The sequence below is a fragment of the Balaenoptera musculus genome, chromosome 5 (genome assembly GCF_009873245.2).
Source record: "Balaenoptera musculus isolate JJ_BM4_2016_0621 chromosome 5, mBalMus1.pri.v3, whole genome shotgun sequence".
Classification (NCBI taxonomy): domain Eukaryota; kingdom Metazoa; phylum Chordata; class Mammalia; order Artiodactyla; family Balaenopteridae; genus Balaenoptera; species Balaenoptera musculus.
In genome coordinates this window covers 38,111,913-38,241,898 of record NC_045789.1, presented here as the reverse complement: position 1 = coordinate 38,241,898, position 129,986 = coordinate 38,111,913, and the positions used below count along the sequence as shown (strand labels likewise).

At 39.4% G+C, this 129,986-nt stretch overlaps 2 protein-coding genes and 1 pseudogene across 3 annotated transcripts; 1 reads left to right on the top strand and 2 right to left on the bottom strand.

The window, feature by feature from the left end:
* Positions 1-36,772: 36,772 nt before the first annotated feature.
* Positions 36,773-50,330, bottom strand: HSD17B13 (hydroxysteroid 17-beta dehydrogenase 13). 2 transcript variants are annotated; one of them, XM_036853675.1, is made up of 7 exons: positions 49,958-50,329; positions 48,308-48,415; positions 47,167-47,298; positions 45,547-45,653; positions 43,312-43,449; positions 39,616-39,732; positions 36,773-37,888 (listed from the first exon to the last, which is right to left on the bottom strand). In XM_036853675.1, the coding sequence occupies exons 1-7, from the start codon at positions 50,165-50,167 to the stop codon at positions 37,798-37,800; spliced, it is 903 nt and encodes a 300-aa protein (XP_036709570.1). In that variant the 5' UTR covers positions 50,168-50,329; the 3' UTR covers positions 36,773-37,797. The 2 variants fall into 2 exon arrangements, with proteins under 2 accessions (XP_036709570.1, XP_036709571.1); XM_036853676.1 differs by lacking the exon at positions 47,167-47,298 and having other exon boundaries at positions 49,958-50,330.
* Positions 50,331-68,237: 17,907 nt separating this feature from the next.
* LOC118895285 lies at positions 68,238-70,027 on the top strand (annotated as a pseudogene).
* Positions 70,028-78,065: 8,038 nt separating this feature from the next.
* Positions 78,066-105,522, bottom strand: LOC118895284 (tripartite motif-containing protein 60-like). The gene is given in 7 exon segments (XM_036852230.1): positions 78,066-78,102; positions 87,197-87,334; positions 90,776-91,008; positions 91,010-91,323; positions 91,326-91,529; positions 95,907-96,019; positions 105,386-105,522. Coding segments are annotated over 7 exon segments (1,176 nt in total).
* Between the last annotated feature and the right edge of the window lie 24,464 nt (positions 105,523-129,986).

The following is a 129,986-nucleotide window of genomic DNA, read 5'->3' as shown; positions in this document are numbered from 1 at the left end:
ATGGTCTTTAGATACAACACCAAAAGCACAAGTATTAAAAGAAAATTTTTAAAGTTGGGCTTCCTCAACCCTAAAAACTTCTGAGCTTCAAAAGACATCATCAAGAAAGTGAAAAGACAACTCACTGAATGGGAGAAAATATTTGCAATTATATATTTGATTAGGAATTTGTATCCAGAATGTATAAAGAATATTTACATCCTACAATAAAAAGACAACCCAATTTTAAAATGGGCAAAGGACTTGAATAAACATTTCTCAAACAAAGGTATACAAATGGCCAACAAGCGTGTGAAAAAATGTTTAACATCATTAGTCATTAGCAAAATCGCAAATCAAAACCACAGTGAGATGCCACTTCACACCCACTAGGATGGTTATAATAAAAAATACAAACAATAACAAATGTTGACAAGAATGTAAGGAAATTGTAACCCTCATACATTGCTAGTGGGAATATAAAATGGTGCAACCACCTTGGAAAACAGTTTGGCAGTTCCTCAAAAAGTTAAAAGTAAAGTTATCACGTGGCACAGGAATTCCACAGCAGGTAATTACCCAAGAGAATTGAAAACTTATGTCCGTACAAAAACTTGTATGTGAATATTCATAGAAGCATTATTTGTAATAGCCCCAAACTGGAAACAACCCAAATGTCCATCAACTGATACATAGTGGATAAACACAAGGTGGTATGTCCATACAAGGAATATTATTCAGCCCTAAAAGGAAATGAAGTACTGATATAGGCTACAACATGGATAAATCTTGAAAATATTATGCCAAGTGAAAGAAATCAGACACAAAATGCCACATATCCTATGATTTCATTTAAATGTAGTGGCCAGAGTAGACAAATCTATAGAGCCCCAAAGTGTATTAATGGTTGTCAGGAAGTGGAGAAGGACTAGGAATTATATAGTGGTGATGGTTGCACAACTATGTGAAAATACCAAAACCCACTAAATTGTGCATTTAAAAAATTAAAAAAACAAAAACCAAACGTAGCCTCAACAACATTTTAAAACTTTGGAGGTAGCTAATAATGCGTAACACACTTTCTAACACTAACTATTGTTAGCATTCAAAATGCATTGCAGATATTAACTCACTTAGTGCTTATCACAAGCCTATGACATAGTCCTATTACTATCTCCACTTTTTAGAGGAGGAAACCTGAACTCAGAGAGGTTAAGTAACTTGCCTAAGGTTATGCAATTAAGAAAGGGACAGAGCTAGGATTCAAACCCAAGCAGTCTGACATGGAATCCATTCAACCAACACATTATTTGGCTTGCCATTGTGACTATGCAACAAATTTCCAAAGGAACTGGTAAACAGGAAATATGTTTATAAAAAATAATTCATGGTGACAACTGTTATTGTGCCTTCTAGAGGATATTGGAAATTTTAATCTTTTTAAACAGAGGAATACAACAATTTTTTTTTTATTATTAATTATCCTGGGTTAGGAAAGGCCCTTTCCTGGCACTTACATTTCAGATGTTATCAGCAACATGCAATCTCAAAAGCTTCCATATGAATTCTCTTTGAAATGTGTGTTTTTATTAAATCTTTGAGCTCTGCTTGCAGTACTCAATAGACTTTGAAACATTCACTTTATTTTGAAGTGGCAGCTGGGAAAAAAACAGGATGGGACATTTGGCTCTGATAGTTAACAAGGGCTGAGTTTCTTTTAATGCTGCCAACTCAAGCAGACTCAGTGAGGCTTGTGCTGCAAGCTGCTAACAGTGGGATTCAGTTCATACTGGCGAGTCTGGCCAAGGTCCACTTTGTCTCTGCACAGAGGGGAGCACTTCAGAGCAGCTGACGGCTTATTCCCTGCCATGCCAAGATTAATCTGCTGTACGTTCACTCATGTTCATGATCAAGAATCCCAAAAAGAAGGTTGTCTTTTGTCCCAAAGAGAGCTGTTTGGTAGAAAACGTCTACATACATCCAATGTAGTCATTGATTATCTTGAAAACAGGAAAATCTTCATGTGAAGTAGTAACTAAGAGATACAAGACTAAGGGCAGTGCCTAAGTGCTAGAGATGGTGATGGCTCTGACTGTTTCCACTCTTGCCTACCATAATTCATTGTCCACACAGTTGCCAGAATGAGAACGAGGCTAAAAAAATTGAGATGACGTTTCACTTTCCTAATGGCTTTCCATTGCACTTAAAACCCAAAGTTCTTACAATGGCCTATAAAGCCCTATGAAATCTAGCCCATGTTGCATATCTGAGTGTGTCTCCTACTTCTAGTTTCTTCAACAACAAATTGCAAAGAAAGAAAGAGTGGGAGGGAAAACTGTAAGTTTGAAGAAATTTAAAAAACCTATAACGTAGAGAACGGACTTGAGGACGTGGGGAGGGGGAAGGGTAAGTTGGGATGAAATGAGAGAGCAGCATTGACATAGATACACTACCGAATGTAAAATAGATAGCTAGTGGGCAAAATAGATAGCTAGTGGGAAGCAGCTGCATAGCACAGGGAGATCAGCTCGGCGCTTTGTGAGGGGTGGGATAGGGAGGGTGGGAGGGAGACGCAAGAGGGAGTGGATATGGGGATATATGTATACGTATAGCTGATTCACTTTGTTATACAGCAGAAACTAACACAACATTGTAAAGCAATTATACTCCAATAAAGATGTTAAAAAAATAAAACAAATATACAAGATAAAAAAAACCTATAAGGCACATGTAGTGCGTACACTCCAGTTGGATTCTGAATTGGACAAAACTATACAAAATTATGAAGCAATTAGAGTGACTTGAACATGGATTGGATATTTGTATTAAGAATTTAGTTTTTCAGATGTAATGATGGTATTGTGATTATGTTGTGTTTTTTTTAAGAGCTCTTAGAGATACATACTAAAATCTAGGTGAAATGGTATCATATCTGGGATTTTCTTCAAAATAATCTAATGAATTGAGGAGGAGTGTGGAAGTAAAAATAAAATAAGGTTGACTATGAGGAGATAATTACTGAAGATGGATGATGAGTACATGGGATTTTTATACTATTCTCTTTACTTTTCCTAGGGCCCTTGACATTTCTGCCCACTTGCCATTTCTATTAGTTATCTCCAAACCTAGGACATTATCATTATTCTCTTTATTGATTCCGAAACTGTAAAAAAAACCCTATTGGTTGGGATTACTGCAAATTTCTATCTGATCACTTTCATGTCCTCTTAAATTATTCCCACCTTTTCCACTGTGTTTCTCTAAGATTTACCCACATTCTCAGGCTCTCAGATCCTGTGACTCTTCCACTCCAACAGAAGATGTGGTCTTCTACTTCACCTTTGAAGGCTTAGGTCATCCAGCATGAAATCTCTTTCTTCCTCTTTGCCTTCTAAAAACCTCTCTTTAACCATATTTTCTTGAAATTTACCATGTTTAATTCTTGGATAAATTTTACTCTGGATCTTATTTGATTGATCTTCTACTATATGTAATACTTGTCCATTTCAAACATAATTCAGATAGGATCAAAATCCAGAATTCAAGGATAAGAAGTGTATATCATTACAAAAATCTTTTTATATACTTATATATGCAAACATGTATCAAAGATCATAAAACCTGTTTTTTCTTAATAAATTTATTTATTTTATTTATTTTATTTTTGGCCACGTTGGGTCTTCGTTGCTGCACATGGGCTTTCTCTAGTTGCGGCAAGTGGGGACTACTCTTCGTTGTGGTGCGTGGGCTTCTCATTGTGGTGGCTTCTTTTGATGTGGAGCATGGGCTCTAGGTGTGGGGGCTTCAGTAGTTGTGGCACACAGGCTCAGTAGTTGTGGCTTGTGGGCTCTAGGGCGCAGGCTCAGTAGTTATGGTGCATGGGCTTAGTTGCTCTGCAGCATGTGGGATCTTCCCAGACCAGGGCTCAAACCCGTGTCCCCTGAATTGGCAGGCGGATTCTTAACCACTGCGTCAGGGAAGAATCCAAAATCTGTTTTTATAGCAGACATGGAGTTAGTCACAGGACTATCCCGAAAGATGAAAACATTTGGGTAATTGCATCTGGAAAAACTCAATAAGAAAATAAAAATCAGTTTGCACAGTGGGGAAGGATCTTTGAATTTCAGCTTTATTGTTAGTTTGTTTCCATATTAATTTAACTCTTGATTTAGAAATCATGTTTCAAAGTTGGTGTTTTCAAGTCAGTATTTTAAGATTTCTGTAAGCATCTAAAACAACAATCCTTTTTCTACTGAAAAGAAAAGTAAGGCTGTAACTTGTCTTATGTTCATCTTTATATCACCAATGCTTAGCACATAACAGATAATCAAAATGTACTAGCTAAATTAATTGATATATGACCAACTCTAACATTTACCACCTTTTTCCTTTAACAAATATTTATCAACAGCCTACCGTAATGTGCTTTGAAAGATCTTATCACATGATCACCCAGGGAAAGTGTAGGAGCTGGAGGGAAATGCACATATGAAGGTCTGGTGGTATAAAGAAACTCGGTGTGTTGGGATACAGAAAAAAGGCAAGTTTGGCTGGAATGTGGTGACAGAGTGGGAGAGAAGTAGGAGAGGGGAGTCAGGTGTGTACTCAAGGGCCAAATGCTGTCAGGCTTTATAAGGACTTTGTGTTTTAAGGGCAATGGAAAGCTGTCAGGAAAGCAAAATATTATGATCTGATTTTTTTTCTAGCCTTGCTCTCATTCTCACTACTGTGCAGACATTGGATTGTAGTGGGACAAGAGTGGAAACAGGCAGAGTTCTTTCTGCCTCCAGTACTTAGGCAATGCCCTTACTCTTGTGTCCCCCAGTTCTGACTTCATGTGGTCATTTTCGTGTTCTCAAGATGAACTTGAGTCATATAGAAGAAGATTGTAACATAGGGGAGTTAACGATGCTTAACCATATCTAACACACAAGTCGGGGGTGAAAGAAAACCTAGAAGTGCCAAGAAGAGGTAAAATAAAAAGCAAATATTATATCTCTTCCCATTAGTCTTTAACTGAATGTCTGAATCTCCTTTGAATCAAGTTAGTTTCTTCTATAAATCTATGAGCAGTCCCAAATATTACAATTCTGAAGAGTTTCCTTGGCTCACTGGTGGTTGTAATAAAGCCCCACTCCCTACACTGTTAAATTCAAGCTCCCAATTGTACTTAGTATTTTAAAGAAGTGCATTTGTTTTCTTTTCTGGGTCATAACCCAGTTTGTTGAAAAGCTAGCAAGATCTTTGATAAAATGTTATAGGGGCTGTGAGAATAAATTGAAAGTCTTAAGTTAAAACAATATACTTAAAGTTTATAGGACAAGAGAAAATTAAGGTTCTAGAATTAGTGAAAAGTCAGAACATTTTAAAGAATACTACTATGAGGACTCTAATTTAATAATAATATTTCAATTAATATTGATAAATATTTAAAGCATTTTGTAGGAGACAATTGTAGAATTGAATATTTGATAAACACAAGCAGATTACTTTATAAATTAATTTTGACAACACAATACTTATTATGAATTAATGAACAATAAACACATCATAAAATCATAATCAGAGAATTGCAAATATTTTGCAAGAGCATTTTGTTTAAAAACCAATCATATTGGCAAAGATTTAAATGAAATAGTAATGCCTAGTGTTCATGAATGTGGAGGAGAAAAGACATGTACTTTTAAATAATGCTGATGGGAGTGTAAATTGGTACAACTTTTCAGGAAGCACTTTAGCATTCTCTATCAAATGTTTAATGTGCCCATCCTTTGCTCCAACAATTCCACTTCTAGAACTTGGTCCTACAGTAGCATTTCTGTAGGTACATGGATACATATAAAAAGATGTTCATTGCAGCATTGTTTGTGGTAGTAAGAAAAATTGGAAACAGATTAAGTAACTTTCAAGACAAAATTGGTTAAATGAGTAATGGTACACAAATATAATGGAATACCATGCCATGACTAAAAACAATGAAGCAGATCCATACATAATGACACAGAATTACACCCACAATCTATTTTTGAACTGAAAGAAATGATGTTAGAATATGATCTTATGTTGTAAAAATAATAGTGAGTGAGTGTGTATTTGGATTTGCATGGAGAATGGTGCTTCTCAATGAAGCCTAACCTGAGCTCCCTGTTTAAAATTGCACCCACCCATCTTGCATTCCTAACCCTCCTTGCCCTGCTTTACTTGTTTTTTTCTCCATAGTACTTAGCACCTTCTAATATACCATATAATTTAAATATTTATTATTTGTTGCCTTTCTCCCTCTAGAATGTAAAATCTATGAGAACAAAAATATTTGTCTATTTTGTTCATGGATTGTCCAAGAGTCTCGATAGGACATTGCCTGGCACAATGTAGGTACTCAATAAATATTTGTTGAATAATCAATGAAAAGAAGGATTCCGCGGGAGTAGGATTAAGGGGGGCGATGGGGACTTTTACTTTATGCTTTACACATTTTTTTATTGCTAGAATTTTTATGATTATATTTTGCCTTTGTTATTTAAAATGATATATAACAGAATTACAAATTCTGTGTTTAGTTTTGAAATGTGTAGTATCACTGGTCCTTCGAGTTATAAGAACTCTGGTTTTCATGTCCTAGGAAAATGATGAATGTGTTCAGTATGAGTCATGGCCATCACTAAGAACTGTGCCTGAGGCTAAACATGACTAACTACAAAACCCATGTTTTAATTGTGTAGAGGAAAAATTAGTTCAGTTCTAAGTGTCTTTATCCTGTATAAATGTCCATTGATTCATATCTTTCTCCTTTGTTTGACCATTTGCTCCTTGAGTTTAAGGATGAATCTTAATTTTAGATTCCTCTAGGCATAGCTCAAATCTCATCCCTTTCATGAAATTTCCCTGCCTATCATTAAGTGATCTTTCATTCTTTACATATGTACAGTGAATAGAGAGCACAAATTTTCCTAAATAATCCAGATTTCAAATTCTTGGACCATTTTTCTTCTCATAAATTTCTCAAAATGTCCTAGCAATTCCAGAATTTCACTATCCAGGCTACATCTCCTAAATATCTCTGTAGCTCTGAGGAGAGGCACAGCATACTTTCTACCTTTTAAAAATAGGAGACAGCATGACATATTGGAAAGAATATGTAATCTTTGAAGTAAGACATCTAGAATCCACAACTTGGTCTTTTATTAATGGCATCACCTTGAATAACTCTTAGTATCTGTTTTCTTTTCTATAAACCTAGGGATTGTAAAACCTATTCTGAAGCAATCTGTGAGAATTAAATGAAATTATGTACATAAACCACCTACTTCAGTGTCCAGCACATAGAAGATGCTTAATAAATGGCATCTTTTACTATTTATCAAGAAACAGTAATAGAAGTATAGCAGTTTACTCCTGCTATAAGTCACTCAGTTCTTATTTCTCTGTACTGTTACCTTTTCCTATCTGTGCATTTTTCTCTTGAGGACCAGAATGTAAGCTGCTCAGGGAAGCTTTAATTTTTTTATGTTTTTTATTGTGCCTAGGACAGTGAGAGGCATAATAAATGATTATGGATTGAATAAAGCAAAACAAGATGTTTGGCCTCTGAGTTTGGGCATCAAGAACTAGTATTGATAAAAAACAAGGTCCTGCTGTATAGCACAGGGAACGATATTCAATATCCTGTGATAAACAATAATGGAAAAGAATGTAAAAAAGAATGTATGTATATGTATAACTGAATCACTTTGCTGTATAGCAGAAATTAACACAACATTGTAAATCAACTATATTTCAATAAAATAAATTTTTAAAAAAGAACTAATATTGAATCGCTAACATTAACAGTGTCTGTGGGACATCAACAAGGGTATAGTTTTTTAACTAGAGTAATTATTAAACACATATTTATTGAGTGCCCAGTATGTTCCAAGCCCTTTTCTAGATACGAGACGAGTGAAAATTGGAAAGAAGAAACATTTCAAATACTGGTTAACACTATGAGATAAATTGTATCCATATTTTTTCTATTATTTTTGTTAATATAAACGGTAGCACTTTTATCCATTTGCTGCAGTTCTGTCATGTTTGGTATTAAGACCAATTTACTTGACATTGTATGTGCTTGGCATTAAAAGCAGGATAAGAATTCTATTTTCAAAAGGGCATAGTTAACTGCTAGACTCTCTGCCAAAGCAATTTTCCCTCCCTTCCTTTAACCTCCGGAGGAGACAATTGGTTACATTCTAAGCAGAAGATTGCTCGGAGAGTGGGCAGCAAGCCCTGCGTGGGCAGCCTGCTCGTTTAATTTTAAGCGAGATCTTTGGGCCTTTTATTATATTAATTAGTGCATTGGCAAGGTCGAATGGGATTTTTAAACCAGCAGGGGTTTTGCTGATCCCTTAATTTGCAGTTTGTGATGGCTCTTTTGTTTTTGTTTTGTTTAATCTCTCCACTCATTAAGCCCTTCAATCTAGCGTTAGCTGTAACTCCCTGTAATACTAGAGCGTGGGGGAGTGTAAAAAGGGATGGTGGCTGTGATGAGGGGGGCAAGATACACTTTCTCTTTGGCGCTGGTTTGAGAGTGGGCAGCTACCCTTATTTTAGGCGCCTAGGAATTTAACTACAGGTGTGAACTCTGAGAGAGACCATGCCACGTAGCACGTGTTTTTCAGTGATGTGTAGAAAAATTCTTCAACCTTTTATTCAAGCTTTAGGTGATGCAGGTAAAAATCACTTGATTTAGACATCCTGGGCTGGTGAAGGGACTGGGGGAAATGCAACAGGAAGGAATGTATTTGTGGATTTGTGTAATTGCATGATGAGGGAGAGTTTCCTGCTGCCCTGCTTATCTTCTCACCGCTGTTTGAGGGCAAAGATGCTCCTGGCGTTACTTCATCTAATTCTTATCAGACCCATCTTAGTTTCTTGCTTCACTCTCAAATTCTATGTGAATCTCATTTCCTTCTCCACTCCCAGGGCGGGCTTGATCCATGGCTTTGAGGGGACAACTGCAAGGTCAGCTCCTTCACCCCTATGTCCAACACCTATAAAATGGAGGAAATTGTTTATTACTTAAAAATATTTGTTCTTGAAAATTCAAACTTTTAAAAAAATATGGGGCTTTGGTGTGGGGCAGAAATGCCAAAGAGTTCTTGCTGAGGAAAATTTGAGAATTAAGATGTGATGAAGTAGTGAATAGATGCTTTATGGTTAATTTGGCCATGTAATGAAACATCCCATTTTAAACCAGGTTTCTTTTATGTTTTCTTAAATGTATTTTGTTAAATTCCCAATGGAATAGGTAAAGTTCATGTAAAAAGATCATAACCAAACGAGTTCTTCCAAAATGAATGGAGTTTTTACCTTAAAAGTTACTACTCTTTTTTGGGGGATCCGTTTGTAACTGCTCAGGAGGCAGTAAAATGAAATGGCAAATTCTATCCTCCTTCCCCCACCGTGAGACCATGGCAGATGCTTGGGAACCACGGCGATCCTGAAACAAACAGACAAATTCTTTAGAAAAAGAAAGATATGAATATGGAGAGTCATTATTTAAATCATTTACTGTAAAATAGCCAAGTTATAAATAAGCATGTAGAAGAGCCTCCAAGTTATAAGCTAGTCTGCTTTGAAAAAACATTAGGCACTGTGTCTAAAACTAATTTAATACACACTGTTTCTTTTTAACTAATTAATTATTAATTATTAATTTTTAATTAATTAATTAATTAATTATTTTTGGCTGTGTTCGGTCTTTATTGCCACACACGGGCTTTCTTTTTTTTTTTTTTTAAACTATCTTCTTTTATTTCTTAGATTGCATTTTTATTTTTTTTTTAGAGCTTGGAGTTTTTATTGATTGATTGATTGATTGATTGATTTTTGGCTGTGTTGGGTCTTCGTTTCTGTGCGAGGGCTTTCTCCAGTTGCGGCAAGCGGGGGCCACTCTTCATAGCGGTGCGCGGGCCTCTCACTATCGCGGCCTCTCTTGTTGCGGAGCACAAGCTCCAGACGCGCAGGCTCAGTAGTTGTGGCTCACGGGCCTAGTTGCTCCGCGGCATGTGGGATCTTCCCAGACCAGGGCTCGAACCCGTGTCCCCTGCTTTGGCAGGCAGATTCTCAACCACTGCGCCACCAGGGAAGCCCCACGGGCTTTCTTTAGTTGAGGCAAGTGGGGGCTACTCTTCGTCATGGTGCACAGGCTTCTCATTGCGGTGGCTTCTCTTGTTGCAGAGCACGGGCTGTAGATGAGCGGGCTCAGTAGTTGTGGCTTGCAGGCTCTAGAGCGCATGCTCAGTAGTTGTGGCGCACGGGCTTAGTTGTTGCTCCGCGGCATGTGGGATCTTCCCAGACCAGGGCTCGAACCCGTGTCCCCTGCATTGGCAGGCAGATTCTTAACCTCTGTGCCACCAGGGAAGTCCCATCTTTTTATTTCTTTTTCAAAGGAAGTGATGCTTGAAAGGGTACATGGCATATTTTTTGAAGTGTTCTATTCATTCACTAATAATGAGAAATGTGTGGTTTTGAAAACTATGACCGGGACTGTTGAACACTTTGAAGGCCATCTAGGTTATGAAAAATGTAATTGTTTTTGGAAAAGTCATCAGTGTTAAGTGTTCTGTGCAAGACTTGTGTAAGGTGTTTGTAAAGTGTCTGAATTTTTTTTTTTTTTTTTCTGAGACATGGTCTGGAATAGGTAAGAAATATGAATGACAATTTATCTTAGAAGGGACGTTTACATTACAGTTTGATTTAACTTCCCTTTAAATTTTATTATGTAGTATTTATTCTGGTTGGGCATACATCAATGACTTGTTGACTATGAAAGGTTAGCCACATTGGGTATCTGTGTGGCTTATCATCTTACAGAGGAAGAATTTTATCTTTGACTATCCTTTTAAGGAAATAAAGTGGTGTAGAATGGCACAGAAATACGGACAAAACAATGATCTTCAGAGTCAGATAAACCTAAGCCTTGAATCTAGGCTCCACAACCTACTGGCTGTGTCACTTTGGACAAGTTACTTAACCTCTCTTAACTTTAGTTTTCTAATCTATAAAATGGGAATTCTAATAATACCTCCATCTTAGAATTATTGTGTGGAGCATGGGAGAAACTGCACATAAAAGTGCTTAGCACATTGCCTGATACATGCTGATACTAAAAGTGGATAACTATAATTATTTCTTCAAAGACTGTCACTTTATAAAAATAGGTAGGCCTCTGTCTTTTTAATAAACAAAGACATATCTCTTCCTTGTATACAATGGGATCTCACAGAATGTTCATAGACCATTACACTGAATGAAAATCATAGGTTAGGAATCAGATCCAAGTTCCTATAAATGGGTAAAGAGGATAATGCTTTCCAAGTTTCAGCAGAATAGAGATCAGTGGGAGGGATCTGAAAAGAGACACAAAAACATACCAAACTAAACTGTTGGATGGAAAAAATTAACAACAGGTCACAGCATAGTGAAAAAGGGTGCAGCCTCTGTCACCAGTCTACCAGAGTTCAAATTCCAGCTTTACTACACTAGTAACATGATATGGGGCAAGTTACTTAACCTCTCTGTGCCTCAGTTTCTTCTAAAATGAGGTAAATAAAAATACCCAAAAGAGTTGTTGAGATGATTCCCAGAGTGAATATTCATAAAGTGTTTAGGACAGTGCTTGGCATATAGTAAAAGCTATGTAGATATTTGTTCAATAAATAAATATGAGTTTTCTTATTACCTAAAAACAACTCCATAGTTATTTGGCCACACTATGCAGCTTGCAGTATCTTAGTTCCCCAACCAGGGATCAAACCCCAGATCCCCTGTGGTGGAAGTGTGGAGTCCTAACCACTAGACCACCAGGGAATTCCCAACAAATCCATATTTAGATTGTAAGGGTAACTTAGTATGAAGAGCGTCTCAGAAGAAATTCCTGTAACATATACAAGGCCCACTTTTGCATTTTCACTATTTTTCCTATTTTCTTCTTCTTTTCCGGAAAAGAAGATATTATTAGGATCCATTTAATTGTGGGAGAGGAGAGCCATGATTCAGTCATTTATCTTTTTAAAGCTTTTTTTGGTGTGTGAACTTGTTTTGATGAACACATAATTTGGTGTTCAGCCTTAATGCTTTCACCAGCATTTTTGAACTGAAGCAAAAGGGCATAGGAAAGTTACTGAAGAAGTGGCCTTTGAGGTGCTTTTATTCATTCCTCTAGCTCAGATGACCAGAGGGACCAATGCAAACAGAGTATGCTGGGTCCAAGACCGGCAGTGAGCCTCCACCACCAAAAGCACTGGCATGCTTTTAAAATTGGAAGCTTTTCATTTTAGATGAGACTGTAACTGATTTCCATTTTTTAGCAGGAAGCTTTGATTCTTGATAAAGATCTGCTTGTTGCTCATTATGCATCATCATTATTGCCTCTGAAGTATATTTGGGGAAAAGCATATCTCCAGTTTTCCTTCTGGGAGCATTTTACTGGATCCTAAAGCAGTTTAATCTTTTTTTTTTTTTTTAAAGCTATGGGATAAGTTCTAATTAAAAAATACTTTTATTTATTAAAACCCAATTTGTTTTCAATTTGTTTTTCTAACATCTAATTTTTTTCTTTGTTTATTAATTGCAGAGTTACTACACTCAAAACAATTCCAAATCTAGTAACTATACAAAACAATCTCTTGGACTGAGAAGGAAGTTTCTTGAACAGGGAGTCCTCTCTGCCTGGTACTATGGGACCATAAAAATGACTAGGCTGGCTGAAACCATACATAGCAATCTTCAGCATCAATGGGAAGAACTGCAATTGTTCTGTGGTCTTCTGTCGAAACATTAAAACTGTTTTACTGTTGGTTATGAATGTATAAGGAAATGAAAAAAATAGTAAAACTAATATTTATTTAGTACATTGTAATTTAAAACATTAGACATATTGAGAATTTAAATGTTTATTTGTAAAAAATGTATCACAAATAGTTTGAGTAGTGCTCGCCTTCTTCTAATTGCATAACTTATGATACGGAGTAGGTAACTTTTCTAAGCTTTAACTAATTCTCATATTCCTTTCTAAGTTTGGATCAGCTTCCAATATTTTATCTTTTGTGCTTTCAATGTTGTAAAGTATCTCCAAGAGTTGCTTTAATGTAAAGTGTTTTTCTGTTGCCTTTTCCACTGGGGCATCTTTATCCTTTTCATTACAACTGCTTTCCTCATTTATGTCAATAAGTTTGCCTTCACTAAGTTTCTCTGGCTGCATATGTAATGTCAATATTCCCATGGTCTGCTCTTTCTCTATAACTCCATTTATGTTTGATTTGAATTTTATATCTAGTGATACCACTTTTTGTTTCTTTGCTGTATTTTCATCTTTCTTGGCCAATTCCTTCTTTCAATGATCCATTTTGTAAAATGTCACATGGGTTTATCGCTGCGAAACAAGAGGGGACCACAACTGCATTTTTGCTGTCTGTGTGTGAACTGAATTCCAGATGTGCAGTGACCAATAACTGACAGACTTCAAAAGGAGTGACATGATTGGTCACTGATCATGTGTGCATCTGCTATTTACATAGTGATTTGTGGACTAAAAAGCAAGCTGTAAAGTTGATACTTACGTAATTACTCAGTTACTCTACCAGGGTAATAGAGATTGGTAATAGAGATTGTTGGGGGATGGTGTTATTTAACTATCCTGTGGAACTGAATTGTGAATATCAGAACCATGAAAAGTGAAGACTGACTCTATATAATTTGCATGCTTTCTGTAGTAAAAGTTGAGAAATGTTAAAGCAATGGCTCTCAACATATTGCCTGGGTGATCATTCTGGAACACATATTTGATTACATCATTCCTCTGTTAAAGATACTTGAGTGACTTTTTGTACAAGACTGTGAGAATGAACACAATCCCTCATCTTCCCTGTAGCCAGGCCCCCCCACCCTTTTTTTTTTGGCCGCACCTCGTGGCATGTGGGATCTTAGTTCCCCAACCAGGGATTGAACCCGCACCCCCTGCATTGGAAGCACAGAGTCTTAACCACTGGACTGCCAGGGAAGTACCAGGCCCTTTTCAACATGACTTTTTAACCCCTCCCATCAAGAGGTAGGTCTATTTCCCCTCTCCCTGAATCTTGGTTGACCTTGTGACTTGCTTTGGCCAACAGGATGCAGTGATGTTCTGCCCCTGCTTTGTACATTTCCTCCCTTGAGACCCTCCTCCCTGCTGTGTAACCACATGGGTGGACCTAGCCAGGAAAGAATTGTCCAGCTAAATTTACAACAAAGTGCCCACCCACAGAATCATGAGCTAAGTAAATACCTTTGTTTTAAGCCATTAAACTTTGGAGTAGTTTGTTATGTACCAATATGTCACTAAGTATTCCAATACATATAGGACCAATTCTAACCACAAGGCCTCCCAGTCATTGCTTGGACACCCCTAGCAACAGAGAACTTCCCACCTTTAACAGTAACTTTCTCTACTTTTGTGTAATATGAGATTAAAAATAAAACAAAACCCAAAAAAGGTGGCACTGATAATTATAGTTATCAAATCTTTGAAGAGCGCTGAATATTTTTGAGAGTTATTTCTTTATAATAACTGAAATCTATTACCCTGCAGTTTCTATTCATTGGACCCAATTTCCCTTCTTAGGGGTACATAAAACAATCTAAATTTCTCTTTCACATGGATGCTCTTCAAATATTTAAAGGTAGCAATTTTGTGCCTCATGAGTCCTTGCCTCTTCATCCTAAGTACTTCTAATACTAACTGACATGTAACTTTCTCCCAAGACTCTTGTCATTTCCATTTCACCAGCAAGTTCCTCCCCACTGGTCAGAGTTTGTCACAGAGGAGCAATTCCCTTAGTCACCTTCTTTACATGATAAAGTCGTTGAGCAAGTCAGGAGATTTTCAGATCACTGCTTTTCAGCTGATTCAAGGAGAGCAATTTTGCAATCTGCACTATGAAAACAACGTCCTTTTTCTTTTTTTCCATCTGGCCTGCTATAGCAGGGACTCTTTAGAAATGATCCTGAAACTGTTTCAAGGACAGAAAAAAATTAGAAGAAGCTAGGATTCAAGTAGTTACACTTGCTAGGCACAACTCGGGACTATTCTAGAATCTTTTGTATCTAGTGTTCTTGTTTTAGGAGGATTTTTATCCTTGGAGAAAGACCTGTTTTACCTCTCATATTGCTTATGTTTACTTAATGTTGCTATTTGAGCCTCTAAGGCCATAAATATTGATTTTCATCTGGATGCCTTCTCTTTACCTCTTGGGTCCAGCCCCAAGGCTGTGGAATCCTCACCTAAGACAACAGGAGCTGCTTCTGCCATAGAGCTGTGCACAGTAAGCAATGCCCTGTGTTAGGACAGAGTGCCAGGGTAGAGACCGGAAGTAGGGACCAAAGTTTGCTGAATATGTAATGACAGCCAAGAATCAAATTTGGGAAGTTGTGGGTTTTTTTTAGGTGAGTGACTTGTATTTGAACATCATTTATTGGTTAGAGAGGGTATAATACATGTATGTGTAATCAGCCACTAAGATCCAGGGTGAACAAGGGGAAGTGAGTTACTTTTGCATCTGCTCCCAAATCTGCAGTGATATATCCTTTCACCCTGAGTAGGGAGAGGAGAGGAGGTCCTTCAACTTGACTTCTTACAGTAATTTTTGCTTAAATTGCTATTAGAGCAATGTCCTCCGACTGGTCCTATTTTCCAAACTGTGTTTTCTACCACCTTATTGCATCTCTCATGGCAAAAGTCCTCTGCGTATTAACACATATATGGAGGTCTTTTCAAATTCCCATTTGTGCATAGCCCCCAAATTTGCCAATTTGAGTTGTAGCAATTTTCTTTTGAGTTGTAGCAATTTTCTTTTGAACTCTGGCCAGCATTTTTTCACCCATATAAATGCATGGGTGTCTTTGAGTCCACGCCAATTCCCAATGCTGGATCCTGCACATTATATTAATTGCCATCCTTTCTCTATGTCAGTGGTATGTTCTACTTACAACTTCAAATTCTCTTCTCCCAACCCTGCTCTCTTCTAAAATGTTTCTAGTTACTGGTGATATGTGGTCTAGACCAGAATTCCTCATATCTGCCTGATCAGCGACCCCACAGAAGCCATTTGGTCTTCAGAAAATCCTGTTTAAGTAGGTAAAGTAGGATAAGGGTTGGGGTGAAAATCAATATCCAGCCACCTAGGTCATCAGGAGTTTCTTGGACTTTTGCATTCTGAGACGGTCATATGGCACTGGGTTATGTCTGGGTCTTTGTCTGAAACATTCTTTCTTAGATTACACCTCCCTTAACCCTCACTCCCCCCAACTCCAGTCTGTAATCACTGTCTCAGTAGTTTCCCTGATTTCCCTGTGACACTGACTGTTGAATTCCAAAGGCCCTCAGAGGTCATGCTATATTAGGGTCTATTCCCCTTCTGTCACCAGGAGTCTAATAGTTTGGTAGTAACCGTGAGAGGCAAATCTGGTTCTAAAATGATGATTTCATCTGAGATCGAACTGAATTTTCCACCTTAGTTCAAAACAGCCTGGAGACTTTTAAAAACAAAATCACAAAATAAAACAAAAAAACTTGTTACCTCTACGTCATTTGGATGCCTTGTCCCTGAAAGAGCTGGCTAAACCCGCCTTAAAACCCTCATATCGTGGTCTGTGAAGGTCCAACGTCCTTCTGGTTCCACACACTGCTCTCTGCCTTCAACATTCTCCTCCCCTTCAGACTGTCTCTGATCAGCCCCGTGAGACCCTGGAGGTTAAATCTGTGTATTCACCATTTTCTACTCACTAAACTTCCAGCCTTTCATGATTTTTTCCTGCAGATCTGCATGAAGAACGGTGGTGGTCCCAAAGAGATGTCACCATGTAGGTTTTTGTCATCCTCCTTCCACCACCCTACTCCCTTCTTTTCTTCCTTTCTCTCTCTCTTCCTCTTCTGAAACTACCACAAAATCCATCCACTTGTCTTATGTAGGGCTTTCTACCCACATTCAGACCCTCTCAATTTCTTGCCTTCCAACCTACACAGGTTAGACAAGGCATTTCTTCTTTGCAGATACAGTATTCTCCCTGAAGGGAATTCTGTGGAATTCAATTTTTCCACTTCATTACACTAGAAAAATAGATTTTGAAAAGTTCTGCTATGGCAGGAACTATTTACAGTGTCATATTTTGGGAGGAGGTAATATTTCATCTTTACTTTTGTAGTCTATTGCTTTTTTTAGTTGATTTTGCCAAATAGCCTCAAATAACACAAGCTAGAATAATTTTGACAGGCTCCTGAGATAGAGAAGTACTTCACCCTTGACCCACATATTGTTGATTTGGTAATGCTTTCTTTTTGCATCTCCTTTCCTTAAGACTCTAAGCTGATGAAGACTCTCAGCTAGTGTAATTAATTGGTTTTTCTTTATTGCGGTGCAAAGCAAAGCTGAGCTACTCTCTTTCTGCTGATCTCCTTATCTCTTGTTTAAGCAGATTGTTTGAAAAGAAAGAGGAGGAAAGGGGAAGGAGCAGGAGGAAGAAGAAAGAGAAGAGGAAGGAGGGGAAGGGCTACTTCATCATTGTTTCTATTTCCCCCTAACTTGCTACAAAGGCCATCTGAAGCCTTGGGGCTGTCCTGTTCCGGTAGAGGACACTACATATGCTCTGAAAGAAAACTTCCATTTGATACACATTATTAAGCATGATTTCAGTAAGTGAAAGGGAGGACAAACTATAAATGAGATACATGGCTGAGAATGGATTATAAAGAAATACATTTTCTTCTTCTTTATTTATATCATTAATCATTGAGGGGAGGAAAGGAGGTTTTGTCCTTTTGTTTATTCCATTATTTCTCTTTCTTGGAGAATCTCTGTGTTTTACTTACTTTGTCAAAATTTAAATGAAGGAATTTAAAGAATAGTACTCTTTTATTTCAAATACTTCGAGGATTTACTGAGTTATTTTTCTGGTCCGGTAGTAAATTCATTCCAGATGGAGCTTCAAAGAGTTTTTTGCCAAGGTTTATATAAATATAATAGTGTAACAAAAATTGTCAAGTCATAAAATTCTGTTTAATGCACCTGCTTGCTCGCTCCATCTCTTTCTCTCCCTGCTCCCCATCTCTTTCTGTTTTTAATACTTTATAATTATTTAACATTGTTTCCACTCTTTTTGGACACCACAAATTTTATACCACTTCCCTTTTAGGAAGGAAAGAGAATATGAGTAATAATCCGGCTGCCAAATGACTCAGAGTTCCCTTACAAACAAGACTTCCATGACAGTTAGAAATGGTGAACAGAAGGCAGATCAGAACTTTATGTCTATTTAATGATTTACTGTAGACCCACTGCCTAAATTGCTTTAGGCCCTTCCTCATTTCTTTCTTTTTTTTTTTTTTTTAATTTTGTTGAAGTATAGTTAATTTATAATGTTGTGTTAATTTCTGCTGTACAGCAAAGTGACTCAGTTATACATCTATATATACAATATATATTATATACAATATACATTCTTTTTCATACTCTTTTCCATTATGGTTTGTCATAGGGTATTGAATATAGTTCCCTGTGCTATACAGTAGGAACTTGTTCATCCATTCCATATATACTAGTTTGCCTCTGCTAAACCCAAACTCCCCAAAAATGTGGAACACTTCATGAAATTTGTGTGTCTAATCTTCTCTGTGTGATTCCAATTTTATTTCATTTTTTTATAGTTGATTTTTTTTTATTGGAGTATAATTGCTTTACAATGTTGTGTTAGTTTCTACTGTACAGCAAAGTGAATCAGTATATGTGCTGCCGAAGCGAGCACGCTTCCTGATTTCTTTTTGCTCCACAGTCATGGACTTACTTTCATGGATGACTTATTCCTATGCTCTTCCTTCAGATTCAGAAGATGAGTGTCTGAACTAGCCAGAGAAATCCACTTTTTTTGCTGTTAAAGAAAATAGATTTATTGAGCAATTTAATTATATTTCATTACATACTTTTTGACAACTGCTCTAAGTAGCATCAATTTTTAACCATCTGCCTTTTCATAATTTAAATTTTTATCAGAGAAATACATGTACTCAGATTTTAACAAGACTTGTGCTGAAACACAGTGTCCAGTGCCACACTCAATCCCACCATCATTCTTCTCACCAGAAGAAACATTTGTTTCAACTAGCTGTTCATGGAATTTATTTCCCCATTTCTAAATAACATGTTTATACTACTATTTCTTGGTGTTTTTTTTCTGTCATTTTATATATTCCCAATTGCTTTCAAGAAGTTAACCATCTTACACTTCCAACAGCTTCTCTCTAAACTTGCACAATCTTCCTCCATCTAAACTCCCAGTATAGTTACATGATCCTTTTTAATTAAACACATATTGAGAGTTTACATTATTATGACTGTGTAAGCATTATTCACAAGGGAGCCATATATCATACTATGATTACTTTTCCTTTCCTTTACAATTCCCACCCCCCCTTTATTTAATTGCCTTTTTTTTTTTTGGCTGCACTGCGAGGCATTCGGGATCTTAGTCCCTGACCAGGGATTGAACCCATGCCCCCTGCAGTGGAAGTGAGGATTCTTAACCACTGGCAATGATACTCTTTTTTTATCCACACACCCCTTATTTATTCATAGCTCTTGAGAGCAGGGTCAATCTCCTCTAAGTTATACCTATATATCAGGTAAGTAATCTGCTTTTCTCCCCCCCTACCTATCCCCCACCCCTTCCTCTTTCTGCAAACAGCTGTCCCCTGGAGCTTTCTTCTGTTCTGATTGGGATTGGTTGCCCTCTAGGTCTGACACACAGATCCTGTTCTAGAATTTTCTTTGCCTCCCTGTGTTGGAGTTCCTATTTCCTAGGTCCTACACGTTTTTTAGTTTACTTTCCATTGTGTGAAGAACCTCTTCTAGTAGCTTCCCAACAAAGGACATATGATGGGTAAAGTTTCTGAAAATTTGGAATGTCTGAAAAGGACTATATTCTACCCTCATATTGATTAATAGGTTGGGAATTTAATTCTAGGTAGAAAATTTCCCCTGGGATTGTGAAGACATTGTTTCATTGTCTTCTAGCTTCCAGTGTGAATGTTGATAAGCCTATTTTTTTTCATTCACAATCTTTTATGTATAAACGATTTTCTCTTTCTGGGAGATTTTAGGAGTTTTTCATCATCCTTAGTGTTCTGAATATTTATGATGGTGTGTCTCACTGTCAATCTTTTTCATTTATTCCACATGTTATTCAGTGGGCTCTTTCTACTTGAGAAGTCACAACCTTCATTTCTGAGTAAGGTCCATGAGATAAGGAATTTTACTGCTTTCCTGTTTACTGCTGAATTCTTATCACCCAGCACAGGGTCTGGCATATAGAAGGCACTCACTGAAAAGAGAACAAATGAATTCATGACTAAATAGATAGGGGAATTTTTTGGTTATAGTTCTTTGCTAATTCCTCCCCTCTTGTATTCTCTGGAACTCTGGTTCTCCTGTTTTCTATTCTTCTCTCTTTTTGTTTTAAAACTTTGTCTCTTTGTTTTAATTTCTGTGACATTTCCTTGGCTTTATCTTCTAAACTTTTTATTGCATATCTTTTTAAAAATTTTATTTATTTTTTATTTTTGGCTGCGTTGGGTCTTTGTTGCTGTGTGCGGGCTTCTCATTGCAGTGGCTTCTCTTTGTTGCGGAGCATGGGCTCTAGGCACTCAGGCTTCAGTAGTTGTGGCACGTGGGCTCAGTAGTTGTGGCTCATGGGCTCTAGAGCGCAGGCTCAATACTTGTGGCTCATGGGCTTAGTTGCTCCGCAGCATGTGGGATCTTCCCGGACCAGGGCTCGAACCCGTGTCCCCTGCATTGGCAGGCGGATTCTTAACCACTGCACCACCAGGGAAGTCCCTATTGCATTTCTAATATCTGTAATATTATGTTTCACCTCCAAGATTTCTCCTTTTGTTTTCTAAAAGTTCCTTTTATAAAATAGCACATTTTTCTTGTTCTAAGGGTATTTTATATTTTATACAGTGTCTTAAATCTTTGAGGATATCATTATATTTATTTGCTTGTTTTACTTTAATTTCCTCAAAAGTTAGTTTGCAAAGGTCGGTTTGCTTCTTTGGGGTTTACCCCTCTGGGGTTTAGATTTCAGGTTTCTCTGTTCTGCTGTAACTTATGACTCATCCATCTGCTTTGTATATTCTCTTCTTTGTTGTAGCCTTTTCTTTTTTTAATCCTGTGACTTTATATCTTTTAAAGCTTCCTTCACTGCCATTTTAGAGGAGTTATGAGAGGGAATGATGGTAAATTTATGTTTTAATCTATCAGTTTCACTAGAATTTCCCACGACATTTTTCAGTGAAAAGTTGAAAGAATTTAAGATTAGGTGGCTTTTTCCTGAAGACTTGAGCACAGCATGAGAAAATACTCTTTAACTATCATGAAGATGGTGAATGAACTTACTGTTTTGGGATAACAAAATACAATGTTTCAATAAACTGTCCTAGCATTGTCAAACATTTTTTATGTGTGAAAAGGTGTTCTAGATTTTGTTTAAAAGTTCTAGTAAATTTCTTGAGGATTTATATAACTTTTGATGGACTTTGCAAAAACCCCCAAGGAAAAGTCATAGTGAGGGCTTGTCTACCTGAAGTGGGGAGGAGACAAGGAAAAAAATAACATCTCTCAAAATTATCCTTTTCTATATATTAAATGTAGAAAGAACAACTCAAGGGCATTGCCAATAGTACTTTCATCGCAGAGTGGCGCTTAGATGGCAGATCACTTTGCTCCCTGGGAGGGGCTGTTTGCAAGGAGTTTACTGAATCAGCCTGTCGCTGCTGGTATCCAAAAAGAAAATGAAAGGAGTCATTGCTAGAAGAACAGATGATAAAGTTTAGATAAAATTTTGTTTCCCCTCAACAATCTAAAGCAACCAATATCTAGAGCAGTGGTCTTTTACTTTTTAAACCAGGTGGTTAAAAACAGTTAATACATACACATATTAAAAAGTCAAGTAGTGCTAAAGACTTAAAAATGTGTGCCCCTTCACCACTTTTACTGCTTTTAGCTATTTCTTCTGATATTTACATGTGTATTTCAAGGAAAAAAAGATATAATCATTAGATTCATCAATTTTAGATATTATTGACTTCAGTGTTAGCCCAGTCCCTCTAAGAGGCAGACACAGAAGTGAGAACTTCATTAGAGTAAATACCTGTGAGAAAAAATGGAAAGGGACCTTGGAGAAGGCTAGGAAATGCTGTCAGACTGCCTGCAGTTCTTACTAAGTCAAGAGATAGGGAAGGGCAGAAGATAGGGTGGAGTTACCTTAGACCACAGAGCAGCTATAAGGAAAGGTCAGCAAGGCCACTGGGGAGTCCTTGAGTCACAGTGACCCATCCGAGGAATCCCCTATCTCTCAGTCACTGGCTGGGAGCACACCATGGGTATGACCTCCACATAAACATGGTGATGGATTTCAAAGTGCAGTAATCGGGCCCATGGTAGATATGCTCCCCGCATCTAGAGATCTGAGAGAGGACATTCTCATGCCTGTCACCACTTCCAATACAACAGGTGAAGATTTTAGCTCCCTTACACAGACCTTCCTGTTTTTCTTCCCTCCAGTATAATTACACTCCAGTTTTGATTAAACCCATATTCGGTGCTTTCATTATAATGATTATATAAAATTTTGCCCCTAGCTGAGCCAGATAATGCATTATAATTATAGTATATTTATATGTTTTGCTTTTCCTAGAGATAATAATTGCTTCATTTTTTCCCACTTGTTTAGTTTTTTTTGAACTTATGGATCAACTTGCCCACAATTCCCAATAGGTTTGTAAAATACCTCTTAATATCAATTTCCATATAGTAAACTTAGCAGCAAATGCTAGGTTCAGGGCTGGTAAATGTTTAACAACTAGCTCTCCTGGGGTGGGAAGGTTAAAAACCCTGATATTTGGCTTTTTCCCTTCTCCTGTCTAAATACTCCCACCATGGCAGATTTCAAGCTATCAATGTGATATCCCTGAATGCAGAGCTGGGAAGAGAAGCACACAGTCATTAAGGACACCCCCAACAAAAATATGGCCAGAGGTTTACTGGAAATAAAATGTTTTAAACTTGTAGTTTCCATAAGTATTTATTAAAAAGTAATTTTATAATTTTATTTTCCTTTAAACTTACTACAATTCTGTTATAACTGAATGCATTTTACATAAACAATTTACCTTTAGGTTTTCATGTTTGAACATCTTGCTGTCATTGGGAACACTGGGAAAAGAACAGTAATTTTAGTGCTTCTAATACTGACGATTCATCCATCCATCAAAAACTTGCAGCTTCAAAACAAATTTTACATGGATGTAGCCATGTGACTGAGTTCCAGCCAAAATAAGGCAAGAGGAAGCAATATATGTCACTTGTAAGCTTAGCCTACCAAAACCTCCATTCTCTTTTTCACCTTCTGTTGATGGAATGCCGAGGACAAAGCCCTCTAGGAGGGCAGAGCCACATGAGAGTAAATTGGTCTCCTGAATGGATTTCATGTTGTAACCACAGGACCAGCTTGAACTGGTTCTGCTCTGTCAGCGACAAGATTCTGAGTTGTTTTTCAGAGACAATGGAACAAAGCCACAAGTCATGCAGCTGAAGCATGCGCACAGAAAATTCTGACCTCAAATAACACTCAGAACCAAAGGACCAGGATGTGACCGAAACCTGAACACCGGAACCCTTTCAGAAGCCAAGGGTCTGTTGTCCAGGAAGATCCAGAGCTGAAGCCCTTTGCCGTATTTTACCATAAATGGCCAATTTCCAAACCTCTGATGGAAACCTACCCCACCAGCATTTCCACATACCAAGCTGTTTCCCAACCCCTTAAATTTCATCCGGAACCCCAGATATGGGAGACAGATTTGAGGCCTGCCTCCTGTTTCCTTGTCGTCAACCTCACAATAAAGCTCTTTTCTCAAAAGCCACTACCATAGTAGTGTTACCGAGTCCAAGCTCATATTGCTCGCCACACAACAGGCTAATAAGTCGAGATGATGAGCTGCTGGGGCAAGGAATGGCAACTTTATCTGGAAAGCCAGCAGACCGAGAAGACGGTGGACTCATGTCCCCCCAAACCATCTTGCCTGACTTGGTACTCAGGCTTCTTTTATACCGAAAGGAGGAGTAAAGTCAAACATTTCCTGCTTCCCATCAGCCTCTGGATGGGATGTGTTAATTTCCTCCTGTCTGCAGTCATTCACAGGTGGGCCTGGTCAGGTTATTTCCTATGAGCTAAACAAAGGTATTTTAGCTTAATGCTCATTACCTGGGAGGCAGGGTTCCTAGAGATGGGCCATTATGTATAATTTAAGCTTATAGGCAACATCCCTTTAGTGATTGACTTGTAGTAGAATACAAGTTTCTTCCCTATTACAGTATAGGCTTCTATTTGTGTTGGGCAGCGAGTCCTTGCTTGGTAACAATGTGAATGATAAATAAAATCTTATTCTATGAACAACCGGGATTTGGGGATTTATCTGTAAAAGTGATTATTGTTACCTTAATGAATACACCTCTTTACACAACTATTTTGCACATTGAGTTATTCAAGAAATATTTAACATCTAATAAATAGCAGGCACTTTTATCAGGTAGTTGCGATACAGTGGTAAATAAGACTGATAAAGTTCTTGGAGCTTACATTCCCTCAGAAGGGAGAGAACCACTAAGCAAGTAAGCAAATAAATAGTAAACAAATATCAGTGGGAGGTGCTATGAAAGAAATACAATAAAGTGAAGAATGACAGGATAAAGAGGCTAATTTAGATGGGGTGATCATGGACGCTGAAGTCTGAAGGATGCCTCAGCTGCATTTTCAAATGCTTCTTTTGACAAGAAGCATTTTTTTTTTTTGACCATGCCACGTGGCATACAGGATCTTAGTTCCCCGACCAGGGATTGAACCTGTGCCCCCTGCAGAGGAAGCACAGTGTCTTAACCACTGGACAGCCAAGGAAGTCCCTAGGAATGGATCATTTTTAGAAATAATATTTCGGTGCTTTGTACCTCTTCCTTCCCAGTTTGGCAGAAAAAGTTAAATGTCCACCCAAACTCCATGCTCCCTCTCACAGTGTGCAGGTATCACTGGAAAGCAGCTGCTCAGCCAAAGATTGTTTTTTCCTGGATGTTCTTGACTAGTTCTACACTGAGGCCTTTTTTTATTATGGTAAAATATGCTTAACATAAAATTTACCATTTTTAAGTGTACAGTTCAGTGGTGTTTAGTACATTCACATTGTTGTACAATCATCACCACTCTCCACCATCCCAAACTAAAACTCTGTACCTTTTAAAGGTACAATCCCCAGTCCTCCTTCCCCCCATCTCCTGGTAACCACTGTTCTACTCTCTGTCTACATGTGTATGGCTATTCTAGATACCTCATATAACTGGAAGTATACAGTATTTGTCCTCCTGTGTCTGGCTTATTTCTCTTAATATAACGTCTTCAAAGTTCACCTATGTTGTAGCATGTGTCAGAATCTCCTTCCTTTCTAAAGGGTGAATAATATTCCATTGTATGGATATAGCACATTTCGTTTCTCCATTCATCTGTGGATGAGGTGGGGCTGCAGGTTTCTTAGAAGTGGCTGAAACTTCTCTATTCGTCTCCATTCTCTCTTACACCATCCACTTCAGAGAACTCTGAGATCCTAGAAAACAGAACTACGAGAAGGAAGGGCCGTGTACCCTGGAATAACCATGAAAGCTGCCCTCTGACCAGGCACACCTGCCTGGGTCCTTTATATGAATAAGAAAAACACTTTCATTGTATTAGCTAACCACTGGAAATGTGGAGGTTATTTGCTACAGTATCTTGTTTTACCACAACAAGCATTATCAGGCTTCTCATACTCCTTTATCTACTTGGCAAAACACTTTTTGGCCACTGACCCATGAAACTATTTTTTTTCTCTCTTTACTTCCACAATTTCTCTGCTTCTAGAAAACCACAGTCCCTTAAAAATCAAGAAAGCAAACAGTAATGAAGTGGCACTTTGCACTCCCCGTCCCCCTTCCCCGCCACTAAAAGTAGGAATTGTGATGCCTTTTCTGGAACCTATACTAGATTAGCCCATCTCTCACCTTGACTGAACTAAGATATCCTTCTGTGTGAACATGGATCATGTTTCAGTTCAAATAATGAATTTTCTTGAACTGAGACTGAACCAAGTTCTTCATACCAAAGTCATCAGGCCTCCACTTGGCAGGGGCCCTGGCAAATCAAGAGCAACTGCTGCCATTTGTGTTGACACCACCTCCGGATGTGTTATGTTGGTGTGTTTTTGTTTAAGCATTGCCAGCCAGAGTTTATAATGCTCAACTTTCTCCTGTTCAGCAAGGTCCTGAAAAAAGAGGGCAGAGCGTTCTGTGAAGAGTGTACAGACTCTGATATGATGCAGCCGCCATCGGGTGATAAGTTACCTAAGTGTAAATAAAACACGTTAACAGTTTCCATGCTGATGAGAATGACCAAAGGGTCAGACTTTCCACCCAGATTTCCAGGATTTCAGGAGCCCTAGAGATCTCTGAGCTTTCTTCCCTCAAATCTATTTTCAGGCCATTTCAAAAAGATAAGTTGCTCTCTAAGACATCCTTTAACTGACAGGTGAATTTTCCTTGGATTCAATCTGGAATGATTAAAAAGCAGGTAATAAAAAATTTGAAATGTGTGTTGGAAAAGTCAAGGGACTGTAGTTGACTCCAACTCTGTGGGATCAAAAGGCCCTCGGAGCACTGTCACTCTTGGAGTTCAGAGCTGGCACTAGCTGAAACACCAAGCCTCGTTGTCTCTGGCCACACTGGGTCCTGGGGCACCAGCTCTCAAAGGTCCCACTTGAATGGGGAATGGAGGTGGGTGAGGGTTGGATAGAAAGGGAAGGGGGAGAGAGGAATGGGAATTTAAAACATTACAAATGGTTAGAAATTAGAAAACAGAAATGAGAGAGAGGGAGCAAAATGAGGGAGAAGGACTTGGCAATGTGGTAGATGAATTAGGAGGTGAGGAAATGGAAGGAGAAAGGGAGAATAAAGTGGGAAAGAAGGAAAGGGGAACAGAAGAATGGGAAATAAGGAGGAGAGAGGGAAAGGGTTGGAAATTAACCATCACTGAGTACCTCTACATAAATGGTAAACCACCTTGAGGTGGAGTCTCACTTTCCAGCCTGAAGGGACAGAGGCTGAGGCTGGGGTTTAGGCATGATGTCTATGAAGTCTTACCCTGGATGAGGGCTGATTGGTACTGGAGGTGCCTTCAGCCAGGACCAGATCCATAATCTGCAGGGCCCTGAGCAAAATGAAAATGCAGGATCCCTTGTTCCTAAATTATTAAGAATTTCAAGATGGCAACAGCAGACCATTAAATTATTCGTGGGGTTCTTCTGGGCATAAGACTCTGTGCAAATGTACACATGTCCATGAAGTTGGTCTTGTCTTCAACATATTAACTTAACTAGAAGTTAGAAAAGGAACTCCAACAGTGTCTATATGATATAAAACGATCTGGTTTACTGAAACTGGAACTTTGGCACCATTTAAGTAAAATGGTTGCTTGTTTGAATTTTTCTCAAGCCAACTATTTAGCTTGTGGTATATGAATTTAGCTCAGAGTTTTCTTTCATACCGGGCTCCACTCTCTAGAGCTTTATCTTTAAGATAAGACTTGTGCTTGCTTACTGGAAAATGACAACTGTGAAATTAATAGCTACTCATAGTTTTTAATATCACGCTCAGAGATGATATTAGTTGCACAATAAAGGGTCAAGTGTTAGCTCACATTTATTGAACAGAGGGAGAGCTTGTGATAAGTTCATGCAGGCACACAGGAAAAATGCATGGAGAAGAAATTCATAAAAATGTAATTATGTCCAATTATTAGGAAGGCTGAATTAGTTCATTTAACTCATATATTTTCTTTTATGCTAAAAATAATAAATTAAAATGATATTAGGCTCCCTTTCTCCTGTATTCTACATAGCTCCAAGTTTCATATTTAGTTTCTTTTTTGCCAATAAAAATTATGTTCTTACAAAAAAGTCAAAGATTAGGAACTTGCTGGGTATCTCTGCTTGGTTGTTGACACCTAGCTGTCCTTTACCCACAGAAAGGTAGCTGGGTTTCTGGGCAGGAATCTCCCAGCATGCTCTACTCTTGCTCAGATGTAGGATAACCAAGATTATCACCCTTTTATTTTTGCCTTCCTCCAGGATGTGCATTTCTCAATCTCTAATCCACCAAGTTTGGGATTTTAAAAGGGCAAATCTAAGTTTTATTCAGAAGATGCCAATTATCTATAGAGAAACTAGCACTCAAAAACTTTTTTATTCTGAAATAATTTCAGATTTGCACAACTGTGGCAAAAATAATACAAGTGTAACCTTCAACCAATTTCTCTAAATGTTAATATCTTACACACATCATAGTACAATTATTAAAACTGGGAAATTAACATTGTTATCATTCTATAATCTATAGATCTTATTCAAATTTTGCCAGTTATCTCACTGGTTTTAAAATGTTCAAGCTGATTTTGTAGTAAGATATAGCTGATAACATGTAGTTTTCTGATTTAAGAATTTTCCCCTAAAATGTGTTTACCATCTGAGTTGTTTGTAATCTTAGAGGAAACACTGATGCTGGTGAAAATCTGAAATTGTCATATTAAGACAATCTTTCTCTATAAATGATCCAGTTTTAGTGCTTGAATGGGAAATTTGTTTCCTCTAAACTCTGGAAAGATGAATTTGTGAACTTCAATAACAATGCAACAATTTCTAGATTTAAAAAATTGAATATTTTACCCACTGAAAATTTCTTTCTCTTCTTTGATTATGCCCTCTGCCCAATGATATATCATGTAACATAATGATAACCCAGATGTATATAGTATTGTATTAGGGACTTGACTTACTTAATATGAAATGGCTTAACTTGGATTGGATTGATATGAAATAAAGAATATTCCCAATAACATGATATGTAGGATATATTCAAAAATAATAGAAGAAAGATATGGAGGCAATCCAAATGTTCATTGACAGATGACTAGATAAAATGTGGTATATACATAATGGAATACTATGCAGCTTTAAAAAAGAAAATCCACATAGATGAACCTTGAGGACATTATGCTGAATGAAGTGAGCTAGTGACAAAAGGACAAATACTGTATGATCCTACTCCTATGAAGTATCTAAAGTAGTCAAAATCCTAGAAACAGAAAGTAGAAAGGTGGTTGCTAAGAGCTGAGGGCAGGAGGGGAGAGGGAATTAGTGCTTAATGGACAGAGAGTTTCAATTTTGCAGGATGAAAAAGCTCTAGAAATCTGTTCCACAAGAATGTCAGTACACTGAACACCACTGAACTGTACACTTCAAAGTGGTTAGGATGGTGAATTTAATGTTATGTAGTTTTTAAAGTCACAATTTAAAAAAATAATAGAAGAGGTGGAAGCAGTTAGAAATAAGGATCAAACAAGCTGGCGAAAAGCTGACAATCGGAGAGGCAGCGTGATGGGTATATGAGTCATTATACTATTTTAAAATATATTTTAGAAGTCTGTATAATAAAAAGATGAAAGAAAGAAAGAAAGAAAGAAGGAAAGAAGGAAAGAAAGGAAGGAAGGAAGGAAGAAAGAAAAAAAAGAAAAAGAAAGAAGGAAAGAAAGAAGAAAGAAAGAAAGAAAGAAAGAGAAGAAAGAAAGAGAAGAAAGAAAGGAAGAAAGAAAGGACTTCCCAGGTGGTCCAGTGGTTAAGACTACATGCTCCCAATGCAGCAGGCCTGGGTTTGATCCCTGGTCAGGGAACTAGATCCTGCATGCTTCAACTAAGAGTTCACATGCCGCAACTAAAGATCCCGAATGCCACAACTAAAAAGATCCTGCATGCCACAACTAAGACCTGGCACAGCCAAATAAATAAATAAATAAATATTTAGAAAGAAAGAAAGGTTTCTAACTCCTGGATAATATTTTTGTAGCATTATTTATAATCACACAGCATTCTTGATCCAAAATGAAAATAGCATTTCTCTTATGAAAATATTTTAGCTGAATTGTTAACTGTCAAAATAAAACTCAAAATTAAAAAGAAACAACAACCCTGGAAAGACCTTGACAACAGAGATGACACTAGAAAAAAATTTAAAATCATCTCAAATCCTACCACCCACTAGAAGTATTTTAGCGTATATACTCCAATTTTTTTTTTTTTTTTTTGCTGCTTCACACAGCTTGCAGGATCTTAGTTCCCCGACGAGGGCTCAAACCCGGGCTCTTGGCAGTGAAAGCCCGGAATCCTAACCACTGGACCACCAGGGAATTCCCTTTTACTCCAGAATTTTAAACAAAGAATATTTTTTAATGTCAGTTTGTTACTGTCAGAGAAAAAGAACCTATACTGACACCATGTAGAAAATGACTTCTTCCTTGTTTATCGAGGAAGTCTTTCAAAATAGCACATAAATTAGCTATTACACACTGTGTATGCAAAACTATGTGTTTATACACAAGCTTTTTTTCCCCTGTAGGGAAGCCAAAGCTTTCACCAAGGTTTCAAAGGCTACTGTGACTTAAATGGGTTGAGAACCAGTACTTTAGGTTATATATTCAATTCAAACAACTCTGCAGCCAGTCATTTCTTCATTAAGGAAAATTTTGAAGGACTTTAAAAAAATTGAATTCAACTTTGAAATTCTTAACACACATCTTCACCAAGGGAAAATAACCACCTAAGGCTGGATTAAAACACTTTGTTAGTAATTTTCACTGACACTAATTTCACTTTTCTTTGGGTGAGCAGTTATTTATAATGTACGTGGTGCCCTGCTCTGTTGTAATTTTTAAAGCAAGAATCACATCGTAATCTCTGATTTTTCTATAGCCTAGTATCATCCGTTTCCTATCAACATTTCTTTAATGAAATTCATGCTGAATAATATCTTTTCATGTATGAACTATAGAAAAAGACCTGTTTGGTTTGAAAATAGTCTGTGAGTTGGTGCAGTCTGTTTATTTTGGATATTCTGTATGTTGAATTCACTAAGATAAAAAGGAGCGCTCAAATTTGCAGTATTATTAGATAACCAGGTAAGCTAGAACTACAATATTGTTTGAAGTATTTAAGTTATATCATTCCAAATTGAATTCAACATTGAGTGGTCTTCTTTTCCTCCTGCATAGATAGTATAATTTTGGTGATTGAAAAACAGGGTATGTTTTCAGACCAGATCAGAGTGTGGGTAAGAGCTTGGAAAGGGGAGGCTGAAAAGAGAATGAATATAATGGAGGAGAAAGTGAGGACTAAATGCACCAAAATAATTCAACAAAGTATGAACTAATGAATAAAGGGCCATCAGAATGAAAAAGGTATTGAGAAACCAAAAGAAAAAAATTCTAGCTATTTGAATTAGATATTGGAATAGGCAATTTAGGTTTTGAGTTATTGTCCTGAAATTGTTATCTTAATTTACACAGGTTAGCCTCATATTTAAAAGTAACAAAATCTCTATTGAAATAATGGTTCATTATTAGAGTCCAATAGGTAAATGATTTTGCTTTTCATAAGTATTTTGATGTGAATTTATGACCGTTCTTTAACTGCACACTGAGTTTGTAAAGCTAGTTTGAATGGGAAGTGATTGCATCCTAGGCAAGTCAGAATGTGATTACTGTTACTATAAAAGATTCCTTCTGTAGACTGAAACTTTGTGTTCCTCCAAAATTCGTATGTGGAAAGCTAATCCCCAGTGTGATGGTATTTAGAGGTGGGGCCTTTGGGAAATGATTAGGTCACGAGGGCAGAAACCTCGTGAATGGGATTAGTGCCCTTTTTAAAGAGGCATAATATTCCCCAGAGGAATCTTTCACCCCTTCTGCCATGTGAATACACAGGGAAAAAACCTTCACCAGACATTGAATTTGCCAGCATCTTGATCTTGGATTTCCCAGCCTCTAGAACTGTGAGATATAAATTTCTGTTGTTTATAAGCCACCCAGTTTATGGTATTTTGTTATAGCAGCCTGAACAGACTAAGACAATTCCCATGAAATACATGTCACTTAACTTTCCTACAATCCCATTCTTGTTGCAAGCAGCTGACAGGCAAATTTGATCAGATGTAGTGTATCCAATCAAATAAAGAAGGGGTTTTCAACAAAACACCTAGCATATTTGAAGAAGTAAATTGAAAAAGTTATAATATCCAATAATCTTAGATACAAGAGAAAGCAAAAAGAAAGTGTGAAAGGACCCTTAGGACAGGGGTTGGAATTTCCTCCCTATGGTTTCTCATATAATTTTTGAAGAAATAAGCACAGAGGTAACTGTTGGATTTGTTGTAATTATCATATATTTAGGACAGCCAAGTTCTGACACGGAGCTGCACTAAATTCAAAGTTAATGTCATGAAAAGCAATGCTTCTCAAACTTTAATGTACATATCAATCACCTAGGGGTCCTTTAAAAAAGTACAGACTCTGATTATGTAAGTCTGGGGTGGGGCCCAAGAGTTTGCATTTCCAACATGCTCTCACGTGATGGCCGTGATGCAAGGGAATAGAACAATGCTGTGATGAGTCTTTTGAGTATCATGCCCTCAGTAAATGGGGAACTTGAATGTTAGATGTTATCTCAGCCTTAAAAACATTATCATATGCATAATATAAGATTTAGATCCGAGACTAACTGAAAAATTTCTCTTCAGCCATACATTTACTTTGGCGTCCCTTTAAGCTGTGCGCAAATCTGGAGGAGCTGGGCACTGCTACTCTTAGACCTGGGCATGCAGACACCTTGCCCCAGCCCTGCGCCTCAGAGAGTCTTCCTCTTTGAAGTGACTTCTTTGAAATGTTCTAAGTCCTCTTTTGGTGCTGGCCCTGTTTCTCCCTTTGGAGAGCTGTCTGTCTCTCTGTGCACATGGAATTGACCAGATGTCCTGGAGCTCTTGTATGTATGGTGTCATCCTGGGGCTGTTTTCAGACCCCAGTTCTAGGAGAGGTGCCTGGTGAGCAGATTTCTGCTGCTGCTGGTTGGCAACGTATTTTCTTTGCAGGATCATGTGAAATTGGGCTGTTGGAGTGATGTTGACATGCTGATTTGGGGTGATTCACACTTATTTTGGATATAGGTCTAATTTAGGGCTCTGGGCTCTCTAAGGTCCACTGCTCAGGCCATATGTGTGGGCCCAGGCATCCACTTTCACTGTCTATGTGCTAACCATGCTGCCACTTCTGCTGTATAACACCCAAGGGCTCCAGGGGTGGCATCAGGTGTCCTTACGCTCCTTGCCACTGGCATTTAGGGCAGTTGCCCCATCCCTTTTGTAGGTTCTACACCATGGGTAAAGGAGTCCTTTGGGAGTGGCTGCATCTATCACTTCTGAGGGCTTTCTAGATGTTCTTCACCACAACAATGGACCCTTCTGATGGATGTGGTGATGCTCTGTTCTCCCTGGTTAGTGTTAAGCTCTCCCAGATGAGAAACAGACATTCCTTGCATGAATTCGACTATTTATTTTTTTATGCCTAAAATCCCCTTCCTGCTGGTGGTGATGTATGAGAGACAAGGTGCGGTCAGTGTTGAAAAAGATCACATTCTAGGAATGCAATAATTATGGCCTAGAGAGTTCAAGGCAAGACATAGAATATGTGTTGTTCCATGTTATGCTATAACATTCTAAATGATAAATTTAAGATGACCGGAAAACAAATTATTCACGTTTCCTGCACACTCTGGGTCAGGCTTGAATTTGTGGTTATTATCAAAGAAGTGCCATAACAATCTTCGAGTGATTGGAAGCTAGTATTTACAAGTAGCACAATGGATGGTGCAAAATCAAGAGTAATGATGTGACTAACATGACACAGATGGTAGTAGAGTGTTGTAGAGGCTAGAAGATTCATATTATTTTAATACAAATATGTTACAAGCACCATGGTGTTATGAGAAATAATAGCATTACTACCATTTCTTGTGTTGAAAGATATGAAATTGGCAAGAAATGGCTCATTTGATAATAAAGAAAAAAAAAGAAATGACTCTTGAACCAAACAAGAAGAAATAGCACCTGGATACCAAGAAGAATCTTTACTTGCATCGAGTGGACAATAAATAAATAATTTTTTTATTATTCTAAATCTTAATCAATATATCGCTATACCTCAATGGACCTATGAATTATATAATACTTTTTCTTTTTTTTTGGCCACACCACGCGGCTTGCAGGATCTTAGTTCCCCTTCCGGGGATCGAACCTGTGCCGCCTGCAGTGGAAGTGTGGAGTCTTAACCACTGGACTGGCAGGGAAGTCCCTGTAATACTTTTTTTTTTTTTTAATTTATTTTTGGCTGTGTTGGGTCTTCGTTTCTGTGCGAGGGCTTTCTCTAGTTGCGGCGAGCGGGGGCCACTCTTCATCGCGGTGCGCGGGCCTCTCACTATCGCGGCCTCTCTTGTTGCGGAGCACAGGCTCCAGACGCGCAGGCTCAGTAGCTGTGGCTCACGGGCCTAGTTGCTCCGCGGCATGTGGGATCTTCCCAGACCAGGGCTCGAACCCGTGTCCCCTGCATTGGCAGGCAGATTCTCAACCACTGCACCACCAGGGAAGCCCCCTGTAATACATTTTTAATCGACTTATTTATATAGACAGGAACCCACAGGAAACATTTGCCCAGGGCCCTGCACACCCTAGAGTTAGCCCCGGAACTGGGATTTTGGTGTTAGTGAGTACCCTTGAGGAGATTTCTGAGATGGAGATTGTCATAGTAAAACATTTAGAAACACACCTGGAACTGACAAGGAAGAAGTCAATAGTCAAAGTATACAGGAAAAATAGGCAAAGAGAGCTTGATATTTGTGCTTCCAGGTATTGCTCTGAGTTTCACTCACAAAGGCTTAAAGCCAAAAATTGGATTAAAAAGGGAAAGTTTTTTCTTAGCATCTAACGTTGGGATTTCATTTATATGGGTCAGTTCCTAATTCAAATCCTCAGATCCTTTCTCTCACACTCAGAAAAATCAAAACTTCTTACTGTGGCCTGTGTGGTCTCCAACAGTCTGGTATCTCTTTTGGCACGTCACCTACAGCACTGCCCACTTGCTCGTCCACTCTGGCCTCAGTGGCCCTCATACAGTTCTTCAGAGAAGTTTGTTCCTTCGTCAGAATTTGCACTTTCCTTTCCCTAGATATTTGCACAGGCCATACTTTCACTTCATACATATTTCTACCCAAAAATGTTAGTTCTCAGAGAGTTCTTCCTTGACTTTACTATTTTATTATTTATTTATTTATTTGGCTGGGCTGGGTCTTAGTTGCGGCACGCGAGATCTTTAGTTGCGGCATGTGGGATCTAATTCCCTGACCCGGGATCGAACCCAGGTCCCCTGCATTGGGAGCTCGGAGTCTTAACCACTGCACCACCAGGAAGTCCCAACTCTACTATTTTAGAAACTCTTTCTCATGGCACCTGCAGTCTGTTGTTTGTCCTACCTACTAGAATGTGAGCTCCATTAAGGCAAGAAGTTTGCTTTATTCACTCATGTTTCCCGGGGTCTAGAACTATGGCTGACACTCAATAAGTATTTGTTAAGTAAATAAAAACTAAATAAATTGAGAAAAATTGGAAACATCCTAAATGTTATATTACAAAGGAATGGTTAAATATAGTACCATTTAGTACTGTGTGCCCATGAAGAAGGATGAGGTTAAACTCTATATACTGAAAGAAAAGGCTTTGGGCATGTGTTGGTCAGTTAAAAAAGCAAGTTACAGAATATAATGCGTGTCTTGTCTTGAAACAATTTGTGTAACACATGCAGTAAAAGAATGTAATGTATTTCTCATATATGTGCTTGTGCCTGCATTAGAAAAAGATAGGAAGATTGTACATTAATAGTACATTTAGGGACTGGGATTGTGCGGGGCGGGTTTATATTTTTTACAATACATACTCCTCTTTTGAAGTTTTGCAATCATACTTTTAAAATAATACATTTTAAGGTTTCGCTCATAAAGTTCTTAGTTTTAAGGCAAACAATTAAAAGAATATCATGAACAAAAATTATTGCCAAAGTAATAAGGAAAAAAATCTTAAAACAATAGTACTCTGCTCAGTGCCTCACATACAAAGGACTCAGTAAGTTTCAGCACATACACCAACACTCTTGTCAAAGAAGCCGGAGTTGGGAGAACCCCTTGTCCCCCTCAACATCTGCAAGGTCTCTCTGCTACCACCCAGATCCTTGCTTCCTGAAGGAGGCTCACAGAGACTCAGAGATTAGAAATCAAAACTCTTAATTTTATAACTACCAGAGGTCATTTTTTAAAAGCACAACAACACATTTATCATTTGTTTTTAAGAAATTGCTTTTATTAATGATTTGTTTGTTTTTTTTTTTTTTTAGCACTTTTCTTTTTTATAGCTACTTTATTTATTTATTTTATTTTATTTTTGGCTGTGTTGGGTCTTCGGTTCATGCGAGGGCTTTCTCTAGTTGAGGCAAGTGGGGGCCACTCTTCATCGCGGTGCGGGGACTGCTCTTCATCGCGGTGCGCGGGCCTTTCACTATCGCGGCCCCTCCCGTTGCGGGGCACAGGCTCCAGACGCGCAGGCTCAGTAGTTGTGGCTCACGGGCCCAGCTGCTCCGTGGCATGTGGGATCTTCCCAGACCAGGGCTCGAACCCGTGTCCCCTGCATTAGCAGGCAGATTCTCAACCACTGCGCCACCAGGGAAGCCCCCAAATGATTTGTTTTTAATGAGGATAAAATAGGAGGATAGTCAATGTAAAAGCAGCCTATAACATGTGTGAAAAACACAGAAAACAAGATTATTCTTGATGTAGTTGGGATCAAATTTTTCTTTCTATTAAGAAAAAAATAAAAGACCACTTTGTTTCCCCTCCATCTCTCAGATCCGTGGTGTACTATTACGTAGCCAGCCTAGTTCCTTTCCCTGGGTTAGCTTTCATTTTTGAAGCTCAAAACTGTCTAAACATCTCTGGTACCAATGATATGTGAAAGCATAAACTACAAAGAAGAGGTTACCATGGGGTTAAAATTTTAGATACTCTGAGATTCAAGAGAGAGTCACCTTTTGAAATGTCATAGTATTTTAAGAGATTATGAAAAGGGCAGAAAGTGTGGCGGGTCCACTCTTGGTGGATATAAGAGCTATATAAGGGACAGAATCAGGTGAGAAATTTCTGTTTGGGGCTGATGAAAAATAGAGAAGCTAGAGAACGCTCCCAAACATTGAGTTTCATAGGAGTAATCTTTCTGCCTTTTGGAGCACAGCTGCCTGCTTAAACTTGATCTCTAACTTTTCACTCACACTGTGTACTTGCTGACATTCTGTGGTCTGGCTACAGTTTGGAAGACTACTTTAAGAACAGTCTTAAAACTTCCCTGTGTAAATAAGTTCTTTTGGTATTTACGGTCACAGAGGTAGCTTTGTCCACCCTTAAATGGAAAGAAAAGAAATGAAATCTCTTAAAGAAAAATGACCCTTTTAAGTATGTTTATGTAAGCATAGAAGTTTTTAAGAGGCATGGAATAAAAAATAGATCTGACTATTAAAACTACATAAATAATCTCGAGAAATAGAAAGACAGGTGATTAGTCTTGTTCATTTGACCACTGCTAATGTCAAACCAATGTTTTTCATATTAATGGCATTGAAAAATGTGAAATAGAGCTTTGAAGCATTGACTCTAAACTTAGTTCCACATCATTAAGGTGCATACATCTCAGCCTGCAGCACATTTATTCATTTCATTTTGGTTTTGTGGCCAACCACTGCTTCAAATTGAATATCCTGTATGTGATTTATGGCTGCCAAGGCACGTTCAGGAAGAAATCTGTATGAAAAAAAGATGACAAAATTTCAATTTAAAATCTTTGACACCAGAGTTCTTTTTTGTTGTCAGTTAAAAATACCCTGAGAGTTATCTGGTTTGCATTTAGTTTTCTTCTGTTCTTTCTTCACATCTACCTCTCTCTTTTTTTGTGTGTCTTTTAATACTCACAGTTCAAATATTATGCAAATATAAAGAAAGCACTGATATATACCACTCTTCTCACCTTCTCATATTAGTAAACTATTACATGAAATCCTATGTGAGTAAAGACCTAAAACTGAAGATCTAGGCTTATTGCTGTAACTGTCAATGAATCCTGATGCTAAGAGTTCACAGAGCAGCACCACCAGAATCCATTCCATCTGCCTCTCCACCTCTCCTTGAGTTTTTACTGAATGTCTATTGATATTATGCCCTCTATAATAAGGTAGACTAAAGTACTTTTTTTAAAGTACAGCTACTCCCTTTGAGGAGCTTATTGTTTAGCTAAGAGGCTGAACAACAGGCTCAGATGGCTTCACTGTTGAATTCTACAAAATGTTTAAGAAGGAAATAATACCCATTCAACACAAGTTATTCCAGAAAAGAGAAGAGGAGGGAATACTTTCCAACTCAGTTTATGAGGTAAGTGTTATCCTGACACAAAAATCAGACAAAGACATTACAATGCAGGGTTGGTTTAATTTTTAAAACGAGTCAGTGTAATGCACCATATGAACAAACTAAAATAGAAAGACCATAATATCTTAACATATTCAGTAAAAGCATTTGACAAAATCCGTATCTACTCTTGATGAATACGCTCATCAAAGTAGTAATAGAAGGGAACTTCTTCAACCCGATAAAGAGAAAATGAAAAAAATCTATAGCTGATATCATTCTTAATTGTGAAAGACTGACTACTTTCCTCTGAAGATCAGAAACAACACTTGGATGTGTGTTTTCACCAATCCTCTCTGACATTGCATAGGAGGTTCTAGCCAGTGTGATAAGGCTAGAAATAAAAAACATATAGACTGGAAAAAAAGAAGTAAAAGTGTCTTTATTTGCAGGAAATATGATCATCTGTGTAAAAATGTCTGTTAGAATCTACAAAAAAGCTACTAGAAGTGAGTTTAGCAAGGTTGCTAAATACAGATCAAAGTGCAAAAATCAAATATATGCTAGCAACAAACAATGGGAAATAGAAAATTTTTTAAAATGCCATTTGCAATAGCATAAAAACCATGAAATACTTTGGGATAAACCTGACAAAAGGTGTGTAAGACTTGTACACGGAAAACTACAAAATACTGTGTAGATATATTGAAAAAGATGAAAAAATAAAAAGATACCTTGTGTTCTTTGTTCTCTTGGATTTGAAGACAATATTGTTAATATGTCTGCTCTCCCCCAATTGATCTATAGATTCAATGCAGTCTTAATCAAAACCCCAGCAGGCTTCTTTATAGACCCTTTAGTTTTAGCTAGTTCACCATATTGCATTCTCTTTAAACTGTTTTTCCTTCAGTTAGAATAGTCTCTGGCAAAGACTAGGCAGAGGTGATAGATGGAGTAGAGAAAATGAATCATTCTCTTTCTAGATTGAGTAAGGTAATAGTAGAGGAAACTTAACTCTTCTCCCCAGGCATGGAGAATTTCCATGGCAACTTTCACAACTGAAAAACTCTCCATAATGATAGCTCTATCAGTGTTGTAGTATTTTAGGTGTTTTGTGCTGTACTTACTTCTCTAGTGTTAGGAAGATACTGAGATATGATGGAACAAAAATCATTTTCTTATTGGTAAGTATTCCATCTATCAAGCTTCTTGCAACTTCATTTGTCTCCAATACAGGGCATAGTCTGTGATTAAAAAAGAAAAGTTTGGTCCTTTTTGTTGTTTTTTATAATTAACAAAAGCAGGAAAATTAACTTATCTTTTCACTAATTAGGATTTAAAAGCTTCCAGGGGCTTCCCTGGTGGCGCAGTGGTTAAGAATCCACCTGCCAATGCAGGGGACACGGGTTTGAGCTCTGGTCCAGGAAGATCCCACATGCCATGGGGCAACTAAGCCCGTGCACCACAACTACTGAGCCTGCGCTCTAGAGCCCACAGCCACAACTACTGAGCCTGCGCATCACAGCTACTGAGGCCCACAAGCCTAGAGCCCGTGCTCTGCCACAAGAGAAGCCACCACAATGAGAAGGCCACGCACCACAATGAAGAGCAGCCCCCGCTCGCCACAACTAGAGAAAGCCTGCACGCAGCAACGAAGACCCAACGGAGCCAAAAATAAAAAATAAATTAATAAATTTATTTAAAAAAATAATAAAAAAATAAAAGCTTCCAGGATTCACTGCACAAATACCGCCTGCCTTCCCTCCCCCATGCCACGTTGATGTTTTGTTATCACAATCTACTACTTTCACATCCAGTAGGTGTGCTTCATGGCTCACTCAGTCAAAACATCAAAATGGTGGTGAGGAATTAGATAATAGAAGAGAAGAGGAGCCAGGCAAGGAACAGTAGTGGGTAGGACTGATCAAAGGATAGAAAGGAAACATCTGGCATCTTTCTTCAGGTCTTGTTAGATATGAGATGAGAAATCTATAGCTAAGTACACTTGCTTTCTTCTTATGAGAAGAGAAATCTATAGCTAAGTACACTTGCTTTCTTGTGGAGGTATCCCACAAAGCTGGATTGTTTTGAGGGCATTTAGTACTTGAGATTCACTGCTGACTTGCCTATGCTGAAGTTTCATGAGAGTTGAAGACATGCATAGGGAGTATTACATTACAACTAGAGGTGTGACCTTGCTTATACTGAAGACTGTATACGTGGGTTCTTGAGAAGTATTCATAACCACAGGCCAGTATAGAATGCCCATTAATGCAAGATGATGACAGGAAATTAAAATGTAAATGGATTGAAAGTATTGCACCAAAGTTAAGTTGTCTAGGCATAGGCTGAATGGCTTAGTGAATACAAAGGTTGTGCGGAGGAGTTAAGTAAGTAGTGGCTGTTATAACTTCCTTCCCTGAGATATCATGTGATTTACTTCAGATTATTATGTGATTGAGGTTTCCATGACTTTGAGTGGCAAGCCACCAGAGAGTAATACAAATCAATAGTTTTCTAAATTATTGGGTACTACTTCTTCCCTCCCTGATTTCCCCTACCTGGGTCTATCAACCCTGTCTCTGAGCCAAGCCTCACATTAGTATATGGACATGTTAGCCTTTGCCAAGGAAGTTCAGAATCAGGTAGTCTGGGTGAAACCAATTCCAAATTTTCAGCATTGCCTGGGTCAGTCCCCCAGTCATCCCCAGGAACCCACATACCCGAGGTTATATTAGCCTTACTCTTGTCATCTATTTTGCCTTCCCCTCTGGAAGACCTGGTACTCTGGGCTCACACTAAGCCTGAATGCTTACCAAGAGGATTTGTATTGGGCCCAATTTCCTATTTAAGAAAACTGAGCCCAGAGTCCCAATTATATCATTGTATTTACTTACGTACAGTACCGTGTACTTGTTAAGTACTTGTGTTCTAACACAGTTAAGGACTCAACTGCCAGGGAGTGGCTACAGCTCTGGAGATGACGCAGCTAATTCAGAGTTTCAGAGTCCGTAGCTTCAGATGAGGCTGAGCTTAAAAGCGAATTTGTTAGCTCCTTTGAATGACTATATTTAGGACTAATTCCTTTCCAATAATAAATTGGCTTCAGATTAGCAAGCTCAGTATATTTTGTTAACCTGTAGCAGAATGTTTATTAGAATCGAGGCAAATTGTGAAGCAGGTGTATTAATTTTAGGGTCCTTATCCTCACCTTTCCGCTTTTTTCCTCTCTTTTCAGGGTCAATTTCTCCTCTCTTATCGTCTCAAATCCTCCTTTACCAGAAACAAAGTACTTGGTCAAGAAATTCACCTTGGACTTCCCTGGTGGTGCAGTGGTTAAGAATCTGCCTGCCAACACAGGGGACACGGGTTCGAGCCCTGGTCCGCGAAGATCCCACATGCTGTGGAGCAGCTAAGCCCACGTGCCACAACTACTGAGCCTGTGTTTTAGAGCCCGTGCGCCACAACTACCGAGCTCTCGTGCCACAACTACTGAAGCCCGTGTGCCTCGAACCCGTGCTCCGCAACAAGAGAAGCCACCACAACGAGAAGCCCGTGCACCGCAATGAAGAGCAGCCCCTGCTCGCCGCAACTAGAGAAAGCCTGCGCACAGCAATGGAAGACCCAATGCAGCCGAAAATAAATAAATAAATAAATTAAAAAAAAAAGAAAAGGTCTCAGTTTAAAAAAAAAAAAAAAGGGCTTCCCTGGCGGTGCAGTGGTTGAGAATCCGCCTGCCAATGCAGGGCACACGGGTTCGAGCCCTGGTCCGGAAAGATCCCACATGCCGCGGAGCAACTGGGCCCGTGAGCCACATCTACTGAGTCTGCTCGTCTGGAGCCTGTGCTCCGCAACAAGAGGGGCCGCGATAGTGAGAGGCCCGAGCACCGCGATGAAGAGTGGCCCCCGCTTGCCGCAACTGGAGAAAGCCCTCGCACAGAAACGAAGACCCAACACAGCTAAAAATAAATAAATAAATTTATTAAAAAAAAAAAAAAAAAAAAAGAAATTCACCGTGACTGAGGGGTTAAAGACTCAGCTTACTGCCGCTTCTAGGAACATTTGCATTTTAAAGGAGGACAGGGTGGTAGCATGATCAAATTCATGTGGTTATATTTACTATGTCAATGTTTTCCAAACCTGCCTCCAGAGTTACCTGGTTTCCTTGTAAACAAAGCAAAACAAAGCAAAACATTCTTGGAGCTCGTTTCACTCTACTGAATCAGAATCTCTAAGGAAGAGCCTAAGAACATTTATTTTTTATGTAAGCGCAGTGATGATGCTTAGGATCAGGCAAGTTTGGAAGATGTTGGAGTGCTTTGTGCTAGCACTGCAGCCAGTGCTGTCGAATGTGGGAACGGGGCATATACCTGTGCCTTTCCATACTCTACTGGGGAGGATGAACCGCGAGCGGGAGGGGGGAGGTGAGGTAACATTCGTTTTGGGGGTGTGGTTTCCAGGAGAGGACACTCTTGCCATCACCTCCGAAGCACACCTCTCCATCCTGCCCACCCCCATTCTCACTCCCTCTTAACACCTGCGTGTGTGTTGAGTCTTTCATCTGGACACGAATAAATAGCCAATGCCTGATTCATTGGCAGCTGATCACTCCTACTAGTCCCTAATGCATTTTCCCCCTTTGTTCATCTAATTTCAAAGTGAAAACGTAAAGGCAATACAATAACATTAATAAGAAAAAATGTTTTTCCTTCTTCGTTTTTTTGTTTTCTGTTTTCTGAGTTGACCCACCTAAAAATTTCTCATGTAGATTTCATACCAATTTCTCATGCCATATTTCCATCTTAACTTGATTTTGACCTTACCTTGTGCTTGGGTTTTTGGTGAACCCGGTATTCACAAAAACTGGGCAGAGACACGAGGTTTTGATACCCGTTTTTCCCAAGGCTTCAAATTCTGATGTCAGAGCTCGGTGGAAGCCAACAGCAGCAAATTTGCTGGAACTGTAAGAGAATTATCCACCCCTGTTAGCTAAGGGAAAGTGAAACATTCCTCAGCTTTCTGTGAGAGGAAAATGTTGATTTTGTTTGAGAACAAATAAAAGCCAAACCCCCAAATCTTCCACGTGGTCATCTATTTTCATTTACATTTTCTTATCTGATTTCACTGAATTCTGAATGTACCAATTTTTTTATTAGCGGTGATAACAATAGAACAAATTCTAATAACTTTGATTGACTTGCTTACTGCTCATTCTACCTATAAGGTTTTTCCATTCAATCTTTAAACTGTTTTCTAATCAGTTTTTACTGCTGTTTTTATTTTTAAAAATATGAATCAGGAAAATCATGTTTAGAAAAACTATGTAACTAATATCTGTATTAACAAACTTCTGTGGGACTCTACACATATCTCCTCTCTCTCTTGATAGTTTCTCTTTTGAAATGTGGAGTTCACTTTGGCTTCTTAATTTCATTGTGAAGATCTGGAGTAAAAAGACTTCAGGTGGTGTGGGTGTGTTAGTGTGTGTAACATTCAACATACTACTTTGTCTTCTTCCTTTGATTTTCTGATCTTTAAAATGCTGGTAATAGGGACTTCCCTGGTGGTCCAGTGGTTACGACTCTGAGCTTCCAGTGCAGGGGGTGCAGGTTTGATCCTGAGTTGGGGAACTAAGATCCCACATGCCACACAGTGCAGCCAAAAAACAAAAAAATAAAATAAAATTCATTTATAAAAAGATGCTGGTAATAAAATATAGAGCCATCTTGAGGATTAAATCAAATAGCATATGCATAATAACTTTATTACCTATAAGGAGCTATGTAATGTTAATTGTATTTTTGACCCAGATGACAAGAACCATAAAGTTAAAGGCGGGCTGCTCTCTTAAAGGAAAAGAAAAAAGGAAAACTATTATTACATTGGGTTTCCACATCTCTAAACATTAAAACAATATTAAATGTTTAATCTGTGAAATTCTGATTTGTGTTTTAAGATGCTAGAGGCAGCTTGAAACAACCATATGTATGTGCAAGGACACCTTAACCTACAGTGAAAATTAACTACATCTGTGACTACATTTGGTGTCAGAAATAATTTGGTCCGTGACCAAATTCAACCTTGAACATGGATGTGTAGGTAAGTAATAAACCAACTAACTACCCACCCCCATCCCCACCCACTGATACACATGTATTGGCTGTTACAAAAAGAATTGGCCAAAACGTTAACAAATTAAATTTTTCTATGAGGTTGATATAAGACCAGAATAAGGAAATGAGATGCCATTGAAGGAGTGTATGAAGAAAAGATATTTTGCAAATAGTGTGTCTTTAGGGAGTTCCCACCTTCGTCTCTTTATGTCCTTGGTAGAGCATGGAATATGCTATCTGCATCTTTTAATATGGTAAAGGCTTTCTCTCAATCCCTCTCTGTCTCTCTGTCTCTCTGTCTCTCTCTCTCTCACACACACACACACACACACACACACACACACAATCTTTCATGGCACAAGCACACTGGAAAACGTTTTGATCCAGGAGCCACTCTGTTTAGCTTATCTTGGGCATGCAGGCCATGGCATAGATTTGTGTTCATTTGGACTTCCTTATATTTTGCTTCTTAGTCTGTGAGTTCCTTCTTTCTTTTTTTTTTTTTTTTTTAGTTCCTTATTTCCTTTATGAGCATCTACTCATTTCAGGATACAATGGAAACATGCTTGGCATTACTGTTTTCTTTCATTGCTCTGTGGAGGAGTTCTCAGAAATTCAAAAATATTTTAAATGATTTTTCATTTAAAACCAGTTTCATTGTTTTAGGAGAAGTCATTTTTAAGAGTTTATTCTAAACTGTATACATTCTGTAAATCCAAATTATCTGCTATGAGATTCTTTTTAGCTTTTATTTTTTGCAAGGCATTTGACTTTTTGTTCTAAGAAGATTCAAAAATGAAGAAAACACAATTCTAGCTCTCCAAAAATAAATAAAGAAAATAAAGAAAAATTAAACAAATTACCTGTTATGAGGACTGGAATCTGAGGTCTAATAAAACCTTAAAAGTATAAAAATATATAGCACTGCTAGAAAGTAATACTTACCAATATGGAATAATATAAGGAATCACTCCGTGGCCGCATACTGAAGCCACTGTGACAATGTGGCCATGGTTTCTCTGCATCATCGCTGGAAGAAATGCCTTTGTGATCTTCAGGATCATTGCAGAACCAAAAGAAACGATGACACAGGTGTTAAGTTTCCAAATTAGGTAGTTTTATTTTTAAGACAAAATGTCATTTGAGACAACTTTTTCGATGAAATGAAATACGTGCCAAGATTCCATGATTACTTCTCCACCGATGACAGAAATGAAAAAAAGATTAAAACGATTGTTTTGAGCTGGCATTGAGTGTTGTGCACTGCATATCACATGCCAAGAACTCATCTTAATATCCCTCTTCTTCCCTTCAGAGGGAATCAAATATCTCTCTTATGGATCCATCATCTAAACAATATTATTAAGGGAAAAATTCAGAGTTTTCAGAGCTGAGAAAATTCCATATGGTAATCTGGTATCATGTGATTTTTTTGTTTGTTTGTTTGGGGCTTTATCTTTCTGATGAGAAGAGTTAAAATCTTGTGTACCTATATCAAGTTGAGTAGAAAAAGCTGAGTCCTGTACTGACCCATAGTCATTATGCATCATGATTAGATTTAGTATCTCCCTATTTGTAATACTGTGCATTATATGTTGATGTTACAGGAAACAAAAAGTCTTTCTTTACCTCCAAAAAGCTTTACTGTTTGGTGAGAAATATCAATATTATTTTATGAGAATTTTATAAACCCACCCTATGGACCCTGTGCAAATTCATAGAGCCAAGAACTGCCAAACCAAGTCACCTCCAAATTCCTGACCCACAGAAACCGTGAGAGGAATATGAACATTTATTCTGGCTTTAATCCACTAAGTTTTGATATAATTGTTATGCAGCTGTAGACAACGAATACATGGGGTCTCTAAGTAGTTTGGTGGGAATAATAATTAATTCTCATTAGCATGTGTGAGAGGCTTGGGAAAATGGGGGAACACATCTCTTTTTTTCTTCTCTCTTCCAGAATCCAGATCTGTCCTATGTTCTACACTAATATTGAGGCACTGGAAGATTAATTCATATAAATGCTCTCTACAAAGACATATTTCAGTCTCTCACAAAACCAAACAATTATAAGAGGTCTGTAGAGCCTTATCTCTAAGCTCCAGCCTGACCTAGAGCTTTGCTCAGAGTTCCAGCCAGAAGAACCCCCAACCCCTATATAACCCAAGTAGTGAGTTCTTTGTCCTTTCTGTTCTAAAATTCCATGACATGAGGTCACAAGTGAATGTACACTGTATGTATTTTCTCTAAAGCACTGAAAAGGTGTACACTGACAATCCTTAGGAAAGCTCCATGAATATTTTTTGAGCACCCAGTACATGCCAGGCTTTGTGTTAGGTACCGGTGGATAAGGCAGACTAACTAGCCTACATTCTGGTGAGTCGTGTCCCCTTGAAATCTGTGCCCTTCTGTCAGAGACACGAATATTGGATGATTGTTGTTTTAAGGCAAAGATATGGAGTTTCCCATCCAGAAGGATGTGAACTCAATTATGAACTTCATGTACCGTAAGAGGAGTTGTCAGACATACACAAACTAGGAATATTTCTGACTCACGCTCACCCAAAAATGTCCTAGGATGTTGACCTCAAAAGTTTTGGTAATCTCTTCATCCTTTGTACTAAGAAGGTCAGCTGGATATATTGCCCCAGCATTATTCACCACAATAGTTACATCACCCACCTCTTTCTTCACCTGTTGAAATAGAAAGAACACATTCATTGGGTGTAGTATCGAAACTCAAAGTTTTGGGGCTGATATCATCCAGGGATTAGATTCTTTATTCTGTTTGATGAGATCTCTCAGAGTTCAGGCAGGAAAGAGCTTTAGTCCAAAGAGTGGTTGCCAAGGGGACACTGTCATAAAGCTGGGGTAAACTGTTTTTTTAACATCTAAATTTCAGTACCCAGTACATCATAGATATTTTTTGAAACTTACCAATAAAATGAAATTAATATTTGTGTTGATTGATATATCTGTTCTAACCAAATATTTTAAAAGTGCTAATTGAGTAATCCTGTTTTCACTACTTACTAGCTACATGACCTTGGTCTGACATATCAGTTCTTACCAAATATTTTTAAAGTACTAATTGAGTAATCCTGGCTCTGCCACCTACTAGCTACATGACCTTGGTCTGGCTTAAACCCTCTGAATCTGTTTGCTCACCTGTCAAGTGAGGTTAAGAGGGTTATTGTAGGGATTAAATCAAAGGGTACAACCATTTTCAGAGTGCTTGGTCCATTGTATTTGATATTTACCCTTAAAAATTGTTATAATAATTATTAATATTATATTTTCTATGGAAGATTAGATTGGCACTAACATAAATAAAATCTCAAAGAGGAAATATTTAAAGGAAAAAATAAAGGAATTACTGCAAAAGTAATAGGACTAAAATGAAAGTAGAAAGTTATCCTTTTCCCTGGTGATAAATCTTTTCTCTGTCACTCTGTACAGCTGCTCAAACTTCTGACCAGAATGAAATCGATTAATAATATGAAACAATAATAATAGGCAGAGTTGAGTGGATTATATGGAAGGAAAAGTTCTATGTCCTTCCTTGTTCACACAACTACCTCAATTAGCAAAGGCTAAAAAAAAAACAAATCTAATTTAAATTAGGTAGTCATAAAGAACCTTTTCATATTCCATGTAAGGGGACACAAAATTACGGGAAGAAATTTGTATTTTGAAGTCTCACCTGGTTTACAGAGTCATAAATCTCTTCTCTGTTACTGCAGTCTACCACAAACACATGTGTAATGGCCCCTAGTTTTCTGCATTCAGCTGCAGTTTCCTCAACGCCATGCTGTAATTGGAAAAAACAAATGCCAAAAGATGTAGGTCAGTGAGGGGACAAAAGTGAGGGAGAAAGCATTGGACAAGAAATTTTTTTTAAGATTAAAATTCACGTCCAAAATGTCCCACTTGTTTGTAAGCAAACTTCCTGAGAGGCACCGCTTGCCTAACTCGCAGAGATTATACCTGGCTTTTCTGCCAGGGAAGGCTCATGTTAGTCTCACGTGTTTTCACTTGTTTTGCTACATTCTCATAGCTTAAAGAACATGCTTGAAAGATGTTGCTCTTTGTGCTATCATGAAAGGAGATGTTTGAGTATGGAGAAGAATACTCAACAATATATTTAACATATGCTTGTTGAGCACCAACTATGTAATAGGCAGTAAAGCACCTAGCAGATTGTAAAAATTTTAGGATTGCGTGCATGTGAGAGAAGGCACGAAGAAATTCTGTCACATATTCTTCTTTGTTTTTTATTTGGTTTTTGCCTTGCCAGACCTTTAAAAAATACATTCCTAGCTCAACAGTCTGCTCTGGGGCCAGGTTCGGTCCATTGGCTGTAGTTTGCTAACCCCTGTTCTTGCCTATCCTGTGAGGTATTGGGTTGGCCAAAAAGTTCGTTTGAGTTTTTCTGTAAGATGTTCTGTTCGGTTTTTCTGTACGATGTTCTTTCTGTTACAGAACATCGTACAGAAAAACCCAAACGAACTTTTTGGCCAACCCAATATTATCCCCATTTCAGATAAGGAAACTGAGGCTGAGAGAAATTGTCTGCTCAATTTAAACAGTTTGGAAGTACCCTGGCTCCTGAGTCTATGTTATCAAACCTGCATATCATGGCATAAAAATCACTGCTAAGGTCTCAGTTATGTTCCCTTCATCAAACCATCCTGATGGGGACTTCCCTGGTGGTTCAGTGGTAAAGAATCTGTCTTCCAATGCAGGGGACGCGGGTTCGATCCCTGGTAAGGGAACTAGGATCCCACATGCCGAAGGGCAACTGAGCTCTTGCGCTACGACTACTGAGCTTGTGCGCCTTTACTAGAGAACCTGCGTGCAAACTACAGGGTCCACGTGCCCTGGAACCCGCGCACCACAACTATAGAGTCCATGAGCCCTGGAGCCTGTGCACCACAACTAGAGAGAGAAAACTTGCATGCCACAACTAGAGAGAAGCCCGCACGCAGCAATGAAAGGTCCCACATGCCTCAATGAAGATTCCGCGCCACAACTAAGACCTGGCACAGCCAAAAATAAATAAGTAAATAAATAATAAATCTTAAAAAAAAAAAAGCTATTGGGTGCCGTGACCATAGTCCTCTTCCAACTCGCTCTCTGCAACTAGATGTGATGGGTAATATGGCACTTGTACTTTAAACAACACCAACAACAAAAAACCCATCCTGATGCATATGTAGAGTAAGGCTCCAGGGAATTTAGTTACCAAACTTTGAGAAAGAAAAATACAAATATAAGCAAATGTTAAGTCAAATAAGTTTTTAAACACCTGTCTCACTTGTAACTTTAAAAGGTGGGTAAATGAATCCAGTACCTTATTAATATCCCACAGAACCAGTCTGCTCTTCCGTTTTGCAAATTCATAGGCAGTTTGCCTTCCTATTCCATGCCCAGCTCCTGTAATGAGAACAATCTCCCCAGCCACAGATTTTCTCCTCTGGGGAATGAAAACCTTCACCAAGGATTCTAAGTAGGAGTAGACGATGATGATGAGAAGCAGGAGGAGATCCAAGATAATATTCATGGCTCTGCTCTGCACTCTTCTCCTCTGGTTCAGTCCCTGTCTATTCCCAGCAAAGAGCCACCCTCTTCAGAGAGCTCCAGGGAAGAGCTGTGTTCCAGGTGTTGATGGGACTGGCAGAGGTAAGCTAGATTTGCAGGCAGGCTTTGTCCATGTGTTCTAATGCGTTAGATACACTTTGAGCTTTTGAAGTGGTATCAATTGCTAGTAAAAACTTGGCACGGGGACAAGGGAACTGAAGAGAAAGTCCTCTCTGGATTTACTTTTTGGTTGTTGTTGTTTAATACTATATTTTATTAGTTTTCAAGCACTGATTTGACATCTATATACCTTGATTTAAAAGTTTATCTTTTATTTTGTATTCAGCTCATACTCAATTAAGTTTAAAATGAATGCAAGCATAATATAGGGCATAAGTTATTTAAAAGTAAAGCATTTATCATTGGAGTGAAATCAGGTCATGGGATTTATGGTAGCTAACAGTTCAATGAAATGGTGCCCTCTTACTGTATCTATCATTCCATTTCTCTACATTTGCACCTCCGTGATCCATGCCTATTCCCATGTGCTAATTGCTATTACATTCCACAGTAAAGGCATAGTTTTAAACTTCCTCTACTTTCAGGAGGCACACTTTTCTTGCAGTTCAGTTTATGAACAAAAATGATCAATATTGGGGCTTTCCCTGGTGGTGCAGTGGTTAAGAATCCGCCTGCCAATGCAGGGGACACGGGTTCGAGCCCTGGTCTGGGAAGATCCCACATGCTGCGGAGTAACTAAGCCCGTGCACCACAACTACTGAGCCTGCGCTCTAGAGCCCTCGAGCCACAACTACTGAAGCCCGCGCACCTAGAGCCCGTGCTCCGCAACAATAGAAGCCACCAAAATGAGAGGCCCGCACACCGCAACAAAGAGTAGCTCCTGCTCTCCGCAACAAGAGAAAAACCCACACGCAGTAACAAAGACCCAACACAGCCAAAAATAAAAAAAAATAAAATAAAATAAATTTATTTTAAAAAAGATCAATATTTATTACTGTAGGGAAATCAATACTCTGATTTATTTGCCCAAAGTTAATTAGGACCAATTCTTTTTATTCTGCTAATAAAAAAACTCACTTTTTTAAATTCAGGAGAAACATTAGCACCTTTTATCCTTCTTAAGCAGCTCTCTGGCATAATATGGACTTACTTTCTGAGAAGCAGTTCTGTTCTCTGTTTCACCATGGCAACTGAAAAAAAGATGCACAACCTAAAAAATGAGAATTATGTTTTATTTGGTGGCCTCACTGAGGACTATAGCCTGATGTTATACCCTCTCAGACAGTGTACTGCTCCAAAGAGGTAAAGGAGGAGCTGATAGGGATAGAGTAGGATAATCAAATAGTTAGTTTAGGGAATTCCCTGGCAGTCCAGTGGTTAGGACTCTGTGCTTTCACTGCCGAGGGCGCAGGTTCAATCCCTGGTCGGGGAACTAAGATCCCGCATGTTGCATGGTGCAGCCAAAAAAAAAAAAAAAAAATTTAGTTTAGAAGTCCCACTAGGGGACTGTAGATAGAGAGGGAACTTTAGGGGGCTTTGGGAAACCACAGTAAGTTAACGATCACTCAAGAAAGCAATGGGAAAATCTTGAAACTTTGTGGGCTTGCTTGACTTGTGACACAGAGCAAATCGCTTAGCAGCAAAGCCAGACAGGCTTGCTTAGCAACAAAACCATGCAATGGAGGCATGAGTCATGCCTGAAGACGATAAAACAATAGTGGAAAAATAAGGCCTACATCCCGCCCAGTGAATGTCAACAAGTTAATGACTCCCTAGGACATGCTCTCTTCACACATAAAAAGCAGTAATTTGGGAAAGGTGACACTTCAAAGTGAAAGACTGTCATTATACTGAGACCTGAAATAATTTTTCCATAGGCACCATGACAGTCCTGGATGGGCCACATAGTGCCAAAAACTCCCCCACCCAACAGGTAGGAGGAGTTGATGGAAGACTCAAAGAAGGAGGAAGAAGATGGTCTCCCCCCCCCACCCCCCGCCCCTGCCTGCCTTCTCCTTTGATTACAAAAATGTAACCCACTAATGCTTGCTTGCCTGCCTGTTTGTTTGTAAGCCTCACAAGTGTCCTATTCTAATAAATCACTTCTTATCTATCACTTTGCCTCTTGCTGAATTCTTTCTATGCTGAGACAAAAAGAGCCAGAGCTCCTCCGAGCCACACCCCACCCCCCCACCCTGAGATGCATTTCTGTGGTTTCAGAGCCAGGATATATAGTAGTTTTTGCTGGGAAGAAAATGTAGTCGAACATCAAAGTTTATTGCTAATCACAAAAAACAGACATCTCAAGTTAATAATTTTAGTGCTTTTCTATGTATGGGAAGATGCAAGAATCAGGCTCCTTGACATTATTCCTTTGATATGCATCTTAACTATTCTGGGCCAGTGTCCTGTCTTTCTGTATCCTGAATTCCCCTCAAGGTGCATGGTTGGGCAGCTGCAGTGGCTGATGGCTTGATGGAGAGCAACATTCATTGTTTACGAAATGGCAGGCAACAATTCTTTGTCCACAACCATGAAGTTTTACCTCTAGAAATAATCCTAGAGATACTGCATCAGCTAATGGTCGCTTGGTATCTCTCTGTGAAATGTTTTTGGTTTTGTTTTGTTTTTTAATGCAGAAAAAGAAGAAAGTAGAGATATTATCTTAAGGAATCTTAAAGCATGGACTAACCAAGCTTAGTTTGATTGATTTATTCATAAAAGCTCAGTATCAGTCTCAATTTGCTAATCATTTTACATGAGATGCCTATTTCCCTGAAAACCTCTTGTGTTTGGGGGAGATTATAAGTTATATCAGTTCCCTTTGTGATAATTTGGAAAAGAGCATTAGACCAAGAGCCAGAAGTATTCACTTACAAGGGGTGTGACTTCCAATACCTCAAAAGTGGAAACAACTTAAGTGTTCATCGATGGATAAATGGATAAACAAAATGTGATATATGCATACATAAGGGAACAAAATTTTCCACCCCAAAATGTGTCTCCTTGGCATGAAGATTAATTTAGGCTGATTATTTTTAAGAAACAGAAGACTTGGGAATTCTTTCTTTTTACTTCCCCACAAGCTGCCTAAAGAATTTAGATAAAGGGCCTATTCCCAGAAGACGTGCTAAATATATACAATGGAATATTACTCAGCCATAAAAACTAATGAAATGTTGCCATTTGCAGCAACATGGAGGACCTGGAGGATATCATACTAAGTGAATTACGTCAAACAGAGAAAGACAAATATTATGTGATATCACTTATATGTGGAATCTAAAAATAATACAAATGAATTTAGTTGCAAAACAGAAACAGACTCACAGATATAGAAAATAAACTTTTGGTTACCAAAGGGGAAAGGACAGGGAGGGATAAATTAGGAGTATGAGTTTGATAGTACACACTACTATATATAAAATAGATAAACATAAGGATTTACTGTATAGCACAGGGAACTACATTCAATATCTTATAATAAGCTATAACAGAAAGTAATCTGAAAAAATATGTATAACTGGATCTCTTTGTTGTATACTTGAAACTAACACAATATCGCAATCAACTATACTTTAGTTTAAAAACAGCTATGGAGATGAATGGTGGTGATGGTTCCACAACAACATGAATATACTTAATGCCATTAAACTCTACTTTTAAAAGTGGTTAAGGGACTTCCCTGGTGGTCCAATGGTTAAGACTCCATGCTTCCAATGCAGGGGGCAGGATGGATCCCTGGTCTGGGAACTAAGATCCCACATGCCGCACGACATTGAAAAGATTTTAAAAAATAAAATAAAATAAAATAAAATACAAATAAAAATGATTAAAGTAGTAAACATTATATTATGTATATTTTACCACACACACACAAAAAGTGGCATGACTTCAAGCAATTCTTTTTATTTTTTCTATGTCTCACTTTTCTTATCTGGAAAATAATGATAAAAGTAAATGCTTCTGGGTAAAATGCTTTTACCCAACACAGACCTTTACCAACACATCACAAGTTCAACCTTCCTCACATACCCACACACAAGGGGGATATGAGACTCAAATAAGAAAGCATGTATATGAAGTAGATTTGCAAGTAGTAAATGGTTATATAAACCAAATAATAATAAAAGTAATAGCTTAAATTTATTAAGTGCTTACTATATGCCATAGACTGATATAAGGGCTTTATGTAACAACTTACTTAATCCTCACAGGAAATATTTGAGGTAGGTCCTACTAGAATGAGCATTGTATAGATGAAGAAACTGATGGAAAGAAAAGTGAAGTAACTTGCTAAAGTCACATAGCCAGTAAGAGGTTGAGTTAGGATTCAGGAAGTCAGATTGCAGAGCCCCAACTTTTAACTTAGACCAACTAAGTTAAAACCAACCAGCCAAATAGTTCTCAACCAAGGATACTTTTGCCCCAAAGGAAACAATTTGCCATGACTGGAGACATTATTGGTTGTCACACCTCAGGCATGCCAGTGGCATCTAGTGGGTAAAGGCCAGGGATGCTGCTAAACATCTTACAATCCACAGACAGCCCTGTGCATTGAAGGAAAGAATTATCCAGCCCCAAGTGTCAGTTGTACCAAGGTTGAGGCATCCTGACCTACGCTATACTATATTGCATTGGAGAGAGTATAATTGGCTCTTTAGTTTTAACCCTGAGTGTATTTATAAAAAAAGAGTACTTGACTATATCAGTCTGCATGCAGGTTTGCAGTGATGTTTATATGGAGACATTTAAATATTTAAATATTAACATAGGTGATTTAGATCAGACCTCATGCTGGCTGCAACATCAGGAATCTGTTTTCAGGTTGAATGCCTCTAAGTTCAATATTTCACTTGCTCATAGTGGGCCAGACCAGAGGACTCACACCATGCAAATTCATATACTACTGATATACTTCTAAAAGGCAATTAAAAATTTTATAGCAGGATCTAGATTCTTTTACCTTCTGGGATATCTGTATTATCCAAGAATTAAGAAACTTTGAGAAAGTGAAAATCACTTTGTTAATGTTACTTAGTTCACATTATGCTCAAATAATTTGGATGCTGAGAAATTTCATTCAGACTGAGATCACTTGGAAAACTACCTTTTATTATTTTTTTTGTTACCTTGGGGTGAGAATGTTCATATTCCTCAAATACAGGTTCAACCTTCTCAACAAATGCTAGAAACATAGACTCTACCCCCTTGCTTTCTTTTTTTTTTTAAGTGTTGACGAGTTTTGTTTGCATGTCTTCATGACATCATTGGCTTCATTTCAACAAATTTTCGCAACAAATAAAAACGTTTAGTTTACTCTGATCACAAGTTACATCAGTTTTTTCCTACTGATATGAATGACGGCACATCAAGTTTATCATTAATTTCTCTTTGCATTACATTTTAGGTTGAGTTGCTTTTGGAAAAATTTTCTTGACTAAACTAATACCATCTATAACATTTAGATTCTTATTAAACTGAAATATTTTTTGAATTTTGTCTACTTTTTTTTTCTTTTAAATTAATATCCCTCTTGAGAGCCACCCCTCTGACTGCCAATTTTAGAAATGTAATGATTTTTACACAGGTAATAATAACCAGAAAGGGAAAAAGATGGAATAGCATAACTAGCAGATTTATAATTTGGAACACAGATAATAATGATGGTAATATTAATCATAGCATTTACATAGCAAAAGAAAGGGAAGGAAAAGGAGAATGTGGAGAGAACATTGGCAGAGGTATCATCCGAGTTGGACTTTACCTTCTGAGCAGAGCCATTCTGTGAATGTCACTTGCACACTGTAGAGTTCAGAAGAGTTGATATGATATTGTAATTGATGATGGGTAGCTGGTATATCATGGTGTAAAGAAAGGTCAACACTAAGCCATTATTTCTTTGGAGGCCATAAAATGAGGAAGTTATGGAATCTGTGCACATTGTTTTAATCCACAGTTTGTTTAGTCTAACTATAGTAATCTGCCAAGTAGAAGTTTAAGAATATAATCTTTTCAAATAAATACTTTTTTTCCCCCTTTCTGGAGGGGTTCATTAGTTCACCATCAAGGATTCTGTGTACTGCCAAATTGATAAAGCAGTATTAGGTAGTCTTAAAGGTCATATAAACTTTATCTTGAGGTTTCCAAACCTAGTGTATATCCAACCAAACAAACCCCCAATTCACACCTCATATAGAGCCTCAGCTTATTTTTGGTTTATAAAACCCCTCGCTTCATCTCTACACATCAATCCTGCTTCTTTCCCTGCAGTAGCAAAGAAAGGGTCCTGCTCTCTATAATTTGCTTCTCAACCATTCGTTCCTTGTTCCTCTCATTATTCTTCTTTCCCTATTAATTACACTCTTCCTGTTATAGGACCTGTCTTTTTTGCTTTCAACTGTTCTTTGATCTCTTCCATCATAAAAATATTCAGTGAACTCTTTCCCCATCCCCGTTTGCCATCCTGTCTTTCATCTCTTACTGTCAGGTTAATTATAGTGATTGACTTGTGGTTTGGCTACCCATTTTCTTGGGAATATAAAAATCTCTTGCCCTTTTACTGTACCACCTGGTACAAAGTGCTGTGACCGTCCTAAATATAAGGAGCTAAGTGAGCTCACAGGAAGGGCAAATCATCTAGTCCTGAAGATGGGTGTGGAAGGTGAGCCATAAATGGGACCTAAGGGTGAGAAGGGGTTAGCTGGATGATGAAGGGGATACGAATGTTCCAGATATAGGAAGCCAGGTGTATGGGTACCAGGAGGTGAGAGATCATGGCACATTCAAGGAATAGGAAGTTCTGTCTTGGAGCACAGAGTGTGGGGTAGAGAGAAGATAGAGACACAGCGAAGGTTTAATCTCTCAGAGTCTTAACAACAGTGAGGGCTAGTAAAAGGTTTTGAGCGGGAGACTGCTATCATCAGATTCAGAAACGCTGCAAGCTGGAGATTGCAGCTTAAGAAGAGATGAAGGGAGACCAGTTAGGAGGCTTTTCGGTAATCCAGGTCAGAAATGATGGTGGTCTGAATGAGGGTGGTGGCAAAGGAGATATTTAAGAGCTAGAATCATGGAAGAAATATGCATTCATTTAAAAAATATATATCAAATACTTGGTATGTTTTATGGGCTGTTCCAGGCATTGAGGGTACAGCAGTGAACAAAATACATAAAAACAAATCACCTCCTGGACTTCCTTGGTGGTCCAGTGGCTAAGACTCCGAGCTCCCAATGCAGGGGGCCTGGGTTCAATCCCTGGTCAGGGAACTAGATCCTCCATGCCGCAACTAAAGATCCTGCGTGCAGCAATGAAGCTCCCGTACGTGGCAACAAAGATCCCGCATGCCATAACTAAGACCCGGAGCAGCCAAATGAATGAATGAATAAATAAATAAATATTAAAAACAAAACAAATCTCTTCCCTTGGGAAGCTTACGCTCTAAGGGCAATGTTGACAATAAAGAGCATAAGTAAGCAACATATGTAGCATGCTCCATAATGATAAGTGCCAGGGAGAAGTTTAGAGAACAGAGGGAGAAATGGAAATGTGTGTAGGCTGTGTAGGCAGGGTTGCAGTTTTAGATATGGAGTGAGAAATTCTGAAAAGACCTAAGGAAAAAGACTTAAGAGGGAGCTAGCTATGTGGATATCTGGAGGAAAAGGTTCTGGAGAGAAAAGAGTAGTGTACAAAGGTCTTGAAATGGGAGCATGTCTGGTGGGTTGAGAAACATCAAGGGACTAGTGTGGGGCTTCCCTGGTGGTGCAGTGGTTAAGAATCCGCCTGCCAATGCAGGAGACATGGGTTTGTGCCTTGGTCCGGGAAGATCCCACATTCCAGGGAACAACTAAGCCCGTGCGCCACAACTACTGAGCCTGCGCTCTAGAGCCCGTGTGCCACAACGACTGAGCCTGTGCTCTAGAGCCCGTGCACCACAACTACTGAGCCTGTGCTCTAGAGCCTGCGAGCCACAACTACTGAGCCCATGTGCCACAACTACTGAAGCCTGCACGTGCTCCACAATAAGAGAAGCCACCGCAATAAGAAGCCTGCGCACCGCAACGAAGAGTAGCCCCCACTCACCACAACTAGAGAAAGCCCGCATGCAGCAACGAAGACCAAATGTAGCTAAAAATAAATAAATAAAATAAATTTTTAAAAAAAGGGACTAGTGTGGCTGGAGTTAATTGCAAGAGGGTGAGGGTATTGTGATGGTTAGTTTTATAGGTCAACATGGTTAGGCTACAGTTCCCAAGTTATTCAATCAAACACTAATCTAGGTGTAGCTGTGAAGGTATTTTGTAGATGTGGTTAACATCTACAATCAGCAGTCTTTAAATAAAAGGAAATTATTCTTGATAATGTGGACGGGCTTTACTGCATCCATTGCAAGGCTTTGAAAGCAAAACCAAGCTTTCTCTGTGCTATAGACTGAATGTTTGTGTCCCTCCGAGGTTCACAAGTTGCAACCTAAGCTCCAATGTAATGGTATTTGGAAGTGTGGTGTTTGTCTCAGGGTCCAGCGAAGAATCATGACATTGGAGCTATACAAAATGTAGCCAATATTCAATTCACAAATCACTTGGTTTTTGCACAAAACACAGGTTAGTCAAAGTAGGAAAAATAGGAAAGGGGGTTAAGAACCACTCCAAGGAGAAGTCTGGGAAGGAGGCATCTCAGCACAAACTGTGGTCTCTGGTCCTGCCACAGGTTGTGAGCGGAAGTCGCCCTCTACTCTGACAGAGCCTCCAGCAGCTGTCCGTCTAGAACAGCTCTCAGCAGGGGGAGTCCGGTCTTCTAGTGAAGAGCCTTCAGTGGGTTCATTTCAAGGAGTCTGCAAGTGGGGTGTAACGATTATGCCCCAGGGGATCTTGTCTCTATCAGTTACTCCTGTTCCAATGAACTCTTTCTGTGGACGCTGCCTCCAAAATTCCTTATTTAAAGGAACACACTTAATTTATCACTCTAACACACTTGCAGTTCTATACCAGACGTTTCAAAACAACTAATGTTGAAGTTGACGTTGGCCATTATAACCTGGGGCCTTTGGAAGGTGATTAGGTCATAAAGGTGAAGCCCTCATGAAGGAAATCAGTACCTTATAAAGAGACCTCACGGGACTTCCGTGGTGGCGCAGTGGTTAAGAATCCACCTGCCAGTGCAGGGGACACGGGTTCGAGCCCTGATCCGTGAAGATCCCACGTGCCTCCGAGCAACTAAGCCCTCGAGCCACAACTACTGAGCCCACGTGCTGCAAATACTGAAGCCCGTGCGCCTAGAGCCCGTGCTCCGCAACAAGAGAAGCCGCTGCAATAAGAAGCCTGTGCACCGCAACGAAGAGCAGCCCCCGCTCACTGCAGCTAGAGAAAGCCCGCGCGCAGCAACGAAGACCCAACGCAGCCAAAAATAAATAAATAAAATAAATTAAAAAAAAAAAAAAAAGAGAGAGAGACCTCAGAGAGCTCCCCTGTCCCTTCTGTCCTGTGACGACACAGCGAGAAGACAGGCTGGCTGACTGTGAACCAGGAAGCAGGCTCTCACCAGACACTGAATCTGCTGGTGTCTTGATCTTGGACTTCCAGCCTCCAGAACTGTGAAGAATAATTTTCTGTTGTTCATAAGCCACCTGGTCTTTGGCATTCTGTTACAGCAGCCTGAACTAAGACACCTTGAGTAAGAAGAAATTCTGCCTCAAGACTGCAGTATCAACTTCTGCCCAAGAGTTTCCAGCCTGCCAGCTTCCTCTACAAATTTCAAATTTTCTAGCCTGCACAATCATATGAGCCGATTCCTCAATTCCTTGAAATACATCTCTCTCTTTCTCTCTCTCTGTCTGCCAGTATGTATGTATATAAAACCTCCTACTGGTTATGTTTCTCTGGAGAACCCTAGTAAGGTAGTAAAGTAGCAGGTAAGAAGACTGGACAACATATGGCCTTGTAGGTCATGGTAAGGACTTTAGCTTTAAGTTTTAGATAAGAAGTTAATGAAGGATTTTGAGCTGAAGCATGACATGATCTCATATTTCAAAGAGTCAATCTGGCTGCTGTGTTTGGAGTAGCAGAAAGGGGAACAAGAGGTGAGAGAGACTTGGATTGGGGGTAGCAGTGGGGATGAAAAGAGGTGACAGAATTCTGGATATATTTTCAAAGTGGAGCAAATAGAATTGTTTTTGTGATGGATATGGGAGTGAGAGAGAGGAATTGAGGATGACACGAATCTTTTTGGCCTGAGCAACTAATTAATGGGGTTTGGAACAGGTTTGGGATAACATTAAAAGCTCACTTTCGGCAATGCTACCTTGAAATGCCTATTGGCCGTATGGGCAGAGATATCAAGAGGGCACTGGATATCTGTCTGGTGTTCAGAGGGAAGATTTGGGCTGGAGGTATAAACGTGGGAATGATGATTGATATTGAATGTGTGTGCTGGGGATTAGGATGTTGGTGAGGTGAGAGATGAAGGTGAGGGAAGAGGAGGCAGGTATAGCTCCAGGTTTCTGGTTTAGACACTTGTTAAAAGTGTCATTCTGTTAGGGAACACAGATGGGGTAGAGAAGATGCCAGGTTTTCCATGCATTGATTTAAAAACATCTATTTAACTGGAACTGGAGATAATATAGGAGACTATATAATCTAATTTGATCCTTTTATAGATGAAAAAACTGAGATTTCAGAACAGCTAATTTGAATTACATTGACCAGTGCTCTTTTTGCACTTCTAGGGTGCCTGTAATTATAGGGAAGACTATAAAAGTAAAAGGCACATCTCCCCAATGCTGAGGTTGACCTAGTCATTCCTAGACCAAAAAACCCCCCAAAACCAAAGAACTCGAGTGGTCGGATTGGCTCTCAGGTCAAGTGGAAACTCCTATCTATTTGGGGGAAGGATTTGATGTCCAGTGTAGATTACGACTATTCCAATATTTTCAGGCTCAGCATTTTAATTTCAAGAAACTTTACCTATCTATCTATCTATCTATCTATGTGGCTTGTGGGACCTTATCTCCCCAACTAGGGATTGAACCTGCACGCTTGGCAGTGAAAGCAAAGAGTTGTAACCACTGGACCGCCAGGGAATTCCTAATTTCAGGAAACTTTAGACTATGGTGATTTGGGGCCAGGCCTGGTTGGATTTTTTTTTAATTAATTAATTTATTTATTTATGGCTGTGTTGGGTCTTCGTTTCTGTGCGAGGGCCCTCTCTAGTTGCGGCAAGCGGGGGCCACTCTTCATCGCGGTGCGCGGGCCTCTCACTATCACGGCCTCTCTTGTTGCGGAGCACAGGCTCCAGACGCGCAGGCTCAGTAGTTGTGGCTCACGGGCCCAGTTGCTCCGCGGCATGTGGGATCCTCCCAGACCAGGGCTCGAACCCGTGTCCCCTGCATTGGCAGGCAGATTCTCAACCACTGCGCCACCAGGGAAGCCCTGGATTTTTTTTAGGTGGAATAATTGGGCATCTGCATTGTAGCATTTTATTCTACTTTAAAATAATCCCAGATTGAATAGCTTCAATTGCCATCAGAGATTTTCATTGGCTGATTTTGGAATATTGTTTAAACAAAAAGGAAAGCTTGGGTAAAAGTAGAGGTTGTACAGGGTGATGGTTCAACTCTCCAAGAATTCCACTGAGGCTGTATGATAGTGAGGTCAGCAAAAATGGGTTCAAATCCTGAGCTTGACTTCTAAGTAGCCATGTGATTTTATGTGTTTGGTGAACTTCCCTGGGCTATAGTTATCTCATCTTTGAAATGGGGATAATGATGTCACACACAGAGAATTGTCCAAGGAGGTAAATCTATCACCCAGCCTGGGAGAGGAGGCTCTTAATTGCTCCGCTTCCCCACTGTAAAATACTTATTGGCAGTTTACTCACTAGCCAGGTTGGTGTTGAGAAGGTACTGAGGGTCAGTTTTAACCCTTTTCTTTGGTCTGATTCCCCACTCTTTCTAACCCTCATTTCCATTAAAAAGTGTAGATTTCTGGCAAGTGAGAATGGTGGCATGGGGGCAGGGGCGGGGAAGAGTTTCTGAAGCAAGCATGGGAATATTCTCAAAGGGAATAGGAGAGAGGCTGGTGAGCCTCAGCAGTCCCATGGCAGAGCCCCAGCGTGATAGCAAGGGCTCAGAAGAAGGCTTTAGGGTGTGTCCAGGGAGGGTGGCTCACCGCCACAGTCAGGATTTCTGTACCCTGCAAAGGAGAGAGACATCGGTCTTCAAGGTCCTAGTTTAGGACCACAGGGTACCATGACAGTTGACAATTGGGAGTCTTTCTGCATTTACCTGAAAACAATGTAAGCCTCTCTGATTTTGGTGTGACCCTTACAAGTAGCACGGTTGATGGCTGAGATTTATTTTCCCACTAAACTATTGAGAAATGGGTTCAGAGTTAGCATAATATCCAAGAAGTACCTCGCAAAAGAGAGAAGTAGTACTTATTTCTCATAATGGCCAATGCCAAAATTCATCCAAGTGCTAATTTTAGACAAGTGTGTTAAGAGCCAAAGCAAGTTTATTGTGAAAAGAGGAAAGCTGTCAGTACATTTTGGGCCTCAGTTATTTTACTGAAGTTTCACTAAAGGCTTTCTCCTAGCCTGTTGAAACTTGCCACTTGACAAGCTGGAACAGGTACAACTTAATCAAAAGAATAAACAATCTGTTTCAAAATGAGTTAGAAGATGACTATAACGGACTCTCCACCTTCTAGTGTCATTCTCTGCTAACGTAATAGGGTCTAGGTAAATCCATAAACGCTGGCGATTCACAGATACTCTAGTAGAACTAAAGTATGGAGAGGACTCCAAGTTACAATATTCAATATAATGATGTTTTGGAAAGCAGACTTTTTTTTTTTTTTTGGCTGCATCATGTGGCATTCGGGATCTTAGTCAAACCCATACCCCCTGCAATGAAAACACAGAGTCTTAACTGCTGGACCACCAGGAAAGTCCCTGGAAAGCAGGCATTTTTGACTCAGATATGTACTCACGTCAACTAAATGTAGAATATACATTTTGATGTATATTCTACATTTAATTTTGATTCTCCGTATTAGAAGAAGTTAGTTGATGGGAAAGAGGGAGAAATTTATTGTAGAAATACCTTCGGATGAAATTTACTTATATGTTACCAAATCTATAGTGTAACTTTCCTTAAACAGATTTACAGATACTAAAAGAGAAAAAGAAAAAGACCTTGATCACATAATCCATTTTCCTTTCATTTGAAGGTTAAGCTATGTTCTGTTCAAAATAAAAAGATAGAAACACCAAAAGTTTAAGTTTGATCCATTTATTATTGTTGCTACTTATGGGTACGTTCTCCCAATTCTCTGCCTCAAATCCCAATGATGCTTTTATCCTTGCAACACGTGTTCATCTCTAATTTCCTTTTGCTGAAATGTGTGGCATTGGAATGTGAGGTATTTCTCAGAAAAGAGTAGTAATGTGTAGGCTGGAATGTTTGAGCAATATTTCTTATATCGCATGAAATTCATTATGAAATACCATTAGATATAGTCCTTCATTATATTTAGCGAGCTTAAAGTTTCCATTTTGATGTAGAATAGAAAAGGAAATGTGAACTATATAAAATTTAAGTGTAATTAAAAATAAAAATATATCTTAAATATTTTTAGTACAAACCTTGCAGAGCCTTCAATGAGCCACAAAATCTTGGGAATTATTGTAAAACTGTTTCTCTTTTTCTTCATTTTTTCACAAAATCAGTTCCTAATATATTTCTGTGTATTATACGAAATTAGGACCTGCCAGAACCTCAAAAGGTGTTATTGAAGAAAAAAAGATAATCAGGAAAAGCAGAAGTCCAAACATTAAAATTCTGATTAATATTAGATGAAATCAACTTAAACTTTGTAAATCAGTTTTCAAAAGACCAAGCACTTATTTTTCTTTCATTTTATATCCAATAACTGCATCAAATCTAACATCAATCTTTCATTTTAAAATTGCCAGGAAACGCTCAGGAAGGATCCTAAAAGAAAGATACATGAAAATCATTAGGAAATTAATATTAAGTACATTTGTAAAATATCTTTAAGAATACTTATATTTATCATATATCATGTCCATGTTCGTCTTAAATAAGATTGAGAACATTTACTCTGAGTCACTATTATATGTTCTTTCTAATGAAATCCATTTCCTTTTGAAAAGGAAAAGGAAGGAAGTTTAGTCTTCTTTAGGGTAGGAGTGACTTGAAAGATTTAGTCTTCAAAATAAATATACTTGAAAATTCTTCAAAAGATCTAAGATACAAGGTGTATAGAACTGAGTATTTCAGATGCTAAAGGCTCTTAAAAAAAAGAAACCTGACATTGGAAAGGAAATAAGAATAGGAAATAATTTTATACTTTATAATCCAGAAACTATTAAAATGTTCCACTAAGAGACTGTGGAAGCAGAATTGCTAAAAGAAAATGCAAACAGGGGCTTCCCTGGTGGCGCAGTGGTTGAGAATCTGCCTGCCAATGCAGGGGACACGGGTTCGAGCCCTGGTCTGGGAAGATCCCACATGCCGCGGAGCAACTAGGCCCGTGAGCCACAATTACTGAGCCTGCGCATCTGGAGCCTGTGCTCTGCAACAATAGAGGCCGCGATAGTGAGAGGCCTGCGCACTGCGATGAAGAGTGGCCCCCACCTGCCGCAATTAGAGAAAGCCCTCGCATAGAAACGAAGACCCAACACAGCCATAAATAAAATAAATAAAATTAAATTAAATTAAATTAAATTTAAAAAAAAAAGAATTGCAAAAAAAAAGAAAATGCAAACAATATACTTGGTTTTGAGTATAATGCTGAACAAGTTAACAAAAGGGTTTAAATTCCTTACATGTAAACGAAAGAGTTAACAGAGTGTTCTTGTGAAGAATCAATGTGTTAACATAAATGCCTTAAATGGTGATGGACACACAGTAGGTTTAATTTTTTTCTCCCCACCCTATACTTAAGAATTTTGAGGAACTTGTCACATTCCAATGAGTCTGAGAGAAACTAAACAGAATACATAAGTAAGTCAGTGTAACTATATACAGACATCTGCTTAGATGGCATTAAAATAAGGTTTGGAAATTGAGCACCAAACATTCATAGTCGGAGGAAAATCAGGGCAATATTAATAATAGTGATAATTACAATGATAGTAGTGTATAACATTTATTACTTATAGTATACTATAACATTTTATAGTATATACAACATATATACTATATATAGTATATATTATATTACTTATATAATATAGTATACTGAATATTTTAAATGTATTATTTTGTTTATTCCTCACAGCCCTATAAAGACTTGTTGTTGTCTCCATGAAGAAATTGAGCTTCAAAGAAGTTAGATAACTCATCCATGTTCATGTAGCGAGCAAGTCACAAAAACACAACTTCATCTAACTCCAGAACACAAACTGTGAGTCTCTATGTTAAGGTCTAGGTAATCTTTATTTAATTAAACATTTTGGTGCCTCCTATGTGTCCATGAGCTCTTCAAAGTGCGAGGATATAGTGATGAAAACCAGGCAAAGTTCCTTCCCTCAGAGAGTTACCTTCTAAAGGACTCTGATCACCGAGGGCTCACATAATGTGACAAGTCAAATGTGAAACACTTCACAGGTTTTAATTCACTTATTCACCAAGAAGATCCTTGAGCTTTACTACCTAAACCTTTAAGGTAGTTTCAACCATAGTTCCTAGAAGAAGGGGCTAAAAAGCCTGACACAAGCCACTTAATGCTTTTGATCTCTTGAATTTTTTTTTAAGGCTCTAGGTCAGTAGTTCTCAAAGTATGATCTTTGAACCAAAGGCCTGTGGCAGCTGCTTGTTAAAATAGAGATTCCTGGGCTTCCCTGGTGGCGCAGTGGTTGAGAGTCTGCCTGCCAGTGCAGGGCACACGGGTTCGAGCCCTGGTCTGGGAGGATCCCACATGCCGCGGAGCAACTGGGCCCGTGAGCCACAACTACTGAGCCTGCGCGTCTGGAGCCTGTGCTCCGCAACGGGAGAGGCCGCGATAGTGAGAGGCCCGCGCACCGCGATGAAGAGTGGCCCCCGCTTGCCACAACTAGAGAAAGCCCTCTCACAGAAACGAAGACCCAACACAGCCAAAAAAAAAAAAAAAATTAAATTAATTAATTAAAAAAAAAAATAGAGATTCCTGGATCCCAATTCAAACATCCTATATTAAAATCTCTAGAGGTGAGATTTTTCTATTTTTTAAATTGACTTCCCAAGTGATCCATGTCGGGGAAGCCTGACTTTAGAGACAGGCAGGAGGAGGCTTTTTTTTTCTTTTCCTGACCAAAGGCACCTCTTCACTTTCCCCTGACCAGACTCACTGCCACACAGCCTTCCCAGAAAAGTAATGGGGTAATGTGCTATGATGAGACAGTCTTTAAACCAGCAGTTTCCAATCTTGGCTGTACATTAGAATCACCTAGAAGGTTGTATCCCTCACAGACCAGGCCACAGACCGTTTAGATCAGACCATTTAGATCAGAATCTTGGGAGCAGGTATCAGGCGTTAGCATTTTTTAAAATCCCAGGTGAATTATAAAGGGCACCAAAGTTGAGAGCTACTGCTCCCAAGAAATGTTTCTCAAATTTGAATATGCATACAGTCAGTCACCTGTGGGTCATATTAACATACAAATTCTGATTCAAGAGATCAGGAGGCTCTGCATTTCCAACAAACTCCCAGGTGATGCTGACGCTGCTGGTCCATGGACCACATATGAAGTAGCAAGGCTCAAGGGTCTCCAAAATTATAAAAGATTATTTAGCAATTCCTATGCTTCAGTATAATTTTGCAGAAAGTAAGAGCTCAGTGATTATCTGTTGTATATTTAAATGAATATCTAAAACCTGACTATGGTCTCCTCCAAAATCATTGTCCCATAATTCCATTATGTAATAATGCTTAAAAACTATCCCCCTTCGGGCTTCCCTGGTGGCGCAGCGGTTGAGAATCTACCTGCCAATGCAGGGGACATGGGTTCGAGCCCTGGTCTGGGAAGATCCCACATGCCACGGAGCAACTAGGCCCGTAAGCCACAATTACTGAGTCTGCGCGTCTGGAGCCTGTGATCCGCAACAGGAGAGGCCGCGATAGTGAGAGGCCCGTGCACCGCGATGAGGAGTGGCCCCCACTTGCCGCAACTAGAGAAAGCCCTCGCACAGAAACGAAGACCCAACACAGACAAAATTAATTAATTAATTAATTAATTAATATTAAAAAAAAACAAAAAACAAAAAAACTATCCTCCTTCATATGCATTCATTTATAAGACAGGACTTCCAGAATTACACAAATTTCTTTCTTCAAAAAAAAAACACAAAAAACTTAAAAAACACGGAAATTATTCAGTTCCTTTACCCAACTGCTATACCAATCTTGCTTGAATGATTAACAAATGTGGTTTTAAAAATGGATGGATTCTTTAAGCCTATTATTTTTATTAATTTAATTACATTTAATTGTACTTTTATCAAATGCCTGGTTTTAAATCTGAGTAAAAACATGTAATAGATAACCTTTATTTATAATGCTGACAAACATCACTGTGGCTTACCTTTCCACCACTGTTAAAAAGCTTATAGAAGATGGAATAAAGATCATTTTCTGCTCAGTCAGGATCCCATCTATCAGCTTGTTTACCACTGCCTCAGGTTCCAGTGTGGGTCCCAAACTGAAATCAGAAGCGGTCTTCAGAAACAAAACATTTCAATGACGTTTTAGCTTTGGTTTGGTGCTAAGTGAGTAAGTTAAGTTACCATACAAACCATAACATAACTGACTTGTAGCATCTAGCCCAACACAGATGCTCAAAAATGATAGCTGTTTTAGCATTAATAATAACAAAAACAGGAGGAGTTTTTCAAGATGGTGGAGTGGAAGGACCTTGAGCTTACTTCCTCTCATTAACACACCAAAATCACAACTAACATCTGAACAACCATCGATAAAAAAGACTGGAACCTACAAAGATCTTCTACATCTAAAGGCATAAAGAAGAAAGCACAATGAGACGTGAACAGAGTATCTGTCAGGCAAGAGCTGCTGTGATGGTTTACGATGATCCCAATAAAAAAGTGGGTGCCAGCTGGTGGTTCAATCAGGTTCAGCAGAGTTCATATATATCATCATACAGGCAACAACACATTCAGAGTGGTGGGTGGGAAGATTCAGGACCATCAGGTCGTGATAAATTGTGCCATTCCTAAAGGGTTGCTAGACAGGTGTATGGTCTCAACTTTGGCAGCAAAGAAGATGCCAATGTCTTCACAAGTGCCATGACGCATGCCTTAGAAGTACTGAATTCACAGGAAACAGGGCCAATATTGCCTAGACAAAATTCACAACTACCTGCCCAAGTTCAGAATGGCCCATCACAAGAAGAATTGGAAATTCAAAGAAGGCAACTACAAGAACAGCAACGACAAAAGGAGCTGGAGCAGGAAAGGCTGGAGAGAGAAAGGATGGAAAGGGAGAGATTGGAGAGGGAGAGGTTATAAAGGGAAAGGCTGGAGAGGGAGCGACTAGAACAGGAGCAGCTGGAGAGAGAGAGACAAGAAAGGGAATGTCAGGATCATCTGGAGCAGGAGAGACAAGAGCGGGAGAGGCTGGAGAGACTGGACCGGGAAAGGCAAGAAAGAGAGTGGCAAGAGCAGCTAGAAAGGGAGCAGCTGGAATGGGAGCGAGAGCGAAGAATGGCAAATGCTGCTGCCCCTGCCTCTGTGGAGACTCCTCTAAACCCTGTGCTGGGAGACTCCTCTGCTTCTGAGCCAGGCTCGCAGGCAGCCTCTCAGCCGGCCGAGACTCCAACCCAACAGGGCATTGTCTTGGGACCACCTGCACCTGCACCCCCTCCTCCACTCCCACCAGGTCCTGCCCAGGCATCAGCCGCGCTCCCTCCTTCCCCAGGGCCCCCTCCACCCCCTCCACTTCTGTCCTCAGGGCCCCTGCCTCCGCCTCCTCCACCACCTCTTCCTAATCAGGTGCCCCCTCCTCCCCCACCCCCACCTGCTGCTCCTTCCCTCCCTGCATCTGGATTTTTTTTTGGATCCATGTCTGAAGACCATGGCCCTTTAACTGGACTTGCAGCTGCAATTGCTGGAGCAAAACTTAGGAAAGTGTCACGGATGGAGGATGCCTCCTTCCCAAGCAGAGGGAATACCACTGGTGTGAATTCGGCCTCATCTAAAACAGATACGGGTGGTGGAAATGGACCCCTTCCATTAGAGGGTAGTGGTTTAATGGAAGAAATGAGTGCCCTGCTGGCCAGGAGGAGAAGAATTGCTAAAAAAGGGATCAACAATAGAAACAGAACAAAAAGAGGACAAAAATGAAGATTCAGAGCCTGTAACTTCTAAGACCTCTTCAACAAGTACACCTGAACCGACAAGAAAACCTTGGGAAAGAACAAATACAATGAGTGGCAGCAAGTCACCTGTTATTTCCAGATGGGATTCTCCAAGGTAAAATCAGGTTGTTTTCGACAACAGGTCCTATGATTCATTACACAGACCAAAATCTGTGCCCTTGTCACAGCCCAGTGCCAACGGAGTCCAGATGGAGGGACTGGACTCTGAAAGACTGAAGCAGGACATTTTAGATGAAATGAGAACAGAATTAACTAAGCTGAAAGAAAAGCTCATTGATGCAATCAGGCAGGAACTGAGCAAGTCAAATACTGCATAAAGAATCAAACTAAGGAGAGATAGGACTTTAATCTGGAGAAAGGAAAAAAAAAACCTACAAAGAACAACTGTGTTAACAACAACAAAACCCTTACATTTTGTGAGCTGTAAGAAGAAAATGGAGACAAACAGTCGGAAGGAGGGAAAAACCAGCATACTTTGAAAGACTTCAGGCATTACTGCCCTAGTGATAAGCTGTTTCCCTCCCAGTTTGCTGCTTTTTTCTGACCTTTACAACAGGATGGAAGAGAGTCGTATAGGAGTTCCTGTATCAGTTATGCAGAAAATACTGAATCCGTCAGGCAAGATCACCGTGCATTGAAATATTTTCATGTCAAGAGAAAATCGCACATTTTCCACAATCCATTGCCCAAATAAAGAGGAGAAAGGCTTGAGAAGTTTTTTTCAGAGAATGGTGATGAGGAATTTAGCAAGTTATGCTATTGTATTGTAAATGTTTCTCTCAGGTTTGTCTTCCTATCATATTTGATATTCCATGAATAATTGAGTTCAGCCCTATGTAGGTTAAGATCATAAAATGTGGAACAAATGGAATTGTATGTGCTTTCAAAGGGTGATATTTATAAGAAAGTGTCCTAAAAATGATTTGTTCAGAGTGAGGAATTTTAGAATGATAGGAAGTCTCTCGAGTTTAGCTTTCATGCAATTTTGTAGATTCAAACATAAAATGTGTCCAGAATTTAAAGATTTAGATGCCTTCCTAAATTGTTACAATGCTTTACCAAATCTGTGACTCAACACAAACCAGTGTTTGAGTAAAGTACAGTACAACACAAACCAGTACATAACACAAACCAGTGGTCAAATGTAAAACAGCATATTGTAGATTTACTGTAGGTTTTCAACCTTTTTTAGATTTATGCATGTGGACATTTTCATAATGTAATTACAACTACCACAAAATTAGCTTTTTAAATTGCAGATGGTAATGCATGTCAAACTAATATGTAGTGGCCTTTTCAAGGCCTAGTTCCAGGGAAAACATTTTGTAGAGTATAGGGGAGCGGGAGGAAGGGAAGGAATAATTTTTTATTCAAAGTTAATTTCTGCACTATCTTCGTTCTCAGTTACTTGCATGAATAATAATGAGGAATATTTTGTGACTTTTATTGGTAAATATGTTAACAGCACCAAGTACTTAATCTTTTACATGTCTTCAGCTATTTGTATTTTAACTTGAGTAAGTTCAGTGGTCTGAAACATGATTCTGAGCTTCACATGAATTACATCTTACTGTGGAACTCAAAAGTTCCATCCCTGAATTTGGCAGTTGTTATTACCTAGGCGCCCTGCAGTTATACAGGTGTCCAGGTACACGTTCCTGACTAAAAAAAGCTGCTTTTGAATCTTGTTATGTTGAAATACTAGAAAAGTAACAAGGATGGCAGCAATTAAGGTCACAGAAGTCATTAGATAAAGGGAAAACAACAAGGGGGGGTCCCACATAATTTTCTTTTAATAAATAGAGACTTAGGTGGTGGGAAGAAGGAACTAGATACTCACCACCGTGTGTGTGTGCATGCGTGCGTGTTTGTGCGGGCACTCACGTGTGTGTATGTTATCCACTCCCTTTTCTTTGAAACTTCTAAGATTAAAATAGGGGAGAAATCCTGTATGTTGCGATGATAGAATTTTTTGAAATTTTAGGAAATCAAAATTCTCCAGGCTCTCCATCTTGATTTATGCTTGAGTTGTTATGTGCCATATTTGCTTTGAAACCTTTGATTATCAGTAGTTGTACTAAAATTTTGAAGAAATAATCCACTTTCATCTGCTTTCTAGATTTCTTAATCTAAGTTCGTAAGACAGAACTTGTTGATAGCATAGTTAGAATTCTAAATGCTGCAAGTTTGCAGCCATTACCACTTCAAAGAGGTTTGAATGAGGGAATTTTTTTCCCTTGTTAAAATAGTTCCTGTTTCTGTAGAAACTTCATTTTTAGATCTGTGATGGATGAGCTCTCATAATTCATGTATACAGTTCTCTTTTTCTATCAACTATTCATTGTCATCCAATAGTGAAGACATTAAAGATGCAGGCAAGCTTATGAAGTACTACTTTCTGAAAGAAATAGGAGGCATTTTCATCTTTATTATTGTACTTTTGGTTAGGCAAACACTTTGATGATACAAATGTTTATGTCCCCCATAAATCTGGTCAGAAATCACTTTTGATTTTGTTGATTAAGTTAAACAGTCTATAGTAGGATAGAGTACTGTGTACAAGTGGTCCAAAGTAAGGTAAAAGACTACGGTAAAAATGCTAGATCTTAAAAAAGAAACTGGTTTATGCACTAAACGTTTTGTGCCTTGGTCTAATATTAACATGATGTCTGTATAAAATGACAAAAAGAACCAGTGTTGAGTCACATTTTATTTCCTGTCGTTCTGCATTATCTCAGATTGCTAAATGTGTTCTTTCCAAGAAGTTTGATTGAATTACTGTATACATTTACTGTCCTATGTGACAGTTTTGTCATTGTTAGAGATTTCAGTAATTAAAATGGGAAACAGAAGCTTAGGTTATTTTCCTTATCAAAACTATATTCCTTGGAGCCACAATATTATGATGGTTTTCGTGCTCTTGTACATTGGATGTCTTAAACTGAGTGCAGTTTAGGGGATCCTTTCTAATTACAGGAAGGTACTTATTTCCTTCAACACTGTGATCTGACCTGTGACAAATCTGTACTATACACTATGTAAATGGCTAACAAGTCAACTGCAAACCAACTGAATGTACAAATCTTAGTGCTGGTGCTGAAATCTCTTCAGAATAGTCATCATGATCTCAAAGTTTGCCTCAAAATTTGCAAGCATCAAGTGTCAATCAAAACTGAAGACGAAACACTAATGAATGTTGAATTCTCATGCTTTAGGTGTACTTCCTTATTAGAATTTTTGGTTCTCTGTTATTTTTACCGTACTGTTTCATTTAAATTTCCTACATACTAACTTCGTTTGTGCGATTGAAATAAAATTGCAGTATATATAAAAAAATAACAAAAACAAAACCATTTATTTAGTGCTTATCATGTACTGCACACTGTGTTAAACAATCTACATAAGTTATCTCACTAAAGTTTTCCAACAACCCTATGAAGGAGATACTATAGTCCCTATTTTGCAAATGAGAACTATAGGAGTAACTAGAACTCGAAAATAATTTAGCTAGATTAGGACTGACAAATTTCACTTTTAAATCTCTAGAAGTCTTGGGAAAGAAGTCAGATGCCATTATACAAGTTTTACTATCCTATTAAGACTATTTAATGAACAATTTCTAGAGTATCAGAGGAATTAAAATATAGGAATATGCTCAGCTCTAAGTCCTTGATCTCCGTATGTAACCCTTATATTTATTAGGTCTTGATTTAATTTTCAGCTTTCTTACTTAAGTTCCATGTTACATCTTTACTGTGTAATCATCCTGGTATATGTACTACTGAGTAGCAAGTAGTCCCTAAAAAGTGGCCTCTGTTATCTGGGTGTTAGAATAAGGACATTTAGGACGGAGTTGCACAAGAGTTGGTCCTGAGTTTTTAGCATTTTTTAAAAAAATAAATTTATTTATTTTATTTATTTACTTTTGACTGCGTTGGGTCCTTGTTGCTGCACGCGGGTCTTTCTCCAGTTGTGGTGAGTGGGGGCCACTCTTCATTATGGAGCACGGGCCCCAGGCACGCGGGCCTCAGCAGTTGTGGCTCGCCGACTCTAGAGCACAGGCTCAGCAGCCGTGGTGCACGGGCTCAGCTGCTCCACGGCATGTGGGATCTTCCCGGACCAGGGCTTGAAACCGTGTCCCCTGCATTGGCAGGTGGACTCTTAACCACTGCGCCACCAGGGAAGTCCCTAACATTTTTTTAATGACTTAGAAAAAAGATACATAATCAAATTTATTCATGAAATTTGCTAATGTCACCAAACTGGCTGACTAACATTTTGGGGAGGCAGATTTTAAATGTGTGCCACTAGTTGAGAGAAGTGAGGCAAAAAAAATTGGATGAGATTTCTTTTTTTTCTTTAAGATTTCATTGATTGATTGATTGATTGATTGATTGCTATGTTGGGTCTTCATTTCTGTGCTAGGGCTTTCTCTAGTTGCGGCAAGCGGGGGCCACTCTTCATTGCGGTGCGCAGGCCTCTCACTATTGTGGCCTCTCTTGTTGCAGAGCACAGGCTCCAGACGCGCAGGCTCAGTAGTTGTGGCTCACGGGCCTAGTTGCTCCGCGGCATGTGGGATCTTCCCAGACCAGGGCTCGAACCTGCGTCTCCTGCATTAGCAGGCAGACTCTCAACCACTGCGCCACCAGGGAAGCCCAAGGATGAGATTCTTTAGGAACAAATACAGAATAGTTCATTTAGAAAGAAGAACATGTAGTAAAGTAAAACTGGGACAATTGGAAAGTGTAGTATTGTGCTTAAAAGTGAGCATGATAATTGGATACATGAAGGAGAGCAGAGCTTAAAACATACATGATATAATCTTTCATTCTCAGTATAGGTCAGTCATTTATTAGAACACTGTGTTCACCCCAGCACCCCGACACAACAGTATTACATATGAAAAGCTTGGAGATGTCACTGCAGAGGAAATATAATAATGAAAGCGATGGCTTTTGGCTCAATAGAGGCAAAAATGAAAGGCAATGGAAACTTGAAGAAGACTAAGCAGTCCTTTAGCCTGTGGGATAAGAAGGTAATGGGTGCTGAGGAGGATGACTCTAGAAGTTGAAGGATGCTAGTGCCTTGAAAAGTGTTCAGAGGGAAATTCACTTTCAAGCATATCGCTACCAGACTTCAATATTCCCAAGCTCCATCAAAGTTCACAAACACCTGTGTAAACAGTATAGCATACTATCTCATTCACACTGTGGCCTTGCTAACCTACGAATCAAATGCTGTTGCATTTACTGAACTTAGTTACTTGATCTCTTTACCTAAGGTCTTAGCCTCTGTCAGAAGAATTTTCATTAAACTTAAAGGCTGTCCAATATCATGATATTAAAAAGACCAAAAGAAAAGTCTTCTAGAAAAAATTCAATTTCTTGGCAGACTAAAATCTTAATCATTAAAATATCAGTACGTGGAAATATTTTATTCCCTGATAGTCTAATTTTAACAAGAGTTGCAAATCCTATTAAATAAATGTAGGTAACGGATTTTGTAGAAACTATGCAAAATCACTTCAGGCCAATCTGCTGGGGTTGAGAAGAAAAATCCATGTAGGATCATAAGAATACTTAGGGAGAAAGAGTACTTTCAGGTAGAAGAACTGTTTGATTATCTAATTTTACCACTTAAGTAGCTGAATAATTTTGGGGATGACATCTCTACTCTTTAAAGCTCAGGTTTTTGTTTTTATGTTTAATCTGAAAAATGGAGATAATGCAGTGGTATGCTGGTAAATGTGTAACAACTGGCTCTCCTGGGGACAGAATTACCAGTTTTGTAGCATTTTCCAGTTTCTATGGTATAAATACTCCCACCAAAATAGCCAATTTCAAGCTACCAACATGGTGTCACTGAATGAATATAAGCCAGCTTTAGCACTCTGGGGGTAACATGATGGTTAAATGGGAAATGTACATATAAGTACTTATGCAGTTATACTATACAAATGTTACTTGTCACCTTCTTATATAACATCTTTTTTTACGGTACTAGCCAATGAAAACTAATATCTTTCTGTAGCACACACACAAAAGCTAAATTTTTAGAGAACATAAATTTTGTTATGTATATTACATATAGGAGAGTAGACGTTTTAAAAGGATGAATCAGAACATACAATTATTGTTAATCTAATAAATCCAGATTATGCTGCATTATTTATATGCTAACAGAAAAGAAAAAAATAACTTATTTAAGGGAAAAGCACTTAATTAAAAATTGTTCGTATATCTAATAAGGGAGCCTCAAAATAGATGAAATAAAAAATAACCGAATTGAAGGGAGATATGGACAGTTTAAAAGTAAGAGTTGGAGACATTAATCCCACTTTCAACAATGGATTGAACAGCTAGACAGAAGATCAGCAAGGAAATATAAAACTTGAACAACAGTATAAATCAACTGGACCTAAGAGCATCTATAGAACACTTAATCCAACAACAGTAGAATATGTATTCTTCTTAAGGGCACAGGAAACATTCTCCAGGACAGATCATATATTAGGCCACAAAACAAATCTCATTAAATTTAAAAATATTGAAATCATAAAAAGTATGTTCTTCGACCACAGTGGGATGAAATTAGAAATCAATAACAGTACACACCAATGTTCACTGCAGCATTATTTACAATAGCCAAGATATGGAAGTAATCTAAGTGTCCATCAATAGATGAGGGGATAAAGAAAATGTGGTATATATATACAACAGAATATTACTCAGCCCTTAAAAAAAACCTTGCTATTTGCAACAGCATGAATGGATCTAGAGAGTATTATGCTAAGTGAAATAAGTCAGACAAAGAAAGACAAATCCCGTATTATTTCACTTATATGTGGAATCTAAAACCCAAAACAAACAAATAGACAAAATAAAATGAAAACAGACTCATAGATACAGAGAACAAATACGTGGTTGCCAGAGGGGAGGGGGAAGGAGTGGGGACAAAATAGGTGAACTGGACAAACCTCCAGTTATAAAATAAATAAGACACACTGATGTAATATACAGCATAAGGAATATGATCAATAATATTGTAATAACTTTGTATGGGGACAAATGGTTACTAGACTTATCATGATGATCATTTCATAATGCATGTAAATGTCAAATCACAATATAGTACACCTGAAACTAACATAATATTGTTCATCAGCTATATTTCAGTTAAAAAAAGAAATTAAGGACTTCCCTGGTGGCGCAGTGGTTAAGACTTCGCCTGCCAATGCAGGGGACACAGGTTCGAGCCCTGGTCCGGGAAGATCCCACGTGCTGCAGAGCAACTAAGCCCGTGCGCCACAACTATTAAGCCTGCACTGTAGAGCCTGCGAGCCACAACTACTGAGCCCATGTGCCACAACTACTGAAGCCCACGTGCCTAGAGCCCGTGCTCCGCAACAAAGAGAAGCCACTGTAATGAGAAGCCCGCACACCGCAAGGAAGAGTAGCCCCCGCTCGCCACAACTAGAGAAAGCCTGTGTGCAGCAACAAAGACCCAACCCTGCCAAAAATAAATAAATGAATTTATTTTAAAAAATTATGTTAAAAAAATAAAGCTAGAAGGGATTTCCTTGGTAGTGCAGTGGTTACGAATCCACCTGCCAATGCAGGGCACACGGGTTCGAGCCCTGAGCCAGGAAGATTCCACATGCTGCGGAGCAACTAAGCCCGTGCGCCACAACTACTGAACCCGCGTGCCACAACTACTGAAGCCCGCACACCCAGACTCCATGCTCCACAACAAGAGAAGCCACCGCAATGAGAAGCCCTCGCACCGCAATGAAGAGTAGCCCCCATTTGCCGCAACTAGAGAAAGCCTGCATGCAGCAACAAAGACCCAAAGCAGCCATAAATAAATAAATAAATAAATAAACAAACAAATAAATAAAATAAATAAAATAAAGCTAGGAATAATGAGGCTTTTGGGGTCAGGGACCTAGGTAAGAATTCTAGTCTGCAGCTCTGGGACTGTGTGACCTTGGGCAATTTTCTTAATTTCTCCAAATTTCAGTTTCTTTCTCCATAAAATGAGCATAGTAAAACTTATCTTGCAGATTGTTATAAGGATTAGAGCTGGGGTAGGCAAACTATGGTGTGGGTCCAAATCTAGACCTCTTGTTTTAAAGATTAGAGGTAATTTATGTTAGGTATCCTAGCAGGGTACCTGGTATCTAGTAGGCTTTCAATAAATGCTTTTAATAAGATAATTTCTTGATATCCAAGTTTATTTAATAAAAATAACTCTTAGTTGTCAAAAAAATTACTTGGAGCACCTGATTATACTTAATTCCAATAAACTCATTATATTATTATGCTGCATTATAACACTTACAGTAAACAAGTTTCTTTGCAGTATGTTAGATGTGTAAATATAACCAATGAACTACATCTTTGAGGTGCTTTAAAACAGAATTTAAGTTCCAACATTAATATAATACAAATTATTTTGAATTGTTCATCTAGAGGTTGTTTCCTTTTTCCTCAAAGGCTATCCCTCTGCGTAAAAAGGAAAGTTTAGTCTGAATCTCAGTTCTGCCAATTTAAGTCAAGTTACTTTATCTCTCTAAGCAAAGTATTATTGTGAGCTTTAAGAAAATTACAGATTTTATATAGGGTCCAAAATATAAACTAAAGTAAGAATTTTTCTGTTCTCTAATTAAAACTGTTTCTATATTAAAACTAACTTCACCTTTGGCATCCACTCTAATATCAGCTTATCTTCAAAGGGGTTCGTGTGGCAGGACAAGCCCCAGACCCTTCCTTAGCCAGGTTATATTCCTGTGATTAGGCTAGAATCAGGCCAACTTCTATTTATACTTCCCCTCCCCACCCCCCACAGCAAGCGTCCCAATGATTTTTTAATTGCACTAGTAGGGCTTTGCCAGGAGAGGGCACCCTTGCCCACATGAAGGTTAGCTTTGTGCCGGATTCTTCTGGGGGCAAGGGTAAAAAATTCAATTATAATTTAAAAATATATTCAATATAATGTCTGTTTTTAACTGCTGAAAGACAGTCTGAGTGAAAAACTTGACTCAAATATATTATTTTAGTGTCTAAATATTGGCAAATTTTATCCTTGGGGATGGTACTCTCCTCCTCCTTAGATAACATCTTTCAGTTTCAGTGAACTCTTTTTAAAATTAATTAGCTAATTAAATAATTCTTATTGAGATACAACTGACATATCATATAAGTTTAAGGTGTACAACCAGTTGATTTGATACATTTATATATTGCAATATGATTGCCACCTTAGCATTAGCTAACACCTCTATCATATTACATGGTTATTTCTGTTTTGTGATGGGAACAATTAAGATCTATCTTCTTGGAGGACCTTCAAGATGGCGGAGGAGTAAGACGTGGAGATCACCTTCCTCCCCACCAATACATCAAAAATACATCTACGTGTGGAACAGTTCCTATAGAACACCTACTGAATGCTGGCAGAAGACCTCAGACTTCCCAGAAGTCAAGATACTCCCCATGTACCTAGGGTAGGGCAAAAGAAAAAAGAAAAAACAGAGACAAAAGAATAGGGACAGGACCCGCACCTCTGGGAGGGAGCTGTGAAGGAGGAAAAGTTTCCACACACTAGGCAGCCCCTTCACTGGTGGAGACGGGGGGTGGGCAGGTGGGAAGCTTTGGAGCCTCGGAGGAGAGCACAGCAACAGGGGTGCAGAGGGCAAAGCGGAGAGATTCCTGCACAGAGGATTGGTGCCGACCAGCACTCACCAGCCTGAGAGGCTTGTCTGCTCACCTGCGAGGCTCGGGCTTCAGAGGTCAGATCCCAGGGAGAGGACTGGGGTTGGCTGCGTGAACACAGCCTGAAGGGGGCTAGTGCCCCACAGCTAGCCGGGAGGGAGTCCGGGAAAAAGTCTGGACCTGCCTAAGAGGCAAGAGACCATTGTTTCAGGTTGTGAGAGGAGAGAGGATTCAGAGCACCACGTAAACAAGCTCCAGGGAAGGGCGTGAGCCGCGGCTATCAGCACCAACACAAGAGATGGGCACGAAACACTAAGGCTGCTGCTGCAGTCACCAAGAATCCTGTGTGTAAGCACAGGTCACTATCCACACCTCCCCTCCCGGAGCCTGTGCAGCCCGCCACTGCCAGGGTCCCGTGATCCAGGGACAACTTCCCTGGGAGAACACATGGCGCGCCTCAGGCTGTTGCAGTGTCATGCTGGCCTCTGCCGCCGCAGGCTCGCCCCGCATTCTGTACCCCTCCTTCCCCCGCCCCGGCCTGAGTGAGCCAGAGCCCCCTAATCAGCCACTCCTTTAACCACATCCTGTCTGGGCGAAGAACAGATGCCAGAGGGTGACCTACACACGGAGGCGGGGCCAAATCCAAAGCTGAACCCCAGGAGCTGCGCGAACAAACAACAGAAAGGGAAATTTCTCTGCGCAGCCTCCAGAGCAGCGGATTAAATACCCACAATCAACTTGATGTACCCTGCATCTGTGGAATACCTGAACAATGAATCATTCCAAAATTGAGGTGGTAGATTTTGGGAGCAACTGTAGACTTGGGGTTTGCTGTATGTGACTGACTAGTTTCTGATTTTTATCTGTATCTTAGTATAGTTTTTAGCACCTGTTATTGTTGGATTTGTTTATTGGTTTGGTTGCTCTCTTCTTTTATTTTTATTTTTTTACTTTTTAAAGTTTTTTATTTTAACAATATTTAAAAATTTTTTTATTTTAATAACTTTATTTTATTTATTTATTTATTTATTTATTTTTTCTTCTTTCTTTTTTTTCTCCCTTCTGAGCCATGTGGCTGACAGGCCTGAGCCTCTGAAGTGGGAGAACCGAGTTCAGGACATTGGACCACCAGAGACCTTCCGGACCCATGTAATATCAATCGGCGAGAGCTCTCCCAGAGACCTCCATCTCAATGCTAAGACCAAGCTCCAATCAATGACCAGCAAACTCCAGTGCTGGACACCCCATGTCAAACAACTAGCAAGACAGGAACACAACCCCACCCATTAGCAGAGAGGCTGCCTAAAATCATAAGAAGTTCAGAGACACCCCAAAACACACCAACAAACACGGTCCTACCCCCCAGAAAGACAAATCTAGCCTCAGGCACCAGTCCCCTCCACAAGGAAGCCTACACAACCCACTGAACCAACCTTAGCCACTGGGGGCAGACACCAAAAACAATGGGAATTACGAACCTGCAGCCTGAAAAAAGGAGACCCCAAACACAGTAAGTTAAGCAAAATGGGAAGACAGAGAAACGCACAGCAGATGAAGGAGCAAGGTTAAAACCCACCAGCCCAAACAAATGAAGAGGAAATAGGCAGGCTACCTGAAAAAGAATTCAGAGTAATGATAGTAAAGATGATCCAAAATCTTGGAAATAGAATGGAAAAAATACAAGAAACATTTAACAAGGACCTAGAAAAACTAAAGAGCAAACAAAAAATGATGAACAACAAAACAAATGGGATGAAAAATTCTCTAGAAGGAATCAATAGCAGAATAACTGAGGCAGAAGAACAGATAAGTGACCTGGAAGATAAAATAGTGGAAATAACTACCACAGAGCATATTAAAGAAAAAAGAGTGAAAAGAATTGAGGACAGTCTTAGAGACCTCTGGGACAACGTTAAACGCACCAACATTCGAATTATAAGGGTCCCAGAGGAAGAAGAGAAAAAGAAAGGGACTGAGAAAATATTTGAAGAGATTATAGTTGAAAACTTCCCTAATATGGGAAAGGAAATAGTCAGTCAAGTCCAGGAAGCACAGAGAGTTCCATACAGGATAAATCCAAAGAGAAACACACCAAGACACATATTAATCAAACTATCAAAAATTAAATACAAAGAAAAAATACTAAAAGCAGCAAGGGAAAAACAACAAAGAACATACAAGGGAATCCCCATAAGGTTAATAGCTGATCTTTCAGCAGAAACTCTGCAAGCCAGAAGGGAGTGGCATAAAGTGATGAAAGGGAAAAACCTACAACCAAGATTACTCTACCCAGCAAGGATCTCATTCAGATTCGACGGAGAAATTAAAACCTTTACAGACAAGCAAAAGCTAAGAGAATTCAGCACCACAAACAAGCTTTACAACAAATGCTAAGGGAACTTTTCTAGGCAGGAAACACAAGAGAAGGAAAAGACCTACAATAACAAACCCAAAACAATTAAGAAAATGGTAATAGAAACATACATATCGATAACTACCTTAAATGTAAATGGATTAAACGCTCCAACCAAAAGACATAGACTGGCTGAATGGATACAAAAACAAGATCTTTATATATGCTGTCTACAAGAGACCCACTTCAGACCTAGGGACACATACAGACTGGAAGTGAGGGGATGGAAAAAGATATTTCATGCAAATGGAAATCAAAAGAAAGCTGGAGTAGCAATACTCATATTAGATAAAGTAGACTTGAAAAGAATGTTACAAGAGACAAGGAAGGACACTATGTAATGATCAAGCAATCAATCCAAGAAGAAGATATAACAATTGTAAACTGCACCCAACATAGGAGCACCTCAATACATAAGACAAATGCTAACAGCCATAAAAGGGGACCTTGACAGTAACACAATCATAGTAGGGGACTTTAACACCCCACTTTCACCAATGGACAGATCATCCAAAATGAAAATAAATAAGGAAACACAAGCTTTAAATGATACATTAAACAAGATGGACTTAATTTATATTTATAGGACATTCCATCCAAAAATAACAGAATACACTTTCTTCTCAAGTGCTCATGGAACATTCTCCAGGAGAGATCATATCTTGAGTCACAAATCAAGACTTGGTACATTTAAGAAAACTGAAATCATATCAAGTATCTTTTTCAATCACAATGCTATGAGACTAGATATCAATTACAGGAAAAAATCTGTAAAAAATACAAACACATGGAGGCTAAACAATACACTATTAAATAACCAAGAGATCACTGAAGAAATCAAAGAGGAAATCAAAAAATACCTAGAAACAAATGACAATGAAAACATGAGGACCCAAAACCTATGGGATGCAGCAAAAGCAGTTCTAAGAGGGAAGTTTATAGCAATACAATCCTACCTCAAGAAACAAGAAAAATCTCAAATAAACAACCTAACCTTACACCTAAAGCAATTAGAGAAAGAAGAACAAAAAATCCCAAAGTTAGCAGAGGAATGAAATCATAAAAATCAGGTCAGAAATAAATGAAAAAGAAATGAAGGACACAGGACTTCCCTGGTGGCCTAGTGGTTAAGAATCCGCCTGCCAAGGCTGGGGACATGGGTTCGAGCCCTGGTTTGGGAATATACCACATGCCGTGGAGTAACTAAGTCCACAAGCCACAACTACTGAGCCCGTGTGCCACAACTACTGAAACCCACGCACCTAGAGCCTGTGTTCTGCAACAAGAGAAGCCAACACAATGAGAAGCCCGCGTACCGCAACAAAGAGTAGCCCCTGCTTGCCGCAAGTAGAGAAAGCCAGCGCACAGCAACGAAGACCCAATGCAGTCAAAAATAAATAAATAAATAAATAACTTTATAAATAAATAAATAAAAAGGAGATGGGCCTGTTAAAAGAAAAAGAAATGAAGGAAATGATAGCAAAGATCTATAAAACTAAAAGCTGGTTCTTTGAGAAGATAAACAAATTGAATAATCATTAGCCAGACTCATCAAGAAAAAAGGGAAAAGACTCAAATCAACAGAATTAGAAATGAAAAAGAAGAAGTAACAACTGACACTGCAGAAATACAAAAGATCATAAGAGATTACTACAAGCAACTATATGCCAATAAAATGGACAACCTGGAAGAAATGGACAAGTTCTTAGAAAAGCACAACCTTCTGAGACTGAACTAGGAAGAAATAGAAAATATAAACAGACCAATCACAAACACTGAAATTGAAACTGTCATTAAAAATCTTCCAACAAACAAAAGCCCAGGACCAGATGGCTTCACAGACTTCTATCAAACATTTAGAGAAGAGCTAACACCTATCCTTCTCAAACTCTTCCAAAATATAGCAGAGGGAGGAATGCTCCCAAACTCATTCTATGAGGCCACCATCACTCTGATACTAAAACCAGACAAAGATGTCACAAAAAAAACCCACTACAGGCGAATATCTCTGATGAACATAGATGTAAAAATCCTCAACAAAATACTAGCAAACAGAATCCAACAGCCCATTAAAAGGATCATACACCATGATCAAGTGGGGTTTATCCCAGGAATGCAAGCAGTCTTCAGTATACGCAAATCAATCAATGTGATACACTATATTAACAAATTGAAGGATAAAAACCATGTGATAATCTCAATAGATGCAGAAAAAGCTATTGACAAAATTCAACACCCATTTATGATAAAAACTCTCCAGAAAGTAGGCATAGAGGGAACTTACCTCAATATAATAAAGGTCATATATGACAAACCCACAGCCAACATCGTTCTCAATGGTGAAAAACTGAAACCATTTCCTCTAAGATCAAGAAAAAGACAAGGTTGCCCACTCTCACCACTATTATTCAACATACTTTTGGAAGTTTTAGCCACAGCAATCGGAGAAGAAAAAGAAGTAAAAGGAATCCAAATCAGAAAAGAAGTAAAACTGTCACTGTTTGCAGATGACATGATACTATACATAGAGAATCCTAAAGATGCTACCAGAAAACTACTAGAGCTGATCAACGAATTTGGTAAAGTAGCAGGATATAAAATTAATGCACAGAAATCTCTTGCATTCCTATACACTAATGATGAAAAATCTCAAAGAGAAATTAAGGAAACACTCCCATTTACCACTGCAACAAAAAGAATAAAATACCTAGGTATAAACCTACCTAAGGAGACAAAAGACCTGTATGCAGAAAACTATGAGACACTGATGAAGGAAATTAAAGACAATACAAACAGATGGAGAGATATACCATACTCTTGGATTGGGAGAATCAACATTGTGAAAATGACTATACTACCCAAAGCAATCTACAGATCCAATGCAATCCCTATCAAAGTACCAATGGCATTTTTCACAGAACTAGAACAAAAAATTTCACAATTTGTATGGAAACACAAAAGACCCTGAATAGCCAAAGCAATCTTGAGAAAGAAAAACAGAGGTGGAGGAATCAGGCTCCCTGACTTCAGACTATACTACAAAGCTACAGTAATCAAGACAGCAGGGTACTGGCACAAAAACAGAAATATAGGTCAATGGAACAGGATAGAAAGCCCAGAGATAAACCCACGCACATATGGTCACCTTACCTTTGATAAAGGAGGCAAGAGTATAGAATGGAGAAAAGACAGCTTCTTCAATAAGTGGTGCTGGAAAAACTGGACAGCTACATGTAAAAGAATGAAATTAGAACACTCCTTAACACCATACATAAAAATAAACTCAAATGGATTAAAGACCTAAATGTAGGGCCAGACACTATAAAACTCTTAGAGGAAAACATAGGCAGAATACTCTATGACATAAATCACAGCAAGATCCTTTTTGACCCACCTCCTACAGAAATGGAAATAAAAACAAAAATAAACAAATGGGACCTAATGAAACTTAAAAGCTTTTGCACAGCAAAGGAAACCATAAATAAGACGAAAGGACAACCCTCAGAATGGGAGAAAATATTTGCAAATGAAGCAACTCAGAAAGGATTAATCTCTAAAATATACAAGCAGCTCATGCAGCTCAATATCAAAAAAACAAACAACCCAATCAAAAACATGGGCAGAAGACCTAAATAGACATTTCTCCAAAGAAGATATACAGATTGCCAACAAACACATGAAAGGATGCTCAATATCACTAATCATTAGAGAAATGCAAATCAAAACTACAACGAGGTATCACCTCACACTGGTCAGAATGGCCATCATCAAAAAATATACAAACAATAAATGCTGGAGAGGGTGTGGAGAAGAGGGAATCCTCTTGCACTGTTGGTGGGAATGTAAATTGATAAAACCACTATGGAGAACAGTATGGAGGTTCCTTAAAAAACTAAACATAGAACTACCATATGACCCAGCAATCCCACTACTGGGCATATACCTGAGAAAACCATAATTCAAAAAGAGTCAGGTACCACAATTTTCATTGCAGCACTATTTACAATAGCCAGGACATGGAAGCAACCTAAGTATCCATAGACAGATGAATGGATAAAGGAGATATGGCACACACATACAATGGAATATTTCTCAACCATAAAAAGAAACGAAATTTAGTTATTTGTAGTGAGGTGGATGGACCTAGAGTCTGTCATACAGAGTGAAGTCAGAAAGAGAAAAACAAATACCGTATGCTGACACATATATATGGACTCTAAAAAAAAAAAAAGGTTCTGATGAACCTAGGCGCAGGACAGGAATAAAGACGCAGACGTAGAGAACAGACTTGAGGACACGGGGAGGGGGAAGGGTAAGCTGGGACAAAGTGAGAGAGTGGCATTGACATATATACACTACCAAATGTAAAATAGATAGCTAGTGGGAAGCAGCAGCATAGCACAGGGAGATCAGCTCGGTGCTTTGTGACTACCTAGCGGGGTGGGAGAGGGAGGGTGGGAGGGAGACGCAAGAGGGAGGGGATATGGGGATATATGTATATGTATAGCTGATTCACTTTGTTATACAGCAGAAACTAACACGACCTTGTAAAGCAATTATACTCCAACAAAGATGTTAAAAAAGAAAAAGATCTATCTTCTTAGCAACTTTGAACTTTTTAATACAGTATTGTTATCTATAATCATAATGCTTAGGGAAGCAAGCAGTTTACTTACTGCTTCCAGAATCCCATATGTAACATATGCTAATTATATGAAATTTAGACATTTAATCTGTACATGCAGAGATGTCCAAATGGATGTTCTTCAAAATGTTGAAAGTAGTTTCCACTGGATAGAGGGTTTTAAGGAAATTTAAAAAGAAACTTTATTTGTATTTTTGTGTATGTTGGAATTTTTTTTAAAAGTATGCATCATGTTTACAAAAACATTAAAGCTATTCCCAAACAGAGGAAACATTAAAAATAAACCTCAGCAGCGATCCTTTGTAATTTTATTTTTTAACCAAGGACAGACTATGGTCTGCTACTTATTTTGGAAGATAATCTCTAGATTACCAAAGGAAAGGCCTTTTTTTACATTGTGGTCCTGGGTCACCTCTATCAGAATTACTTATGATGCTTGTTAAACATACAGAGGTCCAGGCTCCCTTCCCCATCACTAGTGCATCCCAACCAAAGCAAATAAATCAACATCTCTGTGGGGTGGGACCCCTACATAGTTCCCAAGCGCTCCCGGAGAAATGTATGTATACTTAAGTCTGAGAACCACCAGACTTAAAGGAAGGATTAGCAACTTCACTGTGTCATTCATATCTATAATTATATACATTCTCTCCCTCTCTCTGTCTCTCCACCTATTTTCCCACAGTCTACAGAAGCTGAAACTGAGATGAGGTAAAGGCCTCGAATATCAGGTGTTTCAAGGATTAAAATACTTAGGAAAACCCACAGAATTGTTGATATTCATAGCAATCCCCAATCTTTTTTGGTCCATTTCTGTCTCAACTTACCTGGTTCTTGGGTTTTTGATGAAGCCAGTGTTTATGAAATTAGGGCAGAGACATGTTGTTTTGACTCCAGTTTTTTCTAAGGCAGCCAGTTCTTCAGTCAAAGCTTTATGAAATCCAACAGCAGCAAACTTGCTTGAACTGAAAATAAACAGTTCAAGAGAGAGTTCACAAGATCATTCAGGAAAGCTGCTGCATCTATTTAATTGCGATGTCTGTTTTCCTTAGTTAAATGCGGTGCTCTGCCAGGCAGCACGGTCACATCTGGATCTCAGGGCCTGGCCCAGACCTACTGAATCAGAATCTGCATTCTAGATGATCCTCAGGAAAATTTATAGGCACAGCAAAGTTTAAGAAGTGCTGGCATAGAACATTTACTGCATCCCAGCATCATTTATCAGTGTAAGAACTGAGTAGGTTTAAATGTCTTGTTAGGAAAATTGGTAGGGTGTTTGTTTTTGTTGTAGCTGTTCCCCTAAAATTTAATGTTGCTATAGGCTGTTCGTTATTTACTATAATATGTTCATGGAACTCATTGGGAAATCCTCCAGCATAAGTCCTATTCTTCCCTTAAGCCTTAGCTTGATTTCCACACAGAGGTCTTTCCTGACCCCTAGTCTAAATTATTTTCCCATTATACGGTAATCTTCAGTTTTCCAAGAAGCACATCTTGGACTTGTAATTAAATATTCATTTGGGTGAATTTTTTTAATGTCTGGCCCCCATACCTTTACTATAATAATCTCCATGACTGTTTTGGTCTCCAATGAATCCCCAGGGGCTGGCACAATGCTTGGCCTATAATAGGTACTCAGTAAATATTTGTCAAATGAATGAATCAAAATGCAAAGCAATTCTTATTGTCATAGTGCCTTCATTTGGAAAGAGAAGGGAAATTTGTCATATTCTAAGTGGACATTACTTTTCCAGCTAGGCTTTTAAAGAAAGCCGCATTATTGAGATATAAATTCACATACCATATAATTCACTCACTTAGGTGTACAATTCAATGGGTTTTGGAATATCACATTATTAATTTTTAAAAATTATACAAAAATATTTATAATATAAAATTTACTATTTTAACTATTTTTAAGTGTATAATTCAGTGGCATTAATTACCAGATAGATTGTTTTTCTCTAAGCCTGTACAGATTACCAATTTATTTTTAATGAATTTTAAAAAATTTATTTAGTTTTGGCTGCGTTGGGTCTTTGTTGTTGTGCGTGGTCTTTCTCTAGTTGCAGCGAGCAGGGGCTACTCTTCTTTGTGGTGCGTGGGCTTCTCGTTGCGGTGGCTTCTCTTGTTGCGGAGCATGGGCTCTAGGTGCACAGGCCTCAGTAGTTGTGGCACACAGGCTCAGTAGTTGCAGCTCGCGGGCTCTAGAGCACAGGCTCAGTAGTTGCGGTGCACGGGCTTAGTTGCTCCGCGGCATGTGGGGCCTTCCCAGACCAGGGATCTAACCCGTGTTCCCTGCATTGGCAGGCAGATTCTTAACCACTGCACCACCAGAGAAGTCCCCAGATTAGCAATTATACAAAGTAAATTCTTGCCAATTAATCTGTGCTTTGGAAAATAGAAAGCTGTGGAAAGTTCTCTTTTATCCTTTTTTTTTTTTTTAAAGCTTAGACACTTACTGAAGGCTTAAAAGAAAGATTGCTAGATTCAATTACATAAAATGTATATCTTCTGTACATCGAAAAACAACACAAACAAAAATAATACCTAAAATTGATCACTATATACCAGACACTGTCCTCAGTTATTCAGATGCATTATTTCATTTAATCCTCACAGCAATTCTGTGAAATAAATACTATTTATGATCTCTATTTCCCAAAAAGGAAACTTAGGCAGAGGCGGGGTTATAGAACTTGCCCAAAGACACAAAACAAAGTGGTGGAATCAGGCTTTAAACGTGGGCAACAAACCAGGCCTCTATATTATATACTCTAAACTTTATTAGCTCCTAACTAAGTTAAGAGGTAAATGCAACATACAGGACAAAGATTAAGGGTGAATACATGACAACTTTTATAAATGGATAAGACAATACACTAATGGATAAATGCCTAAGGACATTAGCAGAAAATTTACAGAATAAAAATACCAATATATATATATGTATATAAAATTTTTTTAGGAGTAATTAATATAAATACAAAGTAAAAAAAGATGAAATTTTTGCCTAGCAGTAATGGTAAGGATATGAGGAAACTTTTTATTTGTTTGAGTTGTTTTTCAATGTACAGAATACTTTCATTCTATATAATTGAACTGGCAATCTTTTTAAGCCATAAATATATGTCTAAGCTTTAAGAAAAAAAAGTGAGAGAGAAATTTCCACAGAACTTCCTATTTTCTAAAGCACAGGTTAATTGGCAGCATTTTCTGGAAGGCAATTTGGCAAAAGGTATAAAATTCATTAAAAATATACCATGGTCTTAAATCTGGTAATTTCTCTTTTAAGTATATATCCCAAGGAAATAATCAATCATGTTTCTAAAGATTTATGTTCAAGGATAGCCCCTGGGGTATATAGTCCATGAAGGCAAATAGTTGCAAACACTGAAAATGTCTGTAGTGGACAGATGCTGTTTTTGCCCATCAGCATTCATATTCCCTCATTCTGGTAAGGTCGCTCTGATTTTGTCAGGTTACACCCAGCTCCTCCTCTCCATACAGTGGTCGAATCCAAATTGGTCTAGTTAGAGTGAACTCTAGAACTAGAACATTTGAAGGCATGGCTTTTCCCCCACCTGCTGAACTTGGAGTTGAAAGGATATTATTCCAGAACTGCTGGTAGCTATCTTGCCAACAGAGGACAGCCTGCCTAAGACTTTTCCTCTTTTGGTCTGGAGCAGTTTAAGTTTTGTGTTCCTTGCAACTGAAAGAGTCCTGAAAAATAAATTATCCAACAATAATGGATAAACTGAATAAACAGTGGCACATATATACCATTCAAGAATTGAAAATGATGTTGCACATATATATTTATTAACATGCAAAATGTTCATTTTAAATTAAAAAAAAGCAAATTTACGTATGCAATTTTTTTTCAATGCATGACTATGTATCTACATTTAAAATGTGCTAAAAAATGATAACAAATGCTTATCATGGTTATTTCTGTGTGGTGAGACTATCAGTAAATATTCTTTTTTTTCTTTTACTAAACTGTATTTTCTGATTTTTCTTAAGTGAACCAGAAGTGCAGGGATATATTAAAACTCATAGTTAATGATCTTGAGTGTGTTAAAGGAATTTTATATTTTTGAACTTCAGAGTGAATTTGTTTTTAGACATATATATGAAAGCTAACAGTGAGTGTATTTTTTTCTGCACTTTGTGACATTACACCAAATTTCTTCTTACTGTCAATAATCTGAATTAATATTTCTCATTCCAAATTATTCTTTTAGATAACATTTCATTACAAGTTAATGATCAGGACTCAATTTTGCCATGTCTTCCCATACTGGTAACTTTCATGTTTATAAATTGGCTGAGTTGACAAAATACATTAGCCAGAGTTTATAGGTGAACAAAAAGAACAAACAAGTTTGCAAGGATAGTCTAACCACATCCGCAGAGTGGTTGTTCTTACGTCATGGCAAGATTCCCCTACCTCCCTCAGCAGATGTTTCAGTATGGAAGCATGACCTGTAAATGTTACAAAGTTTTCATAGAGTTTTGTTAAAATGTCCATCTCTTCATCTTCCATCTGCCTAAGAATATCCTCTTGCTGATTCTGTAGAAACAGTCTAAATTGCTCACATTCAGAATTTATTTCTTCTCTCCTACATTTAACCTGGTTTCTCACGTTCAACTGATTGGCTGGCTTGCAGAGTTATCACTTTTTCAACTTGTTCCATATCACTCTTCAAGGGCTCAACAGTACATTCTAGAATTTTCCTGTGATGAGAGGCAGCTTTCACGATGGGGCAATTGTAGTGTTTCTGGTGTTGAATGGAGAAACAGCACTGTGTACATAAAACCTTTAGGTTCTTCCCACAAACAAGGGTCAGAAACTGATTGTGCTTCTCACACACAGAATTCTCTTCCTGCCCCTTCCACATGCTCCTTCTGATCTGGAGTAAATTAGCAATTTCAGTCAAATGACTGAGCTGGGTTTGCTCCTGATGTTCTTGTCTCCAAACCAAAAATGGCAGACAGGACAGGGGAAGGCATCACCTAGATCTTTCCAAGTCATGTTGATGCATGAGCAACAGAAGCTGTGCCCACAGGTGATGGTTACTGGATCTTTCAAGTTATCCACACAGATGGGGTAGCTAGACACCTCTTGTGCCTGTACCAGGGCTGTCATGAACTCCACTGAGTTGAGAACAAAAGTGGTGGATAAGAATGCTCCCTCTGGCAAGGCCTGCCTCAAGCTCAAGACCCAGGCAGAAGTGGATATCTTCCTCCAGAGATCACAGGTTGACCAGCTTTACGTTGCACTGGACCGGCATGCTGATGACAGCCACCGAAGTCTTGCTGAGTCCCCTGCACCTACCTCAACTTGAAGGGCAAGAGAGATTCACTGCTTGTAGCTCTATCGCAAATTAGCCCACCCAAATATAACATTAATGAGTTTCTTCTACAAGTAAGTAGCCACAGGTTCAAGAAAGCAATCATTCCTATGGGGGAGAAAAGCTTTTAATTTCAAAATTTCCTAGACTGGCAATCACAATATAATAATTAATTCAAGCAAGAATCATCAATGACTGCAAATACTATAAGGTAAAATTTCATGGGAAATAATATATTCACACAATCTCAAAATATTATTCTAAGAATTATAGTTCATGTGTAGAGAGACAAAATAAGTACCTTTACAATGTAGAGACTAGAGAACACCTCCTGACCAATGAATGGATAAATTGATGGCCTGCGATGGGAAGAAAAACACCACATATGCAACAGTTCTGCCCCCCCCACCATTACCCAAATCTAATCACAGGGAAATAATCACCAAAATTGAAACCATGGAACATTCAATGGTCTTAAACACTGCATAAACAAGAATGACACTGAAAAAAATATGGGGGAGTGTTCTACATTAAAAGAGACTAAAGAAACAACTAAGAGAAATTCATGATCTTAAGCTTTGATTCTAGATAGGGAGAAAAACTGCTATAAAGTGGATAGTATGGGACAACGGGGAAAATCGGAATATGCACTATTTATTAGATAAGAGTATCATAGTTAACCTTCTTGAATTCTAAAATTACACTTTAGCTACATAAGAAAGTATTCTATTCTTAGGAAATACATGATGAAATACTTATAGATGAGGGGTCATGATCTTTGAATGTTACTCTGAAATACTACTTTACAAAAAGTGGGTGTCATGGTTTTGGTATGATGTGGGAGTATGATGGCTGTGACTATAAGACTATAAAAGAGACTTCATAGAGATGGAATAGTTCTTTATCTTGATTTTGGTGGTGGCTACATGAATTTGCATGTGATAAGTGTCACAGAACTATACGTACTCATTTGACCAATATCAAATTCTTGGTTTTCATATAATATTGTTAAGAAACATGGGAACGTAGACAGTGGGTCCATGGGACCCCTCTGTACTATCTTTAAAAGTTCCTTGAATCTATCATTATTTCAAAGTATTAAAGTTCTAGAAAAATCACCTGCAGGCTCATCCAAATGGTTAACTTAAATGGAAGTGGTTTCATTCATTTTGTAGTACACTGGGATATAAATCACTATATCCCTTGCTTTTTCTACTCATTTATTGTTCTGTACATTTTGGGGGCAGTCCCCTACTTTGTGAGGTATATGAATGCAGTACAGAAGCCTGACCTAGACCAAGCCACCAACAGCTCTCCACTTGGTTATGGTACCATCCTTCTACCTGGTCAGCCTGCTTCCACTCTTGCTCCCTTGCATCCATTCCCACTCAGTAATCAAAATTTTCCATTGAATAGACAACTTATATCCTCTCTTCCCAGTGATTAAATTTTTCCAGTGTCTGAATGCATTTTAAAACCTCAACTCCTCAACATGTTATATAAAATCTTAAGTACTGATCCTGACTAGTCACTTTGAGTTTGAGTCCTATCGTTCTTTCTTCCTTGATACACTGCAGCAAAAATTAACTTTTTTTTGGTTGAATATGGTGATTACAAAAATTTAATTAATCAAGTTAAGAAGAAAAAAGGGGAAATTTTATTTGAGCCAAACTGAGGATTATAATCTGGGAGACAGACTCTCAGAAAGAATTGTTCCACCTGTTAGAAGTTGGAAAGCAAAGTCTTATACATTTTCAAGACAAAGGATCATATATCAAAATGATATACTGATATTTTACATAAAGATCATGAAGGATACATAGTCCAGGTAAGCATGTCCAAAGTGAGCAGCAAGTCACTATGACCTCCTACAGAGTTGGGAAAGAATGCTATTCTTTTAAGAAGTTAAGTTGCTAGGGTCAGATGAACAGGAAAACAATTGATCTTTAAGGTTGAGCAGGCAGTCCCATCTTTGAGGAGCTCTGGTTTATGTGTAATGCAGAAGCACCCTGCACATTGGGGAGGGAGAGAGGTGGCCCAAACAAACACAGAAAGAGGATTTTATGTCTAAATTTTCTTGTCCTGCCTTAAAATATAAATTTTGTTTCATCAATGCTGAGGTCGTTGCTATGGAGTTAAGCATTCTCCGCAGGAATCTTTGTACACCTCTGTGTTTTCTTTCAGGTCTCCTCTCTCAAATGCTATCTCCTCGAGGAAACAGTTTTTACTCACATAGTTTGACTGTCTTTCTCTCCCTGCACTTTCTTGCTATCCCCTCTATTTTCTTTCACAGAATGCAATCATAATCTAAAATTGTCTACTTCATGTGTGTGTTTGTTGGTTAGTTTCTCTTTTGTCCATCAATAGTGAGTAAGATAAGTAGGTTCTTAGTCTACCTTGCTCATTGGCCTGTAGTAGATATTCAAGAAGGGCTTTTTATTAAAAAATAAATAATAATGAATACAAAATGAATAAACCCTAAAAACATTAATATTAAAAATGTCAATGTTATATAAAAGACAAAAGTGGGGAGACTGTTCAATTACAAAAAGTTAAAGAGAAGAGACAACCAAATATAATCTGAATTTCTCTGGGAATAGAGAGAAGAAGTTATACAGGACACTGTAGGTGCAACTGAGAATATTTATACATGAACTGGTATTAGATGGCCTGGTTGAAGGGCGGTCAGGGCCCTGCATTCTTGGCATACATAAAAGACTTCAAAGGCCTATGTTGAAATTCCTCTCCCAGCACTAATTTCATAGTTGGTGTGAGGGTTTAACTGAGAATCAGTGACTGTGTGGAAGGCACTTACCACAGTGCCTGACGCACAGCAAACCTTACCAGAGAAGGGGACTCAAGCTCCTTCCACAAAGCCTCAACTCAACCCAGGGAAAAGTAAGGAAAGGGTCACCTAGTCAAAGAGAATAATATTTATACAGATGAGACACTAACATAGAAGGGTTTCAGAAATACTGAGCCCTGCTAGATCAGAGGAAAAGGAGACAGGAGTTGTGAGTCAGTCTGTGTTTGAAAACCCACCTTCTACCAGCCCATTCCTACCATTCACACACACCACACAAACCCTGCTATCTAAACACACACATGTGGATAACAGTGGCCAGAATATCTGGCAAGTAATTCCTACTCAAGGTAAGTGCTGGCTGGGGTGGGGTGGGGAGTGTGATTTACCTCTAGAAGAGGATTACCTGCATGTATATTCAGGAAGGCAGGCCATACACAGTCCAATTGGCTTAAGTTCCTTCAGGACCTAACGCCCAACGTTCTCCTAAAGTGAGCTGGATTATAATGGGCAAGGAGGGACGTTAAAATGCATGACAAGTATATACAACCATATTTTATTAATTCTAAGATGCATTTTTTTTTCACATTTTAATAATTCTGAAATAAGATAGCGTAGAAGGGATGAGTCAGAATGGGGTAATTTCCCCTTGGTTATAAGCACAAGTCCAGCATTAAATGTAATATCATGACAATTTTACTATGTTCAAGCATCATTTTATGTGAAATGTGAACAGCAGAAAAAGTTAAAAAATGGTGCCTGATAATGTGGGGGAGAAGGAAAAGGAATAGTGTACTGATGGTTGAGTAGCCACTATTTGAGAGAATAACTCTGCCTGGAAATTAGACATGACAGGACAGAATAAACCAACCAGAGGTTTCTCTAACTTTTCCTTTTGAAAGTCTTCAAAACTACAGCGATACTGAAACAATAATGTAGTCAACCCCCTTATTCCCTTGCTTAGAGTGTCCAGTTTTTAAGATTTGGGCTGACCAGTATTCTTTCTCACTACATGTGACGGCAAGAGTGTGTATGAATATATACGTGTGTAGAATATATTATTTCAAACAGTTTAAATTACAGACATCATGTCAGTTTTCCCTTAAATACTTAAACTAAAATATTTCTTGAGAATATGGACAGTCTCCTTTTTTATTATAAAACTTTATTGCACCCAGTTTACACTAATATACCTATACCATTAGGGCCATTTCTCAGGGTTGTGTTTGCAGAAAGCATCCTTGAAAGGGGAGGTCAAGTCTCCCCGTGGGACCAGAAACAGGCTTGCTATGAAAGGGGATCCCCCAAACTCAGGGATCTCTGAATGTGTTGCAAACCCGCAGTGTGCACAGCATCCGCGTGGCCCCTCCACATCACCTCTGTGGGACTTGGGAGGTATGGGGAACTGATGCTCATGCTCATGCTGCTGGCTGTGCCAATAGTAGGAGTCCTCTGTCTCTGACCCAGGAGTTTGTGTCATCTGGCACCAACTATGAAACATTAACAGGTTAACTTATTAACTTCCCAGTAGTGTAAAACTCTAAACCATTAAGCACACTGTACTTCTTGTTACTTCTGTACCTAATAAATATATATTTAGTTTTTATCCCAGGTTCCTGACACAGGACTCTTAACAACCTTGAAATCTCCCTAGTGTTAAGAGGGTCTTTTGTATGCTAATGAGATGAGTGATGGCCAAGGACCCATAGATAGCACCAGAATGGAGGCAAGTCACCAGAAAGATCAAGGTATGATTAGAGGGTTGGGACTTTCAGTCCTAACCTGTGACTTCCTGGGGATAGGCACCGGAGATTGAGATAATCACCAATGACCAATGACTTAATAAACCATGTCAACATAATGAAACCTCCATTAAAAAAAAAACAAAAAAAATCTCTGAATGTTAGGGTTCAGAGAACTTCTGGGTTGATGAATACACCATGGTGCTTTGGGGATGACATGCAGTACCTAACCCAGAACAGATGCTCAATAAGTGGCATTGTACAAAAAGAGTTAAAAGAGCAGGCTTAAGACTGCCGTCCTTAGAAAGGCCTGCTTAAAAGGCTGGCCCTTGTGGAGCAACTAAGCCTGCGCACAACTACTGAGTCTGTGCTCCACAACTACAGAACCCCGCATGCCTAGAGCCCGTGCTCTGCAACAAGAGAAGCCACCGCAATGAGAAGCCCACGTAGCACAACGAAGAGAAGCCCTGTAGCGCAACGAAGAGTAGCCCCCGCTCACCCCAACTAGAGAAAGCCCGTGCACAGCAACGAAGACCCAACACAGCCAAAAATAAAAACAAATAAACAAATTAAAAAAAAAAAAAAAAAAAGGCTGGCCCTTGGGTCCTGTCTGGGAACTTGGATTCTGTAAGGGTTACCACCATTCCCTGATAATGGCTCACTGTGCTAAAGTGTAGGTACAAATGATGTGGTTTATGCTAACCACCAGTATTCCTTCTCGGAATCTGGAGATCTGATACATGCTAGGCAGAGGCTCGCTACGTGACCTGTTCCCCCCAGATTTCGGGGCAACAAGCCTCTAAAGAGCTTCCCTGGTAACAACATTTCATACATGTTGTCACAACTTGTTGCTGGAGGTGTTAAGTGGGTCTGTGTGACTCTACTGGGAGAGGACTTTTGGAAGTCTGCCTTGGTTTCCTGAGACTTCATCTCATGCATCTTTTCCCTTTGTTGATTTTGCTGTATTCATTCACTATAATCAATCACAGGTCTGAATATACTTTACCCTGAGATTTCTGAGTCCCCCTAGTAATAGCCGTACCTAGGTATAGTCTTGGGGATTCCTAGACACAAGTAATAGTTGTACCTAGGTATAGTCTTGGGGACTCCTAGACACAAGATCTTATACATTTTCAAAGTAAATAAAAGCTCTTAGAAATCTATCTCAACTGCCTAGATTTTTATTATATCATGTAACATTGTATTAAAGTATATACGATAGCACTATTTCAGTCTAAAAGCTACTATAAATTTTGGTACTGTTAAATCTTTAGTGAGAAGAAAAGGTGTTAACTGCTTATGGCAGTAGTTTGGCAAAGAAAGTTTGCATGCATTCTAGTTTTGAAGGAGCTGTAAGGTATTAGTGCATTAAAATTCTTTTTTGTTATATTGTAATTAAAGGATAACAGAATATGCCACCCCAAAATATGCTCATTTGGCATAAGGATGATTTTGAGCAGACTATTTTGAGAAACTGTAGACACAGAAGCTCAGAAAACAGAGAAGAATTTAGGGAAATTTATATTAGAAAGGGAGACTGTACCTGGAAGTGCTCTATTTCCAGAGATCACTCATCTACCTGACTTATTTGCATGGCAGAGCAAACTTTACCAACAATTTCCTCTACTCACCTTCCAGTGAATTGCCTTCCTCCCATTTGAAACCCAGGCCCCTATCCCTTTGCTCTTCTCAGTCTGGTATATAAGCCTCATTTGCCGGGCTGCCTTCTGAGTCTCATTGCTTTGTGGGGCTCCTACATGATCATATGCATTTAAAGTTGTTTTGTTTTTTCTCCTGTTAATCTTTAATTATGGAAGGGCAGAGGGGTGTCTCAGCCAAGAACCTAGCAGAGTAGAGGGAAAAATATTTTTCCTCCTCTATGGTATAAAAAGAAATGTATAAAGTAATGAAAATGTGTCTTCCAACTCTTCTGACCTTCCAATCTAATGTTCATAAATAACACTGTCATGTCATGGATTCCTAATCCTTGTTTAAGATTCCATATTTTACAAATGCATTTTGGCTGATTAAATATATAAGGTTTTAAGAATATTGCCCAAGGCTATACAGGTAGTACATTACAAGTATGACTAAAGAAGATGGCAGAGTAGAGGGATGCAGAGTTTGTGTCTCCCCACAACTAGGGCACCTACCAGATGCTAGGGGGGGACCTCAACACCCAAGGAGACAGGAGGAACCCCCGAGTGACCGGGTAGGACATGGGGGTAGTAAGCGAGAAGGAGGGGTGGAGGCCAGATGGAATCGGTGCCATTGAGGGGTGGCTGGGAGAGGGAGGGCTTCCCACACCTGGAAGAACCCTCAGGGCTTTAGATGATCGGGGGGAATGCAGCTGGCATTTCCCCTGCCCAATCAGGTTTGGGGAAGCCTGCTGGGGTCCCAGGGGTGTCCTCCACCCTCTGGGGCCCCCTCTGGCTGCAGAGATCCTAGGGGCATAGGAGGGAGGGAGTGAGGGGTGAAAAACGGAGGAGGGGCAGATAGGGAGGGACCCTCTGGGATCTGAGGATGGGGGGGGGAAGGCATGGATGGTGTTTTCCCCACCCACTGGAGCCTGCTGGGTTCCTGGGCCTGATCATCCACACTCCAAGGCCTGAGGCACTCAAGGGCCCCTCCAGATGACCCTAAGCCCCGCCCCCCACGCCCCCAGGGTCTTTTCTGCCTGAGTCTTAAGCATAGGCCGCCACCTACACCCCGCCTGTGCCAAAGCCCTGCCCCCACATAAGCCCCATCCCCTACGGCCAAGTCCTTTCACAGCTTTTTTTTTTTTTTTAATTAATTTATTTATTTACTTATTTATTTTTGGCTGCGTTGGATCTTTGTTGCTGCACGCAGGCTTCCTCTAGTTGCAGTGAGCGGGGGCTACTCTTCATTGCGGTGCGCAGGCTTCTCATTGTGGTGGCTTCTTTTGTTGCAGAGCATGGGCTCTAGGCGCACAGGCTTCAGTAGTTGTGGCACGTGGGCTCAGTAGTTGTGGCTTGCAGGCTCTAGAGCACAGGCTCAGTAGCTGTGGCGCACGGGCTTAGTTGCTCCGCGGCATGTGGGATCTTCCCAGACCAGGGCTCGAACCCGTGTACCCTGCATTGGCAGGCGGATTCTTAACCACTGTGCCACCAGGGAAGTCCCACAGCTTTTTTTTTTTTTTCCTCATTTTTGCTACTGTGGTTCTGTTTTACCTTCTGGTCATATTTCATCTATATATATTTTTTTCTAACATATTTGTTAGTTTTCTAATTTTATTTTAATTTTTACTGTTTGTTATTGTTCTGCTCCTTTTTTTTTCTTTTTTCTTTTTTTGCTGCCCCGCATGGGTTGTGGGATCTTGGTTCACGGGCAGGGCATAAGGCCTGAGCTCCTGTGGTGAGCTCTGAGTCCGAACGAATGGACTAACAGATAACCTCAGATCCCAAGGAATATTAATTAGAGTGAGGTCTCCTGGAGGTCCTCATCTCAGCAACAAGACCCGGCTGTACCCAACAGCCTACGAACTCCATGCTGGAAGCCTCAGGCCAAACAACCAGTAAGACAAGAACACAGTCTACCCATCAAAAAAAAAAGAAATGAGACAACAAAAAACTATGTTACAGATGAAGGAGCAAGGTAAAAACCTACAAGAACAAATAAATGAAGAGGAAATAGGCAAGCTACCTGAAAAAGAATTCAGAGTAATGATAGTAAAGATGATCCAAAATCTCAGAAATAGCATGGAAGCACAGATCGAGAAAATACAAAAATGTTTAACAAAGAAGAACTAAAGAACAAACAAACAGAGATAAACAACACAATAATTGAAATGAAAAATACACTAGAAGGAATCAATAAGAGAATAACTGAGGCAGAAGAATAAATAAGTGATCTAGAAGACAGAATGGTGGGAAAAAATGCCAAGGAGCAGAACAAAGAAAAAAGAATCAAAAGAATTGAAGGCAATCTCAGAGACTCTGGGGACAACACTAAAGGCACCAACCTTCAAATTATAGGGGTCCCGAAGAAGAAGAGAAAAAAAAAGGGTCTGAGAAAATATTCGAAGAGATTATAGTCGAAAACTTCCCTAACATGGGAAACGAAATAGCCACCCAAGTCCAGGAAGCCCAGAGAGTCCGTACAGGATAAACCCTAGGAGAAAAACAGCAAGACACATATTACGCAAACTAACAAAAATTAAATTCAAAGAAAAAAATATTAAAAGCAGCAAGGGAAAAGCAAAAAATAACATACAAGGGAATCCCCATAAGGTTATCAGCTGATTTTTCAGCAGCAACTCTGCAGGCCAGAAGGGAGTGGCAGGATATACTTAAAGTGATGAAAGAGAAAAACCTACAACCAAGATTACTTTACCCACCAAAGATCTCATTCAGATTCGACAGAGTAATCGAAAGCTTTACAGATAAGTAAAAGGTAAGAGAATTCAGCACCACCAAACCAGCTTTACAACGAATGCTAACGGAATTTCTCTAGGCAGGAAACACAAGAGAAGAAAAGGACCTACAAAAACAAACCTAAAATAATTTAGAAAATGGTAATAGGAACATACACATCCATAATTACCTTAAATGTAAATGGACTAAATGTCCCAACAGAAAGACATAGACTGGCTGAATGGATTCAAAAACAAGACCCATATATATGCTGTCTACAACAGACCCACTTCAGACCTAGGGACACATACAGACTGAAAGTGAGGGAATGGACAAAGATATTCCATGCAAATGGAAATCAAAAGAAAGCTGGAGTAGCAATACTCATATCAGATAAAATACACTTTAAAATAAAGAATGTTACAAGAGACAAGGAAGGACACTACATAATGACCAAGGGATCAGTGCAAGAAAAAGATATAACAATTATAAATATTTATGCCCCTAACATAGGAGCATCTCAACACATAACACAAATGCTAACAACCATATAAGGGGAAATCAACAGTAACACAGTAATTGTAGGGGGCACTAACACCCCACTTACACCAATGGACAGATCATCCAAACAGAAAATAAATAAGAAAATACAAGCTTTAAATGACAAAAGAGACCAGATAGATTTAATTGATATTTATAGGACATTCCACCCAAAAGTGGCAGAATACACTTTCTTCTCAAGTGCACACAGAACATTCTCCAGGATAGATCACACCTTGGGTCACAAATCAAGCCTCAGAAAATGTAAGAAAACTGAAATCATATCGAAGATCTTTTCCAACCACAATGCTATGAGATTAGAAATCAATTACAGGAAAAAAAACTGTAAAACTCACAAATACATGGAGGCTAAACAGTGTGCTACTAAATAACCAAGATATTACTGAAGAAATTTAAGGGGAAATAAAAAAATACATAGAAACAAATGACAACGAAAACACGGCAACCCAAATCATATGGCATGCAGCAAAAGCAGTTCTAAGAGTGAAGTTTACAGCAATTCAATCTCACCTCAAGAGACAAGAAAAATCTCAAATAAACAATCTAACCCTACACCTAAAGCAACTAGAGAAAGAGAACAAAGAAAACCCAAAGTCAGTAGAAGGAAAGAAATCATAAACATCAGAGCAGAAATAAATGAAATAGAAATGAAAAACAATAACAAAGATCAATAAAACTAAAAGTTGGTTCTTTGAGAAGATAAACAAAATTGATAAACCTTTAGCTAGACTCATCAAGAAAAAAACAGAGAGGAAACAAATCAATAAAATTAGAAATGAAAAAAGGGAAATGACAACTGACACTGCAGAAATGCAAAGAATTATAAGAGTCTACTATAAGCAACTATATGCTGATAAAATGGACAACCTGGAAGAAATGGACAAATTCTTGGAAAGGTACAATTTTTCAAGAGTGAACCAGGAAGAATTAGAAAATGTAAACAGACCTATCACAAGTAATGAAATTGAAACTGTCATTAAAAATCTTCCAACAAACAAAATTCCAGGACCAGATGCCTTCACAGGCGAATTCTATCAAACATTTAGAGAAGAGCTAAAACCTATCCTTCTAAAACCCTTGCAAAAAATTGCAGAGGAAGGAACACTCCCAAATTCGTTCTATGAGGCCACCATGACCCTGATATGAAAATGAGACAAAGATACCACAAAAAAACAAAATTACAGACCAATATCATTGATGAACATAGACACAAAATTCTCAACAAAATATTAGCAAACAGACTCCAACAACACATCAAAAGGATCATACACCATGATCAAGTGGTATTTGTCCCAGGAATACAAGGAGTCTTCAAAATATGCAAATCAATCAATGTGATACACTATATTAACAAATTAAAGAATAAATCCATATGATCATCTCAATAGGTGCAGAAAAAGCTTTTGACAAAATTCAACAACCATTTATGATAAAAACTCTCCAGAAAATGGGCAAAGAGGGAGCCTACCTCAACATATTAAAGACCACATATGTCCAACCCACAGCAAACATTATTCTCAATGGTGAAAAATAGAAAGCATTTCCACTAAGATCAGAAACAAGATGTCCACTCTCACCACTGTTATTCAGTTTTGGAAGTCCTAGCCACAACAAGCAGAGAAGAAAAAGAAATAAAAGGAATCCAAATTGGCAACGAAGAGGTAAAACTGTCACTGTTTGCAGATGGCATGATACTATACATAGAAAATCCTAAAGATGCCACCAGAAAAATATTAGAACTAATCAATGAATTTGGTAAGGTTGCAGGATACAAAATTAATGCACAAAAATCTCTCACATTTGCATACACTAACAACGAAAGAGAAATTAAGGAAACAATCCCATTTACCATTGCAACAAAAAGAATAAAATACCTAGGAATAAACCTACCTACGGAGGCAAAAGACCTGTACTCAGAAAACTATAAAACACTGATGAAAGAAATCATAGATGACATAAACAGATGGAGACATATACCATGTTCTTGGATTGGAATAATCAATGTTGTGAAAATGACTATATAACCCAAAGCAATCTACAGATTCAATGCAATCCCTATCAAATTACCAATGGCATTCTTCACAGAATTAGAACAAAAAAATCTTACAATTTGTATGGAAACACAAAAGACCCTGAATAGCCAAAGCAACCTTGAGAAAGAAAAACTGAGCTGGAGGAATCAGGCTCCCCAACTTCAAACTATACTACAAAGCTACAGTAATCAAGATGGTATGGTACTGGCACAAAAAGAGACATATACATCAATGGTACAGGGTAGAAAGCCCAGAGATAAACCCTAGCACATATGGTCACCTAATTTATGACAAAGGAGGCAAGAACATACAATGGAGAAACGACAGACTCTTCAATAAGTGGTGCTACAAAAACTGGACAGCTACATGTTAAAGAATGAAATTAGAATACTATTTAACATGATACACAAAAATAAACTCAAAATGGATTAAAGATTTAAATTTAAGGGTGGACACTATAAAACTCTTAGAGGAAAACATAGGAAAAACACTCTTTGGCATAAACCACAGCAAGATCTTTTTTGACCCACCTCCTAGAGTAATGAAAATAAAAACAAAAGTAAACAAATGGGACATAACTAAACTTAAAAGCTTTTGCACAGCAAAGGAAACCATAAACAAAATGAAAAGACAACCGACAGAATGGGAGAAAATATTTGCAAATGAAGCAACAGACAACAGATTAATCTCTAAAATATACAAACAGCTCATCGAGCTCAATATCAAAAAAACAAACAACCCAATCAAAAAATGGGTGGAAGACCTAAACAGACATCTCACCAAGGAGGACACACAGATGGCCAAGGGGCACATGAAAGGATGCTCAACACCACTAATTATTAGAGAAATAGAAATCAAAACTACAATGAGGTATCACACCAGTCAGAATGGCCATCATCAAAAAATCTACAAACAATAAATGCTGGAGAGGGTGTGGAGAAAAGGGAACCCTCCTCTACTGTTGGTGGGAAGGTAAGCTGGTACAGCCACTATGGAGAACAGTATGGATGTTCCTTAAAAAACTAAAATTAGAACTACTATATGACCCAGCAATCCAACTACCAGGCATATATACCCTGACTAAACCATAACTCAAAGGGACACATGTACCCCAATATGCATTGCAACACTATTTCCAATAGCCAGGACATGGAAACAACCTAAACGTCCAACAACAGATGAATGGATAAAGAAAATGTGGCACATGTACACAATGGAATATTACTCAGCCATAAAACGGAATGAAATTGGGTCATTTGTAGAGATGTGGATGGACCTAGAGTCTGTCATACAGAATGAAGTAAGCCAGAAAGAAAAAAACCAAATATCATATATTAACGCATATATGTGGAATCTAGGAAAAGGGTACAGATGAACCTATTTTCAGGGCAGGAATAGAGACGCAGACATAAAGGATGGACATGTGGACACAGTGGAGGACGGGGAGGGTGAGACCAATTAGGAGATTGGGATTGATATATATACACTACCATGCATAAAATAGATAGTTAGTGGGAACATGCTATAAAGCACAGGAAGCTCAGCTCAGTGCTCTGTGATGACCTGGATGGGTGGGATGGGGGGTGGGGTGGGAGGAAGGTCCAAGAAGGAGGGACTATATGGATACATGTAGCTGATTCACTTCATTGTACAGCAGGAACTAACACAACATTGTAGCAATTATACTCCAATTAAAAAAAAGACTAAAAAGAAGAAAAAAGGGAATTTCCTGGTAGTCCAGGGCTTAGGACTCTGCACTCTAACTGCCTAGGGCCCAGGTTCAATCCCTGGTCAGGGAACTAAAATCCCACAAGCTGTGTAGCGCAGCCAAAAACAAAAAAAAGACTGAAATTTCTGGAACCAGAAGGAACCATTCTATTGTTTCATAAAGAGTATTTCATTTAAATTAAGCAGGTGCCCTGGCGTTCCCACACATATTCCTAATGGGTTCCCCCCTCCCCCATACTTATCTCCCCAACCTCACCTTCCAGACTCAGGCCTTGGAGTGAAAAGAACAGTTTTGGGGGACACTTTTCCAGTCCAGGCTACATACACAGGCCGACTATTCTGACTACCGTCTTCTACTCCATGCCGACCATCAATTTCATAACTCTACAGCACTCTACACTCAAATGTAATCCTCTTACTCTCCAATGTTCATTACTGTTAAAACAGCGAGATCCTGAGGATGCGGCCCTCCGGCCCCTCTGCTCGCTTCCTGCCACCACACATCTATCAAACCACAAATCCCACTTGAGATTTTACATTTATTTTTGTCAGCCATTGGTTAATGACACTAGAGTGTATGGTTCATGGTCTGAATTCTTTGCTATTTTTCCTCAAAACTGATTATCTACTCTGTTCTTATAGCTGTTGAAAAGCTCGGCTAGCGTGGGCTCAATAAACATCAGGCTAAGAAATTAAACCTGTGGCGGATTCCCAGCTCTCAAGATTCGACCTGTGACTTTTCTTAAGAGACCACGAAGTCCGGCGCCAGGAGATGCCCAGAAAGCGCCCGGCTCAGCTAAGCTCCCTCCGCCCTTCCGCAGGGCCCTCCCGGCTCACCTGGAGCACGTGGCTCAGCCCTCTCAGGTCCGAGGCTCTGAGGAGTCTGGAGGCTCCAGGGCAAGGCTCACACTTCCGGCCCCTGAGAGGCCAGTCCCTGGAAACGCGCTCTGGGCCATGGTGCTGGGTGGTTGCACCGGAAGTGGGCGCGGATGGGCCTGCGCATGCTCAATGTCTAAGGGCGGGGACCCGGAAGAGCCTGAGCAAGATGGTGGGCCGGGGTCGTTTCCCAGGTGACCGGGCCGTCATTGGCTTCTGCTGATCCTCTAATTCCGGAGCTACATTTTCACGTTATTAGTGCTTTGAGGTTGGTTTGAAAAGCTTCACCACCGCATCTTCCTTCTTCCCTGCGCAGTAGAGGAGTGAAGAGCACAGCTCCAAAGGCTTCAGGTGCGCTGGGGTCACAGGGTGCAGCGGGGGAGGGGTAGTTTTGTTTCTGAAACCTAAGAATGATCAGTCACCTCTTTGGATCAGTTTCTTCTGGGTGGGTGAAGATTGTGCCCGGCCTCCCCGAGGAAGTAACTTTTTTTTGTTTTTTTTGTTTATTACTGTTTATTACAAGGATGTTCCCTGAACACAGGGAGAAAATAGAACATACACAATGTCTTCTAGGGGGCTCAGTACTCATCTTCAACTAGACTTATTGTAAGTGATTTTGAAAGAGGTCCAATAGAGAAATAGGGCATAAGTTTTTCTGTAAAAATGTCACTGAATAAATATAAAGGAGATCTCTTTTTCAAATTATAAAAAGAAATTTCTCCCAACTCGTAGTCCAGAAAAACGCCAGTCCGACATGGGTTTCCTGAATCCCCTGTGTTAGGTGTACTACCCCAGAGCTGAATTTGCCAGCAGCCATTGCTTGGGGATGGTGATATATAGGAGCATTTCTGGGGAAAGATTCTTTACACACACCTAAGGAGCAGTCACCTAGGCCTCTTCTACCTGCCAAAAATGCCTGCCAGCATCAAATCCCTCAGAACTCAGGACTTCTAGGTGAGAAGTAAATGCCTCAGGATTATGAACACAGTTTGGTTCCATCCTTTGAAATGTTGCAGTTTTCCTGTCTTGTGAAACTTTGAGACTGTGGTGTGCAGTTTCAGCATCTAGTGTCAGATGTACCTGAAATGTGCAGATCATTTTGTGGAGGCCAAAATATTGTGGGGGGAGAGTGAAAACCGCCTTCTTTAATCTGTAGGAAAAGGCTGCCGGGCTCTTTAGGTTTCCATATGTGCTATGCGTCCTTTCAATGCCTGTCAGTAAATCCAGGTCAGGTTGCAACACTTATTTATTTCACCAAGCAGATTTTTCAACGTGGATCTGTGGCCCGATATTTGGTGGTTTTTTTCAATTATTTTATCTTGAACATCCTTCTCTTCACTTAGTAACCTAACATGAATTTCATCATGCTCTGTTCCCAAGAAATGCTTAATGCATTCAACTTCGGAGTGCAGTTCCCTCCTTTGATTGTTCACCTTCCGCACCAACTCAAATGATTTTGAGGCTTGCATTTCTAATGACTTTTCAGCATCTTCAAGTTGCTTTTTCAGGGGCTCAATGTGGACTTTGAGCCTCCTCCTGTGACAGGCTGCAGCCTGCTCAATGGGTGCCAGGGGGTGATGGCGGTGGTCAGAGGAGACCCTGCACTGCAGACACAGCAGCTCCAGGTCCTTCTCATAGAATAGGCTCAGAACCTGCTTGTGCTTCTCACGCAGAGGTTTCTCTTCCAGCCTTTTCCTCTTGCCCCTTGTGTTGGGGAGCTGCTTCACAAAATCAATCATGTGACATAACTGGCTGTTTCTCCTGATGCCCTTGTCAGGGCAGGGCTGGAGGCAGACAGGACAGGGGAAGATGTCCTGGAGACCCTCCCAGCACTACTGGATGCAGGGGTGACAAGAGTTGTGCCCCATCAGTGGTCACTGCATCTCTCAGGTAATCCAGGCAGATGGGGCAGCTGGCCTCTGCTTGGAGCTGTGCCAGGGCCATTGTGCAGGGAGGGTTTCTGTCTGAGGAGACTCCCTTCAGAGAAACCTGGCTCTCCAGGGGCGGGGACAAGTGAGAAACGTCGGACTCTTCAGCCTTCTCTCTGCTCCTTCATGGCTGCCAGTAGGCTTGCCAGGATCTGCAGGGAACTGTGGCCACTCAGGCCTATTTCTACCCCTTCCCTTCAACTCTACGGCAGCCGCCAGGAGGACTGAGAGCCCCAGTCAGTCTCTGCTTCCTTTGGCACTTTTGTCCCTTTTACTTAATGGGCTGAAATCAAGGTTGCTAGGTATCCTCTTCTTCATAGAGAGCCACTGCTCCCAGTAGTGATGAAGATCAACAGCACAGGGACACAATCGGCAAAATCCAGATGTGGGCAACTCTGTGGCACAACTCACCATGCTCCTTCAAGAAAATAGTAACAAGAGGGAAAAAAAGTATATTAGAGACTAAGAGCATACATACAATCAACAATATTTGACAAGGCTTTTATTCTGAATTCAAATACATACATCCAAACAAAAAGATGGTTGCAGCGAGTTGGGATTCTGGATATCTGATGATTTTTTAAAGGTTATTAATGAAAAGACATCCTATATTTGAAAGACACAGAGTACACTATTTACATTTAAAAATCTATGATATGCAGGATTTGCTTCACAGTGATGAGGAGTAGGGATGGCTGGGGGCATCCCTCACTGGATGTGTACATGGGATGCTGTGGGCTGAACTGTGTGCCCCTCACAGTTCATAAATTGAAGCTGTAACTCCCAGTACATCAGAATGGGACCCTATATGGTAATAAAGTCTGTAATGTGCTGATTAAGGTAAAATGAGGCTGCTGGGGGAGGTCCTAATGCAACATTGATGGGTGTTCTTAGAAGGGGAAGAGACATCAGGGACGGGGACCCACAGAGAAAAGGCCATGTGAGGTCACAGCCACGAGGAGGCCACCTGGGAGCCAAGGAGAGAGGCCTCAAGAGAAAGTGAACCTGCTGACCCTTTGATATTCAATTTCCAGTCTCCAGAACTGGGACAATGAGTTTCTATTGCTGAAGTCACCCTGATGTGTGGTGTTTTTTTGTGGCAGCCCTTGGAAACTGATACATTATGTTTGTTCTACTATTTCTCTATTAATTTACAAGCTTAACATGTTCTATGTAAAAATGCTTTTCATAGGGCTGACCAGTGTTCTCAGTGTGCTCCTGCCCCAGCCAGGCCACGCCAGCTTCTTTTTTCCTTCTTTGAGCCACAACTCTCCCTTTCCCTCCATCCTAAAGTGTCCACATCCCTTCAGTCTCTATCTCCAAGGGAAATTTAGAGATTACAGCAGACTCAAAAGGCGTACCAACCTGGGAATGTAATTTGGAGTAGCCAATACTCAAAACAGCATGGAGTTTCCTCAAAAAAACTAAAAATGGAAATGCCATATTATCCAGCAATGTCTCTGCTAGGCACATATTGAACAAAACTATGATTCAAAGTGATACATATATCCCTATTTTCATAACAGCACTATTCACAATACCCAAAACATGGAAGAAACCGAAATGTCCATCAACAGAGGAATGGATAAAGAAGATGTAGCACATGTATACAGTGGAATACTACTCATCCATTAAAAAGAACAAAATAATGCCTTTTGCAGCAACATGGATGGAACTAGAGATTATCATACTAAGTAAGTCAGAAAGAGAAAGACAAATGCCATATAATATCACTTACATGTATAATCTAAAATATGACACAAATTAACCTATCTATGAAACAGAAACAGACTCACAGACATACAGAACAGACTTGTGGTTTGAAAGGGGAAGGGAGGGGGTGGCAGAGGGACAGAGTGGGAGTTTGGGGTTAGCAGATGCAAACTATTATATATGGAATGGATAAACAACAAGGTCCTACTGTACAGCACAAGGAACTATATTCAATATGCTGTTATAAACCATAATGGAAAAGAATATAAAAAAGAATGTATATATATATGTAATGTGAATTACTCTGCTATACAGCTGAAATTAACAAAATATTGTAAATCAACTCTACTTCAATTTTTTAAAAAATGACGTACCACCATTATAAGTAATTGATGTGAGTTGGCTGCAAGTTCAAACACATGAAAATAATACTATTATTCTGAGACAGGAAAACAAGAGCACAGCCATTCTGGAAAAAGACCTAGGAATGGCCTTGGGCAAAACAGGCACTGCAGGCTAAAGAACAAACTCCCTGGGGTCTGATTCCCAAAAGAAGGAAAAAAAAAAGAAAAAGAAACAGGGCTTAAAAGATTGACCTTATCTCTATTACACTAAAACAAATGTCACAGGTGATTACAGTATAAAAAGAAACTGTGTGTATATATGTCCTTATGATAGCTAGCAAATATTTATCTTCCATAAAGTAACCACACAGGTACATACATAAAACCTTAACTAAGGAGCCCATATATTGAGAAGAAAACGGAACAGCAGTGAGCAGGGTGCCTGGCACACAGCAGGTCCATCCCACAGGAGCCCCTAGGACTTGCCCACACCTCCCGCAGGTATGGTCCAGGTGACAGGCAGATTCCAGGTCACACCCACACCCACAACTGGGGCTTCCTTCCCCCTACTGCATCCTCCTCTGAACCCATGGAATTTTCCACTCTGCTGGCCAGAGAGTCTGTTCCAAATGAATCCAATGAGAACCTCCTGCCCTCTAGCACCTCCCAGACCATCCCAACTTGGCCCTTCTCCATCAGAGTGTGGTCACCCAGTGTCCCCTGGGCAGCTGTGTTGTCCCTGCTCAGGCCCACCTGAGATTCTGGCCCCAAGTCCATGCTCACTTGCCCATGCTTCTCAGTCTTGCTGTGCTGGGGGAGCTGCTCTGTGTCCTCAAGGCCTTGGGGGCATCCTGGTTCCACCCACTGGGACTCTGGGCTTCTTCCTCACAGAGCATAAGGTCTTCCTCGATCCAGGTCTTGATCCAGGTCTGAAGGCACGACACAGCCCACCTTCTCTGTTCACTGCTGGGGTCAGAATCTGGCCCCTTGGGCCTTATAAGCCTGTAGGGAGACTCCTTTCCTTTATCCCATTAGACAGACTGCAGATGCAATCAGCCTGGGAGATTACAGGCTGCTGATGACACCTCTCATCTTCCTCTCTGATTGAATCTTCTGTCCACGGTGTGGCAGACACTCCACCTTAATCCCCTCTCCCTAATTCTATCAGTGATCTAGTTTCTGGCTCCTTGGAATACTTTTATTTTTTTTTCCAGAAGAAGGCCATAAGTTTATTTATTTTTTCCAGTTATATTGAGATATATTTGACATATATCATATAACTTTAAGGTATAAAACATAAGAATTTGATATATGTATATATTGTGAAATGATCACCACAATAAGTTTAGTTAACATTTATCACCTCACATGGTTAGAATTTTTATTTTTACTTGTGATAAGAACTTTTAAGATCTACTCTTTTAGCAACTTTCAAATATACAGTACAGGCCCACAGGCTGCCTTCCCTGGGCAGGGGCGCTGGACCCGTCTGGCTTGAGGGCACTGATCGGCAGTTCCCTTCCCATTGGCTGTCCTGCTTGGGTGCCAAGTTCCACATGGGATTTCATGGATCGGTAGTTCTGGAGGCTGGGAAATCTGACACCAAGGAGCTGGAAGATTCAGTGTCTGAATCAAAGTACCAATAAAATGATGTCCTGTGAAAGCTGAAAGTCTCCATGTGAATATGACGGACAGACAGTGCATCTTCATTCAGTGAGCAGTTCTGAGCACCTGCCACACCAGGTGTGTGCTGGTTGCTGGAATCCCTGGCTGTTTGGGATGAGGTTCCTGCCCATGAGAAGTTAAGAATCTGGGGGCAGGCGGAGTTAAGATGGTGGAGTAAGAGGATGTGAAGTTCGCATCTCCCCACAAGTACAACGAGAATGCATCAGAGCAATTCTTGCAGAGCACCTAATGGGTGCTGGTAGGGGACCTAAGGCACCAAAGAGGACGGGACGAATCCCCGCATGACCAGGGCCTTTGTTCCAAGCCCAGGGGTCAGGTCTGAGCTCCTGTGGTGGGAGTGCTGAGTCCAAGCTGCTGGGCTAACATAGAACTTCAGGCCCCAAGGAATATTAATTGGTGTCGCTTTCTCAGAGGTCCTCATCCCAGTACCAAGACCTGGCTCCACCTAACTGCCTGCAAACTCCAGTGCTGGCTGCCTCAGTCCAAACAACCAGCAGGACAGGAACACAGCCCCACCCATCAGAAAAAAAAAATGAGACTATAGAAAAATATGGTACAGATGAAAGAGCAAGGTAAACACCTACAAGTCCAAATAAATGAAGAGGAAATAGGTAACTTACCTGAAAAAGAATTCAGAGTAATGACAGTAAAGATGATCCAAAATCTCAGAAATAGAATGGAGGCATGGATTGAGAAAATAAAAGAAATGTTTAACAAAGACAAAGAACTAAAGAACAAACAGTGATGAACAACACAATAGTTGAAATGAAAAATACACTAAAAGGAATCAATAGCAGAAAAACTGAGGCAGCATAATGATTAAGTGAGCTGGAAGATAGAATGGTGGAAATTACTGCCAAGGAGCAGAGTAAAGAAAAAAGAATGAAAAGAAATGACAGTCTCAGAGACTTCTGGGACAACATTAAACATATCAACTTTCAAATTATAGGGGTCCCAGAAGAAGAAGAAAAAGATAAAGGGTCTGAGAAAATATTTGAAGAGATTACAGTCAAAAATTTCCCTAACATGAGAAAGGAAATAGTCAATCAAGTCCAGGAAGAACAGAGAGCTCCATACAGGATAAACCCAAGGAGAAACATGCCAAGACACATATTAATCAAACTAACAAAAACTAAATACAAAGAAAAAAATATTAAAACAGCAAGGGAAAAGCAAAAAAGAACATATAAGGGAATCCCCATAAGATTATCAACTGCTTTTTCAGCAGAAACTCTGCAGGCCAGGAGGGAGCAGCAGGATATATTTAAAGTGATAAAAAGGAAAAACTTACAACCAAGATTACTCTACCCAGCAGGGATCTCATTCAGATTCGATGAGAAACCAAAAGCTTTACAGACAAGCAAAAGCTAAGAGAATTCAGCACCACCAAACCAGATCTACAGCAAATGCTAAAGGAACTTCTCTAAAAGGGAAACACAAGAGGAGAAAAAGACCTACAAAAACAAACCCAAAACAATTAAGAAAATGGTCATAGGAACACACATATTGATAATTACCTTAAATATAAATGGATTAAATGCTCCAACCAAAAGACACAGAATGGATACATTCTGGCTGAACAGATACAAAAAGAAGACCTGTATATATGTTGTCTACAAGAGACCCACTTCAGGCCTAGGGACACATACAGACTGAAGGTGAGGAGATGGAAAAAGATATTCCATGCAAATGGAAATCAAAAGAAAGCTGGAGCAGCAATACTCGTATCAGACAAAATAGACTTTAAAATAAAGACTGTTACAAGAGACAAAGAAGGACACTACATACTGATCAAGGGATCAACAAAGAAGAAGATATAACAATTGTAAATACATATGCAGCCAGCATAGAAGCACCTCAATATATAAGGCAAATATTAACAGACATGAAAGGAAAACTTGACTGTAACACAATAATAGTGGGGGACTTTAGCACCCTGCTTACATCAATGGACATGTCATCCAGACAGAAACTCTGTAAGGAAACACAAACCTTAAATGACACAATAGACCCAATAGACTTAATTGATATTTACAGGACATTCCATCCAAAAGCACCATAATACACTTTTTTCTCAAGTGCACATGGAACTTTCTCCAGGATAGATCACATCTTGGGTCACAAATCAAGCCTAGTAAATTTAAGAGAATTGAAATCATATCAAGCATCTTTTCTGACCACAATGCTATGAGATTAGAAATCAATTACAGGAAAAAAAAAACCCACAAACACATAGAGGCTAAACAATATGCTACTAAATAACCAGGAGATCACTGAAGAAATCAAAGAGGAAATCAAAAAATACAGAGAAACAAATGACAACAAAAACACCATGATCCAAAACCTGTGGGGTACAGCAAAAGCAGTTCTAAGAGGGAAGCTTATATCAATACAATCCTACCTCAAGAAACAAGAAAAAACTCAAATAAACAACGTAACCTTACACCTAAAGCAACTAGAGAAAGAATAAACAAAACCCAAAGTTAGAATGAAGGAAACTGTAAAAATCAGAGCAGAAATAAATGATATAAAAATGAAGAAAACAGGGCTTCCCTGGTGGCGCAGTGGTTGAGAGTCTGCCTGCCAGTGCAGGGGACACGGGTTTGAGCCGTGGTCTGGGAAGATCCCACATGCCACGGAGCAACTGGGCCCGTGAGCCACAATTACTGAGCATGCGTGTCTGGAGCCTGTGCTCCGCAACAAGAGAGGCCGAGATAGTGAGAGGCCCGCGCATGGTGATGAAGAGTGGCCCCCGCTTGCCGCAACTAGAGAAAGCCCTCGCACAGAAAACGAAGACCCAACACAGCTATAAATAAATAAATAAATAAATAAATATTTTTTAAAAAATGAAGAAAACAGTAGCAAAGATCAATAAAACTAAAACCTGGTTCTTCGCGAAGAGAAAAATAATTGATAAACCTCTAGCCAGACTCATCAAGAAAAAAGGGAGAGGATTCAAATCCATAAATTAGAAATGAAAAAGAAAAATTACAATGGACACTGCAGAACTACAAAGGATCATAAGAGACTACTACAAGCAACACTATGCCAAAAAAATAGACAACCTGGAAGAAATGGACAAATTCTTAGTAAGGTACAACCTTCCCAGTCTGAGCCAGGATGAAACAGAAAATTTAGACAGATGAATCACAGGTAATGAAATTGAAATTGTGATTAAAAATCTTCCAACAAACAAAAGTCCAGGACCGGATGGCTTCACAGGGGAATTCTATTAAAGATTTAAAGAGCTAACACCCATCCTTCTCAAACTCTTCCAAAAAATTGCAGAGAAAGCTTGGAAAAACTCCCAAGCTCATTCTACCAGGCCACCATCCCCCTGATACCAAAAGCAGACAAAGATATTACAAAAAAAGAAAATTACAGACCAATATCACTGATGAATATAGATACAAAAATTCTCAACAAAATACTAGCAAACAGAATCTAACAACAAATTAAAAGATCATACAACATGATCAAGTAGATTTATCCCAGGGATGCAATGATTCTTCAATATACACAAATCAATCAATGTGATATACCATATTAACAAACTGAAGAATAAAAACCGTATGATCATCTCAACAGATGCAGAAAAATGTTTGGACAAAATTCAACACCCATTTATGATAAAAACTCTCCAGAAAGTGGGCATAGAGGGAACCTACCTCAACATAATAAAGGCCATATATGACAAACACACAGCAAACATCATTCTCAATGGTGAAAAACTGAAAGCATTTCCTCTAAGATCAGGAACAAGTCAAGGATGTTGACTCTCACCACTATTATTCAACATAGTTTTGGAAGTCCCAGCCATGGCCGTCAGAAAAGAAAAAAAATAAAAGGAATCCAAATTGGAAAAGAAGAAGTAAAACTGTCACTGCTTACCAATGACATGATACTATACATAGAAAATCCTAAAGATGCCACCAGAAAACTACTAGAGCTCATCAATGAATTTGGTAAAGTTGCAGGATACAAAATTAATGCACAGAAATCTCTTGCATTCCTATACACTAACAACAAAATATCAGAAAGAGAAATTAAGGAAACAATCACATTTACTATTACCACAAAAAGAATACCTAGGAATTAACCTACCTAAAGAGGCCAAATTTCTGTACTCAGAAAACTATAAGATACAGATGAAAGAAATCAAAGGTGACACAAACAGATGGAGAGATATACCATGTTCTTGGATTGGAAGTATGAATATTGTGAAAATGACTATACTACCCAAAGCAATCTACAGATTCAATGCAGTCCCTATCAAATTACTAGTGGCATTTTTCACAGAACTAGAACAAAATATCTTAAAATTTGTATGGAGATACAAAAGACCTCGAATAGCCAAAGCAATCTTCAGAAAGGGAAACGGAGCTGGAGGAATCAGGCTTCCTGACTTCAGACTATCCTACAAAGCTATGGTAATCAAGACAGCATGGTACTGGTGCAAAAACAGAAATACAGATCAATGGAACAGGATAGAAAGCCCAGATATAAACCCACGCATCTATGGTCCCCTAATCTATGACAAAGGAGACAAGAATATATTGACACAATGGAGAAAAGACAGTCTCTTCAATATGTGGTGCTGGGAAAACTGGACAGCTACATGTAAAAGAATGAAATTAGAACACCCCCTAACCCCATATGCAAAAAATAAACTCAAAATGGGTTAATGACCTAAATGTAAGCCCAGACACTATAAAACTCTTACAGGAAAACATAGGCAGAACACTCTTTGACATAAATCCCAGCAAGATCTTTTTTGACTCACATCCTTGAGTAATGAAAATAAAAACAAAAGTAAACAAATGGGACCTCATTAAAATTAAAAGGTTTGTACAGCAAAGGAAACCATAAACAAGACAAAAATACAACCTTCAGAATGGGAGAAAATATTTGCAAAGGAAACAACTGACAAGAGATTAATCTCCAAAATATACAAACAGCTCATGCAGCTCAGTGTCAAAAAAACAAACAACTCAATCAAAAAAAGGGTGGAAGACCTAAATAGATATTTCTCCAAAGAAGATATACAGATGGCCAACAAACACATGGAAAGATGCTCAACATCACTAATTATTAGAGAAATGTAAATCAAAACTGCAATGAGGTATCACCTCATACCAGTCAGAATGGCCATCATCAAAAATATCAATAAATCTATAAATAATAAATGGGTGTGGAGAAAAAGGAACCCTATTACACTGTTGGTGGGAATGTAAATTGATACAGTCTCTATGGAGAATAGTATGGAGGTTCCTTAAATAACTAAAAATATCACTACTATATGACCCAGTAATCCCACTACTGAGCATATACCCTGAGTAAACCATATTTCTAAAAGACACATGCCCAGTGTTCATTGCAGCACTATTTACAATAGCCAGGACATGGAAGCAACCTAAATATCCATCGACGGATGAATGGATAAAGAAGATGTGGTACATATATACAATGGAATACTACTCAGCCATAAAAAGGAACAAAATTGTGCTATTTGCAGAGATGTGGATGGACATAGAGGTTGTCATACAGAGTGAAGTAAGTCAGAAAGAGAAAAACAAATATCGTATATTATTGCATATAATTGGAATCTAGGAAAATGGCACAGATGAACTTATTTGCAAAGCAGAAATAGAGACACAGATGTAGAGAACAAATGTATGGAAACCAAGGTGGGGAGGGCGTGGGTGGGATGAACTGGGAGATTGGGACTGACATATATACACTACTATCTATAAAATAGATAACTAATGAGAACCTGCTGTATAGCACAGGGAACTCTACTCAATGCTCTGTGGTGACCTAAATGGGAAGAAAATCCAAAAAGAGGGAAGATATGTATACATATAGCTGATTCACTTCACTGTACAGCAGAAACTAACACAACATTGTAAAGCAACTATACTCAAAAAAAAAAGAATCTAGAGGCAGTGAAAGACAATTTCAAAAAAAAAAAAATACAATAGTGTTGACTATAGTCAGGCCACCACTTTATATTAAACTATATTGCCCAGGACTCATACAAGTTCTCCTTGACGTTTGGTAGCAGCTAAATCATAGTTTAAAATAGTCTGAACTTAACCTCTGAGCTTTTATGGTAGGAAGAAATTCAGCATTGTCTGGAAGCTAAATTGAATGCCCTATAGATCATTTCCACATATGAATTTCCTTTGTTCAAAACAAATCCATATTCATTCCAATGATTTCCCCTTCATTCTTTTCAAACTTCCAAGCAGAAAAGATTGAAGTTTCCTCTCATAAATTACAGTTTTAACTCAGTAAATTTGCATAAGCCTTGAATACCAAACTTCCTACAACTAGTTGAAAAAGACACAGCATTTATGTATCACATTATCTATTCATAGATTTTCAAATTATAAATTATCTGACTTTTGTAGAATACAACTATGAGAAAGGTTAGCTTCAATTTCCACAACAAAGATAGAGCCAGAGGGTTGTTCTACTTAATGAGCCTGAGATCCATGAATTAGGGCCCAAGGAAGCACTAGGAGAGTTGAGGAAGAGAATAGAATCCCAGAGGAGCCAAATTTAAAACAAAATAACCCTTTGGAGAAGTGTCTCAACATGAAGCCTTGTGTTAAGCACAAGATCCAAGCCATCACTTCATGGTCACTCCATACCAAGCCTGATATCTGATATTCTGAATTGATGATGAATTCCTCTAAGGGAGTCCGGGGAGCCTTGCCTGGAGATTGGATGGACTCAGGGTGTTTAGTTCACACGCCTGGCAGAGTGGAGACAGGTTTATAGCTCCCGTCCCATCTTCACTTTATTGCCCTTCACTCTGTTGCTTCTGCCCATCAGATGTTCTCATTCCTCTCCTCCTCATGCCTTTCATTTCCCCCATCAAATGTAAATTAATGGGCTTATTGTCTTTATTCAATCAATTTTAATCTTCTGAAATAACATCTCTCCTTTTCTTCTAACCAGACCATACCCATCCTTCTCGGACCTTCCTGAATTCTCTCTCCTTCAAAAAGCCTTTTATGACTGTCATTCAGCCTTTTCTTCCCCTTTTCCTTTTTCTCTGAATATCTATTGTTCTTAAAATCAAAGCAAAAAATTTCATGCCTAACTGTTCTGAATTTTTTTAAATAAGGAATTTGTTGTATATCTTTAATGAGCTATAAGTTTTCTTAAGACAGGGACCATGTCCTCTACATCTTTCACTTGTTGAACAGGGTTCAGCTGGGCATAAAGCAGGTACTAAAAACCTACTGACTAATTATATTGCTTTCTCTTTTCTTCCTGTCAGGATTGTGCTGTATTATTTGAGGTTTTTAGTACAGTTGCTTCTGGGAAAATTTCACTGTTACAGCATGGGTCTTTCCAAATGCATTAAAATAAAACACAGTGCAAATGAATTCTAGTAATATGACAAGTGAATTCTAAGTTTTATCCATTTCACTTATGTGAAATCACAGATTTCTAAGTATTCATTTCACTTATGTGAAATCAGATTCCTAAGTATTCATTTCACTTATATGAAATCACAACATTTTCTAAAATAATGATTAATAATTATAAATATATTTCAAGGTACAGGTGATTTTCATGTCTTTTATTTTTATTTATTTTGCTTGTTGAATTATTTTTAAAATTTTTTTATTTTTTAACTTTTTATTTTATATTGGAGTATAGCCGATTAACAATGTGATACTTTCATGTGCAAAGCAACGCGACTCAGCAATACATATATATATATCCATACTCCCCCAAACTCCCCTCCCATCCAGGCTTCCACATAACATTGAACCGAGTTCCCTGTGCTATACAGTAGGTCCTTGTTGGTTATCCATTTTAAATATAGCAGTTCCTTGGAATACATTGGAAAGTCCTCATTTTTTTTTTCTAAAGTGAAATTGCTGAACATTCTTGGCCTGTCCCTTCAGAGGTTATTTGAATTCCGCCTGCCCCTTAAACAAGGTGTTTCCCAAATGTGTCCTCATCTCCATTTCTGGATTTCCAAAACCTTTCTGCAGTTCTCAATCTCTCAGGCCCTCAGGTAGCAGACAAGCTGTCTCCTTGAGGTGCAGCTGCACCTCTCCTTCAGGAGGTGGGGGCTTTGTGGGAGTGTTGTAGCAGGTGGGCGAGGGGCTGTCATGGGGCAGCACCAGGACAGGTTTAGGGACAGGCTTCCCTGGATGGAATGAAACAGAAGTTTGCCTTGAGGAGGCCTTGAATGTACTTTAAATACATTTCCCTGGAACTCCTTATGTTTTGTAAGTTCCGAAGTAATCCTGAATCTCCACTTCCAGATTTGATCTTTCTCATATCTTTATATTCATAGAAGACTAAGGATCTTTGTATTAATATATAATGAATGCCTGCATGATGTCCCGTTCATTGATGGCTCAATCATTCCTATGTTAATCCATCAAACCTGTCCTAAGTATTCCCTGTCCCTGGATGCTGATTAGCAGCCTGGGACACTAGGACCCCAGCACACTCCCCACAGGCGGGCAGTTATGGCACTCACGGAGGGAGATGGGTCTCAGATGAAGGTGCTCTTCTCTCCCTGAGGACAGCCATCTACTCCGAGGAGAGCACAAAGATTTTCTTAAACAGGAGCACACATGCCTGCACTCCAGAAACATCTTCCTTAAAATGTTGAAGGGTAAAATGATAGGATGTGCATTACAGAAAAGCCTTCCCAGGTAGAATGGTCACATGGGGGCCTCCTTTCCTCTGTTTCCCTTTCTAGAGGAATCCTGCTTAATGGCTTTTTGATGAACCTTCCCAAGTAGTCTACATATAAAACCCAACGTTTATATGATGTATACTTTATGTGTATAGAACATTCCCCTGGGTATATTTGCAATGAGGGCAATCTATCTCATCTTAACTGCTTATTTGCCACTTATTTTTGTCCTATATCAGCACATGTACTTCATTGTTTTAAAATGTGTTGTCAAGGACAACTCAGGAAATAGTTTAAATAGGCGCTTTTATGAAGCGCCTACAAGCTATCCACTCCTCTAATATAAAGTTTCCAGGGATGATTTGCCTCTCTAGTTTGGTCCCTGAACATAGATAAACAAAATAAAATGTAAAATCATATTTGATTATTAAAATAGTGTTTTTGTGGATTTTATTCAGGATTTCATTGAGGCAGCAATCCAAATTGGAGAGACATGAAACTTTTAGTATGAGTCATCCAATCCATGGAGGTGTGGTATACTCTTTCATTTATAAAGGTCTTCTTTAATCTCTTTCATTAAATGTTTATGATTTTGTTCATACAACTTTTGCATTTCATGTTTAGATTCATTCAAACGTATTTTACATGTTGATGCAATTGTAAAAGATTCACTTTAAACACTATATTTTTGTTTCTCACATGTGGATATACTTAAAATATGTATTAATATTTTATACAATAATCTTGCTAAAATCCCCTTAAGGCTGTATAATTTGTCTTTAGGTTCTTTGAGTTTCGTAACAGACAGTTTTATCTTTTGCAAATAATGACAGTTTTATTTCTTTCTTTCAGTGTTTAAGACTTTTTCAGCATCTCCTTACTGAGCTGGTAGACCCTCTGGTGGGGACTTTACACTTGAGCACCGAGGCTTCAGCACCTTAACCTACTGATCAATCATAGCATCACTAAACGGGAGCAACTACACATTATGTGTACAATTATTTGATGTTTTTTTGAGCTACTCTGCATCACCTATAAATCATCTAACCACAAAACATTGAATCTGAATTGGATGAGCATTTGTAGCATCCTTTCACTTTATGGTAAATGTAGGGAGTAGAGGAGGAATATGTTAATGACCTTAAAAGAAACAACACTTGAATGTGGGAAATTGTACAGGTCAATGAGTCAATGCTGGCATTAAAAAAAAAAAAGAATAGAGTTGAAAATGAAAAAAAAAATCCTAAATGTGAAACATGAAACTTCTTTGGATCCATATTTGAATAAACTAACATAAAAAAAGACATTTATGAGGCAGTTGGGGGATTTTGACTATATATTAAGTATTAAATTATATCAAGGAGTTGTTGCTTGTTTTTGAGATATTATAAAGGTTTTAGTAAAAAATGTCCACATTTTTAGTGGGGTATGATGTATACAAGTATGAAAGCAACCATAAAGGGAAGAAAAAAGATGAATTAACAAAATTTTGATAAATGCTGAATGTGGGTTGATGGTAATATTTTTTAATGCAATTGTGTCTGCTTCTCTGTATCTTTGAAATTTTTCATAATAATTAATTTTGAAGTATACTGAAAGGTACAAACTAACTTGAGCTGCATGAAGAATGAAAATGAAGCATGATTCTGGGGTACCTCAAAATTATCTGTAACACTAATTTTTTTCTTAATATAAAATATTGAATCAAATATGACAAAATATAGCAGGCATTAGTAATACATGAATTAGTTATGCATGAATTTGGCAAGAAATTTTTTATGAAGGAAAAATCTGTAATACATATCCTATCTTTAAGATTTTGACATTTTGTTCATCATGGATTTTTTGCATTAATTTTGACTTTTAAAAATACTTAAAGTAGTATTGGTCTTGATTCCTGTGTGTTTTGGCACCCCTTAAACTGTGCACCTGAGATGAGTCCCATGTTTTCCTGCCTGTAGACCCAGTCCTGCCACTCAGCACATGCAGCTGAGCTGGAGCCGTGGCTTGAGAGCAGCGATTCTGGACACATGAGAATCTTGTTTTTCATAACTATGAGCCCACCTCCCCCAGTGCACCCCCTACAGTGAGGGAACCTGGCTCTGCCCTCTCTTCCTACAAGGTCTATCTCTCCTCTGTCCCTGTCAACACTCTCAAGCCAAAGGGACGGGAACCACTTTTATTTAGCACCTAGGCTCACTACTCTCAGCAAGGGAGGACACACCATGGGGAACCCTCTAGCATTTCAGGGAGGGGGTGTTATTTTGGTGTTGTGTTATGGGGGTTAGGAAAAGGCTAAGGAAGAAGGCCATTGCTCTGATAGCATATTGCCAGTAGGGGATTCATTCTGTGACGAGGTATCTTCATAAACCTCATGCAGAAGGAGGGACAACTAGACTGAGGCTGAAGATGTGATGGGCAAAGTAATAGCCATCACTCCTATTAGCCAGGAGGGGTGGGTCCTGTCCTGGATGTTGGGTCATTTTTGTGGTTTGAACGATGTTCGTGTTTTGTCTGTGACCAGACCTGGTACGAGAGTGGTCTTGTGTTTGTCTTGTTGATCAAAGTCACAGAGTGGCCCTGTCGGGTGATGCTGCTGTTCTGTGAAGTTGTTTACGTTCAGCAGGAGAACAGCGAGACCTAGGTGAGGGTGCTGGGCCAGCTCCCATTCGTGGGGGGCAGGGGTGGGCATTCCTTTCTCCAGGCTCCCCAGTTCTGAGGATCACTGGGCAGGGATGAGAAATGAATGTGCTCTGTTGCATAGCAGTCTGTGGGACCAGAACACAGGTGGAGAGACGCTGGTGGAAAGTGAGAGGGAGTCAAGGGCAGAATCCCAGGGACCACAGTCACAGAGCAGTCAGGAAGAGGAAAACAAAGCAGAAACAGCTATTGAAAGAGCACCTGTGACTGGTTGACAAAGTCCAGTTCCTGAGCCCTCAGGTCATGAAAGTGTCAACGGTGCTGGAAACAGAATCACCATGAGGAACCGTCTGAGTAGAAAGGCAGGACTGAAACCTTGATGAGAGAGTGAAAGTTTGATTGTAGGGAGTTGGATTTGATGACTGTAACTCAGGCATTTCTTCCAGATGAGGCCATCAAAGTTGAACACTTGACTGTTTACATCAGTTCTTTCAGGCTGGGGAGCTCCAACTGAGGTCTGCCCCTGACTAGTGTGGAAATATTGATTGTGCCCCCAAAACGTCCAAGGGAATGAACTGCTGGGAGGGCTTTAGAGCCAAACTAAGTGAGGAACCTTATCCTGAAGAGTGAAGAAGAAATGTATTTATAATTATGTGAACACTGGTAAGCAATGACTCACCTACTATGTTCAGTAATGATAGAATAAAATTTGTATTTTAAGGCAGGACAAGAAAATTTAAACCTAAAATTCACTCTCTCTGTCCCTTTGGGTTTCCCCCCTCCCTCCCTAATGTGCAGGGTGCCTCTGCATCACACATAACCCACAGCTCCTAAAAGATGGGAGAACCTGCTTGAACATAAATATCAATCTTTTTCCCTTTCTCTGATGCTAGCAATGTGACTTATTAAAAGAATAGCCTTCTTTCCCAGCTCCGAAGGGAGTCATGGACCTTGCTGCTCACTTTGTACGTGCTTACCTTGGTGAACTTTATGTAACATATCCATATGTTATTTTGATGGACAATCCTGTGTCTCAAACATTTGCATGACTATGCCTTCAACTTCTAAGAGGTGGAACTTCGGTTATATTCCTCAGTTTGGCTTGAATGAAATTCCCTTCTTAACGTCATTGTTAATTGAATTTTTGTGGACAACATGTACTATTGATTTGTTTCTTTGGTAAAAATCTAGTAACTGGAAGAAGTGACAGATGAGGTACCTAGAGAATTCAGAAGGCTGTATGTGGCCCCTTTGCAGCGCCCTCTAGTGGTTCTGAATGTGTGGTTCCCAGACCAACATCATCTGCGTCACCTGGGAGCTGGTTAGAAATGCAACTTCCCGGTTCCCACCTGGTATCTACTGAGTCAGAACCTGCAGGGATGGCTCAGCAGTCTGTGTACAGGCCTTCCTCCTTTCATCACACTGTGATCTATTTACAAATGGAGGGATGGTGGTACCCCGCATCGAGCAAGGCTATCTGTGCCATTTTTCCAGCAGCGTTTGCTCACTTCATGCCTCTGTGCCACATTTTGGTAATTCTCACAATATGTCAGAGTTTTTCATCATTATTATATTTAAATGGTGATCTGTGATGAGTGATCTTTGAAGTTACTACTATCACCCGCTGAAGGTTCAGATGATGGTTGTTAGCATGGCAATAAAAATTTTTTTAATTAAGGCATTACATTGTTTTTTAGACAAAATGCTATTGCACACATGATAGACTACAGTACAGTGTAAACACAATTTTGATACACATTGGGAAACCAAAACACTTGCATGACTCACTATTTTGTGATAGTCCTGTTCTTGGAGTAGCCTGGAACCAAACCCACAGTTTCTGAGTTATGCATGTGTCTGTAATATCTCTGAGTGATTCTGACACATGCTGAAATTTAAAACTGATTTACAAACACTTTCTATGTGCTCCCCCTCACTGGAGAGGCCACAGTTACCAGCTGTGTCCTACAGGTTCCTCAATCTCTAGCTGTAGCTCAGGTGGATCTACCTGAAAGCCTTGTGTCCAAATGGCATTTGGCCATTTCTAGATGCCTCTTCCCCAATCGCCAACACTTCACTCTGTCTTACATTGAATTAATTACCCCTCCTAGCCTGTTACCTCACCAGATTACCTATTTCAGTGAATAATATCTCCACACCCAATGGCCCACACCACTTTTCCTCAGCTCCATTTCTCTCTCCCAAATCAGGGTGGCAGCAGCTCTCACCAGGGCCACTGCTCTATTCTCCTAAATGGCCCATTCGCTGGGTCCTCTTCAGTCCCTGTCATCATTCTGTTCTCTGGAATGCACTTTTCCAAAAAAATTGATCTCATTACACCTCTGCTTAAAAAACTCATCTCCTTTACTGCTATTAGGATAAGTATCCTCACCCTAGACTGGGGGCTTGTGAGGGAAGATTGCTGGCAATGCCTGTTTTTTAATACTTGGCTTCTTATTTCAGACCTGCATTCTCTTTGTGACAATACATCAAGCTGTACGCTAATGAAATCTACAACTTTTTTGATATATGTGAGACTTCCATAGACAAATTTATTTAAAAATGCACAAGCCAGGATCAGATCCAGTCACCGCTCCATCCTGACTACAGAGGGGATGACAAGGAATGTCCTGAGCCACTCAATCATGAGAGAGCTCTTTCTCTCACCAGAGTTGGAAACCATTACAGCCACCAGTAAGGCACACTGGTGTTCACACTCCTGGCCTGAGCACAGCTGTGTAAACATGGGCCTGGCACACAGTAGGGGCACAGCTGGTAAGTGGCAGAGTCAGTGGCAGATCCACTCTCACAGGAACCACACTCTTCAGATCTGAGATTCATAGCATAGACTGACATTTACCTGCTTCAGGTGCAATTATAATCGTCCTCATGACAAGAGTCACTGACACAGCACTTTCTGTCTCCTCACTGCTTGTTTGAGTCTCAAGTACCCGAGGAGGTAGGTTCTACCACCAACTCACTTCACAGAGCATGAAATCGAGGCACAGGGGGGTGAGCTAACCCGTGCTCCCAAGCTTACAGCTGATAACTGGCAGAGCCCGGACTCAAACCCAGAGTCTTGCTCCAGAGTCCACTCCCACACTGTCCACACCCCAGGGTCACTGGAGCAGGGCAGAGGGCAGGGGGCATTGTGCAGCCTGGAGGTGGGGCTGGAAGGAAGGCTACTTGAGGCCCCACCATGACGCACGTCTGTGGTCACGCAGCCAGTCAGTGAGTGACCAGGTTCTGAACTCAGTTTCCTCTTACTGCACATCTCTGTTATCACCGTTTCCCTTGGCTGGGGGTCACCAAAATGCTTGCTGCAAATGCAGATTCCCTGGCTCACCTATGGAGACAGAATAGAAACAGTTTCTATTTTTAAGTAAACATTTATGGATGTAGATCATACATACATAAAGACACACACACCTATCGTTTTGCATCACCTGAGAATGATTACAAAGCGAACACAGCCCTGTAACCACCTACAAAGCCCACCATTTAAACAGTACCTGCTCCCTTTCCCCTCCTGGCCACTCTCCACCACTGCCTCCACTCTCCTCCCCAAAGATAACCACCACCTGCTGCTAAACCATGCACTTGTTTGGCCTGGTTTTGATCTTCATATGAGGGGAGCCGTACCCAGTATGTTACTGTATTTCTGGACTCTTCAGCTCAATATGATGGGTGGGGAATTCATCCTTATTTTTCTGTTTTTCAGATCCCTTTTCTTGGTGAATAGTAGTCCATTGCATGCCTGTACTACTGTTCATTAGTTCATTCTGTTGCTGAAAGCTCTTGGGTTGTTTCCAGATTTCCCCTATGGGAATTGTGTTGCTACGTGCTTCCTTGCACAAATGGACACATTTCTAAACATAAATAACAGGAGTGGAATTGCTGAGCTGAAGGGTTGTGTAGGTGCATACTCAGCTTAAGTAGAAAGAACCAAACTGGTTTTCAAGGTGGTTGGACCAATTTTCATTCTGATTTTTCTTTATATCAGCTGTCATCACCTGACACTTTATGTTTGTATTGGGTCAGATATTAAAAAAATATGTTAAAACATTTTTGTCCCATGCATCTATGCAGGAGATTTATGTTTTTGTTTTCCATCTGTGCTGCTCTAGGCAAGCAGGGACTTGGTTTTGTTTACTTCAGTTTCCCCAACACTAAGAACACTTAGGTGCTACTCGATGCTCATGTGACAATGTGTAAATACACTAGTAATTATGTTGTGAGTGTACAGTATATGCAGCAAAAAAAAGGTTTAAATTAATGCATTAACAGAGATTATTTGGGGGCATTGGTGGACTTCCCTTTTTATCCTCTACATATTTTAAACAATATACACTCCCTTTTTAAAAAATTATATTTCCTATTAGAGAAACAATTTTATGATTGTGAAGGACACCATTTTATATAATGTTAAGTAGAGGGAAGCAGATCATGAAACTGTATGTAAAATATACTGCCATTTATCACCTGTCATATAAAAAAAAAAAAGATGTGGATACACACAAACTTCTGAAAGCACACAGTTGAGAGCATGAATCTTGATTTATCTAAGTGGTAGGATGATGGCTGATTATCCCCCCATTAGTGTTCTTATGTGTTTTTAAATATCTATTTTCCTGGCATAAAATAAAATAATACAAGAAGCAATATTAATCAAAATAGTGAAAATAATGCCAATCAAAACTGAAGTACTTCATGGGTAGTATGTACTTTCCATGCATTCTCATTTGAAATATTTACTGAATTTCTGGTTATTAGGCTAAAGATACTCTAAGTGTAAAGTATTGTTTCTGTCCCCAACCTACAAATGGGGAAATAGCTTTCAAGGGAGGCAGGATAACCTGCCCTCTTCTCAGGGATGTAACGCAGCTGAGCCTGATGGGAGTCTTATACTCTGCATATGATGTAATCATAATAAATATTCTCTGCCAACTAGTGAAAAGCCTAGTGTGCAGTACTTCGTTGTTCCCTCATCAGTAACTTTCCTTTTACCTAATATTCCCCAGCCTCCCCACTACCTTCTGCAACTTTTGCTCAGGGAGGTGTAATTTGCAGCCTCCCTGACAATCTGCTACCTAACCGGGAAGGGCGGGGGAGCCAGAGGGCCCTGAACCACATCTCCCCTCCTCGGGGAGTAAATGGACAACCTTACAAAGCTTTTCAGATTTCAGTTCATCATCAGCAAAGATGAGATTAAGTGGCATTGAGAGGATCAAGGGAGGATCACAAAGGTGCAGTGGAGATCCTGTTTATCACCTGACCTAATCTAGGCGGGGCCTGGCCCTCCTCTCTCATCTCTAAGCAGCACTTCTGAACACGCCCCACACACCCCTGCATACCCAGGGCCCACTCTCCCATCTATTGAGGAGCCACAGCCTTTAGGGCTGGACCCCAACAGCTCCACCCTCCTGGGGGTGTATATATACCCGTCACATCCCAGACCCCACCATGTGTTGGGAGAGCAGCCTGAGGACCTGGCCCAGGAGCCCAGAGAGAACTGCCCCCTCAGGTAAGCGGGGAACAAGGATGAGGCAAGACCAGGGGGCTTCCTGAGCCGCTGCTCCGGGCCCAGCCTAGGGATCCACCTCCAAGGGAATCCAGACTGGGGTTTGGCATATGTAAAAACCTGTCCTTTATTAGGGTTCCCAGTCCCACAGCGGGCCTTGTCCTAACTCACCTAAATGTTTGCTGAGAGCACAGATGCCCAGTTCCCACCCTGTCCAGAGCCCAAGGATGGAGAGACTGGTATCGGTGTGTGAGAAAGCCCCCAGAGGCTGGTCTGAAGCCCCTGTGGGATCCCCCTCCAAGATGGCTCAGTCAGGGGCACTTTGTGGTGTTAACCAAAATTTCAGAAACCAGGACCTAATTGAAATAGAGGCCTTTATTTGGGGGTTGTTAGGACGGCAGCCCCAGAGACCCAGATTCATGAAGCACTTGACCTGTGTTCCCTGAGTCCAAGCTGGGGGAGGCTTATCAAGGCAAAGAACCTGCAAGGTTACATAAAATAAGGGTGCTTGTTAAGCAAAGAAGCATTGGCTGGGGCTGCAAATGATTACACAGCTGCAGGTGTGGGAGCGGGGACGTTGAAACTGCAAAGTTGCCCCAGAGCTGTCAGCAGATGCTGTTGTGAAAATGGCTGGTGGTGTCCTTGAGCCGCAACCAGTTCAGAAAATCAAATTCTCAGTGATGCATGCACGGTCATGTCTGAAACCACATCAAAGGTGGCCACCGGGCTCCACTTTGATTTTTAAATCCGTCAACAGTGTGTAGGTGGGGAGTGGAGGGATTAGAGCTATGGGGCCCTGTATGAACTTGGTCTTCCTCAACTTCACCGCTACCTGCCTGCAGACACAGAGAGTACAAGTAAGTTGCCCAAAGTCACTCAGTTCCTAAGGGAGACTGGAAACCTGGCCAGGATTTTAGTCATTCAACAGCTTAGCCGGGGACTGAGGTGATATTTGGAGATGCCATCATGGCGGGATAACACGGAGTTGACAGTCACGTGTGGCATGCAGATTTCCAAAACCTGGGTAAATTTACAACAGCCAGAGTGGAAAGAGTTCCTGATCCTGTCCTTACAGCTCTGGCACATTTTGTTGGGGGAGGTGACCCCTCACGGAGTCAGGAAGCTGGGATCAGGAGGAAGTGACAAGTGAGCTCTGAGCTGGGTAGCACAGGAGACAAGTGAGGGCTCTGCTTGTACAAAGGTGCTGGGGCCAGAGGGGGCTGAACCTGCAGGAAGAGGGCAGGAGGTTGAGCGCTGCAGAGAGCTTGGTGCTGGGAGAAGCTGGAGCTGAGGGAAGGACGTGGTTCTCGTGCCAGGAACAGCAGTCCTGCAGAAGAGGGTGTGATTAGATCCTGGTGTGGGTGGGAGGAGACTGGAGGGGCCCAGCGGATGGTGGTGGGCTGGGTGGTCAGAGGCTGGTGCAGGCACCCAGAGGAACATGTAGGGGCTTTGGCAAGGGTGTTAGTGGTGACAGTGAAAGACATATTCTTTGACCACAGCATCCTGAGCATGGGAAGTCTGGGGTTTTGTTAGTTGAGTACCATAGAGCACCTTTCATGTGCCAGGCCTGCTGCTAGGCACATTTTCCCCTCCTCCATAAATCCCTTCTGACTTGTCAAAGGTCACAGGGCCATA

Coding starts and splice junctions, on each gene's coding strand:
- HSD17B13 (XM_036853675.1), bottom strand. CDS start 50,167: ATGAATATTATCTTGGATCTCCTCCTGCTTCTCATCATCATCGTCTAC. Junction 47,299..48,307: donor TTTATGACTCTGTAAACCAG/GTGAGACTTCAA, acceptor CTATTTCAACAG/GTGAAGAAAGAGGTGGGTGA. Junction 43,450..45,546: donor CCTTATATTATTCCATATTG/GTAAGTATTACT, acceptor ATTCTCTTACAG/TTCCAGCAAATTTGCTGCTG.